Source organism: Hemitrygon akajei, chromosome 10 (genome assembly GCF_048418815.1).
Source record: "Hemitrygon akajei chromosome 10, sHemAka1.3, whole genome shotgun sequence".
Taxonomy (NCBI): domain Eukaryota; kingdom Metazoa; phylum Chordata; class Chondrichthyes; order Myliobatiformes; family Dasyatidae; genus Hemitrygon; species Hemitrygon akajei.
The window spans coordinates 71,263,369-71,385,264 of record NC_133133.1 but is presented as its reverse complement, the minus strand read 5'-3'; the positions used below and the strand labels follow the sequence as shown (position 1 = coordinate 71,385,264).

General features: G+C 41.2%; 2 protein-coding genes across 2 annotated transcripts; one reads left to right on the top strand and one right to left on the bottom strand.

The window, feature by feature from the left end:
- The first annotated feature begins 3,139 nt into the window (after nucleotides 1-3,139).
- Nucleotides 3,140-54,284, top strand: clic2 (chloride intracellular channel 2). Its single transcript, XM_073058435.1, is given in 8 exon segments — nucleotides 3,140-3,453; nucleotides 21,917-21,981; nucleotides 21,983-22,000; nucleotides 25,792-25,901; nucleotides 38,381-38,506; nucleotides 43,831-43,937; nucleotides 46,332-46,513; nucleotides 51,355-54,284. Coding segments are annotated over 8 exon segments (795 nt in total). The 5' UTR covers nucleotides 3,140-3,428; the 3' UTR covers nucleotides 51,517-54,284.
- Nucleotides 54,285-55,391: 1,107 nt separating this feature from the next.
- urp1 (urotensin-related peptide 1) lies at nucleotides 55,392-67,451 on the bottom strand. The gene is made up of 5 exons (XM_073058436.1): nucleotides 67,240-67,451; nucleotides 63,813-63,947; nucleotides 63,407-63,441; nucleotides 61,956-62,061; nucleotides 55,392-55,772 (listed from the first exon to the last, which is right to left on the bottom strand). The coding sequence occupies exons 1-5, from the start codon at nucleotides 67,448-67,450 to the stop codon at nucleotides 55,741-55,743; spliced, it is 519 nt and encodes a 172-aa protein (XP_072914537.1). The 5' UTR covers nucleotide 67,451; the 3' UTR covers nucleotides 55,392-55,740.
- Between the last annotated feature and the right edge of the window lie 54,445 nt (nucleotides 67,452-121,896).

Sequence of the window (121,896 nt, the reverse complement as noted above, 5' to 3'; positions counted from 1 at the left end):
CTTGGAATCATCCTTTTAAATCTCCTCTGAACCCTCTCCAATGCCGGCACATCTTTTCTTAGATGAGGAGCCCAAAACTGTTCACGGTACTCAAGGTGAGGCCTCACCAGTGCCTTATAATTGCCACATCATTGCACTTGTATTATAGACCTCTTGAAATGAATGCTAACATTGCATTTGCCTTTCTCACCACCAAATCTACCTGCAAGTTGACCTTCAGGGTGTTCTGCACAGGGACTCTCAAGTCCTTTTGCGTCTCAGATTTTTGGATTTTCTCCCGTTTATAAACACTCTGCACATTTATTTCTACTGCCAAAGTGCATGACCGTGCATTTTCCAACACTATATTTCATTTTCCACTTTCTTGCTCATTCTCCTAATCTATCTAAGTCCTTCTGCAGCCTTCCTTCTTCCTCAACACTATCTGCCCCTCCACTAATCTTTGTATCATCTGTAAACTTGTCAACAAAGTCATCTAAATCACTGATATACAGCATAAAAAGAATCAGTGCCAGCACTGACCCCTGCAGAACACCAGTAGGCACAGTGGATGTAAACATGCTACAGCGGATTAATAAAGGTCAATCCCACTGATGTGGGACTGAAGTCACACACAGGTTAAAAACCTCAGGTTTCCTTTATCAGCACAGTGGCTATTTTACTGAGCTGGTAAGGCAGTAGTCGAGACTGATAATTTGGAGAAATTAATTAAACAGTTTCAAGACCTTTTGCATTGAAAACACCACGTTGCTTGGATTGAATTCAAATTCCCAAATTGATGGAGTATTAATTAAATTACTCCAAATTGTTAGTCTAGACTTCTACATCAATGACTCTGTAAAATAGTCACTGCTGATGTGCTGTAACCTATTATTAAAAATAATGTTTTCTCTTTCACAAACAAGAGAAAATCTGCAGATGCTGGAAATCCAAGCTACACTCAAAAAATTCTGGAGGAACTCAGCAGGCCGGAAAAGAGCACAGTCGACGTTTCAGGCCAACCCTTCAGCAGGACTGGAGAAAAAAAGATCAGGAGTAGTTTTTAAAGGTAGGGAATGGGAGAGAGAAACGCAGGGTGATAGGTGAAACCGGGAGGGGGAAGGATGAAGTAAAGAGCTGGGATGTTGATTGGTAAAATAGATACAGGGCTGGAGAAGGGGAGGTCTGATAGGAGAGAACAGAAGGCCATAGGAGAAAGACGTGGAGGAGCACCAGAGGGAGGTGATGGGTGGGCAAGGAGAGAGGGTAAGGGGGATGGGGAATGGTGAAGGAGTTGCGGAGGAGGTGAATTACCGCAAGTTCAAGAAATCAATGTTCATGCCATCAGGTTGGAGGCTACCCAGGTGTTTTTTCTCCAACCTGAGTGTGGCCTCATTGTGACCATAAAACCATAAGATGTATGAGCAGAACTAGGCCATCTGGCCCATCGAGTCTGCTCTACCATTCAATCATGGCTGATCCTTCTTTTCATCTCCTCCTCAACCCTAGTTCCCAGCCTTCTCTTCATAACCTTTGATGCCATGTCCAATCAAGAACCCATCAATCTCTGACTTAAATACAGCCAATGACCTGGCCTCCACAGCAGCAAGTGGCAACAAATTCCACAAATTCACCACCCTTTGGCTAAAGAAATTTCCCCGCATCTCTGTTTTGAAAGGGTGCCCCTTTATCCTGAGGCTGTGCCCTCATGTCTTAGACTCTTCCACCATGGGAAACATCCTTTCTACACCTACTCTGTCTAGACCTTTCAACATTTGAAAGGTTTCAATGAGATCCCCCCTCATCCTTCTGAATTCCAGCGAGTACGGACCCATAGCATTTTCCAACATTGTATTTCACTTGCCACTTTCTTGCCCATTCTCATAATCTGTCTAAGTGCTTCTGCATGCTACCTGTTTCCTCAACACTACCTGCCCCTCTACCAATCCTTGTATTATCTTAAAACCTCGCAACAAAGCCATCTATTCCATCATCTAAATCATTTATATACAGTATAAAAATAAATGATCACAACACTGACCCCTGCGGAGCACCACTAGCCACTGGCAGCCAACCAGAAAAGGATCCTTTTATTCCCGCTCGCTGCCTCCTACCGATCAGTCAATGCTCTAACCATGTTAGTAACTACCCTGTAATAGCAGGTTCACGATGATGATTCTGGAAATAACATTTGAAGAACATATGAGGAGCATTTTGTAGCTTTGGGCCTGTGCTCACTGGAATTTAGAAGAATACATGAGGGTCTCATTGAAACCTACTGAAAGTTGAAAGGAGTAGATAGGGTGGATGTTGTGAGGATGTTTCCTATGGTGGGGAAGTCTAGAACTAGAGGACATAGCCTCAAAATTGATGGGCGACCTTTTAGAACAGAGGTAAGGAGATATTTTTTAGCCAGAGAGTAGTGAATCTGTGGAATGCTCTGCCACAAATAGCTGTGGAGGCCAAGACTGTGGGTATATTTAAAGTGAAAATTGATAGTTTCCTGAATGGTCAAGGCATCAAATGTTACGGCGAGAAGGTAGGTGTATGGGGTTGAGTGGGGTCCAGGATCAGCCATGATGAAATGGACTGATTGGCCTGATTCTGTGTATATGTCTATGGTCTTATGTATTGTTGTTATGAGTTCTCTCAGCTTATACTCACAGAATGAATAACAATATATTCTGGCCACAGCCTTATCAGAAGGAAACACATTGCTCATTCAATTATGTTCAATTTCCATTACTTACGTTAAGCTGATACGACCAATTTAAAACTATTGGCATGGTCAATTACAGTACCATTTAAGTAATTATAAACTCATTTTATACTTTTAATCAATATTATCTTATACTTGTTTGCAGTTTCCTGACAGACATGAACAAAGTTTCATTAAGAAAATCACCTTCCTTTGATGTATTATATCTAACGTGTGGAGCATAAGTGCAGAGTTTATTTTAGAAAAATGCCAATTCCTGATTCATTTCTGGGAAAAACTACTTCTGTGAAGAGACTGATAAATAGAATATTATTTCCCAAATAGTGGCATTGACATTGAGGACAGGAGAGTTATCCATGGTCAACAGCTGAGGAAAAACAACATTTGTAAGTTTATAGATCTGTTCTGTTTTATTAGTGTAATGCCTTGGTTAAAATTTTTACTGCTGTGCTGTAGGTATTTCATTTTAGCACTTCTGTAAGAGCAGTCTTTTCTGCTTGTTTGGGCTTGGGCTAAGATAAGAGGCTTGTTATTCAACTTTGGATTGTGCTGTCAGCCAAATGGGAAAGTGGAATTGGGAGAAGGTTCTGGAGAACACTGGGTCTTTGTCTGTGTTGGCGGGAGCTGGAAGAAGAGAGGAGGATGCTGTCCCTATTGCACAAAGTGCTGTGTACTGAATGGCTTCAAGAAGGAAGAACCAATACTGCCGTGGGAGACCTGTTTGTTCAAGATGGATTTCGAGCAACATTCAGAAGGTGGTGTGTGGTTTCACGTTGACCAAGGGTTCAAAGCGTGAGTGACAGATGTTCCAGAGAGCTCCAACTTAAGTGCACATTTGACTGTTTAAGAGTTGTGCGTCCTTTTTGAGATTCCTTTCTTTCATTTAATAACTGTTTGTTTAAACTAACATTCTTAAATATACTACTTTATAAACTGTATGCAGTGTATGATTTGATTTTTCTTGCCGGGGGCAGTAAATCACAACGTAATTTTGTATATTTCTATCAAATCTCCCCTCAATTTTCCATGTTCTAGGGCATGAAATCCTAACCTAGTCAAGCTTTCCCTATAACTGGTCCTCTAGACTTGCCAACACCCTTGGAAATTTGTTCAATCTCCCTGACATCTTCCCTGTAGGTAAGTGACCAAAACTGGATACAATTCTCCAAAACTAGTCCTCATCATGTCCTATACAATTTCAACATATCCCAACACTTGTACTTAATACATTGATTTATGAAGGCCAAATGTGCCGAATGCTTTCGTTACAACTCTATAACACCACTTTCAGGAATTATGGATCTGTATTCTGAGATCTCTCTGTTCTACCGCACTCCTCAGTGCCCTATTGCTCTCTCTGTAAGACCTATCCTGGTTACTCCCACGAAAGTACAACACCTCACATTTGTCTGCATTAAGTTCCATCTGCTAAAGGTTTTGATAGTCTTCCTTGCTACCCAATAAACACCCATCCACAAACTCTGCAAGACCCTGCAGCGGATAGTGAGGTCCACTGAGAAGATCATTGGGGTCTCTCTTCCCGCCATTACAGACATTTACACCACATGCTGCACCTGCAAAGCTAACAGTATTGTGAAGGACTCCACGCACTCCTCACACAAACACTTCTCCCACCTGCCATCTGGGAAAAGGTACCAAAGCATTCGGGCTCTCACGACCAGATGGTGTAACAGTTTCTTCCCCCAAGCCATCAGACTCCTCAATACCCAAAGTCTAGACTGACATTTACATCACTTATTATTATATTGAAATTTGTCCTTTACTGTGCCTATTGTCTTGTTTATTAATTAATTATAGTACTGCCCTGCACTGTTTTGTGCACTTTATGTAGTCCTGTGTAGGTCTGTAGTCTAGTGTAGTTTTTGTGTTGTTTTACGTAATCTAGTGTCTCACATAGTCTAGAGTAGCTTTGTGTTGTTTCATGTAGCACCATGGTCCTGAAGGAATGTTGTTTCATTTTTACTGTGTACTGTACCAGCAGTTTATTGTCGAAATGACAATAAAAAGCGACTTGACTTGTAATTTGTTGATTCAGTTTTTTTGTTGATCCAGGTAATTGATATATATAATCCCCGCACTGATCCCTTCCACACACCACTAGTCACAGGCCTCCAGTCAAAAAGGCAACCATCTACAATTAATCTCTGGCTTCTTCCTCAAAGCCAATGTCTAATTCAATATACTACCTCATTTTGAAAACCAAGCAACTAAACTTTCTTGACCAAACTCCCCTCGTAGAAGCTGCTTGTCCAAACCCCCCACCCCCATTAAAGGCCTTGCAAAACTTCATGTAGACAACGTCCATTGCCTTCCCTTCATCAACCTTCCTGGTAACTTCCTCAAAAAACTCTCGAAGATTGGTTAGACTCAACTTACCATGCACAAAGCCATGTTTACTGTCTCTAACAACTCTCTGTCTATACAAACACATATATATAGGATCCCTTAGAATACCTTACAATAACGTTCGCACTACTGACATCAGGCTCACTGGCCTATAATTTCCTTGCTTTTGCCTGTCTCCATCCTTGAAGAGGGGAGTGACATTTGCAATTTTCTAGTCCTCCATAACCATTCCAGAATCTAGTGATTCTTGAAAGATCTTTACCAGTGCCTACCTAATCTTTTCAGCCACCTCTTTCAGAACCCTGGGGTGTAGACCATCTAGTCCTGTCATGGAAACACTAACTAAGAACACCAGAGTGATTTCAAGTTTCTTTTTAAGAGTTTATTAACATGATATCATGGAGAGTCTGCAGCAGTCTCCACCGTGACCAGAACTCTGATTTTAGGTTGTACAAAGCTCATGTTTATACAGCAAGACAAACAAATTCACATAACTTTTTTTGGCATCCCACGGTCAATAAATGATCAATCATTTAAAAGACACATCAATTATCTCTCAGCATGACTCTAACAGTTCTTCCTGCTTCCTGTTATCAGGACTCATAATTTACCCCCAAAGGCATCCTCCCTCCTGATTCCAGGGGCCTATTATCTTATTTCTTGGAGTTCCTGGTACTGTGCTTATCATCCAAGGTTATTCTCGACACACATCAGCTGTCTTAAGCCCAGCTGTTCCAGAATGGTCAAGTAGCCCATCATACACTAGTTTTAACCATTTCTACCACAAGTTCAGGTGATTTATCTACCTTCAGACTTTCAATTTCCCTATAGTATTGGCAACTTCACTCACTTATGCCCCCTGACACTTCTGAACCTCTGGCATATGCTCGTGTCTTCCACAGTGAAGACTGATGCAAAATACTTATTTAGCTCATCTACCATTTCCTTGTCCTCCATTACTACCTTTTCAGCGGTCCAATATCTACTCTCACCTATCTTTAACCCTTTATATATCTGAAAAAACTTCTGGTATCCTCTTTAATATTACTGGCTAGCTTACCTTTATATTCCATCTTTTACCACTTTATGAGTTTTTAGTAGCCTTCTATTGTTTTTTAAAAGCTTCCTAAACTTCTAATTTCCCACTAATTTTTCCTCTATTATATGCCCTCTCTGGGTTCTATGTTGGCTCTGACCTACTTTGTCAATCATGGTTGTATTATCCTGGCATTTGAATACTTCTTCTTTGGGATCTATCATTCCTGTGCCTTCCGAATCGCTCCCAGCAACTCTACCCATTGCTGCTCTGCCATCATCCCTGCTAGTATCCCCTTCCAATCAACTTTGGCCAGTTCCCCTCTCATGCCTCTGTAATTCCCTTTACTCCACTGTAATACTGATACTTCTGACTGTAGCTTTTCCCTTTCAAATTGCAGGCTGAATTCTATCATTATTATCACTGTTTTCTAAGGGTTCCTTTACCTTAAGCTCTCTAATCAATTCCAGTTCATTGCACAAAAACCAATCAAGAATTGCTAATCCCCTACTGAGCTCAACTATGAGTGGCTCTAAAAGGCCATCATGTAGGCATTCTACAAATTTCTCCTTTTGGGACCCAGCAGCAACCGGATTTTTCCAATCTACCTACATATTGAAACCCCCCATGACTATGATAACATTGCTCTTTTGACATCCATTTACTATCTCCCATTGTAATTTGTAGCTCATATCTTTGCTACTTTGCTACTGTTCGGAGGTTAATATGTAACTCCCATCAGGGTCTTTTTACCCTTGCAGTTTCTTAGCGCTACTCACAATGATTCTACAACTTCAGATCCGATGTTACCTTTTTCTAAGCAACTGATTTCATTTTTTTACCAGCAGAGCCACCCAGTCCCCTCTACCTAACAATCTATCCTTTCAATACGATATGTATCTTTGGAAGTTTAGCTCCCAGCTATAAACTTCTTTCAACCACAATTCAGGAATGCCCACAATGTCATACATGTTAATCTCCAACTGTGCTACTAGTTTGTCTACCTTATTTCATATACTGTGTGATTCAAATATAACACCTTCAGTCCTGTATTCATTACCCTTTTCATTTTTGTTTCCATTTTACACAGTAACTTATCCCGTTGACTGCAGTTTTGCCCTAACATTAGCCTGTCCTTGCTAGCAGTCTCACTGCAAACAGCTACAGTTTATAAACCAACAGCCCCACCCTCAGCCCTATCACTCCAGTTTTCATCCTCCTGCCAAATTAGTTTAAACCCTCTCAAACAGCTCTAGCAAACTTGCTCAAGAAAAATAAGGGAAGTGGAAGACAGATATATTACAAATAAGAAGAAATTTTTGAATGGAAGAAGGACACTACCATGGCTGACAGGTGAAGTCAGAGCCAAAGTTAAAGCAAAAGAGAGGGCAGACAAGGAAGCCAAATCTAGAGGGAAGATAGAGGATTGTGAAGCTTTTAAAAATTTGCATTAGGTAGGAAAAGATGAATTGTGAAAGGAAGCTGGCGACTAATATCAAAGAAGATAACTAATGCTGTTTTAAGTATATAAAGGGTAAAACAGCATTGAGGGTAGATAAAGGACCAAAAGAAAATGATGCTGGAGATATTGTAATGAGAGACGCAGAGATGGCAGAGGAAATGAATGCATATTTTCCATCAGTCTCCACACTGGAAGACATCTGTAGTATACCAGACATTCAAGAGTGATGTGCAGTGAAAATTACAACTGAGAAGGTGCTCAGGAAGCTTAATGGTCTGAGGGTGGATAAATCTTCTGGATCTGATGGAATGCACCTGTGGGTTCTGAAGGAGGTAGCTGCAGAGGCATTAACAATGATCTTTTAAGAATCAATAGACTCTGGCATTGTACTGGATGACTGGAAAATTGCAATTGTTACTCCGCTATTTAAGAAAGGTGGGAGGCAGCAGAAAGGAAACTATAGACCTGTTAGTCTGGCATCAGTGGTTGGGAAGTTGCTGAAATCCATTGTTAGGGATGAGATTATGGAACACATGGAGGCACATGACAAGATAGACCAAAGCCAGCATGGTTTCCTGAAAGGAAAATCCTACTTGACTAACATACTGTAATTTTTTGAGGAAAATACAAGCAGGGTAGACAAAGGAGATGCTGTGGATGTGGTGTACTTGGATTTTCAGAAGGTCTTTGACAAGGTGCTGCACATGAGGCTGCTTAGCAAGATAAGAGCCCATGGAATTACAGGAAGTTACTAGCATGGGTGGAGCATTGGCTGATTGGCAGAAAACAGAGTGGGAATAAAGAGATCCTATTCTGGCTGGCTGCCGGTTACCAGTGGAGTTCCACAGGGGTCGATGTTAGGACTGCTGCTTTTTACAATGTATGTCAATGATTTGGACTATGGGAATTATGGATTTGTTACTAAATTTGCAGATGATACAAAGATAGGTGGAGGAGCGGGTAGTTTTGAGGAAACAGAGAGCCTGCAGAGAGACTTATGTAGTTCAGGGGAATGGGCGAAGAAGTGGCAAATAAAATACAATGTTGGAAAATGTATGGTCATGCACTTTGGTGGAAGAAATAAAGAAGTAGACTATATTTTAGATGGGGAGAGGATTCAAAATGCAGAGATGCAAAGGGATTTGGGAATCCTTGTGCAGGATACCCTAAAGGTTAACCTCCAGGTTGAGTCGATGGTGAAGAAGGCTAATGCAATGTTGGCAATCATTTCTAGAGGTATAGAATATAACAGCAAGGACGTGATGTTGAGGCTCCATATGGCACTTATTAGACTAAACTTGCGGTATTGTGTGCAGTTTTGGGCTCCTTATTTTAGAAAGGATCATACTGATATTGGAAAGAGAAGATTCATGAGAATGACTCCAGGAATGAAAGGGTTACTGTATGAGGAACATCTGGCAGCTCTTGGGCTGTATTCCCTGGAGTTCAGGAGATTGGAGGGAGGGAGGGATCTCATATTAAAAGGCCTGAACAGATTCAAAATGGCAAAGCTAGGACAAGAGGGCATGACTTCAGGATTGAAGGATGTCCATTTAGAGATGTGGAGAAATTACTTTAGTCAGAGGGTGGTAAATCTGTGGAATTTGTTGCGTCATTGGGTATATTTAAGGCAGAGATAGATAGGTTCTTGATTAACCAGGGCATCAAATGGTATGGGGAGAAGGCAGGAGAGTGGGGATGACTGGAAGAATTGGATCAGCCTATGATTGAATGGTGGAGTAGTCTCGATAGACCAAATGACCTAATTCTGCCCTATATGTTATACTTTTATGGTCTTGTGATATTATTTCCCCCCCTCCCCCGGGTTCAGGTGAAACCCACCCCTTTTGTACCTTCCCCAGAAAAGATCTCAATGATCCAGAAATCTGAACAACTGCTCTTTGCACCAGTTTCTCAGCCTTGTAATCATCTGCCAAATGCTCTTAATCTTACCCTCTCTGGTGTGTGGCTCAGCCAGCAATCCAGAGATTATTACCCTGGCAGTACCCAGGGTAGTAATTACTACCCAGTATTACTACCCAGATTTTCAGCTTTCTACCTAGCTCCCTAAAATCTCTCTTCAGAACTTCACCTTTCCCACCTATGTCATTGGTGCCAATACATACCAAGACCTCTGGCTGCCCACCATCCTTCTGTAGAATGCCATGGACCTGATCTGAGACATCTCTGACCCTGGCAACTGGGTTTCTCTTTCACATCCACAGAATCTCATCCCTATTCCTCTAACTATTGAATGTCCTATCACTATTGCAGTCCTCTTCACCTCTTCTCTCTCTGAGCCACAACGTCAAACTCGGTGCAGGAGACCCCGTCGCCATGGTTCCCCTATTGGGAACATTTGATTGCAGCAGTGAGAGATTGAAGTTGTCCTTGAACACTCCCACCAGTTGTGTGGCACAGGTTTTCAGTGCCCTACCTGGTCAGAGCCTGATACCTTGTGAGGGTTCATGCTCTTGAAAGATGTTCTGATGTTGGTCTCTGCGACGGAAATCACAGGGTCACCAGATGCTGCAGGGATTCACACTGGTATAGGTTTATTCTCCCTTTCAAAGCAGGTCTAAAAGGTGTTTAGATCATCTGGGAGTGAGAGATCACAGCCATTCATGACGTTAGGTTTCATCTTGTAGGAAGTAATGGCCTGCAATCCCTGTCAGAGCTGACATGCATCAGATTCCATCTCTAAATTCAATTGACTTTGTTTCCTTGCTTGTAAAATAGTCTTCCCTTGGTTGTACATGGACTTCTTGTATTGCTCTGCATTACTGGCCTTGACTAAACAGAACTAGGCCTCAGCAGACTATGAATCTCTTGGTTCATCTATGGCTTTTGGTTTGGGTATGTCCGGTATGTTCTCAAAGGCACACACTCATCCACACAGGTCTTGATGACGACGGTGACAACTGTGGTGTCTTCATTCAGATTCAAAGATTCCACCAGCTCAAAGCAGTCCTCTGCCTCCCTTGGTCCTCACCACTGGTGCTGAGGTCTCTCGTCTCTGCTTGTACACTGGCAGTAGAAGTGCAGCCAGGGGATCAGACTTTCCAACGCGCAGGCATGGGATTGCACAGTAAGCATTTTTCATGGTGGTATAACAGTGGTCAAGTGTGTTGGCTCCTCTGGTTCCACAGGTGATTCCATTGGTGATGGATGTTCAGAGACTTCTTCATGCCGGCCTGGCTGAAATCCCCTGCAGTTATGGAGAGGGCAACAGGGTGTGCTGTCTTGTGACTACTGATCATGGTGCTCAGCTCCTCTGGTGCCTGCCTGATATTGGCTTGAGATAGAATGTACTCTGCTACCGGGATGGTGGCGAAACAATGGATGACACTTGACTACTAGATGTTCCATGTCAGGGAGTGGGATTGAGACAAAACCATCATGTCTGTACACCATGATGAGGTAAACATGCAGCATACTCCACCTCTTCTATCTTTAAAAGACTCAGTTATCCTGACTTTGCAGTGTTTGGTGAACCCCGCGGGTTACAGTGCTGCGACCAGAATGGTGGGGGTAAGCCATCTTTTTGTGAAGCAAAGTACACAGCAGTCCCTAATGTCCCTCTGGTACTGCAATCCTGCTCTGAGTCTTCAATTTTATTTTCCAGAGACTTCTAAACTTCTGGCCCATATCCTTCTAAACCTTTCTTGTTCACATACTGTACCTTGCCAAGTGCTTTTAAAATATTTTTAATGCACCTGCCTCAAGTACTTACCCTGGCAGATCATTCCATATATTGCATTTATTTCAGATTTCCAGCATCCATTATCTTTTGTTTTTCAGTTTGACATAATTACCATCTTATCAGTGTGAACTTATAAATCTTGTAAGCTTAACATGTAAATCTTTACATTCTATTTATAAGGTAACTTTTTTTTATACTTTCTTACTTCTCTTCTAATATTATATCTTTGCATATTCTAATATGCACGTTTGACTGCGAGCTTCTCAGTCTCTATCCGTCTGTTTGCATTTTTGTTTTCTTGTGTAGGGGTGGTATTTCACAGCATTCGCTGACCACAAACCCCTTGTGCATGTAAAGCCCAAAATTTTAGACCCTTGCTTTGCATGGCAGCAACGCTATCTAGTCTACATATCTGAGTTCACAATCGATATACAGCATATCTAGGGGAAAAATAATGCTGGGGCTGATTGCCTCTCATGGCCAGCCATTGGAGATGTACGCATAGGTGTTGGCTATGCCAGCATGACAGCCAACCCAGAGGTCTAGGCTTACTGAACAGCAGTAATGGGTTGGCTGACATTAAGTTTGGGAAAGCTGGGGGTTTCACCCCGTGCGATTTCTGAACTGGTTGCCCATGCCCCTTTGTGCCTTCACACTGGAGATGGGCTGTTTTCGCCTCTCGCATCTGAGCTGGAATGCCTCACAGAAATTGGTTGCACCAAAGTTTGTTTGGCATGTCCTCAGAAAGGATATGCGTGATTGGACTATGTGGAGTGCCAGCGGGCAAAAATTAACCATCATGTTCAGGAGCCATTGGTGCCTTTTGACGTCCCTGAGCGACAGTTTGACCACCTCAATGTGGACTTTGTTAGTCCTTTCTCCCCTCTGGGGTTTCACACACCTTCTTACCATGGTGGACCGACCCACCAGGTGGCCAGAGGTCGTCCCTCCAGCATCATCAATGGCCACAGACATGGCTCGGGCGTTCATCAGCAACCTGGGATGCTCGGTTTGGCACCCCATTTGATATTTCCTCTGACTGTGGTCCCCATTTCATTTCTGAACTCTGGGCTGCGATGGCCCAGAACCTTGGTATTAGGCTACATCACACCACACCATATCACCGATCATCCAGTGGCATATACGAGCGGTTTCACCATTCCTTAAAAAACTGCTCTGCAGGCTTCCCTGATGGATGAGTGTTAGCACGATTGGTGCCCGTGGGTCCTGCTGGAGCTCAGAACTGCTCTAAAAGAGTACCTGCAGTCGTCTGCGGCTGTTGGTATATGGACAGCCTTACAAGTGCCAGATGATTTCGTTCCTGATGCCACACCCACCTGGTCGGCTTCTCAGCAGTATTTCACCATCCTCACTAAATTCAATTCCTTTTCACCTACTCCTACCTCACATCATGGTGTACAGCACTCGGGGTTCCTGTTGACCTACGTTCTGCCTTGTTTGTTTCCGTCCACCGTGGTGTACACCAACATCCCCTTAGGCCCTCTTACAATGACCTGTTCCATGTTTTGGAATGGAGAGAAAAGACTTTTATTGCAGATAAGAGGAGTAAACCTGAATGTATTTCGGTAGATTGCCTTAAACTGGCCCATCATATTTGGGCATCACAATGTGACCATGAGCGTGTCAACACCCCTCTGGATGAGCTGTGATTCGTCCACTCCTGGACAACAGGACCCAAGCCTGGCAGATCACCTGAGGTCCAGACAGACTCACAATGCCAGTTTTAATTAATTCTGAGGGGGTCTGTGTAGGGTAACATAATTGGGAGAAATGTACAAAATTTACAATCACTGACATTGAGTTGGGGTTTCGCCAGTCTGATGTGATGATATTGTTACATAAGGGTTTTTAGCGCACTTTTGTGTTTAGGCTTTGGAGTTCAGTAAAGTGTATTATGGGTTTCATTTAACATAAAATGCCCCATTTCATTTATATTTGTGAAAACCTACATATACAGTGTGTTTGATTCTTTCATCATTGCTGGGTCGAAGCAAGAGTACTTTTATCAGAAGGACTGCAGCATATCAAGAAAATGGTTATCATCACCTTTGCAGGATAATTGGGTAAGAGTAATTTGCTGATCTTGCTGGCAATGTTCATATCTGAAAAATAAATGAAAAGAAGAATTAGACTAAAGGATTTAAGAGAAATAAGTACATGTGGGAGAAAGGATAAATATGATGTACTTATTTAGTGAGATTAAATTAGATGGGGAGGAGGCTTATGTAAAGCACAAATATCCATTCAATTCAATGAACTGAATGTTTTTGTTCTGTAAGTGGGATAATTTATGAAACTAGACCTTTGACAGTAATGTTACCCACCTTTTTATACAATTTTGGATTATATTGCCAATAAATCTTGCAGATTCTCAATTCTATGTAATTGTTTTCATAATTGTAATGCTTCTGATATGAATGTTTTTCAAAACATCCTTTGATTTAAAGGAATCATACTTCCTGCAGCTTTCCACGTTTTCTTTATTAGGATGCACATTTTCCAGTTGCTAATTCCCAAAGCCCCCAAAGACATTGTTGCCATTGTTCGTCAGCTGTGGAGAGAACTGGTGGGAGGAGCTACCATCCTGCTTGCATGTTGTTGCTCCCCTGACAGTTATGATTTATATTTTCTTCATCATTAAAAAACCCTGAGTTCACAAAATTTGAAATCACTGAATGCAGTTTAAAAGAAGTGATGCGTAAGTATCAATATGTCTTGAGCAGGTGGAGTGAGCCTTGATCTTAAATCATGCACTGGAATTGGTCACAGTATCTTTCCAGGCATTCAGTGGCATTGATCCAGTAACAATGAAGGAACAGTGAATGTATGGTACAGGCGCAGGAACAAGCGATTCACTGTTTAATAAAATTGTGGTTGATCTTTTACTTCAGTGCTCTTCAGAACCTTCAGGAATGAGATCCACCAGTTAGTTGTGTGGTGACACAGCAACAACATTGCAATCAACGTCAGTAAGACCAAAGAAATGTTTTTGGATATTAGCAAGGGTAAGATGAGGGAAGACACATCAGATCTCATAGAGGGATGAGGAGTGGAAAGAGTGAGCAATTTCAAGTTCCTGGGTGTCAACATCTCTGAGGATCTAAACTGGATCCAACATATCAATGCAACTATAAAGGAGACACGACTGTGGCTATATTTCATTAGAAGTTTGAGGAGATTTGGTGTGCCACCAAAAGCACTCGCCAATTTCTACAGATGTACCGTGCAAAGCCTTCTAACTGGCTGCATCACTATCTGTGATAAGGGTGGGGGTCCACGGCAAAGGATCGAAGTAAGCTACAGAGAGTTATAAAATTAGTCAGCTCCTACATGGGCACTAGCCTCTGTAGTATCCAGTACATCTTCAAGGAGCATTGTTGCAGAAAGGCAGCATCCTTTGTTAAGGGCCCCCATCACCCAGGACACGCCCTCTCCTCATTGTTACCATCAGGTAGGAGGTTGAGAAGCCTGAAGGCACACACTCAACAATTCAGGAACAGCTTCTTCCCCTTTACCATCCAATTTCTAAATGGATATTGAACCTATGAATACTATCTCACTTTTTTAAAATATATATATATTATGTCTGTTTTTGCACAATGGGATCCATTGAATCACTGTGGCTTTAATTTGTCTTTTCTTGATACTGATCATCAGAAAAAGACTACTTTGTGTCAAAGTGAAAACAGATCTCTACAAAGTGATCTAAATTAGTTATGAATATAAAACTCAAAATATTGCATAAGTATTCACCCCCTTTAATATGACACACCAAATCATCACTGGTGCAGCTAATTGGTTTTAGAAGTCACATAATTAGTTAAATAGAGATCACCGTGTGTACTTAAGGTGTTTCAATTGATTAAAATAAAAATACATCTGTGTCTGGAATGTCCAACTGCTGGTGAATAAGTATCCTAGCAAAAACTATACCATGAAGACAAAAGAACACTCCAATCAACTCCACAAAAAAGTTATTGAAAAGCATGAGATGGATACAAGAACATTTCTAAGACACTGAAAATCCCTTAGAGTACAATTAAGTCAATCTGTAAATCTGTCTTGAGCAGGCTGTCCTCAAAAACTGAGTGATTATGCAAGAAGGTGACTAGTGAGGGAGGCCACCATGAGACCTGACAACTCTGGAAGAGTTACAAGCCTCAGTAGCTGAGAAGGGAGAGACTGCACATACAACAACCATTGTCTGGATATTTCACCAGTCACAGCTTTATGGGAGAGTGGCAAAGAGAAAGCCACTTTTGAAAAAATGTAATATGAAATCACAGCTAGAGTTTGGCAGAAGGCGTGTGGAGACTCTGAAGTCAGCTGGAAGAAGGTTCTATGGTCTGATGAAATGAAAACTGAGCTTTTTGGCCACACCAAACGCTATTTTTGGCATTAGCCAAGCATCGCACATCATCAAAAACACACCATCCCTACCATGAAGCACAGTGGTGGCTGCATCATGCTGTGGGGATGCTTCACTGTAGCAGACCATGGAAGGTTTGTGAAGGTAGAGGGTAAAATGAATGCAGCAAAATACAGGGAAATCCTGGAGGAAAACTTGATGCAGTCTGCAAGAGAACCTCAACTTGGGAGAAGATTTATTTTCCAGCAAGATGAGGAATGGCTTGAAATCAACAAAGTTGATGTCCTGGAATGGCCAAGTCAGAATCCAGACCTCAATCCAAATGAGAATTTGTGGTATGGATGGACTTGAAAAGGGCTGTCCACTCATAATCCCCATAGAATCTGACAAGGCTTGAGCAGATTTGTAAAGAAGAATGGGGAAGAATTGCAGTGTCCAGATGTGCATAGCTCATAGAGACCTCTCCACACAGACTCAAGGCTGTAATTGCTGCCAAAAGTGTGTCTAATAAATTATTTTGTGTTTTATATTTTTGTAATTAATTTAAATCATTTTGGAGAGATCTGTCTTCACTTTGACATGAAAGAGTATTTTTCTGTTGATCAGTATCATAAAAAGCCAAATTAAATCCACTGTGATTCAGTGTTGTAAAAGAATAAAACATGAGAACATCCTGGGGGTGAATACTCAATTTGGCTCAAGGCACTGCTCTGAAGTTTGTGGATCTTAGGAAATCTCAGCAGGGGGCAGAGATGGGTCATTCATTTCCCATTTTTTGGTTGTATATTGTTCAAATTACTTATCTTTTGCACTCACATGCTGTTGCTGATGAAAATGGAATGCTCATGGAACTTTTCCTCCTGTTAGTATTTGGCACTGTTCACAACTGAATGCAGAAGGACTGCTGAACTTTGTTTGATCTTATTGGTCGGCGATCAGTTCATTTGCTGTTTCGTGTTACTTCCTCATGTCTGTTGCCTGTTGTTGTAGATTCATCTGGGTGGCATGTTCTTTTGATGTGAACTTAGAGACCCTTCTGCATACCTTCCTTAAGTTCCTTATTGAAACACAACCCTTCATGTGTCATCATGTTACGGGTAAAGACCGTAAGACCATTAGGCATAGAAGCAGAATTGGGCCATTCAGCCCATTGAGTCTGCTCCACCATTCCATTATGGCTGATCCTGATCCCACTCAACCCCATAAACCTGCCTTCTCACTATAACCTTTGATGCCCTGACTAATTAGGAAACTAGCAATTTTCTCTTTAAATATACCCACAGTCTTGGCCTCTACAGCTGTCTGTGGCAGAGCATTCCACAGATTTACTACTCTCTGGCTAAAAGAATTCTCCTTACCTATGTTTTAAAGGGTTGCCCCTCAGTATTGAGGCTGTGCCCTCTAGTTCTGGACACACCCACCATAGGAAACATCCTTACAAAATCAACCTTATCTAGTCCTTTCAACATTCTGTAGGTTTCAATGGGATCCACCCACATTCTTCTAAATTCAAGTAGGTACAGCCCAAAGCTGCCAAATGCTCTTCATATGTTAACCCCTTTATTCCCAGAATCATCCTCATGAACTTCCTCTGGACTCTCTCCAATGACAACACATCCTTCCTGAGATATGAGGCCCAAAACAGTTGACAAAACTGCAAGTGCAGCCTGACTAGTGTCTTATAAAGTCTCAGCACTTGAAATGAATGTCAACATTGTATTTGCCTTCCAGACTCAAACTGTAAATTAACCTTTTGGGAGTCTTGCATGAGGACTCCCAAATCCCATTGCACCTCCAATGTTTGAATTTTCTCCCCATTCAGATAATAGTCTGTAATTTTGTTCCTTATATCTAAATGCATTATCATACATTTCCCAACCCTGTATTCCATCTGCCAGTTTTTAGCCCAATCTTCCAAATTGTCTCAGTACTTCTTCAATCGCATTGCTTTCTCGGCACCACCTTTTCCTCCACCCAACCGTGTCATCCACAAACTTTGTCACAAAGCCATCAATCCCATTATCTAAATCATTGACAAACAATGTCAAAAGTAGCAGTCCCACTACTGACCCCTGAGGAACACCACTAGTCACCAGCAGCCAACTAGAAAGCCCCCCTTTATTCCCAGTCACTGCCTCCTGCCTGCCAGCTATTCCTCTATCCATGCCAGTATCTTCCCTGCAATTCCATGGGATTTTATCTTGTTCAGAAGCCTCATGTGTGGTACCCTATCAAACACCTTCTGAAAATCCAAGTAAATTACATCCATTGCCTCTCCTTTGTCCACCCTGCTCGTTATTTCCTCGAAGAACTCTAACAGATTTGTTCGGCAAGATTTCCCTTCACAGAAACCATGCTGACTTTGACCTTATTTTGTCTTTAGTCTCCAAGTACCCTGAACCCTCATCCTTAATAATGGACTCCACCCAGTGAGTTTAGGCTAACTAGCCTATAATTCCCTTTCTTTTGCCTTCCTCCCTTCTTAAAGAGTGGAGTGACATTTGCAATTTTCCAGTTCTCCGAAACCATGCCAGAATCAAGTGATTCTTAAATGATCATAACCAATGCATCTGCTATCTCTTCAGCAATCTCTTTCAAAACTCTGGGATGTAGTCCATCTGGTCCAAGTGACTTATCCACCTTTCAGTTTGCCTAACACTTTTTCCTTTGTAATAACAATGGCACTCACTCCTGCTCCCAGGCACTCACAGACCTCTAGTACACTGCTAGTGTCTTCCACAGTGAAGACAGATGCAAAGTACTCATTAAGTTCATCTGCCATTTCTTTGTCCCCCATTACTACCTCACTAGCATAATTTCAGTGGTCCAATATTAGCGCCCTTTTACTCTTTATATAATTGAAAAATTTGTTGGTATCCTGCTTTATATTATTGTTTAGTTTGCCCACACATTTCATCTTTTCCCGTTCTATGGCTTTTTTAGTTGCCCTTTGTTTGATTTTAAAAACTTCCCAATCATCCACTCACTTTCACTACATTATATGCCATTTCCTTGGCTTTTATGCATCCCTTAACTTCCCTTGCTAGCCACAGTTGCCATTTGAGAATTTCTTCTGTGAAACATATCTGTCCTGCGCCTTGTGAACTATTCCCAGAAATGTCAGCCACCCCTGCTCTGGTGTCAACCTGCCAATATCCCTCTCCAATCCACTTAGACAAGTTCGTTTCTCATGCCTCTGTAATTCCCTTTATTCCAGGGCAATACTAAAACATCTGACTTGTGCTTCTCTCTCAAGTCATAGTATGAATTCAAGCATATTATAATCACTGCCTCCTCAGGATTCCTTTACCTTAAGCTCCCTAATAAAATCTGGATTATTACACAACACCCAATCTAGGATAGCTTTTCCCCGAATAGGCTCAAGCACAAGCTACTCTAAAAAGCCATCACTTAGGCATTCAACAAATTCCCTCTCTTGTGATCTGACACCAGCCTGATTTTCCACTCCCCATGCACATTGAAGTCCCCAATTGCAATTGTTACATTACCTTATTACATTCCCTTTCCAGCTCTCTTTGCAATCACAACCCCACATCTTGGATACTATTTGGATGCCTAATATGATTCCTATAATTTTTTTTTTACCCTTGCAGTTTTTTTAACTCCACCCACGAAGATTTAAAATTCTTTGACCCTATGTCACCTCCTTCTAATGATGTAATTTCACCACTTACCAACAGAGCCACACCACTACCTATGGCTTCCTGCCTGTCCTTTCAATACAAAGTATATCCTTTGATTTTAAGCTCCCAACTATGGCCTTCTTTCAGCCACGACTCAGGCATGCCATGACATCATATCAATCAATCTATAATTGTGCCACGTCTTCATCCACTTTATTCCAAATACCATGTCCATTTATATACAGCACCTTCAGTCTTGCATTCTTTGTGCTTTTGAATTTTGCCTCTGTGGTGCAATTTAACTTTTCACACTGGCTGCATTTGTACCCAATCATTGGCTTGTTCTTCCTTACATATTGGCTTGTTCTTCCCCTGCCATATTAGTTTAAACCATTCCCAAAAGTTCTAGTAAACCTGCCCACAAGGATATTGGTCCCCCTCAGATTCAAGGGCAACTCATCCTTTTGTTTGGGTCACACCTGCCCCAGAAGAGGTCCCAATGACCCAGAAATCTGAATCCCTCCCCTGCTCCATTCCTCAGCCACAAATTTGCCTGCCACCTCATTCTATTCCTATCCTCATTGTCACATGGCACAGGCAGCAATCCTGAGATTACTATCTGCTTCTCAGCTTCCTTCCTAACTTTCTGTATTCTGTTTTCAGGAGCTTCTCCCTTTTTCTACCTATATCATTGATACCAATATGTACCACGACTTCTGGCTGCTCACACTCCTTCTTCAGGATATTGTGGATGCTTTCAGAAACATTAAAGTCCCTGGCACCTGGGAGACAAACTACCATTCATGTCTCTTGTTTGCATCCACAGAATCACCTCTTTGTACCCCTAACTATAGCGCCTCCTGTTACTGCTGCCACCCTCTTCTCTTCCCTACCCTTCTGAGCCACAGGGCCAGACTCAGTTCCAGAGCCATGGCTGCTATTGCTTCCCCCAGCAGTACTCAAAATGGAGTATTTATTATTAAGGAGGAAGGCCACGGGGGGTGCTCTCCACTATCTGATGTTTTCCCTTCCCTCTCTCGACAGTCACCCATTTATCTATGTCCTGTAGCCTTGTGGTGACTACCTCCCTGTAGTTCCTGTCTATCATCTCCTTACTTTCCCTAACAAGCCGAAGGTCATTGAGCTGCAGCTCCAGTTCCCTCACATGGTCTCTAAGGAGCTGCATCTCGATGTAACTCGTGCAGATGTAGCCCTCAAGGAAGCTGGAAGTCTCCTGGAAATCCCAGATCTGATACTCAGATCAGAACACTAGCCCTGCAGATATACCATCTATCGTTTCAAGAGTTAGATTAGAAAAAGAAATAAGAGATAAACTTACCTACTTACCTCGCTGAAGTGTGTTAAGCCAAAGCCTTACCACTCTGACTCAGACCACTCAGATGACGACCACTCCACTAGATGGTACCTCTCTTTTATGGAGTCTGGACCAGCACAGGGTACGCTTTTACTGTGTCTGCGCTGCTGTCCAATCAAAGGCTCCTGCTGAAAACTCTCTGCTTTTTCAAGCTCTGCTCCAGACCTGAGTTACTATTTAGGGTGAATACATTTCTGTTATTGCTGATGGTTTAATAAAGTATTGGATACCTTGATTTGAGGCTTTAGAAGTATGTCTGTCCCATTTAACCCAAAGGTGGTGCCACAAGTTGTTTTAAAGGGCATTCACAATATTTCATCTTCATTTCAGTTCCACCAGCATTCACTCCTGCCAATATCATCATAAACCTGTGTGCTTGTAAAGGTAGATCATTGAGGACAGGGCCAGGTCCTTGTTTTATCAGTTCACTTATTATCTGCCAAAACCCCATTTTGGTGGTTGTACTTTAGGTTCAGTCTTTCGCGGTGCCACCAAGTTATTCTTGGTCACTGAAGAATACAACTCTGCATTTTCAGTGCCTGTCCTCTTCTCTAATCGATGTTTACATGCAGGGCTACTGATTCACCAGAGGTGTTAAACGTAATCAGGTGATGGTTTCCTTGAATTTGCTTGATCTGTTGCCATATCAATTTTGATTATTCCCAGGGGCATTTCTGTCTGGCTGCCTATAAGACTCCCACGCCCTGTGGGTCTGGGCTAGGCACACTCAGCAAGAATGTAATAAAGTTCAAATTTCTATTTTTAGTGTCATATTCCACAAATAGTTATTTATAGAATATAATATAATTGGGCTTAATGTGTCTAAAGTTTATATGAGAGTTTCCATTCTAAATATTAATGGCTAGTTATAGTGATCTTGTAAGGTTAAATGGTATTAATGGAAAAACACATTAATTAAATGAATGTCTTATATGATTGTGCTTTTCCTAAACTACTCTAGTTGCTCTGTTACTTTACTGTAAGTGATGCTGAGGTATTGCTGTGTCATAGTTGTTGTTTTCTTTCTTGTAAATTAGAGGCATTGGCCACCCTCTGATTACAACTGAGGGAAGTGTTAAGAGAGGCAGGATGTTACACCCCAGCGTATTGCTATTTCTCTGTGATCTGTACCTCAAGGAGAGCTCAAGGGTAACTGACGTTATCCAGAAAGTCTGCTTTTACTTGTTCGGAACTTCTAATTTCTTTTGAAATTCATGAAAACTTAACTTACATTTGCACAGCTTGTTTGATATTTTATCTTCGTTCTGACAATGGCCAAACAAGGAACTGGCAAGAAAGCCCCAAACATTGAACTCTTCATTAAGGTAAACAGCCGATGATTCTTTTTTCCACAAAGTTATTCAAGATCTTTGTCTGTTGGTTGAATCAAAAGTGGATTCATTTTTCTTAGTTTATGCAGTTAGTTTTTGTTTCATTTTAATGTTATTTATTCAGATTACGTTTGTATTAATATATTGTTTTTTTACTTTTATTGCCCCTAAATTTTAATGAATTTAGACTGATATATAACAATATATTTAAAAGGTTCTGCCTAATAATCAATAAAGAGAAATGTCATATTTACATTTTGGATCTGTAAAGTGCCAAGCTTTAGATTTCTTTCACGTTCTGTATGGACTGGGAAACTGACAGCAACTGGTAGGGAGAGTGAAGTTTTGCATGATTAATGCAGTGATATTACATGAATATATGATTGCAGTGCAATATGATCGCTCGTCCCTATTTTCTTGTTGAAACAGAAGTCTTAAAAGCAGTGCAGACTGGCAGAAATTGTTGAAAAACTGAAATAAGTGATCGGGCAGGGTGAAAGCTGGGTTGACTCTGTGAACCAGCCCATAACTAACAACAGAAAGTCTCATTATCGTTCATTACCACCATCGTGAATAAACTAGCTAAGCCAGGATTTTCCCATTTCCTGTTTTAATTTCGGCGGTCATTGACCACACCCTGTTTTTTCCGTACATTCCTTACCAGTTTCCTGAAGTTTTGAGTGCATAGCTTTTTATATGCAGGTTCCAACCAAACTGATCAGGTTCCTGATATTATTATTGATCTTTCCTGTCTGTAAATAATAGGAGCTTTAAAAAGCATCACAGCTGAGGCTAGCGCTTCAAATGATTCAATTACTCATGTCATCACAAAGATGTTAAATGAATGCTGAATGTTGTAGCTCCTGGATGCAGTATTAAACAATATTGCAAAGTTATAGTGGATTTTAAAGCGGATTCCAGAAAATGCTCTTCCTGTAGGAATCTGAACAAATAAACTCCGAGAAGAATTCTTGTCATTTTATTCTGGTAAAGTCTGCAAGTGCCCATGCTTATGCTAAGTTATATTACTTATGAATAACTCAACTATTCTATTTTATATTTACTTAATGTGGACCTCCATTTAATGGTGATCATATCCTGATCAAGCTCAATGTAATGTTTTAAAGTAGTAAGTGTCAACATGCTGTGAACACTTTAGATACAACTAAGGCTGAGATTGTGAAAATCTGCTCATGAATTAAGTAGCAATGAGACCCTGAGAGGTGTTCAATAAAAAAAGACTTACAATTACACAGTACACCTTCAAAGGGCATGAGCTTTACTTGCCAAATCAACTGCCTTGGTCAGAGAAGGGGATAAAAAACAACATAAAAAGAAATTTCAAAAAGACAAAACTACTGCACTTCTTTATGAATGAGGGATAGAGAACAAAAAAACGCAGCAGAGTAAGTTACCAAGGGGGATATTCAAACAAAGCTCACAACTTAATGTTTTAAATTACTTTAGAAGGACAATATTAGTCAGCAACATGGACTTCTAAATATGGGCAATGGCGACATTGGAAATGAAGAGACGAACATACGAACAGTAACAATTATAGAATACATTGCATCGATTTTCACAATTGAGAAGACAGGATAACATTCCTGACATTAAAACTAATGCTTCAAAACAGACTTCCATACCAATTAATGTAACTAAATTAAGGGTGATCTTGAAAAAATTACACCACCTCCTCAGGATTCTATAGTTTTAAGGAAGTAGATAACAGCAATGAAATTGTTTAAGTAATAATTTTCTAGTGTTCTCAATTCCCACTTAGTTTAGAAAATAGTGAAAACTAAGAGGGGTAAAAGGGGTGCGCTGACTTAACACTTGCCTTCAATATTATTGGAAGCCATACATAAGTTTAGATTGAATAAATGCTTTGAAAGTTTTCAGTATAAAATTGTTTAGTGTAAAATGTTGCATTTAAAAATTTGATGTCATGTTCGACAAGTCTTTTTTGAAAACAAAGTGGTAGAATTTTGGGCAACAAGACATAAATACATGTCTTCTATATGCACTTCCAGAATGGATCTTTTGAGGAGCTCTCTGAAAAAGACTGAGCAAAAGTTGAAACTTAAGCAAATTAAGGCAAATATTTTAATGAGTTAAAGAGTTGGCTGAGGTTGATGAGACAGAAAACAGTATCTTTAATACTAATCCAGTGTCTTTAATAATAATTTATGTGCTCTAAAATCCTTGTTTTACCAGGATGATATTTGGATTCTGGAGGAGAGATTACACAAAAATAATAATAATAGGTACTACTCACTGGCACTGAAAAAAATGTAAGGATGACTTAACTGAAATTCCCAATGCAAATAGATTTGATAGGGTAGATTGGAATAAATTAGTTCTGATGGAGGAGGGACATAGTCTAGCATACATGATCCGAACTTGGAGCCAAGCCTTTCAGTGCAGTGGGGTAATACTTTTGCATACAGAAAGAGCAGGGACTTTGGAATCCTATTTCAGAATGGAAACCAATGGTAGATTAATTGTTCTATTTTAACCTCAGACACAAAGTTAAGGAGTTGAAGTGTATAGCAAAACAATAAATGCAGAGAATTTGCTTACATATCAGCCACAATCCCGTTGAGTAAAGGACTAATGTGATAGGCTAAGTGATCTATTTTTCAAATATATTTCTATATTCTTAGATTTTTTTGCCCATTCTCTTAAAATTCCTGTTCTGTTTTCCAATGATCCATTGGAGAAAAATGGTTTTTAATCTGCACTGAGTGCAAAGTTAGACAACTTGATGTGTACATTATGAGGGTGAGTACCACTTTGGCCTAAATGACAGTCAAGCAGCAGGATGCTCTATCCGACATGGAATTAATCAATAAATGTACTATCATTGTTCTTTGGAGTGCTGGCAACAAAATAGCTTAACCTTGCCCCCACTGGATACGTGGCTTCCCATACTTTGAAAAGTCATTAGTGAATTTTATCAACCTCTTCCTGATGGTCATTTGGCAGTTCCTCTATGACATATATAGCATCTTATCTTGAAAGACAGAGTGTCAGAATGTAGAACTCCAAGACCTTGTTATTTCAGATATACGTTCTCATGCCAAATGATAAAAAAATTAATTCCAGCTGTAAATTCTAGAATATGGAGCATTATTTTTACTGTGTTAAGAAAAAGACTTTTAAAATAACTGGTCTGTTGCGAGCCTTGACATCATTAATACAGTTGGATCACCAGAAATAATTTCTACCTCTTTTGATTGGAATATTACTAGATGATTTTTATGTTAATGAATTAGAAATTCATATTAGGCTGAGCATTGTAAAAGAATGAAGTTTTTACATATCTTTGCATTTTGGTGAAGTTTCATGTATGTCATCTTCAGGCCTGGTCCTTTGAATGAAGGCAATTTGGAACCATTTTTATACCTTCCATAGTCTGGCCAATTGACTCATTTAAGTAACTAATTTCTTTTAAGAAACAATAAGATTTCATGCTCTTGCAAATTTACCTTATATAGAGAACATTTCACTGTCACAAACACTGAAATGCTATTTGTGCTTCATTGTGAAACACTTTAAGATATCTGAATGTAATGGAAATTGCCAGTTCATCATCCTTTCCTGTTAGACTTGTTGGTAACTACAAAGGAAGTTTGGCTGTTCCTGATGTTGAGTGATCAGCACAGTTTTCACTCCAGTGAATGGAATATTACTGAGCATATTGTATTAACTGCTGAATTATAATACAGTGTATACTTTACTGAGAACATGGGCTTCATGTTTTATTTTTCTCTTTCCACTAGGCTAGTTTTGATGGAGAGAACATTGGAAACTGTCCATTTTGCCAACGCTTATTCATGGTTTTGTGGCTGAAAGGGGTTAAATTCAACGTAACAACAGTGGATATGAAAAAGTAAGTGCAGGATAGGAGCAATTCAGAAATTTACTACACAGAAGAAGACTATGCAACGTGACCGGTGATGGCATTCTGTTACATCCTGGTCAAGACAGCACAATTTAAACTCACTTCCTTGGTCTTGGCCTTTTGGTTTTTAGACTATGACTCTTTAAGTGGTCATATGAACGCATTTAATGCATTAGGGCTTTCTGCTTCCATTAGAATTTCAGATGGCGAGTTTCAGTCTGCCATTCATTGCTTTGAGGGTGTTTCTTCTATTCCCTTCTTATTCTTTCATTAATTAAGATAGATTTATTACTCCTAATTATTTATCTGTCTGTGAAAGAAATAGGTCTGTCCCTCTTCTTCATCCAGCCTAGGCTTCTTACGATTTTAAATGATTTCATCAAACCTCCCGCAAGCTTCCTCATTTCAAAGAAAACATCCTCAGCTTCCAGTCTCTCCTCAGAACCAGGATTCTCCAACATCCTCACAAATCTCCTCTCCGCATTCTTGCATGGAATAACTGTGTGCAGAAATGTAGTCATGGCCTCAAATTCCAGCATCAAAGAGACACTGAAATCTGGAGCCTAAAAGGAAACTGCTGGAGGAATTCAACAGGTCAGGAAGCATTGGTGATAGTAGACAGGGTTATAACACTGCATCAGGACCACGAGTGCGGAGGGAAGATCGCCAGTATAAAGAGGTGAAAGGGTGGGGTCAGGCATGAGATGGTAGCTGATAGGAGGAGCCTGGTAAGGAGGCAGTTGATAAGCAGATGGAGTCTGTGGAAGGAGGAGGAACGTGAAGGTGGAGAGAGGGAAGGGAAAGACAGATGTAGGCTGGAAGGTGATGTCAAAGTAGACAAGGGAAGGATGGTGGGCAGATGGAATCATGTGGCGGAGGGGATAGGGAGTGTAGGTAAGGGAAAGAAATTCAGGTGGATACATGTGCCAGTGATGGAAAGATGGAAAATAAAAAGGCAAATAAAGGGAGAGAGAATTGAGATGGAATTGTAAGGAACACAGGAGATAGATGTTACTTGAGAATGGAAAATTAAATGTTCGTATCACTTGGCATGGGCTACTCAAGCAGAATAATGAGGTATTGTTCTTCTAGTTTGTGTTTGGCCTCACCGTGACAATGGAGAAGGTCAAGGACATACAGGATGGTGTAAGAATGGAAACGAGTTCAAGCTCAAGATGGCTCTTGTGGACGGAGCGGTTGCCGTGTCTGTGCTTGGTCCTGTTGATGGAGAGGAAACTGCCCTGAGAAGAGTTGTTTTGATCCCTGAAGGGTGTTAAGGGATGTGGTGTAGGACTAAGTGCCAGGGGATGGGTAGGGATGTATTAGATGTTGAGAGGACCAGAGAACTATGGGAAGAGTGGTCACCATGGAAAGCAGAGGTTCAGTTGCCGAGGAGAAGACCTAACGGGTGATGGGATCACATTGTGCTAACATCATCACCTGCCTTTTAATGTTTCAGTCAGTACAGACAAATTACCTTGTATTGGTTCTTAGCCACATTATCTACCTGTTCTAGTGATCTATGGATCTGCATTCTAGGATTCTCTGCTTCTTTGTAGTTGTGAATCACCCACCTTTTTTGTGTACTCCTTATTTCGTCTCCTCAAGTGTATTTCACACATCTTCAAATAAAATGTACTTGCTACTTTTATGCCACCATGCATAGTTTCAATGACCAGTAATAACAATTGATTATGTTTTAAGTCAAATACGTTTTACTTTCATGTCTTCAAAGACATCTATTGACCCCTGGAGATTGTGGGCAAATAACAGCAGATTAACATCGACATGTTGTGCTGTTCCACTCTGTAAATGATTAGCAGATGTCACGTTCTTTGTAAAGTTGCTCAGCACTGATAAAAGGCTGAGCAACTTTTCAAAGAACTCATGCACTAAAAAGCATTTACCGGTACTTTTGGCAGCCCGGCAAACTACAGTTAAAATAAATGTCTTTGAATTTCCACCAAATTCCTGCTCTGCAGCTTGTTTACCTTCACAGCTGATGTGTACTGAGTATACTGAGATATGCAGCTCCTTAGTATATGTACTGTATGTGTGGTTACAAACATCAAGGTAGGACACCAGAACTGAGTGAGGCATTAGCCGATGACTCCCTGTTGAGCAGAGGCAGTCAGAGCAAAGCATAAGCTTCAAAAGATAATTATAAAATGCTCTTGTGTTTCCAACTGCAAATGCTGGAAATCTGAAACAGAAATCTGGAAACGCTCAACAAATTAGGCTGCACTTGAGTAAGAGTCAAAAAATTTTAGTTCAGTGTTTACAGTTTATTATTTTGATAAATAAAACTCATTGTTACTTAACAAATACTTAATTCTGAATACAAACTTGCAAACTGTCCCACTGGAATCAGAACTCACCGGTGGATAATTTGTACATTACATAGTATTGTTGATTGAATAGCAAACATCAATTGATTCATAATTTTCACATTTTGTGAGTTCCCTATCCAGTTTCTCATGTTTATCATATATCCAGTGCTGGATGAGCAGTAACTTCCTCTAACTGGGTATTGGAAAGATCAAGGCTACCAACTATGCTTCCTGTCAGAAATAGTGTACCCAAGCCATTGACTCCATCTCCTTCCCTGACAATGTCTGAAAGTTATCCAAACTTGACAGCTTTGGTACCATATCTGAGATGAGCTTTGAAATTCGTTTTCTTGCCATGACTAAGTCTGCCAGTTTCCACTCCGACATAATAGTCTGGTGCTGCCTCAGTATGAGACAGGGACAGACTTGTTTATAGGAGCAGAAATCAGAAACAGTAGACTGACCTTTCAGTGGGGAAACTGTTAAGGATCCGAGATCATAACTCCTTAAGTTTTAGATAGGGATAAGGATAAGGATGGAGTTTGCAGGAGAATATTAAGTTGGAGCAGGGCAATTATGAGAATTATTAGGGAAGAATTAGGGACTGTTAATAGGAAACAGCTATTTTTGAGGAAGTCCACATCTGATATGTGTGGAGCGTTTAAATGTACACAGTGCAGGACAAGCATGTTTCAGTGAGAAGGAAGGACAAAGGTGGCAGCTGAAGGAAACCTGGATGTTGAGAGGTGATGAATTTAATCAAGAAGAGAAAGGATTTTAGAGACCTAAAATCAAACAGAGCTCTTGAGGATTATAAAGAAGCCAATAAAGAGAATTAGGAAAAACAAGAGGGGCCATGAAAAGTCCTTGCAAGTAGGATTAAAGAGAATCCCAAGGCATTCAATAAGTACATCTAGAGCAAGAGGTAACACAGGAGTGAGTGAAACCACTCAAGATAAAGGAGGGAACAAGTGCTTGGTGGTGGAGGATGTGGGTGAAGTTCTAAATGAATACTTTGCATCTGTATTCACCAAGGAGAAAGATGTGTAAATAGGGAGATTAGTGTGGACCGTGCTAATTTCGAGTTAAAGAAAAAGGTAGTGTTGGATCACTTAAAGAACAATAAGGTGGATAAGACCTCAGGACTGATCAGATATATGCCAGGTTATTTAGAGCAGCAAGAAATGAGATTGCTGGTGCCATAACCATTACCTTCATGTCCTGCGTAGCCACAGATGAGGTCCTTCAGGACTGGTGAGTAGTCAATGTTGTTTTGGAGTACTGTATTGAACTCTGGCTGCCCTATTATCAGAAGGATGTCAAGACTTTAGAGGGGGTGTAGAAGAGGTTTACTAGAGGCTGCTTGGATTACAGGGCATGTACTATGTGTATGTAGGCCTACATTAGTCTCGATAGACCATGGATTTGCACCTTGAAAAGTTTCCAGGGTACAAGCCTGGGCAATGTTTTTTTTTTAATGGAAGACCAACAGTTGCCCATGCTGCAAGTCTCCCCTCTCCACACCACCGATGTTGTCCAAGGGAAGCCTCACATGCAGCCTCAGCCAAGGCTTGAACTAGCGACCTTCAGATCACTAGACAAACGCCTTAACCACTTGGCCACGCGCCAAAACACATGTACTATAAGGGGAGACTGGACATTTTTTGGTTGTTTTCTCTAGACTGGTGGAAGAAGAGCAGAGATCTGATAGAAGTTTAAAACTTCAAAATAAATTTTTAACAAAATTCAGAAACAGTATGTCACCATATACAACCCTGAGATTCAATAAATACTCAATAAATCCAATAACCATAATAGAATCAATGATAGACTGCACCAGCAGGATGGACAATCAGTGTGCAAAAGACAACCAATTGTGTTATACGCTGCAGGTTGTTCTGAGACTAATTCAAAAGAGGTATATTTAGAAATGCAGAACATTGCTTTGGTTCACTGGTGCCATCTTGGAAGCAATTGATACAATGACAAGAGTCATAGATAAGGTAGACAGCCAGTATCTTTTTCCCATGGTTGAATTGTCTAATACTAGAGGACATGTATTTAAATTCAGATAGGGTAGGCTCAAAAGAGATCTGTGGGGCAAGTTTTTTTTTACACAGAGTTGTGGGTGTCTGGAATGTGCTGCCTTGATGCTGGTGGATGCAAATAGAGACATTCAAGAGGCTCTGGGAGAGGCACATGTACTGTATGTGCAGCAAATAGAGAGATATGAACATTGTGCAGGCAGGATGGCTTAGTTTAATTGGGGATTGACTACTTATGTTATTAGTTTGGCATAACATTGTGGGCTGATGGGTCTATCCCTGTGCTGTATTTTTCTACCTTAACATCGTCTGAAGAGGGCTGGTGTCAATCTTAGTTTGAAACATAGAAAACCTACAGCCCACAAAGTTCTGCCGAACATGTCCCTACCTTAGAGATTACTTGATTACTAGGCTTAGCCATAGCCCTCTATTTTTCTAAGCTTCACGTACCTATCCAAGAGTCACTTAAAAGACCTTATCATATCTGCCTCCACCACCATTGCCGGCATTCACGCACTCACAACTCTCTGAGTAAAAAAACTTACCCCTGCCATCTCCTCTGTACCTACTCCCCAGCATCTGAAACCTGTGTCCTCTTGTGGCAACCATTTCTGCCCTGGGAAAAAGCCTCTGACTATCCACATGATCAATGCCTCTCATCATCTTTTTCCTCTCTATCAGGTCACCTCTCATCCTCCGTCACCCCAGGGAGAAAATGCCGAGTTCACTCAACCTATTCTCATAAGGCATGCTCCCCAATCCAGGCAACATCCTTGTAAATCTCCTCTGCACCATTTCTATGGCTTCCACATCCTTCCTGTAGTGAGGCGACCAGAACTAGGCACAGTACTCCAAGTGGGGTCTGACCAAGGTCCGACAGAGCTGCAACATTACCTCTTGGCTCCTAAATTCAATTCCACGATTGATGAAGGCCAATACACCGTAAGCCTTCTTAACCACCTGGTCAACCTGCACTGCTGCTTTGAGCGTCCTATGGACTCAGACCCCTAGATCCCTCTGATCCTTCACGTTGCCAAGAGTCTTACCATTAATACAATATACTGCCATTATACTTGACCTACCAAAATGAACCACTTCACACTTATCTGGGTTGAACTCCATATGCCACTTCTCAGGCTATTTTTGCATCCTATCAATGTCCCGCTGTAACCTCTGACAGCCCTCCACACTATCCACAACACCTCCAACCTTTGTGTCATCAGCAAACTTACTAACCCATCCCTCCTACTCCCCAGCACTCATACAGGTCATTTATAAAAATCACAAAGAGTAGAGGTTCCAGAACAGATCCCTGGGGCACTCCACTGGTGACGACCTCCATGCAGAATATGACCTGTCCACAACCACTCTTGGCCTTCTGTGGGCAAGCCAGTTCTGGATCCACAAAGCAATGTCCCCTTGGATCCCATGCCTCCTTACTTTCTCAATAAGCCTTGCATGGGGTACCTTATCAAATGCCTTGCTGAAATCCATATACAATACATCTACTGCTCTTCATCAATGTGTTCAGTGACATCCTCAAAATATTCAATAAGGCTTGTAAGGCACGACCTGCCTTTGACAAAGCCACATTGACTATTCCTAATCATATTATACCTCTCCAATTGTTCATAAATCCTGCCTCTCAGGATCTTCTCCATCAACTTACCAACCACTGAGGTAAGACTCACTGGTCTATCATTTCCTGGGCTATCTCTACTCCCTTTCTTGAATAAAGGAATAACATCCGCAACCCTCCTATCCTCCGGAACCTCTCCCGTCCCCATTGATGATGCAAATACCATCACCAATCTCCTCCCTTGCTTCCCACAGCATGGGGTACATCTTATCCAGTCCCGGCGACTTATCCAACTTGATGCTTTCCAAAAGCTCCAGCACATCCTTTTTCTTAATATCTACGCACTCAAGCTTTTCAGTCTGCTGCAAGTCATCACTACAATCACCAAGATCCTTTTCCATAGTGAATACTGAAGTAAAGTATTCATTAAATACCTCTGCTATTTCCTCCCGATCCATACACTCTTTCCTACTGTCATACTTGATAGGTCCTATTCTTAATGGTTAAGATTAACCAGCTAGAAAAGTTTTATTCCACCCCACCAAATAATAATTCATTAACCTGTATAAATCAACAAATATCTGATGAGCTGCTGGGCTCAGATACAGACACACACAGCAGAATGTATATATTCTTTACTGGCTGTGAAGAAGTCAGTCAGAACTGTTTTGTTAAAAAACAGAATTCCATAAACTAGTTAAATGCTAAAGTAATTAGAATGGGGTCTCAGTGCATTGACATCCATTGGTTACCATTTCCCCTCTGCCCCTAGCCCATTCACTAACACTCACTGCTGACGAATGATTTAAGTTAGAGAGCTGGTTACAATCACCCAAAGTTATAAGACCCATTTTAATGAGACCAATAGAGTACAATTCCTAAACCTCACATGTATCATGATAAGCTAAGTCTGCCATTGATTTCCAGGAATAAAACCAGGAAACACTGGAGGTAAAACAGGCAGAACTTAAGAATGTTTAATAAAAACCCGAAGATAGGTCATTGACCTGAACAATTTCTCTGTTCTCTTTAACGCCTGCAATATTGAGCATTCCTAGGATTTTCTATTTTCCTTTAGATTTTCAGTGAAAAAACTGTTTTTCTTTTGTATGGGTCTCCCAGTTCTGCACTCAAGAGAAACCATGCGTTTTATATTTTAGGCTGCATTGAGGCTTGCAACCAGAAAGGCTAGCGACAATTGTCAGAACATGACACTTAGCATCCATTTGTCAGTTGCTCTTGAGTCAAATGAAAGTCAGGTGATCACTTCATTAAGTTGTTGGCAATGAAGGATAATCTCAGAGACTGGTCCTGAAACCATCCTTCTACATAGTCTTTAACTAATTTTACATCAAAAAATACTGGCCTTCATAATATTCCTGGTGGGAATCAGCAAGAAATGCTGGGTCAATTAACGATGGGGAGAGGATGAGCTGATTAGATTGTGGCATGATCAGCCAGGTTGTGATAAGCAAGAACACAGTTCCATTGTCTCCTCTGGGTTCATCGCTTGGGTGTGTTGAATCCTATTATGTACATAAGCATAGTTTCATTAAATATATAATTGAACACAGCCTTACTTTTGGTTTAAAAAAAAACTTGATCTCATTTATTTCTGTGTCCAGCTCTTCAGTTATCATCTCTTCCATCTCAATTACTAGAACAGCAGCATAGAGTTCAAGAATTGGTATTTTGAGATCTAGTTTGTGAACAAGCTTTGCCTTGCCCAGGGTGAATCCAACCTCACTTTCTCCATCAGTATAATTTTCTGTGTGATCTTCAGGTATCCAACAGCAACAACTTTAGTTGATGCATCCAAGAAGTTGCAGACCTCTTTCTTTGGGGCTGCAGGTAACAGAATTGTTGTGTAGGTTCTTGGAATCTTCAAGTCTTTAAGATCCTGAAGGGAAGAACATCACTGCTGGCACTTTTCATGTTCCTCTGTAGGGAGTGAAACATCCCATCCACAAGTGGCTGAGGTCAACTCTCTTAACACGAAGTGTCTTTGAACACTGACTGGAGCAGCAAATCCAAGAGAGTGAAATAGGGTGTGGGTAGCTGATACCACACCATGGCACATGGTCTTTCAGCATCAGCAGCTTGGAAAGTAAGGGTGTCGGTAACAAGTCCCACCCAAGGCCCAGACTGTGCTGCATAGGAGGGAGGTCCTGTCCAAGGTTCTGTAGACTGAGGGATGAGTTGATTTAGGGCCTACTCTCTGTTATTTGGTAGCAGTTGTCATGGAGAGCAGAAAGGAAAGAGAGCTACCCAACTGTTTGACTCATCTTTGCTTAATGCTTTCTTCGTGATTTAAAGGAAGGTCTGAGCTTCACTGGAAGGTGCTAGCTTATAATCATCTTCCGAGAGACAGAAGTCCAGGTTGCCTTAATCTGGTTGAGAAGAAGTATGTATGTCTGGACACTTGGTTTGCTTGCCTACAATCTTTTCTTTCCTACATATTCTGCTCTCACAGGGTCTGAAATGGTTTGGGCATCATTCTCCAAAACATTAGTCTTAAATGTGCTGATAGTGGGCCGATGAGCACCATTGAATCAGACTTCATCCACTATGACCCAACCCAGGTCCAGTCGTCGGGCATAAGGTGCATTGTGCCAACCATTGCCCATCCTGATCTGGACTGATCACCATGTCCATTCAGCAGACCCATGTCAGGCTTGCTAGGCTCTCTGCTTCTCGCAAATCATCTTCAGTATCTCTTACCAACCCAGCTCCTGGAACACTAAGATGGACACCTTGTCATGACAGTTCAACCCAGCTGAAATGGTGATGGACCCTCAGCCCATCATTCTATCCTTGCAGATTCTTGTTCTGATCATCTGGGATCTTGAGAAACAGATCCGCCAGTCCTTACAGCATGAGCCTGTTCCAGCTGCCACAGCTGAGAACTGCACATACATGCCACCAGCCATGTATTCCAGGGCACTGCAGTGGGGTTGACTCTTCACCCTTCTCTGGACATTTAGAAACATCACTCTAGATTTTCAGCAATGCTGGTTTTAGCGGCCCAATATGATTGCTGATGTTCGTCAGTTTGTTGCTGTGTGCCCTCAATGTGCCCCGTCCAATTCCTCTAACCATCTGTCTTGGGTTTCTGTGGCCTCTACTGGTCCCTCAATGCCTATAGTCCCATATTGCCATCGATATCATCATTAGTTTCCCTCCTTCCGATGGGGTCATGATCATCATGACAGTAGTGGACCAGTTCTGCAAGGCAACCCATTTCATTGCCCTCCCCAAATGTCTGTCAGCCGCTGAGACGGCAGAACAGTTCTCCAATATGTAGTTCACCTCCACGGTTTTCCTCAGAACATTGTGTCAAACTGCAGCCCACAATTCGGCACTCGCTTTTGCTCCCTTCTCCATGTCTCAGTGAGTTTGTTCTCTATGATATGCAGACCTATGGTCTGTCGGAAAAAAGACACGTTGAGAAGTTTCTGCAATGCTTTGTAACCAATAACCTTTTGATATGGAAGAAGTATTTTCTCTGGGCCAAACTGTCTCACAATCTACACACTTCCTCTGCCATGATATGTTACCCTTTGAAGTGCTTCATGGCTACCAACCCCTATTATTCTACATGGAGGAAACAGCGATGGAGGTCCCATCACCAGGGCCTGGTTTGCCACTGCTGTAATGCCTAGAAGAAGGCACAGAGGGCCATCCTAGTTGCCAACTGCACATACTGCCACCAGGCCAACTACTGGCAGTGCCCAGCTAGATTACTTCCATCTGGGGACTGAGATCTGCAACTGCACATCGACCCTGGCAAGCTCTTGCCCTGGTTCATTGATCACATCAAGATCACCGATCGCATCAGTCCAGTCGGTTACCATCTCCATATGTCACCATCCCTCAGGATCACACCTCCCTTCCATGTATCCCACCTCGAGCCTGTTATTCACAGACCTGCTAACCCACCTGAGCCTGCACCTTTGGTACCTTGGATGGCAGAAGGTGGTCCGGTGTGCAAGATTCGCCGGGTGATGGATTTCTGTTGTCCTGGATGGGGCGTGCAGTATCTCATTGACTGGGAAGGATGTGGCCTGACGGAGAGATCTTGCGTGCCATCCAGTTTGGATCCATCGCTCATCAAGAGTTCCATCAGACCCACCTAGATCGTCCTGGGCCATCAAGTGCCAGTCATAGGAGGGGGTTTCCTGTCAGACCTGCACATGTGTCACCTGTAGCTTATTTAAACTCAGCTCTCATTCACATCACCCATCAAACCAGCCAGCCTCAACCAGTTGCTCCTAGCCTTCTGATATCTTGTTGTCTTGTCATGTTAAGTATCCATTCTCTCCTGTTTTGTGACTCTTCATGGCTTGTTGTTTTGCAGTTTGTTATTAAAGTTATTGCTCACCACTAAATCATCTCCACTGCTCTGCAGCTGGGTCAAGCCACCTCAGCAGGTTCTGACAGGATAGGGGACATAATGCTTTATTTAATATTTGAAACCTTCATTTATCCACTGTTTGTGCATATTGGTCAGTAGTTTCTCCACTATGGGGTTTATTCCTCTTGCTGTGTCCAAGGAACTCTGTCCTTGTAGGTAACCCTTGCTTTTGTGGCTTGTTCTTCTGCAACAGATCTGTGAGCTTCTCTAACTTCTATGGTTTCTTGTGTGAGAGCTTTGGAAATTTATCGCATCTACTGAAGAGAGACTCTTTTATTGCCTGTGAAGAGCTGCAGCATTTGTCCAGTCTCTGCCACAGCATTTGTAAACCTGCAGCTGGATTATTAATGTGAACTGCCCTAACCCTTCCTGCATGTTGCAGTGACTCCCCATCAAGCCACCTACAGAGAAGATCTAGCTCTTCACTAGGTTTGATACTTGGTCCTTGGACAGCATTGCAAAAACTTGACTTCCAGGACAGATTACTGGAAGACTAATTGATGAACACTTTCACTTCTCCTGTGACTAGGTCTCAATGAGCCAGATACCAAGCCAAATCTAATGCACCTGCAGCTCCTGCATGAGAGCATTGTGGAGACTGGCTTGCCAAATGTGTGTCCTGGGATGGATAAAAGTTCAGTCTGTCCCTGTCTGTTCGGCTGAAGTTGGCATCAGTAGTAACTCTTGTCTGAGGTCTTTGTTGTGGTGGAACTCCAGATGGGGATGTTGTGGCCTTTGGTGCTGTAGGCCTTGATTGTCAATACCTGGCCCATATGAAAAGCATATTGGCCTCCTACTGTAGACAGCTACTCCATTCTAGCCAAAAAGCATTTGAACATATTCTTTAGTAAGATGATTTGGCTGCTGTGATGGCAAAGCATAAATGATTCCAGTTACAGATTCACCGTGGTCTAAATCAGCAGCTGCTCTTCATACACTTTTGCTTTTGCTGAGGTGGCCAGAGCTTATGCTCTTCCTTCAGCACAGTTAACGTAACCTCTACACTTGCCGTGTCTCCATGTCTATACATGCTTTCTCCATGTCTAATCGAACTTTCTCCATTTCTATACGAGCTTTCTCTGTTTGCATCTCAACTCGGCGCTGAGCATAAGCTGCTTTCATTCTAGCTGCTTCAGCTTTGGTGTGAGCTTCTGCTGCAATTATACAAATTGTGGTTTGTTATGCAAATTGTAGTTCAAAGGTCAAGTTTAATGTCAGAGCAGTGTATACAACATACATCCTGAAATGCTTTTACTTTGCAAAATATCCACAAAAACAGAAGTGCTCCAAAGATTGAACAACAGTTAAACGTGAGAACCCCAAAGTTCCCCCAGCTCCCCTCTCTCGCGTATAAGCAGCAGCAAGCAATGATCCCTCTCCCACCACCAGCAAAAATAAACGTGCATCGGTACAATCACCAAGCCCAAGCGTGTACTAAGCAATAGCAAAGACACAGACCAAAGTTACCCCAAAAGCTTCGCATTTCATCCAAAATTCGACAACCCACAGGTTCTCTCTCTCCCTGGCAATGGCGAGGGAGGTGTCCCCCATTTTCACAGTGAATGGGAAATATAACAACAACCCAACACAGACAAAATGCTGGTGGAACACAGCAGGCCAGGCAGCATCGATAAGGAGAAGCACTGTTAACGTTTTGGGCCGAGACCCTTCGTCAGGACTGAAACAGGACTTCTCGGCCCGAAACGTTGACAGCGCTTCTCCCTATAGATGCTGCCTGACATATGGACTTCTCTCTCTATTGTTGCCACTTTTCTGTTTCAAGTTACCGTATTAGTTTAAGGGTGTCTATAGCTAAGCACTTCTTGCCTCCTCAGGAGAGAAATTAACATTGAATATTAACTCTAGTGTTGGCTCTCGTGCTTATACGACATTTGGAACCACATGGATTGAGTATAAGTTGTATAATGTATTGCAGCATTTTGAAACTCGGCATCTCAGAATATCCAGCAGAATTTGTCACTGGCGATTAGCAATGAGTAGGGTCTTTTGTTTGTATCTGAGATATTTTGCATTCTTACCTCCACTCCTTACTGGAGTCACATATTTCAATCAACTTACACCTCTTCTAATTCTCACAGGAGACCTGCAGAATTGCTCCATCTAGCTCCAGGCACCAATCCACCATTTCTTATTTTCAATGGGGAATTAAAAACTGATTTCATCAAGATTGAAGAGTTTCTTGAAGAGACATTGGCTCCACCCAGGTATAAAATATAGAATATCATATAAATGAAGCTGTAATATTAATAATAAATATTTTAACCCTGTTAGATGCTCTTGAAGTTTGCTCGCAGTGGTGGTTTAGGGAATCACTAGAATATGTGATAAGAAATGGATTAACTTAGAATTAATTTTAAATGGTTATTTGGAGCTGTTTCTATTTTGTATTACTCTGTGACTTCCACAAGGTTTCATCAGATCAAGCATAAATATGTAAATGGAGTACAGCTATTATGATAGTATGATATTCTGACGATATGCTATCTGATTATTTAGAAATTATTGCAGTGTTAAGCTAGCTATTTTCTTATTTCTTTTCTGAAATTACAAGTTTACTTTTCCTACTTTCCATGTTTTTGACTTTGGATTAACTTGGATTACATGGAATTTTGGCCAAAACTATTATCCAAAATGGCCTGATTGATATGAGAAAGGTACAGATGAATAATGTCATCCATTTTACTTTAATCTTTGTATCTGTTGAGTTCCCTACCATAACCTCAAATCCAAACTACATGGCTCTTTCATTCTTACATGGTACTAGCTGAGTTGTAATAGATAGTTAGAAAATGTATCAGCTTTATGTAATTTCCTAGTTTTCTATTGTATAAACATACTGAACCAGTCAGGGTGTTGCATGAGATTCCTCAATAATGTAGAGTGAGATATCAACTATCTACCACCAACAAAGTTAACAGCAAGGAATTCAGTTGTCTTCTTGACACAATTGCTCATTCAACCTCAGCCAAACTGGTCCAGTTTTGAAGGAAGTTCTTGCAAATCCCCTTTTGCTAATGACAGGTTGGTTTGAGCTACCAATTTACTACTACAGGGAGATAGCAAATATCTCTTCATTTATGATCAATTGCCATATGAGCTAAATTCTAAAGAGCAACCAGAAAAAAAGTGTTTTCAAGTTTTCTAAATCACCTGTCAAAAAGATTTGTTTACTGGATGAATGGGTGAGAAAGTATTTGGCTACTTATGTTGTCAATTGAATTATATCATTTCGGTAATTTGGAGCAAGAGGGCTGTGAGTGAATGGCTGATTTCCAGAGCGAAGTTGGTTTTTTACTATTTGAGGTAAAAGAGGCAAGACTACGCAGGTGCGTGACGTCAGCCAGTAGAGTGCAGAAGGTTTAAAAAGAAGACCGCCATATCCAGTGGGCAGCGTTCGGAGCGGGGAGTGAAGTGAGAGGCAGCAGAGTGATAGGGCTTTGGATCAACGTGCTTAGACAGTAACAGGATGAGGCGAGGCCTATGTTATTTGCGGAAAGGAGTAAGTATGTGTGTGAGGCCAGTTTTCTGTTCTCTGTGTCAGATGTGGGAGGTCCTGGAGTCTCCCAGCCCCCGAGATAACCATATCTACATCTCCTAAGGGACCAAGTTAGGGAACTGGAGATGCAGCTCAATGACCTTCGTCTAGTCAGGGAGAGCGAGGAGGTGATACAAAGGAGTTAAAGGCAGGTGGTCAAACCTGGGCCATGGGAGACAGACAAGTGGGTAACAGTCATGAGAAGGAAGGGGAAGAGTCAGGTACTAGAGAGTACCCCTGTGGCTGTACCCCTTGACAATAAGTACTCCTGTTTTACTGTTGGGGGGGACAGCCTACATCGAGGAAGCAACAGTGGCTGTGCCTCTGGCACAGAGTCTGGCCCTGTGGCTCAGAAGTGTAGGGAAAGGAAGAGGAAGGCAGTAGTGATAGGGGACTCTATAGTTAGGGGATCAGACAGGCGATTCTCTGAACGCAGGAAAGAAACTCGGATGGTAGTTTGCCGCCCAGGTGCCAGGGTGTTCCAGATCGCGTCCAAGATATTCTGTAGTGGCAGGGAGAACAGTCAGAGGTTGTGGTACATATTGGTACCAATGACATAGGTAGGAAAAGGGAAGATGTCCTGAAAACAGACTACAGGGAGTTAGGAAGGAAGTTGAGAAGCAGGACTGAAAAGGTAGTAATCTCGGGATTACTGCCTGTGCCACGCGACAGTGAGAATAGGAATAGGTTGAGGTGGAGTATAAATGTGTGGCTGAGGGATTGGAGCGGGGGGCAGGGATTCAGATTGCTGGATCATTGGGACCTCTTTTGGGGCAGGTGTGACCTGTACAAAAAGGATGGGTTGCACTTGAATCCCAGGGGGACCAGTATCCTGGCGGGGAGGTTTGCCAAGACTACTGGGGAGAGTTTAAACTAGACTTGTTGGGGGGTGGGAACCAAACTGAAGAGACTGGGGAAGAGTAGGGTGGCTCACAAATAGAGAAATCTTGTAGACAGTGTGAGAGGGAGGATAGGCAGGTGATAGATAAGGGATGCACTCAGACCGAAGGTTTGAGATGTGTCTATATTAACGCAAGGAGTATTGTGAACAAAGTAGATGAGCTTAGAGCGTGGATCAGTACTTGGAGCTATGATGTGGTGGCCATTACAGATACTTGGATGGCTCAGGGACAGGAATGGTTACTTCAAGTGCTGGGTTTTAGATGTTTCAGAAAGGATAGGGAGGGAGGTGGAAATGTGGCACTGTTGATCAGAGATAGTGTCACAGCTGCAGAAAAGGTGAACACCATGGAGGGATTGTCTACGGAGTCTCTGTGGGTGGAGGTTAGGAACAGGAAGGAGTCAATAACTTTACTGGGTGTTTCTTATTGACTACTCAATAGTGACAGGGATATCGAGGAGCAGATATGGAAACACTTCCTTTAAAGGTGTAACAATAACAGAGTTGTCATGATTGGAGATTTTAATTTCCAAAATATAGATTGGCATCTCCCTAGAGCAAGGGGTTTAGATGGGGTGGAGTTTGTTAGGAGTGTTCAGGAAGGTTTCTTGACACGATATGTAGATAAGCCTACAAGAGGAGAGGCTGTACTTGATCTGGTATTGGGAAATGAACCTGGTCAGGTGTCAGATCTCTCAGTGGGAGAGCATTTTGGAGATAGTGATTATAATTCTATCTCCTTTATAATAGCATTGGAGAGAGATAGGAAAAGACAAGATAGAAAAGCATTTAATTGGAGTAAGGGGAATTAAGAGGCTATCAGGCAGGAAATTGGAAGCTTAAATTGGAAACAGATGTTCTCAGGGAAAAGTAAGGAAGGAATGTGGCAAATGTTTAGGGGATATTTAAGTGGAGTTCTGTATAGGTATGTTCCAATGCGACTGAGAAGTTATGGTAGGGTACAGGAATCGTGGTGTACAAAGGCTGTAATAAATCTAGTCAAGAAGAAAAGAAAAGCTTACAAAAGGTTCAGAGTGCTAGGTAATGTTAGAGATCTAGAAGATTATAAGGCTAATAGGAAGGAGTTTAAGAAAGAAATTAGGAGAGCCAGAAGGGGCCATGAGAAGGCCTTGGCGGACAGGATTAAGGAAAACCCTAAAGCATTCTTCAAGTATGTGATGAGGAAGAGGATAAGACATGAAAGAATAGGACCTATCAAGTGTGGCAGTGGGAAAGTGTGTATGGAACCTGAGGAAATGTCAGAGGTACTTAATGAATACTTCATTATTCACCATGGAAAAGGATCTTGGTGATTGTAGTGATGTCTTGCAGCAGACTGAAAAGCTTGAGCATGTAGATATTAAGAAAGAGCATGTGCTGGAGCTTTTGGAAAGCATCAAGTTGGATAAGTCGCTGGAACTGGATGAGATGTACCCCAGGCTACTGTGGGAGGCAAGGGAGGAGATTGCTGAGCCTCTGACAATTGTCTTTGCATCATCAATGGTAACAGGTTCCGGAGGATTGGAGGGTTGCGGATATTGTTCCTTTATTCAAGAAAGGGAGTAGAGATAGTCCAGGAAGTGATAGACCAGTGAGTCTTACCTCAGTGGTTGTTAAGTTGATGGAGAAGATCCTGAGAGGCAGGATTTATGAACACTTGGAGAGGTATAATATGATTAGGAATAGTCAGTATGGCTTTGTCAAGGGCAGGTCGTGCCTTACGAGCCTGATTGAATTTTTTGAGGATGTGACTAAACACATTGATGAAGGAAGAGCAGTAGATGTAGTGTATATGGATTTCAACAAGGCATTTGATAAGGTACCCCATGCAAGGCTTATTGAGAAAGTAAGGAGGCATGTGATACAAGGGGACATTGCTTTGTGGATCCAGAACTGGCTTTCCCACAGAAGGCAAAGAGTGGTTGTAGATGGATCATATTTTGCATGGAGGTCAGTCACCAATGGGGTCCCTCAGGGATCTGTTCTGGGACCCTTACTCTTCATGATTTTTATAAATGACCTGGATGAGGAAGTGGAGGGATGTGTTAGTAAATTTGCTAATGACAGAAAGGTTAGAGGTGTTGTGGATAGTGTGGAGGGCTGTCAGAGGTTACAGCGGGACATTGATAGGATGCAAAACTGGTCTGAGAAGTGGCAGATGGAGTTCAACCCAGATAAGTGTGAAGTGGTTCATTTTGGTAGGTCAAATATGATGGCAGAATATAGTATTAATAGTAAGACTCTTGGCAATGTGGAGGATCAGAGGGATCTTGGGGTCTGAGTCCATAGGACACTCAAAGCTGCTGTGCAGGTTGACTCTGTGGTTAAGAAGTCATATAGTGCATTGGCCTTCATCAATCATGGGACTGAGTTTAGGAGCCGAGAGGTAATGTTGCAGCTCTGTCGGACCCTGGTCAGACCCCACTTGGAGTACTGTGCTCAGTTCTGGTGGTCTCACTATAGGAAGGATGTAGAAACCATAGAAAGTGTGCAGAGGAGATTTACAAGGATGTTGCCTGGATTGGGGAGCATGCCTTATGAGAATAGGTTAAGTGAACTCAGCCTTTTCTCCTTGGAGCGATGGAGGATGAAAGGTGACCTTATACAGGAGTATAAGATGATGAGCGGCATTGATTGTGTGGATAGTCAGAAACTTTTTCCCAGGGCTGAAGTAGTGGCTACAAGAGGACACAGGTTTAAGGTGCTGGGGAGCAGGTAGAGAGGAGATGTCAGGGGTAAGTTGTTTACTCAGAGAGCAGTGAGCGCATGGAATGGGCTGTCAGCAATGGTGGTGGAGGTGGATACGATGGGGTCTTTTAAGAGACTTTTGGATAGGTACATGGAGCTAGAAAAATAGTGAGTGATGAGTAACCCTAGGTAATTTCTAAGGTAGGGACATGTTCGGCACAGCTTTGTGGGCTGAAGGGCCTGTGTTGTGCTGTAGGTTTTCTACGTTTCTGTTTTGGAACTTTGTCACATTTGAGCAATAATAACAAAGACTTTGCAAATAGGTACAGAATCTTTTAAATGTATGATCTCAATTTTGATGTAAGATGAATTGTTAATGACAATGAACCGTCATTTTCCATCAGTTACCCACATCTCACACCACGTCAACCAGAATCGTATCATGCAGGCAGTGATGTCTTTGCCAAGTTTTCAGCATACATCAAGAACACAAGTAAAGTTGCCAATGAAAGTAAGATTTACTATTGCAATTAATTAATATGAAACTCAGTTTGTACCACCAGGAATAGTTACAGATGATGTGCAAAATGCTGTATATTAACTCTTGAGGGTTTAAGTTAATGAAAACAAAAAGTTAACATTTTTGTGTTAATCGCATTATTTTTGAGGCTAAGTGCTGAAGGAACACATCATCAAAGTAGAAATAGGTGCAGGCCACAGCTCCTTGAAGCTGTTCTGCTGTTCAATAAGATTTTGTTTGATTTGACTGTAGCATCCATTCCAGATGCCTGCTTATTCTCAATGCACTAGAACCTTTCAGCCTCCTCTTCATCTACCTTGGCCTGAAAAGTATCCAAAAGTTCCATTTCATCTATTCTTTAAGGAAGCAAACTCCAATGACTCACAACCAGTTGAGGGAGAAAAGAAATATCCTACTCTGCTCTAAGTGGGCCATTGCTACAGGAACAGCTAATTCAGTTCTGTCTTGAGAGACTGCTTATGAGGGAGAAATCAGCAGGGGGAAAGTGTCTTTAGTGTGCATACAAAAATTCTAATCAAAATCAAGCTCTCCAAAGATTAGCAGCAGAACTGAATAAAGAAGACACTTAAAGCAGCCATTGGGGTAATGAAAGCCAGTACCTTTGGTGAAGACTGTAACCAGCTTGGTTCTATCTGTTGCAAGCTCACAATATTGCACCCATTTGTAAGTATTGGAAAAGTCCATCGACTAGGCCCCTGTGCTGGTGCCATAACTACATCCGCTTGCTGCACTACTCACAGGATAGGTTGCTATAGAGTCATAGAGCAATACGGCACACATACCCACGCTGACTACAGTGGCCACCTGGCCCGTCGCAATTTCTTACATTCGACCCATATCCCTCCAAGCCCCACACCTCCATGAACCCATCCCCATGAGCTTTTTTAATTATACTACTATATCCGCCTCAACCGTTTCTTCTGGCAGCATATTCCATACACTCACCACCCTCTGCATGAAAAGTTGTCCCTCAGCGCCCTTTTAAATCTTTTCCCTCTCACACTAAATCATTGTCCCCAAGTTTCAGTCATATATCTTGGCGAAATGACTATTACCATCACCCCTATTTATGTCTCTCATCCTTTTAAACACTTCTATAAGGTCACCCCTCACTCTCCTACATTCCAGGGAATAAAGACCTAACACGACCAACTTCTCTCTGTAACTCAGACCTTCTAGTCCTGTCAAAATACTCGGAACTCTTCTTAACACTCTTTCTAGTGTAACCGTGTCTTTTCTATAATAAGGAGACTAGTACTGTACATAGTACACCAAGTGCAGTTGACATAATGTTCCAGCTTCTATACTCGGTGTCTGAACATGGCCAGTCTCTCCCCACAGCTCAGGCAGCTGAAGGCCAGTATGCTAAGCACCCTTTTCACTCCCTTCTCTACTATAATGCCACTTTCTATGAGCTGGAGATCTGTTTTTATGAGTCCCTCTGTTCCATTATACTGCCTAGTACCCTACTATTCTGGTATAAGTCCTACATTGGTTTGACTTTCCAAAATGTATCACTATCTGCATTGAAATCCACCTCCACTCCCCAGTTGATCAAGGTCCCACTGTAATCTACGCTAATCTTCTTCATTATCAACACCATCTCCTAATTCCACATCATCTGCATACTTTTTGACCAAGCTTTGCACATTTGCATCCACATTATTTATATAAACAATGAATAGTGACATTCCCTACAATGATCTGTGCCAAGGTCATTGTCCTGCGCCCTCTCACAAGGAGAGGCAGAATGTGAGTGGCTACCAGGCCACACCCTGAAGCCCCAGAAACAGCAACACCCTGTGAGATTTTGACAACTCACTGGGATCAAAATTTCCTTCACTGACCTCAATTCATCTGGTATTTTGAAACATTTGAAAAGAACCAAAGCGGAATAAGTTTGAAAATTATTTTTAAAAATAAATGATTTTAGTTAAAATCATATTACAACACTGTTAATTAAAAGAATAAATATATTGGAAAATTTTAAAAAAGAAGCAGCTAAAATGACTTTTTAAAGAAAGTCCACAACCATGTTCAACTGATTGGGGTTGTCACTGATTCATCAGCCAGCTATGTCTATGACTTCTTTCCAATCTCTCAACTCTATTCATTTCCAAACTACCATGGGGCACAGGAGGTCTAATGTGTCAGCAGCAAACATCAAGCACATTCCTCATTACTCTATTGTAGTGCCCCGACACAGAAGTGGAAGTTACATTGAACAGCAATGGCTATTCTCTGCAGAACCAATGCCCACCCACTACTGCCCAATCCATCATTAACATGCCCTGACTCAGATAAATACAGCAGTTTTTACAGCATACCCTCACATGGCTAACTCTCATCCTTGGCTCACTGTAGAATTTGAAACTGCTTTGCTGAAGGAGCTGAAAAGATTGGACAACTACCTGAAAGAACCTCTTCCTGATGAAATTGATGCCAACAGCACAGAGACTGTTCTTGTCTCCAAAAGAAAATACCTGGATGGAAATGAGCTCACACTGGCCGACTGCAACCTGTTACCTAAGCTTCATATCATCAAGGTAACATTTCAAACATCATTCTTGAATGAAGTAATGTAGGCTTTTTTTTTTCTTTAATGTATGACTGGAATTACAGAATAGTATAGACTCAATTTATTGTGTAATCCACTTGTATAGTTTAAGAATCAATTTTTTCAAGGAGCCAGTCAAAGGTATTTAATTTATTATATTTCTTCAAAAGCTAAAAGCTATTATTCTATCTGTTAACAAAATTTTCAATCCTGTAAATATCCGAGGTTGTTCAATAAAGCATTTGTGGGCTGAACTGTATTTGGCCTCACTGTGCTGAAGAAAGATAAAATGTGGAACCAGCTTCACATTACAGATATCCAACTACTTGTCCCACAGGCCCTAACTGGGTCAGCTGTCTGCCTGGATTAGCCAAATAAGTAACCTTTCTTGAGCAGAGTTACTTTGGAAAAGTCACACAGGAACCTACGATGGTCAAAAAATGTATACTTTTGGGGCTTTTGTGTCTATTGGGGCCATTGCACTTGGAAGATTTTTACCATCTCTAACCGATTGTCCCATTAGGCCTAATAAAAAATGTTTTAAAAGTAGCAGATCTCATCCATCTCTGTAAAGAAAGAGTCTGTGAATAAAAAGCCATTTAAAAAGACGCCCCATCATTTCCTTCATAGCTGTAACTGAAGGTATATTAACAGCTTTCAGACAACAAGCCCCTCTCAACAACATCAATTAGTGTTTAATAATTGCAAGTGTTCAGTCAGATTTTGGACAAAATGTAAACATATTTCCAAATTAAGAACAAAAGATGATAATTCTAAACACTGCACAATGCAATTACCTGCCATTTGCAACAAATGCTGAGGATTGACTGCTCAGTGTGGACAGCAAGCATGGTCGTAAGGTCTTCCTGAAGAGACCAGAATTCCTTACTGACGGAATCTACTGGAAAACCAGTGTGGATTGAAAGCAGGTTGCTCCACGACCCTCTTTCACCGCCGCATGGTAAAAACAAAAGCCGTGAACAGGCTCCTGTTTCTGTATCTGTTGTTGGTTTCACTGAAAAGTTATGACACAGGCAGATATTCAGCCTATCATATTGGTGCCAGCTAAAAGCAGAGCTACCCAATTTGATCAGTAGCCCGGACACCAGAGATTTTCAAGTTTATATCCAGGTAATTGTTTTAAAATGTTGGGATTTAAATTTTGCTTCTACTGCCCTGTTGGAAGTGAGGTCCAGACCCCTACTTAGTCCAAATGAAGAAAACTTCTCTCACCTAATCCATCCAAATATTTGTGATCCTACAATTCAACCTATATCCCCCAGTTTTTGATCTCTCAGCTAAGGTTATTAAATCTCTCTTTTTCACTTTATCCAATGTGGATAATTTTATACACCTCAGCCTCCTCTGTTGCAAAACAAAGTTAACTACCGGTATTCCAATCTTAAACAGAAGAGATTATGCAGATGCTGGAAATCCAGAGTAACACATAAAAATTGCTGGAGGAACTCAATAGGTCAGGCAGTCTTTAAGGAAAGGAATAAAAAGGTCAATGTTTTGGGCTGAGACTCCTCATCAGGACTGTATGTGTTAGCTATTCCAATCACTATATTTAGCCATAGTTCCAGTTAACTAGCAAAAATTCCCTTGACACGGATGGCTGGCATTGCATCTACAGGATCTTTCTGAAAATCTGTTTCCCAGAAAAAGTACTCTGCTCATTCCAGGAGGTCCAAGAGGAAGTGAAGGCCACAATCCAGGATCCAAAGCATGATCTGAGTGTTACTGGGAGGAAGCAAAGCTACAATTGATGATGGTTATCATCATCTGACTCATTATGTTCCAGATCATATGACACAGGCATTCGTGGTCTTCTATCTGTCTTTAATCTGAGAAGTTCTAAGCAGCTCTTCAAAACTTTAGCCTGTCCTTCCCTTGATGTATCTCATGAATGTCATGCACTATCAACTGCGACCTTTTTCCCATCAATTTTTCCCGTTGCTATATAGAAAGCTCAGTTAGCATTGATAACTTTGTCATCTTCTGCATAGGTATTCTTTCCAAAATAAAAAGGCAGCAGCCTCTTCAACTGCAGACAATTTCAGAGCTAAGGACATATCAGTATTCTGGGTCTGTCCTTCACAAAATGCACTGCAAGCTGTCTCGGAATTACCCGATGAATTCAGATCTTGATGAACAGGTTCCCTGATAGACATAGAGATATAGAAAACCTACAGCACAATACAGACCCTTTGGCCCACAAAGCTGTGTTGAACATGTCTTTACCTTAGAAATTACCTAGGGTTACCCATAGCCCTCTATTTTCCTAAGCTAAGATATATACAAATTACCATGATGCTCAGAAACAAAGCACCGGGATACCAAGAACTCTCACAAAATCTGTGTCCATTATAAAATTATGGTCAACACGAATTTCTTACTGCTAATTTGGCTTAAACCTTTCTTACCAGTTCATTCAGTCTAGATAAGGCATGATGTGAAAATTGGCAAAAACATGTCAGTTTCTGCAATTTCCTATAGTGTCATGGAGCACAGAAACAGGCCTTTCAGCCCACCAAGTCTATACTGACTTTTTGCCCACCTGCACTAATCCCATTTGCCAGTATTATGTCCATATGCCTATATGCCTTGCCTATTTAGGTGTTTGTCTACAGGCCTCTTGCAACATGATCTTGATATCAACCACTGTCTGCATGAAAAACATTACCTCTTAAATCCTCTTTAAAACTCCTTAGTCTCACCTTAAAACTGTACTCATTTGTTTTTGATACCACCAACATGCGAAAAAGATTCTGACTGTTTACCCTATCTATGCCCCTCATAATCTATATACTTCTATCAGGTCACATCTCAGACTCCTTTGTTCCAGAGAAAAGAAATCTAGCCTATCCAATCTCCTCCCATAACTCTACTCCTCATTTCTGAAACAACAAGCTGGTAATGTGGTACAGGAAGATGACCACACAGTAGGCTTGTTGCATTCCATTTCTTTATAGCTACTTTCTGCCTTCGCCGTGTCAGAAAACAGGTTTTCAGCTCCTTGAAGTCTCATGGAATTAATGAATTGCCATCAGTGAGACCCTTGAGTTATCTAGCCTGCAATCTGTGCAGGCCACACTGGATAATGTGAGAGATTTCCTCCTGGGACATGTCCGGAGCTTACGTCAAGTTTATGTGTGGAAGGCTGTTTGCCACAATCAGCTCAACGGCCCAGGGCACGAAGGAAAATGAAAGCATTCATGTTGTGACTTTGCCAGCCAAGTTTTTAAGAAATTCATGATCCAGAGGTCTGGAAAAGCTGGGTCACCATGGAGCTGACCTCAGAGGCTTCCATCAGGTGGACCTGTGGTTACCATGGAAGGCTCCTTACTCACAGATTACACTGTTCTCCCACTTCATAGAGTTTCAGAATTTTATTGTGTCGTCTTCTAGTTTTCAAGATACCTGTTGCCTTCATTATGTGGGATGGCAATTCTGTCAGCTTAAAACAAGATATTTTGCTTACAATGCAAATGATCCGAGAGTGAATATCTTAAAGTACTGAATGGATTCTGACGTTAGCACACATTTGATTTTTTTAAAAAAAACATGAATGTTTATTCTTTTTCCCTCTTTAATTCCACCGGAACAAAAATTAGTTTGCAAAACTTAGATGTCTGACCCAAAATCAAGCGTACATTCAGTGGTCACTTTATTAGGAACCTCCTGTGCCTAATAAAGTGGCCATTTGGAGTGTGTCTGTGGTCTTCTGCACATGTTGCCCATCCAGTTCAAGTCTGGACATGTTGCATGTTTAGAGATGCTCTTCTGCACACTGCTGTTGTAACGCATAGTTACTTGAGTTATTGTTACCTTCCTGTCAGCTTGAACCAGTCTGGGCATTTTCCTCTGACCTCCCTCATTAACAAGGCATTCTCTCCCACAGAACTGCCATTCACTGAATGTTTCCTTTTTTAAACCATTCTCTGTAAACTCCAAAGACTGTTGTGCATGAAAATCCAAGGAGATCAGCATTTCCTGAGATACTCAGACCACCCAGTCTGGCACCAATAAACATTCTATGGTCAAAGTCACCGAGATCACAATTCTTCCCCATTCTGATGTTTGGACTGAACAACAACTGAGCCTATTGAGCATGTCTGCATGCTATTTATGTATTGAGTTGCTGCTACATACTTGGCTGATCAGATATTAGCATTAACGAGCAGCTGCATCTAATAAAGTGGCGACTGAGTGTATGTCCAGGACATTTTGTATTTAGTACTGTTGGCCAGTAGAGGATTCATGGTAACCAAGCTGCACCAGTGTTATCAATGTTCCTTACCACAGTCATTTATGAGGGGTGATTGATAAGTTCATGGCCTAAGGTAGAAGGAGTCAATTTTAGAAAACCTAGCACATTTCTTTTTCAACATAATCCCCTCCTACATTTATACACTTAGCCCAGTGGCTGTGGAGCATATGGATCCCTTCTTTGTAGAAGTCGACATCTTGGACCTCCAGAAGTGGTCCACAGCGGGGGTGATTGATAAGTTTGAGGCCTAAGGTGGAAGGAGATGAGTTATACAGCTCTCGTTACATGCACTTGCAGCTCAACTCTGAGTGATTTTGTAGAAAGTTTGAAGTTAATAACTCATCGGGGTGATTGATAAGTTTGTGGCCTAAGGTAGAAGGAGATGAGTTATTTCGCACTCGTTACATGCACGTGTGGGTCAACTCTTTAAGTGTTTATGCAGAAAGTTTGAAGTTAATAACTCATCTCCTTCTACCTTAGGCCATGAACTTATCAATCACCCCTTGTACTTCCTTCAGTGCTAAAGTAACATTGGATTTGTTTGGGCTCTTCTGCAGGTGGCTGCCAAGAAATACCGGAATTTTGAGATTCCTAAAGAAATGTCTTCTCTCTGGCGTTATCTGAAAAATGCATATGAGCGAAGTGAGTTCAAGTGTACCTGTCCATCCACTGAAGAGATTGAAAGGGCCTACGCCGATATTGCCAAAGAAATGCAATGACAATAACTGACTCACATTGTACAGCAAAATCCCAGTGTACGGAAGTACCCAATTGTATTCTTTGAATAGAGAAGTATGATAGAAATCTGTTTTGCTTTTGAGCGTTGATAGCCCACTTCTTGCGAGATGCCTGTTAAATGCAGCTTGGTCACTTTATGTTAAAAGCACTTATCCTATACTCTGGATCGTCTACTTATAAAATTATATTTTGGAGGAACATATTAAATTTATTTTGTTAGAAATGCAGAATATTCAAAAAACAAAAACATAGAAAGAGGAACAGCTATTGACCTGAGTCTGATACCAGCCTGAAATGTCCCTCACCAAACGTATTTAACCTTGAGGTTCATCTGTTTTTCTGCAGTTACATCTTTTGGTCTTAAGACCACATAGTTCTCCTTTAACATTAGTACAGTCAGCCTTCCTTATCCGTGGGTTCCGCGAGTGTGAATTCAACCAACCGCGGATCAGGAAAACCCAGACGTTCTCTCTCCAGCACTTGTTGTTTATGTACAGACTTCTTTTTCTTGTCATTATCCCCTAAACAATACAGTATAACAACTTACATAGCATTTACATTGTATTGGGTATTATAAGTAATCTAGAGATGATTTAAAGTATACGGGAGGATGTGCATAGTTTACTGCGGATTGGGAATAAAAAAAAACTGGAAGTTGTCTAAGTCGGAACAGGTACATCCGGTATTATTTAACATCAGTTAGTCAAACGTTTATCTTAGTATATAGTATATATTTTACCTTTCTATGCATATAAAACACTTAAGAAACATATGTATTTCAATATTTAAACCACTGCGTTGTTTAGTAATAATAGTAGTTTTCATCAAGGCAGCACCTTTCACATGCTCCATTATTCTCACTTTATCCTTTAAAATTGTTCCGATCGTTGAACGACTGTAGCCTAACACTTTTCCAATGACCGATGGCGTTTCACCTCTTTCCGATTGCTTTATTATTTTCACTTTTTTTGCAATTGTGATCGTTTTCCGTCAACGGAACAGAAACACTGTGGGCGGCAGGTCCCAAGCTCTGCAGGGTCCTAAAGTCCACCACACTGAGACAGGTTAAATAAGCTCGGGTGCTCCGCCGGGTCCTAAAGTCCAGCGCTATGAGCATCTGCGTTGTTTGGTATCCACAGGGGGTCCTGGAACCAATCCCCCATGGATGAGGAGGACCGACTGTAATACAATTTTACTACACAGTATGTGCCTATGAGCATACTGTACCTATCTATTTAACTATAAACAACCTATAGGGGGTAAATAGTTTGGTTTGGACAAAGTAAAATATGTAAAATCATATCGTTTACAGCTAACTTCAGACAAAGTTGCACATTATTAATTCACCGGAATCAATAGTTGCATTTGTGGGAGGCTGACCTATGCCCCTCTAACTCTCAAGGATACCTTCTTGTGCATTGGAGAAATCTGATCCCCATTCATTTTTTTTATTTTCATTGGATGGGGGTTTAACTGTCAATGTCAGCATTTATTGTCCACCCTTAAAAGTAATGGCTTATTGAATTTAAATTCCTCACATGCTGTATCAGAATTTAAATTCATGACAATAGATTAATAGTCCAAAATTAGTTTCCTGTCCATTAACTTAACTGCTACACCCTTTAGCCAATACACACAATGCTATTATTATATTTTTGCTTGTCAGTAGCTTCAAAATACTTCAACAACAGGCATGAACAGAATATCCTTACACAACACAGTAATGAAAATGTCTATACTAAGATTTAATTGTATTTTTTTCACTGTGATAGTCCCTAAAACTGACTGTTTAATTCACGCACTTAAAAATAATTACCATGTTGGAAAGAGGATCAGTTATGAGAAACTGAAATAGAAAATTTTAAAAATGTCTCTTTGTTAATGTAAACTGGCTAAACATCTTTGTCTGCTCTTTGTTTCCTCGGTGTCTATTCTAAAGTCTGATCAAGGCATAGTTGTTAATGAACCATGCACTTCAAAATACCAGGACTATCAGTGGGCAACCCTGGAATATTCTCCCCTGAAGGCTACAGTTTTCCTATCCCTGTATCTCCAAATCAGTGTTCTAAAATGTGGGGTGATGAGATCATTGTTGAATACTAACTGGTCTTTACTGACTATGCCAGCCTTTTTGTCCCTCCTACTTAACCAATCTTTCTGCAAAGCAATAAATTTCACAACTGATGTAAATGACAATAAACCCCATTCTTATTCTGATTCTGAAATCCCCACTCGACACTCATGATGTCCAAACAGACAAGATCAAGAGGGCACAAAATAGGAAGTTGAAGACTTCAATTCGTAATATTTTTGAATTTTCATTGTGTTTTTGACATTCAAGGTTATTTTAGAATGTGATTGTTTGATCTTAAATGCAGGTAAGAGTTTATTGAAGGATTATGAATACTGCAATAATTATTTTTTGGGTTCCTATGTTGTCAGATAATAGCTTTATTAGTAATGCTATTTTCATAAATATTAAGAAATAATGAACAAATACTATCTTAATAACATAAATATGAAACTCCCCCATTTTTCTGTGCATGTCTGTTAATACTGTACATCCCAAAAAATTATTTCTTTCACTGTTATTATTTGCTTTTGTTATGCCTCTCTGTTGTGATATTTATCTTGTATCCAATTATTGTCTCATTTACTTCTGAAGTAAATATTTCCCAATTCCATTTTTAGTAAACAATCAAGCATTGATGTCAAAACCCTAAGGATTTGAATACATGATAATTCCTCAGTTCCTGTTGTTAATTAGCTTCTCGCTGAGTGATAGTGAGTAACAGAGAGCGTGAGAGAAAGTGGAACGTGACAGTGTGAAGGTGGGTGTGCGAATCAGAATGATTGTGTATGTATATGCAGTGTGTTGCTCACCCGATTCAGCAACATTGATACAGTTTTTTTCACAGCAGTAACAGCTTCCCACTAATACTATAGGTTGATTTTAGTACAAGGTTAGCACAGGTTAAGCCACAAATTCTTGAGAAATATTTTCCTGTCTTGTACAGCTTACTGCAAAGCAAATTAGTGGGGGTGTAATACGAGCCCTAAGACTAGTAATCCATTCCTTGCTCCATCATACAGTTGAGGAGCTATATCAAGAAGTAACTATTATATTTCACTTATAAATGAAAATTTAAATCTTCATCTTTTAAACACAAGCAAGTCTACAGATGCTGGAACTCCAGAGCAACACACACAAAATGCTGGAGGAACTCAACAGGTCAGGCAGCATCTATGGAAATGAATAAACAGTTGATATTTTGAGCTGAGACCCTTCTTCAGGACTGAAAAGGAAGGGGCAAGGCGCCAGAATAAAAAGGTTGGGGGACAGGAAGGAGGCTAGCTGAAAGGTGATAGGAGAAGCCAGGTGTGTGGGAAAGGCCAAGGGCTGGAGAAGAAAAAATCTGGTAGGAGAGGAGAGTGGACCATAAGAGAAAGGGAAGGGGGAGAGGACCCGGGGGTAGTGATAGGCAGGTGAGAAGAGGTAAAAATTCAGAGTGGGGAAAAGGGAAGGGGAGGGAAACTATTTTTACCAGAAGGAGAAATTGATATTTATGTCATCAGGTTGGAAGCTACCCAGTCAGAATACGAGGTGTTGCTCCTCCATCCTGAGGGTGTCCTCACCTTGACACAAGAGGAGGCCATGGACTGACATGTTGGAACAGGAGTGGAAATTGTGATTAAAATCTGGAAAGTTCCACTTGTGGCGGATCGAGCAGAGCTGCTCAACAAGGTGGTCTCCCAATTTATGTCGTCATCTTTTAACTCTGTGTTGTACAGCCATACTCCAATGGAAGAACATCGTATTCAAGTTGACACTCTCAAACTAGAGTACACGGTAATTTTCAGAAACTAAATGTAGTCCTTTATTGTCACTTAGATTTTATTATATGAACATTTTGTTTATCCTGAAAGGTGATGATCCGTTCTGTACTTAAGATGAACAAACTAGGCATAGCAATACAACTCTGTTCTATTTCACAAGGAACAATAGAACTGATTTCTGTACAAAATTATTATTTATTGACATTTTGTTTGCAATACTTGATTACAAAAGTATTTACACATCCTCCAGCCGCAGCCTCTCATTGGATAAGGTCAGGTTTGATTAAACAGAAATCTTACTGAGTGATTAACTCTGACACTGTGTTTAACTGATGATCGTGCTGTTGGATGTTTAGGTGAACATTTCGTCAGTCGGTAACACAGTACTTCCAGAAACAGGCTGATTGGGGGAAAAAAACAGATGAAACCACAATCATTACTGCTCACAATTGTGAATTTACATAGAAACAGGAATATTCTATCCAGATACTTAAACTGTTAAACTACCGGTATGCATAATAATGAGTTGTTGAAATCATACCAATTAATATTTATATACAAGCCTAGATACAATTAAAGAATGATTAAAATATCAATGTGAATTAAAAAAAATGATAATACTCAACAGGTCACAATTTATGAAGGTGGGAAAAAATAGAGAGATAAATATTTTAGACTAACGGCTTTTCAGCAGAAAAGCTTGAGATAAAGCGTAAGGATGCAGAGAGAGAATAAAGCAGTGGAGAAATCACAGAGGAATGTTCACAATAGAATGAATGGCAGGGGAGATGAAATGGCAAATATTTTCACTAGGAAACTATGACAAGCAAAATAATTTTAAAATGTTGATACTTTTAAAAAATCAATAAAAGAATATTTTTTTCTAATAATCAAACAGATTTGAAGGAAACACAACTATTCTTATGAAAAAGTAACTTTACATTTTCTTTTAAACATCCACAGCCCTGCAATTCACATTCATATAAACAGGCTGACAGACAAAGTCTCTGAGAGCAAATGCCCAAGTACCCATAAGTCCATTGGTGGGGCACAGCTGGGATTGGTCAGCAGAACTCGGTTAGTGACTTCTTTCTGGGACACCATAAAACATTTCCAATAAATGTTGGCAGGTTTCTCAGAAACCACTAGCAAAACCCCAGGAATTATCTGTACCTTGAATGCTTAAAAGGTCTGTCCATACACTTGAACATTAATTTTGTTGAAAATATCAAAAACAAAACTTGTCTTTCATGAAGTGCCTTGGGAGTGCTATCAAATAAAATAAAGCACCAAGTCGCATTATAGACTATTTGGATAGGTAATTAAAAACTTGGTCAGAGAACAAAGTTTTAAGGAAGATCTTAAAAGGGTGATAGACATATGGAGGCAGTAAGTTTTATCTAAAGAATTCCGGAGCTAAGAAATAAGAGCAGGAGAGAACCATATATTCCTTCAAGCATGCATTAACCCTCATCAAATTAATATCTGAACATATATCTCTTCCATTTCTGGTTATTCAACATATATATGATTTACCATGTGCAAAAATCATTTCATCTCATTTTTGACTATATTCAATAACATTATCCATTATCTCCTGATAACTAGTTAAACTGATTGAGGTTCCCTTTATTAGCAGTGTTAAATTTATTGCAAACACATTTTCACTTTATTTCCTCCTTCACTTTTGCTGGCTTCTAAAACCCACAGATGATTACAAATCTCCTTGGAAACGCATTAAGTTTTTCCTTCACTCTAATACTATCTTTAACCTCTTTAGACAGCTACAAATAGATTACTTTTACCATACACTGCAAATTATGAAATACCTACTGACACAACCAATCGACAGATGATGCAATAGCCACTGCACTACATACCATCCTTACACATCTGGAGAAGAAGGATGCTTATGTGAGAATGCTGTTCTTAGACTACAGTTCAGCATTCAACACCTTAATTCTCTCCTGGCACACCAAGAAGCTCAGAGATGTTGGCTTTAACCCTGCTTTGTGCAGCTGGATCCTGGACTTCGTGTCAGATTGCCAGTAGGTTGTAACAGTGGGATCCCTCATCTCCAACTTCCTGACTCTCAATACAGGAGCCCCTCAGGGCTGTGTACTGAGTCCCTTCCTTTACTCCCTGTATACCCATGACTGTATCGCCAATCACAGCTCCAATCTGCTAATTAAATTTGCCAATTACACTACATTGATTGGCCGTATCTCAAACAATAATGAGATGGCCTACAGGGAAGAAGTCATTTCTCTGACACAGTGGTGTCAAGAAAACAACCTCTCCCTCAATGTTGCAAAAACAAAGGAGCTGGTTGTGTTCTACAGGAAGAATAGAGATGGGATAACCCCTATTGACATCAATGGATCTGGGGTTGAGAGGGTAAACAGCTTCAAGTGCCTCGGCATCCATATCACCAAGGATCTCATGTGGTCAGTACACACCAACTGTGTGATGAAAAAGTCACACCACCACCTCTTTCACCTCAGACAGATGAGGAAGCTTGGTATGGGCCCCCAATTCCTAAGAACTTTCTGCAGGGGCACTATTGAGAGCATCCTGACTGGCTGTATCACTGCCTGGTATAGGAACTGTACCTCCCTTAATCGCAGGACTCTGCAGAGAGTAGTGTGGACAGCCCAGTGCATCTGTAGTTAAGAACTTCCTATGATTCAGGACATTTACAAGGACAGGTGTGTAAAAAGGGCCTGTAGGATCATTGGTGACCCAAGCCATTCCAACTACAATCTATTCCAGCTGATATCATCCGGGAAACAGTACCGTAGCATAAAAGCCAGGACCAACAGGCTCCAGGACAGCTTCTTCCACGAGGCCATCAGACTGATAAACTCACACTGACTTGAGTGTACTCTATATTACATTGACTGTTCTATTTATTATAAATTATTATAAATTACTATGATTGCACATTTAGATGGAGACATAACAAAGGTTTTTACTCCTCCTGTATGTGAAGAATGTAAGAAATAAAGTCAATTCAATTCAATACCATTGCTCACCTAGCATTTGAAATTAATCAAATTTCCCAATTGATTAACCAAATCCTCATGCCTTATTCAAGGCTATTTTTTTTTAATCGTACGTTTGCACACTTTCTCAAAATATACAATACATTATGTAAAATATTATATCAGTTCACGATTAGAAAAATTTACACCTTAACATTATAAATTAGTACAGAAGTCAATATTTAAGAATGAGCTTGGCTCTGCTGGTTGTTAAAAAGTTCTTGTGGAAATTCTAAGAACTTACCCACATTTTATGTTAAAAATTTGCCTTGACCAATTTATTGATAATTGCCCATGATTGTTATATTTATTGAAACTTCCCAATTTCTTGAGCACCTCGAAATCAAATAATATGTGTTCCTTATTAATAGATATAAACTCTTCATGCCAATGGATTCGTGTCCCTTGTTAATGCACACACTAATTTCACAAATTGCTGATAGGACTGTAGCCTTCACAACACAATAATGGCTATTTTTTCCTACTCTTGGAATGTTCCTAGCCATAATCATTATGCACTCAAAAATCTGTAAGGGTATATGATAAAATCAATCATGCAATTATTTTGTCAGTTTGTTACAAATGCTCTAGCTATCTGGATGAAACATTTTGCTCTGAGAATTCAAGTGACAAATGGTTGCATTTAATGTGCTTTGAGATCAAATGGAAATGTGAAATCCTCCGTGAAAAAAATGGGGATCTTTAACGGAGCATAGTACAGGACATGAAATTGGATGGCATCTTCCACACAGAAGCCATTGGATGCTGTGACAGTAAGGGACAGTATAAAAGGAAGCAGTGTGGATGTCAATGTGGAAAGCAGCCTTATAGATCAGGGGCCTGCCTTTGCCTGAGCTGAGCTCAACTTGGAAGAGATCAAATTTCCACTGCACGTTTTTCAGATAAGGCTACTGCTTCCTTCGTGACAGACACGTTTGACTGGTCTGATTTTATTCTTGAGTTTCCACCACAATGACTGATTATGCATCAGGGGGAAAAAAGTGCTCAAGTATGTGATTTTCATGCCACTCTTTGAGCACAGTCAGCCATTTCATGTCCAGAACAAGTACTAGTGATACTCTTTGAAATGGCACTTTAAGAAATCCCACCATAGTGGCAGAACAGAGAGATGAATGGTACTTCTTTTGTAAGAGTTGAAATTAGGTTCAGTTAGAGTCTAACCATGGTTTGTGTTTAACTCATTCAACACTGTTATGTAATGAACCAGATTTGATTATTGAGTTTAAGGTGAAGGAATCCTAGAGGTGCATGATCATAATATGACAGAATTCACCCTGCGGTTTGAAATGGAACTGCCGAGGCAAAGTTGATTGGAATGGTCACGAGCAGGGGTAACAACAGAAAAGGCATTTCTGGGAGCGACTTGGAATGTGCAAGATAGTTACATCCCAAAGAAGAAGTATTCTAAAGGGAGGATGAGGCTGACAAAAGAAGTCAAAGACAGCATAAAACCAAAAGTGAGGACATATAATATTGCAAGAATTAGTGGGAAGTCAGAGAATTGGGAAGCTTTTAAAAACAGAAGGTAACTGAAATGCAATAAGGAGAGAAAAAAATGAACTATGAAGGTAAGTTAGCTAATAATATAAAAGAGGAGAACAAAATTTATTCAGATCTGTAAAGAGTAAAAGAGAGGCAAGAGTGGATTTCAGATTGCTGGAAAATGATGTTCGAGAGGTAGGTATGGGAGCAAGGGAATAGTGGATGAATATACTGTAGTAAGTATTTTACATCACTCTTCACTGTGGAAGACACCAGCAGCATGCCAGAAATTCGAGAGTGTCAAGGTGCAGGAGTGAGTGTAGTTGCTATTACTAAGGAGAAGGTGCTTGGGAAGCTGAATGATCTGAAGATATGAATTTATTACCACAGACAGCTGTGGAGACCAGGTCATTTGGTGTACTTAAGGCAGAGCTTGGTAGGTTCCGGATTGGACACAACATCAAATGTTATGGGGAGAAGGCCAAGGAGTGGGGCTGAAGATGGGAAAAAAAGGATCAGCCATGATTGAATGGCAGAACAGACTCGTTGTACCAAATGGACTAATTCTGCTCCTATATCTTATGGTTTTATGGTCTAAGATAGATGAATCACCTGGACCAGATAGACTCCATCCCAGTGTTCTGAAGGAGGTAGCTGAAGAGATTGTGGAGGCATTAGTAGTAATCATTAGATACTCAAATGGCTCTGCTTTTTGAGAAGGGAGGAAGGTAAAAGATGGGAAATTATAGGCCAGTTAGCCTGACTTCAGTTGTTGGGGAGATATTGGAATCCATTAATAAGGATGAGGATTTGGGGTACTTGGAGGCACATGATAAAATCAGCCAGAGTCACCATGGCTTCTTTAAAGGGAAATCTTGCCTGACAAATCTGTTGGAATTCTTTGAGGAAATATCAGGCAGGATAGACAAAGGAGAGTCAGTAGATGCTGTTTACTTGGATTTTCAGAAGGTCTTTGACAAAGTGCTGTGCATGAGACTATGAAGCAAGATAAGAGCCCATGGTATTACAGGAAAGATATCAACATGGATAACAGACTGGCTGACTGGCAATAGGCAATGAGTGGGAATAAAGGGCCTTCTTTGGTTTGCTGCTGCTGACTAATGGCATTCCATAGGGTTTGATAATGGAATTGATGGTTTTGTGGCTAAGTTTGCAAACAATACAAAGACAAGTGGAAGTTGAAGGGCGGTGACAAGATATGAGAATGGGGTTGAGAGGGGATAATATATCAGCCATTATGGAAAGGCCTAGAGACTCGATGGGCCAAATAGCCTAATTCTGCTCCAATGACTTATGGTGTTATGGAGTCAGAGTATGGGTTATCAAATCCCCCAAGTTTGACAGCCTTGGAAGATGCAGGTAAGTTTCTCCAACAGAGTGCCACGTTAGTATATTTCCAGCCCCTTAATTATCATTTATTTTCCAACATGATTCAAAATTCACAAGTGGACTATAGCAATCTCTCCCTTTCTGATGAAATCTCATCATAAACTAAATCACCACAGACTTGATATTTCTCTTTTAGATAATGAACTATCCCCTCTACGTTTTAGATGCAGACTAGACTTCTACCAGTATTGTGCTGATAAACTGAGAAGCTCGAGATACAGGTGAGAACTCAGAGTTAAATGAAGTTTCGAGAGAAAGGCAATTCATCATTGGTTTATAATTAAAAATGTTTTTAGAAAAGGTAAAGGAGGTTTCCTTGAAGATTTGATGAGTTGTGAGGTTGGATCAGAAGAATGATAAGCAACACACACAAGATGCTGGAGGAGCTCAGCAGGCCAGGCAGCATCTATGGAAAAAATTGCAGTCGACATTTCAGCCCGAAACCCTTTGTCAGTCCTACCGAGGGATTTCAGCCCGAAATGTCGACTGTATTTTTTTCTGTAGATGCTGCCTGGCCTGCGGAGTTCCTCCAGCATTTTGAGTAGGTTACTTGGACTTCCAACATCTGCAGATTTTCTCTTGCTTGCGATCAGAAGAATGACACTTCCCTTTGCTCAGACACTGACCTCTCTTGCTGAACTTCGGAGCAGGTTGGTCTAACTTCGAGAACCTGGGCTGCTGGAGACGTTGAGTGGCAGTGAGCTTCCACAACAGCAGCTTCATATCATCAACCTGCATGAGCGATTTACACCAGAGAAAACAAGACAATCGTTGAAAAACACAACCCTGGGGCAGTATTTACAGTGTCCTGGGTGATCTGATAAGACTGCTGAACTGACAAAATGTTTCATCAGCATGTTTCATCATCTCTCACTCTGCCTTCAGCACTGAAGGATGAAAGTGCCAAATACAGAGCAAAAGAGTTCACGTTTGAATTGTGTCTTATCAAATTCTCAAGCCATTGCAAGGCATTCTTCATCTTTTATTCTATTGACATAGTCACTGTCCATTAGTATTTGAAATTTCCCTCAGTCAAATGTTGCACATGAAGGCTGAATGTGCAGGGATATGATAAATATTGCAGATTAACCCAGCTCTTCCAGGTGGACAGCGTGAATGCTATCAAGTGAACAAAATAGACACAGAAATGGAAAATGTTGGCAAGACTCAGCTGGTCTTATAAGCCTCCTAGTCTCAGGTGGCATATTTGAAGGGAAAAACAGCTACCATTCCAAGTCAATGACGCTCTTCCCAAAGACCTGCTGAATACTTCCACCATTTTCTGCTAAATTTTTGCTTACCAGCATTGGTAATCCAGCCCACCTGGCTTCACCTATCGCCTTCCAGCTAGCCTCCTTCCCTTCATTGCACATTTTTATTCTGGCATCTTCCCCCTTCCTTTTCAGTCCTGTTGAAAGGTCTCAGTCCGAAATGTCTGCCTGAGCTGCTGAGTTCCTCCAACATGTTGTGTCTGCTTCTTTGGTAATATTTTGTTTTTGGAACTAAACAGAAACTGTGGAGGCACAGAGGGCCTCGTGATCTTCAGGGACTGGGACACAGATGTTACACAGAACATTCAAGCATTTGGTCACATTTTAGTTACATGCTGATCTGACATGCAGGTATTTCCCTTACAAGAGGCAGCTCTAGGTCTTTTTGGACAATAAAATGATCGATTCCGTGCAGTGTTAATTATGATTAAACACATTCCCATGGTGAAGAAACATGTCAGGTAAGAAAGGTGTGCCATAGCACCATCTACTGGTCATCCTTGGAAAGACTGTGATGATCTAAAACAAGCCATGTTTCATTGGATCCATAACTGAAAGAGAAGCTAATTTCAACACCCAGTTTCCTTGAGCCTTTCAATGAACATTTCTACAAATGTTTGATCCAAGTCACATCAGGATATCCTAAGGTTTGATCAATGATGTTGCTTAGGGAAGAAATTTTGGAAATTAGTCTAAGGTAGCTGAATCTATGCCTATAACAAAAGACAATAGCCTTAATGAAAAAGGTAACACAGTAAAGGGAAAAAGAAGCGATCTGAATTCAGTGAACACATCCTGACACTTACCAGATTGGTATTGTCTCCAGGTTTTTTCATTACACCTGTGAAAAATTAAAAGTTATTGAGCAAAATTTCACTCAAGCAATCATGAAATCACATTCCTGGATTGTAGTTCACAACAGTTTTCAAAACTGTGCTTGTGAATCTAATCTAATTATATATTAAGTAGTTTTCAACAGAATTGCTATTTTGCTAAATTAACAAATGGAAAATGCACAAACTTGGTGTCAGAGATAGATCTAGTTCAGGTATTCCCATATAACCGATCATTTTCTACCGATATACTTCCTTGCTAGTTTCAACCCATTTGTGCAACAAGACCTAATTGTACAAGAACTGTATGCAACAAAATAACAGGATGGATTCCTTTAAAACAGGCAATGCAAAGTGACTCGGAAAGTGGTTCTCTTACCTTCTTGCAGATCGGTCAATACCTTGTCTTGCTTTGGAAGCACAGAATAGAATTCAGCTGCCTTCCTTTCTCCAATGGATGGAATATCGTTGGACAGAAAGCTCATTGCATCCACATCCATTCTAGAGTTAAATTCTGTTAAATATTAATCAAATATGAATCAACTGATCTGTGACAATAATCACCCAATACCAAAACTGGTTTGGGTAAGAGATTTGTTAAAGAGACACTCTCTAACTTGTAACTGTGGTGAAGGTGTGGTGTGCCATTCCATTAACTTGTGATGTATCTCTGAAATAATTAATATGCCATTGATGAGTGTGTGACCAAGTCAGACATGCAGAATCATCTGAAACACCAAGGCTTTGTTCTGGAGCCAGGATCATATTGCTGATCTTTGCCCAGATTTGCAAAAACAAGTCTTCAGTATCATTTTGCAAGGAAGCTGTAAATCTTCTTGCACTCCTGAGCCCTCTTGCTGTAAAACAAAGCCTTTCTACATCACAGTAGGGAATACACTTCATAATACTCCAGTGGATATACAGCCCCTTGCGGTATTGTGAGGTTGCAAAAGTTACCACAGAGGTGCAAGACTTTATTTTCATTTCCACCATGAAGCAGCCCCTGACTAGTCTCTGAATCTACAGGTGAATAATGTTACTTGGAGAAGCACAAGAGCTACCTGAAAACGTAATGCCGCACCACAAAATGAGATGGTCCTTTTGAAGGAAGGAAGGAAATGAAGGAGGAAAATGCTTGGGCTTGAAAATTGATTAATTAATTTCAAGCAGTTATTTTATTATTTATGTAGCGATACAGTGTGGATCAGGGCCTCCTGCCCAGCACCCACCTATTTAACCCAGCTGTTGAATTTGGTGCTACTGGAGCATGGCATTCAGTGAAACCCTGTCACAACTCAGGGCAGTCTGGAGTTTGCAGTTTGATTCCAGTGCTGCTTTTTTACGAGTTTGTACGTTCTCTTAGGTGAACCACTTAGGTTTCCTCCCACAGACCAAAGGTTGATTGGACAATTGTTAAATAAGTAGGCTGCTGGATGGTGTACCATGCTCTATCTTTAAATAAATAAAATGAAATAACCCTAACCTAATCCCAGGACAATTTATAATGACCAATTAACCTACTAACCAATCTGGCTGGGTGCAGGGAATCCCAAGCACAGGCTGAATGCAGCCCTCCGCTCCTGGTGGGTCCCAGCTCCAGGACACGGGTTGTACTGGTTAACGCTTCACTGAGTTCAAAGGGGCAGTGGATAAAGTCAGGTAGCACAAACCCAGGCTGTTCAGCCCACCACACCCATCCCAAGCGTTAAGTACTAATCCCACTTACCAGTACATAGACCATAACTTACTTTGGTGATTCAAGTGCTCATCCAAATGGTTGTGTGAGACTGCCCTTTAAACTTCCTATTCCTAACCTTAAACCAATCCTCTCTGGTACTAGGTGCCTCTGCAAGGGGAAAGGTTTTTTTTGTTATCTAACATATTTATACCCTCTGCAGTTTTATTTACCTTTATCAAGTCTCCCTCAGTGTTGGCCAGTCTCAGGAAAACAAACCTAGCCAGCCATTTCCCTCATAATTGAGATCTTCAAACCCAGGCGACATTTTGACGAATCTTCGCTGCACCCTCTTTGGTGCAATCTCATCCTGCCTAACGTGTGGTAGTCAGAACTTCACATAATACTCCAGCTGTGGCTTAACCAATATTTTCAAAGTTGTACTGAGACCTCCCTGCTCCTTCTGATGAATGGAAACAACCTATCGACCATCAGACGACGTATCTGTGCTTCTGCTTTTAGGGATCTTTGGACTTGTAGACGCAACTCCCTTAAATCCTCGATATTCCTTGGGGCCTGACTATTCATGGTGCAGATTTTACCCTGATTTGACACCCACCCCTCATAAAAAAGTCACCTTATTCTAAATTTCATTTATCCCTCCCAGCTTATCAGCTGATCTGTCTTATCATCTTCCCAATTAATCAGCTGATCAAGATTATTCTACAGCCCAGGACTAACCTCTCCATTGTCAACAACATCAATTTTCATGTCATCTGCATATTTATTAATCACACACCTGCTACAGTCATATCTGTCACTAATATGTACATAACAAATAGCAATTAATCATTCAGATACACAAGGTAGTTATAAATTTCCAATCATAAAAACAATCATCTACCATTATCATTTGTCTCCTGTCACCGAGCATCCAACTCTGCTCCTAATTTGCCAGTTTGCATTGGATTCCATGGCCAATTAGTTTATTTTTTTCACATATACTAAGCTAACAGTGAAAAGATTTTGTCTCCTATCCGGACAGATCATTCCAAATGCAAGTACATTGAGGAGTACAAAGAGTTAAAAAAATGAATGCAGAATATAGTATTACAGCAACAGTTACAGAGAAAATACAATACAGTTAAATAAGTATCAGGTGCATGACAAATAAAATTTGTGCATGTAAAGACATCATCACTGTAAATCACAACTTCTCTCCTGTGTATCAGTTGTACTTTATTGATGTTTGGTTTCTCTTAGGCAGTAGCTTGCAGAGCAAGCTTTTGATTTCAGCCTAATAAAAATTGGAAAAGTGCAATATCTCCATTGCAGAAAATGAGTTGAAATAGATATTTGCCCATTAGGGTTAACTACTCTTGATTTTGCTTATTGCGTAATGCCGCAAAAATACATTTGTTTAATCAGACAGAAATCTGAGATGGAAGAAATTATGAATGCCTCTAAGTTTTGAGAATAATTCTTCTACAATAACAGCCAAACTTTTGCAAATGAGTCAGCTCTTGGATAGTTCTGTCAGAAAGCTGGCAAGACATGATTGGCTTTGCCTATGCTACAGTATCTCTGAATCTCTGAAGATCGGATACACTGAGGTACCTCAGAGATCTTTCAGGAAAAGAAAACAAATGCCTTTGACAACTTTACCCTTTTTTAGAGAAAGAATTTGAGCTTGATCCCATGACTTTCTCTATTCACTATTGAACAACTACAAGTGATTACAAGTATTAGTTCTTTTCCATCAGGAGATAACCTAACAACGTTAGTCAAAGGAAGTGAGTAAAATTTGTTACCTCAGTAAAGATATCATGAGCTGTAAATAAAATTAGACATTGCTGGACACACTCAGTAGGTCAGGAAGCATCTGTTTAAAGAAACGGAGCTAACATTTCAAGTCAAAACTTCAGCAGAAATGAAAAGAGAGAAGACAAATTTAGTGTTCATTTGACTCCTCCATGGGCAGAAGACCCATTTAAATACTGAAAGAAGGTAAATCTCTCATCTCTGTCAGATACCAATGCCTGAATTTGGGCAGGCTTTGCCCACTCTCCCATGAATCCATAAAAGAAGTACAGAAATATAAAATTTATCATACAGGAGTTTCCTCACTTACCGTCTCGTATCCTGGAGCTCTCAGGAAAGACTGGAAGAGATTTCAATGGACTAGCTGCCGACAAGATAGCCACTGCACAGGTGAACACCCAAGCGTACATGATGACTCTTGAGGTCTGTTTGCTCTCAGATCCTCCAAGTCCAGTTTTAAATTCTCCAAGGCCAAATTGATCTCCTTCCAGTGGCTCTTTTTTCATGTCACCCTTTGCCATTTGCCTTAGCACCATTCTGTTCTATAATTAATGTTGGTGACAGGATCAGACATCAGAACCTTCATGAGAAGTGATGTAGACTCTAAATCACTTGCTGTCATAGTTAAACAAGAAGAGATCACAATGTTCACTGATATTTAGAATTCTTGTCTTATCGATTTGCCAAATACCGTAAGGAATATTCTGAAATTTCTTTGTTATAATGTAGTTGCTAGCAAAAACCCAGAAATGATTTACAGAAAGGAGAAAGAAGTCAGAAAAGCAAATCTTTCCCAAAGTGATTAAGCATTATAGTTTTAAATGTGTTTCTAGAATCTCAGAAAATCATTTTCATAAAGATTTTTATGTAATAGCAAATTTAAAAACAGCAATTTAATAAGTAAGCACAAGTAATGTAAGGCAAGTTATTATCTATTAAAGCCAAATTGAAACATGGCAGTGATTTTACAAGACTGTCCAAATAACATCCCAGTTTTTGTTACATGGCGTTTATGATTAGAGCTCAATAATGACTTGTTAGATCTAGAGAGCAAGTCCCCCAAAGCAGGACTAAAGATGCAGACAAAATGCTGGAGGAACTCAGCAGGCCAGGCAGCATCTATGGAAGAAAAGTCCAGTTGATGTTTTGGGTCAAGTCCCTTCGAAGGGTCTCAGCCCAAATTGTTGACTATACTCTTTTCCATAGATGCTGCCTGGCCTGCTGAGCTCCTCCAGCAGTTTGTGTGTGTTGCTTGGATTTCCAGCATCTGCAGCCCTTCTGTTTGTGATACAGATTCTGACATTTAAAGCTTTGTTGCGAGCATGGTCTAAGGGATATGGAATAGTGGTGTATGCCTAAATATTGCCAGCACAAGGCTAAGCTCATGAAGGTGAATCAAAAAATGTGTATCCTCTTTTTCAGGTTCTGGGCATTGTCAAGCAAGATCAGCACTTATTGCCCATTGTCTTGTTGAACCACTGCAGATTTTCTGGTGAAGAAAGTTGCACAGTACAGCTGGAGAGGTTTTCTACAATTTAGATCCAGCCCATCACAGGCAAAGCCCACCCCACCATTGAATACGTTTACACGGAGCACTGCCACAAGTAAAGCATCATCCATTATTAAATACTCCCACCATCTACGCCATGCTCTCTTCTCACTACTAACATTCAGCCTTAGGTCCGACACCACCAGGTTCAGAAACCATTATCATCCAGTAGGCTCCTGAACTGGTGTGAATGACTTCCATCACCACTACTCTGAACTAATTCTGCAATCTACGGACTCACTTTCAAGGACTATTTACAACTCATTCTCATTATTTGTTGATATTTGCAGATTGTTTACTTTTTGCAAATTGAGGTAAATGAGTTTAAAAATAGGAAAATAATACAGTTTAATGTGTGCCTAAGGAGATGATGCAGGATGTAGGGCTTCAGATTTTTGGAATATTGGGCTCTATTCCAGGGAAGGTGGGATCTGAACAAACAGGACAGTTTACATCTGAACTGGAGAGGGATCAGTATCCCTGCAGGAAACTTTGCTGGTGCTACTAGAATTTCAAGAAGAGTGGAACCATGGTACCAGGGCAGTTTGTGAAGTGATTGTAGAGACACTAGATGTTAAGCTTGTATATAAAGAAAGGAATTGAAAGGCTGAGCATAAGAATATAACATAAGAAACAGGAGCAGGAGTAGACCATCCAGCCCATCGAGCTTGCTCCTCCATTCAATAAGATCATGGCTGATCAAGCCATGGATACATCTCAACCTACCTGCCTTTTCCCCATAATTCTTTATTCCTCCGCTATGCAAAAACTTAGCCAACCTTGTCTTAAATGTATTTACTGAGGTAGCCTCCACTGCTTCATTGGGCAGAGAATTCCACAGTTTCACCACTCTCTGGGAAAAGCAGTTCCTCCTCATCTCCATCCGAAATCTACTCGCCCGAACCTTGAGGCTATGTCCCCTAGTTCTAGTGTCACCTACCAGTGGAAACAACTTTATTGCCTCTGGCTTATCTATCCTTTTCATAATTTTGTATGTTTCTGTAAGATCTTCTCTCATTCTTCTGAATTCCAGTGAGTACTGTCGCAGGTGACTCAATCTCTCCTCACAGTCTAAACCCCTCATCTCTGGAATCAACCTGGTGAACCTCCTCTGCACTGCCTCCAAATCCAGTATATCCTTCCTCAAGTATGGAGAACAGAACTGCACGCAGACCTCCAGATGCGGCCCCACCAGTACCCTGTACAGATGCAGCATAACCTCCCTGCTCTTAAATTCAATTCTTCCAGCAATGAAGGCCAACATTTCATTTGCCTTCTTGATAGCCTGCTGCACCTGCAAACCAACCCTTTGTGATTCATGCACATGCACTCCCAAGTCATTCTGCATAGCAGCATGCTGCAATTTTCTTTTACCATTTAAATAATAATCCGCTCTTTCATTTTCCTTCTACAGTGGACAACCTCGCATTTACCAATGTGGGACTAAGGTTCTGATGTGTATCTGCTTCAATGCAAAGAGGATTGTGGGTAAGGCAGATGAGCTTAGAGCACGGATCAACAAGTAGAATGATGAAATTTAGCCAGTTGTGAGTTTTGGTTTGCAGGAGGGGCAGGACTGTCAGCTCAGTGTTTTGGGGTTCTGTTGCTTTAGTTGATACAGCAGGAGGTATTAAATGGAGAGGGATGGCTAGGAAAACATTCGAGTCGGAAAATGTCATGGCAGTGCTCAGACAGGACAGACTGGAGGGCTCATCTACTGACGCTGTATGTGTGAAACTGAGGAATAGGAAAAGGATGGCCATGTTAATGGTGTTATGTTATAAACCTGTCAAAAATCAGCAAGATTTAGAGGAGGAAACTTGTAGAGAGACAAATAACAGACAGTTGCAAAGAAAGTAAGTTTGTGATAGTAGGTGATTTTAACTCTCTACATATTTACAGGGACTTCTGTATTGTAAAAGGACTGAATGGGATAGAGTTTGTCAAATGTATTCAGGGAAGATTTTTTTTTAGTCAAATAGATTCCAAATAGAGAGAACGTGACATTGGATCTCCTATTAGGGTATGAGAAAGGGCTGGTGACAGAAATGTTTGTAGGGGAGTATGTTGGATCTAGTGACCATAATGCCATTAGATTGAAGAAAATCATTAGGAAGAAGGATAGAACTGGTTCTCGGAATGAGATTCTAAATTGGTGAAGGGCTAATTTCAATGGCATCAGAAAGGTGTTGATTTGGACAGGTTGCTTTCTGCCAAAGGTGTACTTGGCAAGTTGGAGGCTTTCAAAAGTGAAATTTTGAGGGGACAGAGTTTACATATAAAATGCTGGAGGAGCTCAGCAGGCCAGGCAGCATCTATGGGAAAAGGTACAGTTGACGTTTTGGGCTGAAACCCTTCGGCAGAACTGGAGAAAAAAAGCTGAGGGATAGATTTGAAAGGTGGGGGGAGGGGAGAGAGAAACGCCAGGCGATAGATGAAAGTTGGAGGGGGAGGAATGAAGCAAAGAGCGAGGAAGTTGATTGGTGAAAGAGACAGAAGGCCATGGAAGAAAGAAAAAAAGAGGGCGGGGAGCAGAGGAGCACCAGAGGGAGGCAATTGATGGGCAAGGAAATAACATGAGAGAGGGACAAGGGGATGGGAAATGGTGAAGGGGGTGGTGGGAGGCATTACTGGAAGTCTGAGTAATCAATGTTCATGCCCTCAGGTTGGAGGCTACCCAAACAGGATATGTGTTGTTCCTCCAACCTAAGTGTGGCTTTATCCCAACAGTGGAGGAGCCATGGACGGACATATCGGAATGGGAATGGGAAGTGAATTAAAATGGGTGGCCAATGAGAGATCCCATTTGTTCTGGCGGATGGAGCATAGATGCTTGATGAAGCCGTCTCCCAACCTACAATGGGTCTCGCCGATATATAAGAGGCCACACCGGGAGCACTGAACACAGTATATGATCCCAACAGACTCATAGGTGAAGTGTCGTCTCACCTGGAAGAGCTGTTTGGGGTCATGAATGGTAGTGAGGGAGGAGGTGTAGGGGCAGGTGTAGCCCTTGTTCTGCTTGCAAGGATAAGTGCCAGGACAGAGACCAGTGGGGAGGGACGAATGGATAAGGGAGTCGCGTAGGGAGTGATCCCTGTGGAAAGCAGAAAGTGGGAGAGAGGGATAGTAGGGTTTGGTGGTGGGATCCAGTTGGAGGTGGCGGAAGTTTTGGAGAATTATGTGCTGGACGTGGAGGCTGGTGGGGTGGTAGGTGAGGACAAGAGGAACCCTATCCCTGGTAGCGTGGCCTAAGACTTTTATACTATATTGTAGCTTATGAGCAAAAGGATAGTGTGGGACAAAATTGGTGTACTTGAAGATCAGAAAGGTCATCTATGCATGGAGCCAAGAGAGATGGGGACGATCTTCAATGGAAATTTTACATTTGTATTTACTTGAGAGATGAATACAGAGTCCAGAAGACTGAGGCAAAAGAGTAGTGAGGTCATGGACCATATCTGAATTACAGGAGAGGAGGTGCTTGTTGTCTTGAGGCAAATTAGGGTGGATAAGTCCCCAGGGCCTGACCAAGCACCCCCTCAGACCTTGCAGGAGGTCAGTGCAGAAATTGCAAGTACCTGGCAGAGGTACTTAACCATGGGTGAGGTGCTGTAGGACTGGAGAATATTTGTTTTCTGTTGTTTAAGAAAGGCTTTAAGAATAAACTGGGAAAATATTGCCTCGTGAGCCTGATGTCAGTAGTGGGTCAATTATTAGAAGGTACTCCAAGGGACTGGGTTCATACATATTCGGATAGTCAGGGCCAGATTGAGGATTGTCAGTGTTGCTTTGTGCGTGGTAGGTCTTGTGTTATAGAGTTTTTCAAAAAGGTTACCAGCAAAGTTAATGAAGGACAGGCAGTGGGTATTAATGTTATGTTTTGTAACTTCAAAGCATTAAATTAATTCCAAGAAAGACACAAGAGTCTCGGAATATGGGTGCAACTTCCTCTTTACTTTAAGTGAGGCGTGCACATAGAAACATAGAAAGCACACAGCACAATACAGGCCCATTGGCACACAAAGCTGTGCTGAACATGTACTTAACTTAGAAATTACCTAGGGTTACCCATAGCCCTCTATTTTTCTAAGCTCCATGTACCTATCCAGGAGTCTCTCAAAAGACCCTATCGTATCTACCACCATCTCTGGCAGCTCATTCCACGCACTCACCACTCTTGTGTAAAAACTTACCTTGACAGCCCCTCTGCACCTGCTTCCAAACAACTTAAAACTGTGCCCTCTTGGGTATCCACACGATCAGTACCAGTCATCAACTTATACACCTCTATCAGGTCACCTCTCATCCTCCGTCGCTCCAAGGAGAAAGGGCTGAGTTCACTCAACCTATTCTCATAAGGCATGTTCCCCAATCCAGGCAACATCCTTGTAATTCTCCTCTACACCCTTTCTATGGTTTCCACATCCTTCCTGTAGTGAGGTGACCAGAACTGAGCACAGTACTCCAAGTACGCCAGGGTCCTATATAGCTGTAGCATTACCTCTCAGTTCTTAAACTCAATCCCATGTTTGATGAAGGCCAATGCACCATATGCCTTCTTAACCACAGAGTCAACCTGCGCAACAGCTTTGAGTGTCTTATGAACTCAGACATCAAAACCCCTCTGATCCTCCACACTGCTAAGAGTCTTACCATTAATACTCTTATATTCTGCCATCATATTTGACCTACCAAAATGAACCACCTCACACTTATCTGGGCTGAACTCCATTTGCCACTTCTCAGCCCAGTTTTGCATCCTATTGATGTCCCGTTGTAACCTCTGATAGCCCTCGACACTATTCACAATACCCTCAACGTTTGTGTCATCAGCAAATTTACTAACCCATCCCTCCACTTCCTCATCCAGGTCATTTATTAAAATCATGAAGAGTAAGGGTCCCAGAATAGATCCCTGAGGCATACCACTGGTCACCGACTTCCATGCAGAATATGACCCGTCTATAACCACTCTTGGCCTTCTGTGGGCAAGCCAGTTCTGGATCCACAAAGCAATGTCCCCTTGGATCCCATACCTCTTTACTTTTTCAATAAGCCTTGCATGTGGTCCCCTATCAAATGCCTTGCTGAAATGCATATACACTACATCTACTGCTCTACCTCCATCAATGTGTTTAGTCACATTCTCAAAAATTTTTTTGTCCAGGTCATTTATAACAATTTGAAGAGAAGGGGTCTCAGAACAGATCCCTGAGGCACACCACTGGTCACCGACCTTCATGCACGTATCACATGGTTGTGTGATAGTGTAGCCAATCAACGTATTTTTACATATAACCTGTAATTAATTATTTAAATGAACAAGAATACTTAATCAGCCTATATATAGGTATATATATATACACACAAGATTACTCAAATATTATTGAAGTATTAAAAACATAACACTCCTCCCTGCTCAGCTATAAACTCCCACTCAATAAAGAATGCATCTCAACTAGATACACAGTATATCATAAAATGCAACTACTATACATAGACATTCACAGCATAATCAATTTTTTATTTTTCCCATTCAACCTAAAAGGTTTAATTGCTGTGGAGATCAAATCACAAACAAGAGAAAATCTGCAGATGCTGGAAATCCAAGCAACACACATAAACTGTTGGAGGAGCTCCTCCAGCATTTTGTGTGTGCTAATTTCTGTGGAAGGTTTCCTACTCTTGTGGGATAATGTCATTCCTGACAAGCGAGATCACTCTGCCTGGCTGGTGAGACTTGTGGCTGTGAAACAATCTCAGGTTCTGGGGCATCCTCCATGCTGGTTGTAGGGACTGACTCTGAGACTGCAGGAAGTGGTCTGACAACTCTGAACACCTTCCTTCTCCTTTTCTCTTGTGATCTACGTTGATGCCTTTCTTTTTTTCTCTCACATTCCTTCTCTCTTTCAGGACTTTCTCCTTCTCATTCACATTCTTTCTCTTCATCTCCCCCCGCCCTTTTTCTTCTTCTAATTTGTACATGTTGATCTTGGGAAGATGCATTTAGTTCACTGAAGCATTCTCTTCTTATTCCTTCTATTTCTCCTTTTACCATCTGATCTCTCCTCTTGGTTTCTACATCCACAATACTATTTGAAGAATCCTCTGTTTTTGTATCTCCAATGACAGCTTTATTTTTGGATGTCCGTTCATCCAGCTGGGCTTTGGTCTTTGGATCTATTTTTACAAGCAGCTTTTTGTCTCCCACTTAAAGTTCATTCAATAACTTTAGTGCACACAGGGTAGATTCTGGTTCTTTATATTCACAAAAGCTGAATGCTTGCAACTTTCCTGAAGCTACTTGAACTCTCTTGCAGCTTAAAACATAGCCTTATTTTACAAGTAACTGCCTGATTAACATATCAGAATCTTTCTCAGGTATGTTGCTGACAAAAACTGTTGTAGTCGGACTGCTGCTTCCATCACATACATGCTTCCTTTGAGCAACATGGTCCTGTTTTGGTCCAATATGCTTTCCAATCAAAGGCACAGATGTTGGCACCAACACCTGTTGTCCTCTGTTTGACAACAGATCATGGTGTTTAGCATGGAGACAGTTGTGGCATCATCTAGTACTTTCTTAATTCGCTTTCATATGGCCTCATTGCAGGGGATGTGGCATTTAAATGGTGGATGAATCTCCAATCAAGTTGTATTTGTCTCATTCAATCACACATCCACAATGCTGGTCCTTCCTTTTTTACCACAAGCAAGCTCAGTGTGTCTTGTTGGTTATTATATTTCACAGTTACTGTTGCAATTCCCACAAGAGATACTGTTTCCCCAGTACAAGTTCTTAATTGGATATCTGCAGGCTTCAGTTTGGTACCTTTGAAATGCCATTCAAACTCATGTTGTGGAGTAACTGAAACAGCCAAACTCATGACCGACTCCATTTTAATTAATTTGCTGTGCACCTCTGACGTAAGCCATTTTCCTTGTCTATTGTTAATTTTCACATGGTAAATCTTAAGACTACACAATTCTGTGTCACTCTCATCATTATCATCAATTTTCATCAACAACATGCAGATTAATGCTCTTTATGAAAATGCAATTAGATTTTTTAGCTTTTTCTCTTCCTACTTTGAAACATTTTGTGCAAGTTTCTCCTTTAAATCTGCACTTATTTAGTGTATGTGCCACAACGGTTACTTGATATTTTTAGCCAGGCCAGCTTCTGTTTAGACATTGCAATTTTGTTCACACTCCCTTTCATGCCTGACTGTAACTCAATTGCATCTCTGTCTGCATTTTCCTTTGAAACAGCAATTTTCACTGCTCATTTGAATGTAAGCTGTGCTTCAGTTAGGAGACAGTTTTGACAGCTTCCTTTTAAGATTCCTCAACTAAACAATCTCTTAATGAATCATTAAGCGCATTACCAAACTGACAATGCTCAGACAATCTTTTCGATTCAGCTATGTATGCTGAAATGGACTCCCCTTCTTTACGATTCCACTTATGAAACCTAAAGCATTCTGCAGTCAACAATGGCTTCAGTTCTAATGTTCCTGTCTCTCCTTTACAGCTAAGTAAAACTCATTTCTGATGGTTTGCTTGGAGCAGGCAAACTTTGAAGCAAAGTATATACCTTTAAACCTAATGAACTTAGGAAAATTGGTACTTGCTTCTCATTGGCTATTTCATTTGCTTCAAAATACAGTTCCAATAGCTTAGTATACATGAGCCAATTACCCAACGTGTAATCAAACTCATCAATCTTATTTTATTAAATAACTTTTTTAAATGATTAGTATCATCCAGTACTCACAGTTCATGAAGCCTGAATTATCTTGTTTACTGCCTTCAAAAAAATTAGCTTTATCTTTCCTTCCGAAGAACATGTTTTGGCTGCTTTTGTTTTAAACTCAATCATCTCTGCACATGGTAGGGTGCCTTTTTTAACTCACCTACGCTCCTGTTGCGTTTGATAGATCAGTAGCCATCCCAGGATTGTTTTAGAATACCTTTCACCAGTGGTATGTTTTGTAACTTCAAAGCATTAAATTAATTACAAGGAAGACACAAGAATCTGGGGATACAAGTGTAACTTCATATTTACTTTAGAAAACATAGAAAACCTACAGCACAACACAGGCCCTTCAGCCCACAAAGCTGTGCTGAATATGTCCCTACCTTAGAACTACCTAGGCTTTACCCATAGCCCTGTACCATCTCCTCTGTACCTAATTCCAAGCACCTTAAAACTGTGCCCTCTCATGCTAGTCATTTCAGCCCTGGGGAAAAGCCTCTGACTACCTGCATGATCAATGCCTCTCATTATCTTTTACACTTCTATCAGATCACCTCTCATCCTCCAACGCTCCAAGAAGAAAAGGCCAAGTTCACTCAACCTATTCTCATAAGGCATGCTCCTCAATCCAGGCAACATCCTTTCAAATCTCCTCTGCACCCTTTCTATAGTTTCTACGTCCTTCCTGTAGGGAGGCAACCTGAATTCAGCACAGTACTTCAAGTGGGGTCTAACCAGTGTCCTATATTGCTGCAACATTACCTCTCATCTCTTAAACTCAATCCCAATATTGATGAAGGCCAATGCACTGTATGCCTTCTTAACCACAGAGTCAACCTGTGTAGCAGTTTTGAGTGTCCTATGGACTTGGACCCCAAGATCCCTCTGATCCTCCACACTGCCAAGAGTCTTACCATTAATGCTATATTCTACCATCATATTTGACCTACCAAAATGAACCACCTCATATTTATCTGGGTTGAATTCCATCTGCCACTTCTCAGCCCAGTTTTGCATCCTATCAATGTCCCACTGCAACCTCTGACAGCCCTCCACACTATCTACAACACCCCCATCCTTTGCGTCATCAGCAAATTTGCTAACCCATCCTTCTACTTCCTCATCAAGGTCACTTATAAAAAATCACAAAGAGTAGAGAGGCATACTGCTCGTTTCTGACCTCCATACAGAATATGACCCGTCTACAACCACTCTTTGCCTTCTGTGGGCAAGCCAGTTCTGGAACCACAAAGTAAAGTCCCCTTGGATTCCATGCCTCCTTACTTTCTCAATAAGCCTTGCATGGGGTACCTTACCGAACGCCTTGCTGAAATCCATATACACTACATCTACTGCTCTACCTTCATCAATGTGTTTAGTCGCATCCTCAAAACATTCAATCAGGCTCGTAAGGCACGACCTGCCTTTGACAAAGCCATGCTGACTATTCCTAATCATATTATGCCTCTCCAAATGTTGATAAATTCTGTCTCTTAGGATCTTCTCCATCAATTAACCAACCACTGAAGTAAGACTCACTGGTCTACAATTTCCTCGGCTATCTCTACTCCCTTTCTTGAATAAGGGAACAACGTCCACAATCCTTTAATCCTCTGGAACCTCTACTGTCCTCATTGATGATGCAAAGATCATTGCCAGAGGCTCAGTAATCTCCTCCCTTCCTTCCCACAGTAGCCTGGGGTACAACCCGTTCGGCCCCAGTGACTTATCCAACTTGATGCTTTCCAAAAGCTCCAGCACATCCTTTTTCTTAGTATCTATATTGTCAAGCTTTTCAGTCCACTGCAAGTCATCCCTACAATCGTCAAGATCCTTTTCCATAATGAATACTGAAGCAAAGTATTCATTAAGTACCTCCGCTATCTCCTCTGGTTCCATACATACTTTTCCACTGTCACACTTGCTTGGTCCTATTCTCTCACGTCTTATCCTCTTGCCCTTCACATACTTGTAGAATGACTTGGGGTTTTCCTTAATCCTGTCTGCCAAGGCTTTCTCATGGCCCCTTCTGGCTCTCCTAATTTCATTCTTAAGCTCCTTCCTGCTAGCCTTATAATCTTCTAGATCTCTATCATTACATAGTTCTTTAAACCTTTTGTAAGCTCTTCTTTACTTCTTAACTAGATTTACAACGGCCTTTGTAGACCACGGATCTTGTACCTTACCATCCTTTACATGTCTGATTGGAGCATACCTACTCAGAACCCCACACAAATATCCCCTGAACATTTGCCACATTTCTTTATTTCATTTTCCTGAGAACATCTGTTTCCAATTTATGCTTCCAAGTTCCTGCTTAATAGCCTCATATTTCCCCTTACTCCAATTGAACGTTTCCCCAACTTGTCTGTTCCTATCTCTCTCCAATGCTATGTTAAAGGAGATAGAATTATGATCACTATCTCCAAAGTGCTCTCCCACTGAGAGACCTGACATCTGAGCAGGTTCATTTCCCAATACCAGATCAAGTACAGCCGCTCCTCTTGTAGGCTTATCTACATATTGTGTCAAGAAATCTTCTTGAACACACCTAACAAACTCCACCCCATCTAAACCCCTCACTCTAGGGAGATGCCAATCAATATTTGGGAAATTAAAATCTCCCACCATGACAACACTGTTAGTATTACACCTTTCCAGAATCTGTCTCCTGATCTGCTCCTCAATGTCCCTGTTACTAGTGGGTGGTCTATAAACAACACCCAGTAGAGTTATTGACTGCTTCCTATTCCTAACTTTCACCCACAGAGACTCAGTAGACAACCCATCTATGACTTCCTCCTTTTTTGCAGCCGTGACACTATCCCTGATCAACAATGCCATGCCCCCACCTCTTTTGCCTCCCTCCCTATCCTTTCTGAAACATCTAAATCCTGGCACTTGAAGTAGCCATTCCTGCCCCTGCACCATCCAAGTCTCTGTAATGGCCACAACATCATAGCTCCAAGTGCTGATCCACGTTCTAAGCTCATCTGCTTTGTTCACAACACTCCTTGTGTTAAAATAGACACCGCTAAAACCATCGGTCTGATTGCGTCCCTTCTCTATCACCTGCCTATACCCCCTTTCGCACTGTCTCTAAGCTTTCTCTATTTGTGAGCCAACCACCTTTTCCTCCATCACTTCAGTTCTGTTCCCAACCCCCCCCCCCCCAAAACAATTCTGGTCTAAACTCTCCCCATTAGCCTTAGTAAACCTTCCCACCAGGATATTTGTCCCCCTGGGGTTCAAGTGCAACCTGTCCTTTTTGTACTTTAAGTGAGGTGTACATGTATCACGTGGTAGTGTGATGATGTATGCAATCAATGTACTTTTACATATAACCTATAATTAATTATTTAAACAAACAAGGATGCTTAATCAACCAATATACATACAAGATTACCCAAACATTATTGAAATATTAAGTATATGATATATGTCTACATGAACGTTAGAAATGTATTTGACAAAGTACTGCATAGGAGGCTGGTCCAGAAGGTTCAATCACTTGGCATTCAGGATGAAATAGTAACACACACAAAATGCTGGAGGAACTCAGCAGGCCAGGCAGCATCTATGGAAAAAAGCACAGTCGACGTTTTGGGCCAAGACCCTTCAGCAGCACTTCAGCGGGTCTCAGCCCGAAATGTCAGCTGTACTCTTTTCCATAGATGCTGCCTGGCTTGCTGAGTTCCTCCAGCATTTTGTGTGTGTTGTTCGGATTGCCAGCATCTGCAGATTTTCTCTTATTTGTGATAGGATGAAGTAGTAAACTGGATTCAACATTGGTTTAGTGGAAGAAGCTTGAGTGATATTAGATGGTTGCCTCTCTGATTGGAGGCCTGTGACTAGTGGTGTTTCACAGATATTGGTGTTAGGTCCATTGCTGTTTGTCATCTATACAGGGTATTAAAGATTTGGGTGATAATGCAGATGATACCAAAATTGGGGTCATAGTGGACAGCAAGGAAAGATATCAAAACATACAGTGGGATCTGTATCTGCTGGAAAAATAATGGGTTGAAAAATGGCAGATGGAATTTAATTTGGGCAAGTATAAAGTCTTTGGGAAGACAGACTAGTATAGGACTTACACAGTGAATGATAGGTGCTGTAGTGTGCAGTAGAACAAAGGGATTTGGGAAAAAAGATACATAATTCTTTGATAGTGGCGTTGCCATATATGGTAATAGATAGGTACTTTGATAATGAATTTGCTTTGAAGTTTGAATTGAAATACAGTACTGGTGATATATTGCTGTTGGGATAATGCACAACTTAGAGGGGAACTTACGAATGTGAGTACTCCCATGATGTTGTTGCCCTTAGCCTTCTTGGTGGTAGTGGTAACTGGTTTATTGGAACTGCCTTCAGTGCCATTTGCAGAATGTTCTCACTGCAGCCACTGCACACTACACTGAATGTTTAGGCAAGGCTTAAATGTAAGGCTTTTAAGCAGTTGTTGAGAGGGTGTTGAGCTTCCTGAGAATTGCTGAAGTTTGTAACTAGTGAAAAGGAGTTGGTGAATGAGGAAGTGTCACTTGGAACACCAACACCTACAGGTTTCCTTCCAGTCACATACCAGAGTGACTTGGAATCAATCATTATTCTTCGATGTGTTGGGTCCAAGTTCTGGGATTTCCTCTACATAACAGCACAATAGGTCCAAGAAGTCAGTTTACCAGCACCTATTCTAGGGCAAATAGGAATGCTTATATAGCTCATGAGGAAAAATAGAAAGAGAAACAGATTCAAGATTGTAAAGGAGTAGAAAAATAATTGTTTTCCGATTCTGATGCAGCACAAAAAAACCAAAACAACCTATAAGATAAAGAACACAATAATAATAAAAAAAACACAATAAATATAAAAACATTAGATAGCTTATATACATGGACTGATTATATGTCCATAAAGTGACGCTAGACACAGGTGTGTCTCTACATAAGGTGACTGACAGGAAATGATAGAGTAGTGGTGATGGGGGGAGGGGGTATGGAGTAATTTCTTGAGTATAGTGGTCCTGGCATGGATGCCACATGGTCTCCTCCTCGATGGGAGTGGGACAAACAGTCCATGAGCAGGGTGAGTGAGTGTTACTTCATGGTATTACTGGCACCTTTCTGGATATCTGTCCTTAGCGCTTTCCATGGTGTGCTGCCGATGTGAAGAGGGGTGTGAGTGGTACGTACGCTCTTGAAGTTAATAACCATCTCCTTTGTCTTGGTGATGTTGAGGAAGAGGTTGTTTGCCTGGCACCAAGCCTTGAGCTCTTCCACATTCTCTCTATGAGCCATCTCATCACTGTTGGTGATGAGCCCCACCACTGCCATGTCAATGACAAATTTGACAATGTGATTACTCGGGTGTTTGGCCAGCCAGTCATATGCGAGCAGAGTGTACAGCTATGGGCTCAACACACAGCCCTGGGGGGCGCCTATGTTGAGCACAATGGGGAGAGAGGAGCAGTTGTGCATCCTGACTATCTGAGGCCTGTTGGTTAGGAATTCCAACACCCAGTTGCCCAGTGGTGTATTTAAACAGAGGAAGAGGAGCTTGTTCACCAAGGTCTGCGGGACAACAGTGTCGAGTGTCAAACTGAAATCCAGGAACAGCATTCTGACACAAGTATCCTTGTTTTCTCAGTGTGTCAGGGGAAGGTGCATGACAGATGCCATGGCATCTATTGTAGAGCAATTCTGTCAGTAAGCGTATCGGTGAACAGAAAACAAAAGAAACAATTACACGAAATTTTGATTTTTTTTATATTTTAAAAACTAAATATGGTAAAAGCAGCACATGGCATGCTTCAATGCTGCAGAGGTCAAATAGAAGTAAGTTAGCAACTATCATGATATGTAGGGATTTCAACCCGAAACATCAACAAAGCCTCTCCTCTTACAGATCTCGCTCAACCTGCTGAGTTACTCCAACAGGTTGTTCAATGCTCCGGATTCCAGTATTTGTGGTCTCTGTGTCTCCATAGCAATGAGATTTTTTTTTGGTACTGGATTTTTCTCTATTCCAGATTTAGAGATCAAGTAACATGAAAATAAAACAAGATCTTCAAAAAATGCTGAAGGTTTGTTGCTGTGAAAGGACTGGAACTCCCCGGAGATTTGCAATTCGTATTTCTTTGCTTTTTTCTGGCTGATTTGCAATTCATGTCTCCAGCTTCCTGGCTTGAAGAAGACAGTCCAGGTGTTGAATCCATGGATGAACCAGGAGATCCACTCCCAACCCAAGTCTAGGACTGCAGCATTCAAATCAGGTGGCCCTGACCTTCACAAGAAATTGAGATACGACCCCTGTAAAGCTATTAGAGATACCAAGAGACAATACTCGTCTAAAATCAAATCTCAGGCCATCCATCAGTTGTGATAGGGCTTACATAATACAATAGGCTACAGTACAAAGTTAAGCAGTGCTGCCAACGACAGCCTATCCCTTTCCAATAAGGTTAATATATTCTATTCACATTTTAAACAGAAGGGGATTGGTGTGTCACTACTCACCCCAATGCACTTAAACCCACAGACACCATTGCAGGCATAAGGTCAGTTTCCTGGAGAATGAACCCACAGATAGCATCTGGCCCTGATGGTCTCCCTGGCCCTGTCATTAGATACTTTGTAGATCAGAAGGTGGAGATATTGGCAGCCTTCTTAACCTCTCCCTGCTCCAATCTGATGTTCGCACCCATGTTAAGAAGACTTCTATTATCCTGATGTTTAAGAAAAATAAGGTCATGTGGCTTGATTATTCAGATTCAGATTTATTTATCAGATGTAAATTGAAACATAAAGTGAAATCTGTCATTTGCGTTAACAACCAGCACAGCCAAGGATGAGTTGGGGATAAACCACAAGCGTCACTACACATTCCATCACAGACATGCCTGCTATGATTGCTGAACTCAGAACGCAACAAAGCCAAGTGACAACAACAGCAATACAAGCCCCATTCCTCTCTGCTACCTACCCAGTCATCCACGCACATACATAGTCCTATAACTGTGGGACAGTCATCTTTGGCCTCCAGCCTCCAGTGGACACTGGGCCTTAGACTTCCCCAGCGATGTACGACCCACAGAGATTTACTGACTCAGGGCTCCGACCATCAGGCCTGGGCTTCTGGACTTACGATTAACCTTTGGGCTTTGATCTGGACTTCTGGTTGACCTTTGGACTCCAATCTTCGATATCAACCCAGGACTCACTGATGGCAATGAATGACATCCCTGGCTGAGGACCCATAAAGGCAAGAAATAATGCTGATAGCTTGGAAACCTTGGTTATCAAAGGAAACTGTAAGTTTGATCAGGAAAAAGGAGGAAGATATTGGCAACTTATATCAAATAAGTACTTTGAAGTTTATAGGAGATATAGAAGAAAAGTTAAGTTCTCTCTTATAAATTAGGAAGGCAAAAGCAGGACATGAAATTGCCTTGGCAAGCAGGATTAATGAGAATCCCAGTCTTCTATACCAAGAAGATGTTTATGGCCAGAGTATGTCCTGTCAGGTAAAGTGGGGAAATCAATATGGGGAATGAGGGAATAAGAGTGGGGTGCTGAATGATGGCCAGACGGCCAGAGTTTCTTCCCCCAAGCTATCAGACTCCTCAATACCCAAAGCCTGGACTGACACCTTGCCCTATTGTCCTGTTTATTATTTATTGTAATGCCTGCACTGTTTTTGTGCACTTTTATGTAGTCTTGTGTAGGTCAGTAGTCTAGTGTAGCTTTCTCTGTGTTGTTTTTTTTATGTAGTTCAGTCTAGTTTTTGAACTGTGTCATGAAACACCATGGTCCTGAAAAACGTTGTCTCATTTTTACTATGTACTGTACCAGCAGTTATGGTTGACATGACAATAAAAGTGACTTGACTTGACTTGACTTGAATACTTCTTATTGCTATTTACCAGTGAGAAGGACATGGAGGATGGAGGGATAGTGGAGGGGTTGGCTGATATTTGTACCAGAAAGGAGAAAGAATTAAATATATTGGCATACTTCAAGGTTGATAATTCCCCAGGGCCTGAAGGTATCTATCCCAGAATGCCTTGGGATACAAGGGAAGAGATTGCTTGAGCCTTGACAGAGATTATTACATCTTTGCATCAGGTGATATTCCAGGAGACTGGAAGATAGTAAATGTTATTCCTTTATCAAATTGGGCAGTTGAGGTTAACCTGAAAACTGCAGGCTGGTGATTCATACTTCAGTAGTAGGGAAATGGTTAGGAGCATGATTGGAAAGTCAGGGACTACTGAGGGAGAATCAACATGGTTTTGTGTGGAGGAAGTCCTGCCTCACAAAGCAGAAGAAGCAACTAAGAAAACTGTTGAAGACAAAACAGAAGATGGAGCAAGCATAGACTTCAGCAAAGCTTTTGACACAGAACTTCACAGTGGTTGGTTCAGGTGGTTAAGCACGTGGGATCTGGGGTGTGTTAGTGAACTGAATCCAAAATTGGCTTTGTGTTGTGGAGTGAAGTGTAGTGATAGAGGGTTGATTCTCTAAATGGAAGTTTGTAACCAGTTGTGTACTTCAGGAGTCAGTGCTGAGACATCTATTTTTTGTCATAATATGTACATTTCGTGGTTTGATTAGTAAGCTTGATGTTGATATTAAAATTAGTGGAGTCATAGATAGCAAAGAAAGAGACACTTATTCACTTTTCCATTTATCTGCCCAAATGGAAAGACCATCTATCTCTTCCCAAAGTTATAAGTTTTCCACTTCCTTGTTAACCATAAATCAACTTCGATGATCTGCAAACTTCATTATCATGGCTCAACAATTAATCTGAAACATGAATAAATGCATCTAAGATCAAGACCCTTGATGAAATCCATTGGTAACAATGTTCTCATTCCAAAAATAACCATAAGAACACAAGCAATAGGAGCAGAAATAGCCATTTGGCCCACAAAATCTGCTCGGCCATTCAATCATTGCCGATCCTATTTTCCCCTCTTCAGCCCCTCTCCCCAACCTTCTCCCCATAACCTTTGATGCTGTGTCCATTCAAGAAACTATGAATCTCTGCCTTAAATACACCCAACGACCTGGCCTCCACAGCTGCTTATGGTAACAAATTCACCACCTCTGGCTAAAGACATTTCTCCACGCCTCTGCTTTAAATGGACGCCCCTTTGAAAATGGATTAATGCCAAGTTGTGGCTTCTTGTCCTTTATTCTCCCACTATGGGAAACATCCTTTCCACATCCATTCCGTCTAGGCCTTTTGTAATTTGAAAGATTTCAATGAGATCCCCCATTATCCTTTTAAATTCTAGCGAGTACAGACCCAGAGCCATCAAATGTTTCTCGTATGATAACCCTTTCATCCCTGGAATCATCCTTGTGAACTTCCTGTGAATGCTCTCCAATGCCAGCACATATTTTCTTAGCTGAGGAGCCTAAAACTGTTCACAATACTCAAGGTGAGGCCTCACCAGTGCCTTATAAAGTCTCGGCATCATATCCCTGCTCTTGTATTCTAAACCTGTTGAGATGAATGCTACCATTGAATTTGCCTTCCTCACCACTGACTCAGTCTGCAAGTTCACCTTCAGGGTGCTCTGCACAAGAACTCTAAGGTATCTTTGCATCTCAGATGTTTGAATTTTCTCCCCGTTTAGAAAATAGTGTGCACATTTATTTCTGCAACCAAAGTGCATGACTGTGCATTTTCCAACATCAATCATTATTCAGTGCTGGGCAAACTTTCAATCCAATTCAACTCGTTCCTTTCAATTCCTGAAACTGTACTTCTTAGTCCAGTGCATACTGTAGCACCCTTTGAAAAGCCTTGCTGAAATCCATGCAGACCATAATCAAACACATTGCCATCACTGGCCTTCTTTGCTACTTTCTCAAAATGTTCAACCGAGTTAATTACGCATGTTAATTTCAGGCAACTGCAAGAAAAGTGCAGAGAACAGCAGGAACCACTCTACATCACCTTCATCGATCTTACTAAGGTGTCCGACAGTAATGATAGGCGATAATAAATCTGACCCTGATAATTAGGCAGAAACTTCTATATCTTTTCTCCTTAAGCTGAAAGGAGCCACTTTTATATCGTCTGAACAATCTGTTACCAAGTGGTGTTTTGTTCGCAGCAACAATCCACTAATGATGTTAATACATTTCAAATAACATCTACCAGAACTGAAAAGGGCTTTGATGTATACACACAAACACGAGGAAATCTGCAGATGCTGGAAATTCGAGCAACACACACAAAATGCTGGTGGAACACAGTAGGCCAGGCAGCATGTATAGGAAGAAGTACAGTCGACGTTTCGGGCTGAGACCCTTCGTCAGGACTAACTGAAAGAAGGGATAGTAAGAGATTTGAAAGTGGGAGGGGGAGACCCAAAATGATAGGAGAAGACAGGAGAGGGAGGAGTGAAGTTAAGAGCTGGGAAGTTGATTGGCAAAAGGGATACAAGGCTGGAGAAGGGGGAGTATCATAGGACAGAAGGCCTTGTAAGAAAGAAAGAGGGAGGGGAGCACCAGAGGAAGATGGAGAACAGGCAAGGAGTTATTGTGAGAGGGAAAGAGAGAGAAAATAAATTAATAAATAAATAGATAGATAGATAAATAGGCATGGGATAAGAAGGGGAGGAGGGGCATTAATGGAAGTTAGAGAACTCAATGTTCATGCCATCAGGTTGGAGGCTACCCAGACGGTATATAAGGTGTTGTTCCTCCAACCTCAGTGCGGCTTCATCTCAACAGTAGAGGAGGCCATGGATAGACATATCAGAATGGGAATGGGACATAGAATTAAATTGCATAGCCACTGGGAGATCCTGCTTTTTCTGGCGGACCGAGCGTAGGTGTTCAGCGAGACGGTCTCCCAGTCTGCGTCAGGTCTCACCAATATATAGATGGCCACACCGGGAACACTGGACTCAGTATATCACTCCATCTTTCCCACCCCCCCATTTCTGCTTTCTGCAGGGATCGCTCCCTACGCGACTCCCTTGTCCATTCACAAAATCACAAGACAAAGGAGCAGAAGTAGGCCATTTGGCCCACTCCCTCCTGGCACTTATCCTTGTAAGTGGAACAAGCGCTACACCTGCCCTTACACTTCCTCCCTCACCACCATTCAAGGCCCCAGACAGTCCTTCCAGGTGAGACAACACTTCACCTGTGAGTCAGCTGGTGCGGTATACTGTGTCCAGTGCGGCCTTCTATGTATTGGTGAGACCCGACGCAGACTGGGAGACCATTTCTCTGAACACCTATGCTCTGTCTGCCAGAGGAAGCAGGATCTCCCAGTGGCCACACATTTTAATTCCACGTCCCATTCCCATTCTGATATGTCTATCCTTGGCCTCCTCTATTGTCGAGATGAAGCCACACTCAGGTTGGAGGTCATATTCCATCTGGGTAGCTTCCAACCTGATGGCATGAACATTGATTTCTCTAACTTCCATTAATGCCCCTTCTCACCCCATCCTTATTTATTTATTTATTTTTATATTTTTTTTATATATGTATGCTGTTTTTTCTTTTTTTTTTCCTTTCTCTGTCCCTCCCACAATGACTCCTTGCCCGTTCTTCCTCTTCCTCTGGTGTTCCCCTCCTCCTTTCTTTCTTCCAAGTCCTTCCATCCTATGATACTCCCCCTTCTTTAGGCTTGTATCCCGTTTGCCAATCAACTTCCCAGCTCATCCCTCCCCCTCCTGTCTTCTCCTATCATTTCGGGTCTCCCGCTCCACCTCCCATTTTCAAATCTCTTACTATCTCTTTTTTCCATTAGTCCTGATGAAGGGTCTCGACCTGAAACATCGACTGTACTTCTTCCTATAGATGTTGCCTGGCCTGCTGCGTTCCACCAGCATTTTGTGTGTGTTGTTTGATGTATAAAGTTCATGCAAGTTGCTATTAATCTGACTGAATTCTAATTAAATGATCTGTAGTTTCCTTTTTTTTATTATTTATTAAGTAGGATCCAGAATTACAAACTTGCTCAAAAGAAATTTTGCAAATGTTTTTAATACAATAACGTGCATGCGGTAATGTGCAGCAAACATGCAAAAGTCCTAGATGAATAACGTCCAGGATGGAAAACTTTGCCCAATGTTCATTGTACTTTTATATCAAACAGTTCAAAAAATACCATTCTCGTCACTTGACATTTATAGCTGCCCACTGTTAGTAAGCTTCTTTCATTTCTGTCGTGAGATGGAATTTACTTATAGAAAGTTATGTCCCTGGACATAGAAAAAAATTACTGATATCAGTTTTTTAATATCAGTAGAAATTTATCATTTGGTATCATTTCTAAGTTTAGAGATGAATCATCAACTTTCTGAAAGTCATTTCAGAACTGGAACGAAAGCTATTGTCAAGAGTCTTGATGCTTATTTGATGAATGATTTGAAGCTGCCATTAATCTGTGCCAGTAGATAATAACTCAGTTCAATATAACAGCTAATGGGATCTGTCATGTCTGTAATTTCTCAATATGATTAAATGTCATTATTGGTATGACTTACATGTGACTCTAAGTATTAAAAGAATCATGTTACAACAATGAGTACCATTAAATCTTCATGTCATTCTCTCGTAACAGTGAGATCATCGAAGTGCACACTTTTCACTTCCCAGACAAATGTACTTCATCCCTCTTTGGAAAGTTTAGTCAATTATCATTCAGTCATGCCTCAAGAACTGAAAATAACAGGTCATCGTACAGGTTAATGCTGTGACATTCTGAAATACTTTCTTCTCAGCTGTTCAAACTGACAGATTTTGTATCATAGATTGAAAAATAGATGTTCCATACAACTTCATAGGGGGCAGGGGCACCCAACCTTTTTTATGCCATGGACCAATACCATTAAGCAAGGGGTCTGCAGACTGCTGGTTGGGAACACCGATATAGAGGAAATGGTCTAAGTGGGACTAAGTATCAAAACAAAAGTGGTACAAACTATAAATATTTACTAATGGATAATTGTAAAATATAATCTTCCCCGTGTAAATAGGGCAACATTCATTAACAGCAAAATGAATATGATTATCTATTGATTGTTTCAATCAGCACTTGAAGGAACTTGATTTACAATGCCTTGGCTGGGCGCCTTAAATCACAATGTGCACTTCTAGTAGTTACGAGCTTTATTTTGTTAACCTACCCAATGAGAATAATATTTTTTCCACTACGAATACCACAATTGGGTCACCTATATAACAGGTTCACTTTCACAAGACATGCCTCCAAATAAATCAGAGTACACAGAATTGTACAAAATAGTATTTACAAGTATGCCAAATAAGTAAAAGTGGCTCCATCATGGGCACAAGCATCAAGGACATCTTCAAAAGTTGGTGCCTCAGAAAAGTGGTATCCATCATTAAGGACATTCGCCATCTGGGACATCCCTAGTCTCATTAACCTTTTGTCCAATCATCAACAACAGGCAATTTGAAGAACTTCTAGTGGGACCGGAGAAAATCACATGGAAGGAGGTACAGGTCTCACGGTTCTGGGAAGAGCTTCTTCCCCTCTGCCATTCGATTTCTGAACGGTCCATTAGCCCATGAACACTACTGAACTGTACCTTTTTTGCACTATTTATCTGTCTTAGAACATCAAAAATGAGAGCAGAAATAGACCATCTTGGCCATTGAGCCTCTTTCGCCATTCAAGGTCGTGGCTGGTCTGACTGTGTACTCCACCCACCTGCCATTTCTCCATAAGCCTTATTTCCTCTGTGATGCAAGAAGCTATCTATATCTTAAATACATTTAATGAGTAGCCTCAACTGTTTTTATTGTTTGTTGTAACTTTCAGTGACTCTATTATGTCTTGCACTGGACTGCTGCTACAAATTTCATGAGGTATGTCACCGGTTATAAAACTGATTTTGATTTTAAACACAAGGGATTTTGCAGATGCTGGATTTCTTGTGCAATACAAAAGTGCTGGAGAAACTCAGTATGTCAGTCAGCCTCCAAGAGGGATGAACGGCTGATGTTTTGGGCCACGGCTCTTCATTGGAACTGGAAAGGAGGGGAGAAGATGCCCGAAGGAGTACAAGCTGGCGGGTGATAGACGAGACCAGATGAGGGGGAAAGTAAGTGGGTGGAGGAGGGGAATTGAAGTAAGAAGATGGGATGTGACAGATGGAAATGGTAAAGGGCTTGAAGAAGAAGGAATCTGATAGGAAAAGACAGTGGACTATTGGAGAAAGGGAAGGAGGAGGAGTACCTGAGGCAGTTGATGGGCAAGTGAGGAGAAGAGAAGGCATAGGAGGGGATTCAGAATGGGAAATAGAAAAAAAGAAGGGGGAGAATGATGGCAGAAGTAATGGAGAGTAATGTGCTAGATGTGGAAGCCCGTCAAGTGGTAGGTAAGGACAAGGGGAAATGTATCTATGCAGGATGATAGAGTGAGAGTAGATGTTGGAAACTGGAGCAGATGCAGGTGAGGGGACCATTATTGGTAGTGGAGGGAATCGCTATCCATTGAAGAAGGAGGACATCTTCAATATCCTAGAATGGAAGGTCTCATCTTAAGAACAGATACGGTGGCAATGGAGGAACCGAGAAAAGGAATGAGATGTGGTTAAGATAGCTATGAGAATCCGGAGGTTTATTAAAAATATCAGTACATTCAGTGGCCAGTTTATTAGGTACACCTGAAAACCTGTCTATTAATGCAAATATCTAATCAGCCAATTATATTTCAGGAACTCATTGCAGTAAGGTATGCCGACATGGTCAAGAGGTTCAGTTGTTGTTCAAACCAAACATCAGAAAGGGGAAGAAATGTGATCTAAGCAATTTTGACCATGGAATGATTGTTGGTGCCAGATGAGGTGGTTTGAGTATCTCATTAACTGCTGATCTCCTGGGATTTTCACACAAAACAGTCTCTGGAGCTTACAGAGAACGATGCGACAAACAAAAAGCTTCCAGTGAGAGGCAGGTCCGTGGGTGAAGATGCCTTGTTAATGAGACAAGTCAGAGGAGATTATCCAGATTAGTTTAAGCTGACTGGAAGGTGACAGTAACTCAAGTTACCATGCATTACAACAGCAGTGTATAGAAAAGAGCATCTCTGAACACAACACATTGAACCTTGAAGTGGATGGGCTAGAGCAGCAGAAACCATGAGCATAGACTCATAGACTCAATGGCCTCTTCCTCGGGTACAGGAGGTACCAAATAAAGTGGCCACTGAGAGTAGATAGTCTGTCTCCCGAGACAGAGATGGAGATATCGAGAACAGGGAGAGGGATGTCAGAAATCACCTATCACCTTCAAGATTACGCATCTTCCCCTCCTTCTTCTCCCTCCCCCCACCTTCTTACTCTGGCTTCTTACCCATTCCTGTCCAGTCCTGATACAAGGGTTCAGCATGAAATGTTGGCTGTTTATTCCTCTCTGCCTGACCTGCTTAGTTCCTTAAAAATTTGGCATGTGTTGACTCTGATTCAGAGCTCCTGGCATGTATTATAAATGCTGGCAGTAAAGCACAGTAATCAGAACTTTGCAAGTGTCATGATCTACTCACTCTATTGTCTGCATCATTAATTTGTAGCAAAAATGTGAGGCACAATCTAAAATCTAGAATATTTCCTCCATGCTTGCAACACTGTAGCACAGCTTGTGTTTTTCTGAGACAGAGAAACTGAGTCAATCCATTAAACAAGGGAACAAAGTGTGCTTCAGAACTAATCCCTGTTAAATTAAATTGATGTACAGTATTGCTTGCAGAACAGGACATCATAATGAATTACATTTAGTGAATGCAAAAGACATTTTTTGCTTTAGAGTCAATACTCCCACTGTCGGGCCAGTAAACCAAATTCCTATTGTATGTTACATGCTGGGGTGGATCGCCCCAGAGAGAAAGGAACAGATAGAAAACATGCTTCCTTGGACGTTCTACTCCGTAAGGGGAAAGAACAATCCTAGCAGGACAAAATTGCCAAATGCTTTTGTACAATGTACTGTGTATGTTAATCAAAATGGCTTCTTTGTTTTGTTAAGAGCAGGAATACTTCTTTGTATGGTAAGTGCTTTCTCTCGCAGTTGTTTAGCTTTAGACTTGCTGATATCGGGATTGTATTCATTTGTTGACCAATGGGGAATGTTATTTTGTCTTGTGAGGCTGGGAGCTTGGGGGTTTTTGCGGTCTTTTCAGGGAAGTTGGGAAGAAGACGCCGAGGAAGGTGGACGTGCGCTGCACTGCTCGGTCGACCACCAGGGTGGTCCCAGGTGCGAGGACGTGGAGGTCGGAGGAAAGTGACGAGGGGTCGAATGGTTCGATGGTTGAGCTCCAACGATGTGCACTAAACTGACTGAACTTTGATAAGTTGGCACCTTTTACTTTATTTTCTTTTCCTTCATATATATTGTACTGCATAGTACTCTTTTAGTTTTAGTAAAATCTTTAAAGTGTATTTCATAACGGTATCTGGTGTGAGTTTGATATTGTGTGTGTAGGCGCGGCATAAACTTGATTCTCACAGCACCTGCGTGTACGGGAGGTGGGGTTGGTGAGTGGCTGGATCTCCTTTTCCCCTAGACATATACCAGCACGTTGGGTAAGTGTTGCACTTTCTTGGGACGATAGTTCAGATTCAGACATTTGCCACTGAACTTAATGCAGTTGTATCTACAATATGAATCTGCTACTCTATTTATCCCCAAGTGATTAATGCTTCAGAAGAAAATGTGGATGAAGAATGAAAATAGGTGCTGATATTTGTTAGCTTGAACTTTATGCCAAAACAAGATTTGAATAATGTGGATATTTAATAAAATCAATTATTGAAAATGTTTCCTTAAACAATGAACTGCTAAGCACATAAGTGAAGCTGGCATGGTCAGCATGCATTTAAATCATTTTCAGGAGAAAGTTTCACCAAGAGTGTTGTATAGAAAATGCATATATAAATAAATATAGATTGAAAAATAGTTTTAAAAGCTTTTCAACCCAACAGAGATAGATGAGGCTGAAATGCTACGGTCCAGTTCGGCAGCAGTGGTGTTAAATCAGTGTTGTATATTGATATCACTTTGCAAACTTCCAGTGTCCAAAAACATAGCAGGTGCCAAGACTGCCCCTATATAGGTCACACTGCATGCGTGCACTACTGTATCGGACCCCATATAGGAGTGAAATTTAAGCTTGCAGTGCGTAAACAATTGCTTGTCAATTCCATAAATTATCAGATCTATTATTTTCTCTAGATTTGGGATTTTATTTTAAGTTGAAGGTATACTTAAAAACTCAAATAAAAGATCAACTTAATATTTATGTTTTCCATGTATCTTGAAGAACATAAGAACATAAGAAATCGGAGCAGGAGTCGGCCATCTGGCCCGTTGAGCCTGCTCCACCATTCTATAAGATCATGGCTGATCTGGCCATGGACTCATCTCCACCTGCCTTTTCCCCATAACCCTTAATTCCCCTACTATGCAGAATATCATTACTGCACTGGGTACAACTAACATCAGTTGCAGAATGGAGGGGAAAAACACATTCTAAATGAAAGCTACAACAGCCAAAGTGCAGAATTATAGTTGTAAGATTCTGATGGAAAAACAGGGTTAGGTTCAGTAATTTCACTTTTCTGTTCCATCACCAATTCACTGTTGGGGATCCACCATTAAAATAAAGAAACACGCCCAAAGCAGTATTTTAATTCCCTAACAAAAATACGGATACTAAAATCTGAAACGTGTTTAAATTTATAAACCACGACAAACCATGAGTAACCCTCAAGTAGTATACTTCATAGTTCCTATTGGACTGTTGCAAAAGCTTTCACATTTTACCGTTCCCAAAGTAACCTTTTCCAGACCATGCTAATGTACTGTACTTACAACATCATGATTTTAGCGATGGGACTTAGAAGTAGCGGAGTAGTGGCTTTTTTTTAATATTACTTATCACTAACCATTTTTGCCTTCCACACTTCAGAGAGTCTCATAGTCAAAGCTTAAGAAAATTGGACTTTCTGAAAGCATCTGAGAAGGTGCCACACATGAGGCTGCTTACCAAGTTAAGAGCCCATAGTATTACAGGAAAATTACTGGCATGGCTTATTGGTAGGAGGTATTGAGTGGGAATTAAAGGATCTTCTCTGGTTAGCTGCCAGTGACTAGTGGTGTTCTGCAGGGGTGAATGTTGCAAATGCTTCTTTTTATGCCGTATATCAATGATTTAGATGATGGAATAGATGGCTTTGTTGCCAAGTTTGCAGATGATACAACGTTTGGTGGAGGGGCAGGTGGTGTTGAGGAAACAGATAGACTGCAAAAGGACTTGGGCAGGTTAGGAGAATGGGCAAGAGAGTGGCAAATGAAATACATGTTGGAAATGCATGGTCATTCACTTTGGTAGTAGAAATAAATGTGCGGATTATTTTCTAAACAGCGAGAAATTCCAGGATTCTAAGATGCAGAGGTTCTTGTGCAGAACACCCTGAAGGTTAACTTGCAGGTTGAGTTGGTGGAGGGGAAGGCAAATGCCATGTGTTGTAATGTGAGTTTTATTAAAAGTAAGTTAATACTAATCGGGAAGCTGTTGGTAACAAGAGGCGGGATCCGGGGTTGGCGGGGTCTTTACTTCCGCTCTTTTTAGTTCCAGTATGCATTGTATATAGTTCCTCCACCCATGCCACACGAGGTACCTGGAAGCCTCTGTATTGTAAATATCATTTGCTGTCCTAGATAAAGATGTTCCTTTGGCCATCAAATTGTCGAGTGGTCTTTTTGTAAAGTAGAAGTTACCACACCATGTTAGCATTCTTTTCAAGTGGTCTAGAACATAAGAGAAAGGATGTGAAGCTGAGGCTTTATAAGGCACTGGTGAGGCCTCACCTTGAATATTGTGAAGAGTTTTGGACCCCTTATCCTAGAAATGATGTGCTGGCATTGTGGAGAGTTCAGAGGATGTTCACAAGGATGATTCCAGGAATGAAAGAGCTACCATATGAGGAATGTTTGATGGCTCTGGATCTGTACTCACAGGAACTCAGAAGGATGAGGGGGGATCTCATTAAGACCTTTTGATTGTTGAAAGGCCTAGACAGAGTAGATGTGGAAAGGATGTTTCCCATGGTGAGGGAGTCTAGGACAAGAGGGCACAGCCTCAGGATAGAAGGGCATCCATTTAAGATAGAGATGCAGAGAATTTTCTTTAGCGAGAGTGTGATCAATTTGTGGAATTCATTATGACAGGAAGCTGTGGAGGCCAGGTTGTTGGGTGTTTTTAAGGCAAAGCTTGATAGGTTTTTAATTGGCTACAGCATCAAAGGTTACGGGGAGAAGGCCAGGAGTGGGGCTGAGGAGGGGAAAAATGGATCAGAATGATTGAATGGTGGAGCAGACTCGATGCGCTAAATAAGACCGTAAGACCATAAGATATAGCAGATGTAGGCCATTCAGCCCATCAAGTCTGCTCTGCCATTCAATCATGGGCTGTTCCAATTCTTCCAGTCATCCCCACTCCCCTGCTTTCACACCATACCCTTTGATGCCCTGGCTAATCAAGAACCTATCTATCTCTGCCTTAAATACATCCAATGACCTAGCCTCCACAGTCGCTCATGGCAACAAATTCCACAGATTTACCACCCTCTGACTAAAGTAATTTCTCCACATCTCAGTTCTAAATGGATGTCCTTCAATCCTGAAGTTGTGCCCTCTTGTCCTAGAATCACCCAGCATGGGAAATAACTTCGCCATATCTAATCTGTTCAGGTGTTTTAACATTCAAAATGTTTCTATGAAATCCCCCTTCATTCTCCTGAACTCCAGGGAATACAGCCCAAGAGCTGCCAGACATTCCTTGTATGGTAACCCTTTCATTCCTGGAATCATACTCATGAATCTTCTCTGAACCCTCTCCAATGTCAGTATATCCTTTCTAAAATAAGGAGCCCAGAACTGCACACAATACTCCGTGTGGTCTAATGAATGCCTTATAGGGTCTCAACATCACATCCCTGCTTTTATATTCTATACCTCTAGAAATGAATGCCAACATTGCATTTGCTTTCTTCACAACTGACTCAACCTAGAGGTTAACCTTTAGGATATCTTGCACAAGGACATCCAAGTCCCTTTGCATCTCTGCATTTTAAATTCTTTCCCTATCTAATCAATAGTCTGCCCATTTATCTCTTCTACCAATGTGCATGACCATATACTTTCCAACATTGTATTTCATTTGCCACTTCTTTGCCCATTCCCCTAAACTAGTGGTCACCAACCTTTTTAAGCCCAAGATCCCCTACCTCGGTCTTAATAAAAGGCAAGATCGACCCCAGATCAATTAGTTACACATATGCGCACCGGGGCAGAAAAGACCGGAAGTAAAACCCTGCAACCGGGAAGTAGAAATAATGTATAAACACCAGGGGTACCCACCCATTTTTTTGCAACCGCGGACCGGTTTAATATTGACAATATTCTTGCAGACCAGCCGATGGGGGTGGGGGTGTTAAACACGACGGGAATACAGCAATACTCGAAGCAGGTTCCTTATGTCCAATCTATTCAGCAATTTAGTTTTCGCGGCTCTCAGCACTTAGTTTTTGTCCCGCGCTGCTCACGTTTTTTTTCCGCTGAGAAAACTCAATGGATTTGTCTTTAAACGCAGGGAGCTTGGACTCAGGGCCGAAGCAGTTTTGAGGGCTTCATTGCCTCATTAGACAGCCTCCGGGCCCGAACTCCAGCCTTCTGCCCGCCCACCGCCGCCAGACGCCTTGGCCAGGTGCAGCTGCTCGTAGGTGGGGTGAGAGGACGAGGTCAGGGCCAGAGGTCCCCGTGTCGGGGCCGTGGCGTTCGCAGTCCAGAGAGAGCGAGCGACTGAGCGGGGAGTGGGACAGAACGCCTGCCCACCCCCCCCCCTGTAGGATCTATCGGCCGACAAAGGTTTGCTTCAGTAGATCGCAGCGAAGTAGCTGCTCTGATACTTACGAAACCCTGAGCCTGAATTAGGTTGTCTGTGAATATTTTAGCACCGGATTCCCTACGATTCCATTCAGTGTGTTAAACAGGTTTAGAGGCAGCGCTCCAGGCCAGTAGTGACAGCACTTCCCACCGGCCACCTGAGGCCAACCTGTGATCCCTGGCGCGAGGGTGTCGCTGCGGTTAGGCGACTGATGACCTCGCGTGGGTTCAAATTCAACAGTGGGTGTGACAAGAACTGAGGAAAGGTGCAGCTGACTCGTATCGTTTCCTCGCGGCCCGGTGGTTGGGGACCAGCGCGTGGCGGGGGAGCTACATGCATGCGCACTGGGCAGCAAGAACGGAACTAAAACCCCGCAAACCGGAAACAACAGTATTTGTGTATTTATTCTTTATCTTTTTTCGGGCTCTACTGGGAAAGTCTCAAAGATCGACCGGTTGGCGACCACTACCCTAAACTATCTAAGCCTCTCTGTAGGCTCTCTGTTTCCTCAACACTACCCGCTCCTCCACCTATCTTTGTATCATTGGCAAATTTAGCCACAAATCCATTAATACTGTAGTCCAAATCATTGACATACATCGTAAAAAGCAGCGGTCCCAACATTGACCCCTGTGGAACTCCACTGGTAACTGGCAGCCAGCCAGAATAGGATCCCTTTATTCTCACTCTCTGTTTTCTGCCGACCAGCCAATGCTCCACCCATGCTAGTAACTTCTCTGTAATTCCATGGGCTCTTAGCTTGCTAAGCAGCCTCATGTGCGGCACCTTGTCAAAGGCCTTCTGAAAATCCAAGTACACCATGTCGACTGCATCTCCTTTTTCTAACCTGCTTGTAATTTCCTCAAAGAATTGCAGTGGATTTGCCAGGCAAGATTTTCCATTCAGGAAACCATGCTGATTTTGGCCTATCTTGTCATGTGCCTCCAGGTACTCCGTAATCTCAACCTTAACAACTTCCCAACCACTGATGTCAGGCTAACAGGTCTATAGTTTCCTTTCTGCTGCCTCCACCATTCTTAAACAGTGTAGTAACTTTCGTAATTTTCTAGTTGTACCAGAGTACAATGCCAGAATCTATCGATTCTGGATAGACCATCGTTAATGCCTCTGCAATCTCTTAAGGCTACTTCCTTCAGAACCCGAGGGTGCATTCCATCAGGTCCAAGAGATTTATCCACCCTCAGACCATTAAGCTTCCTGAGCAGCTTCTCTGTTGTAACTTTCACTGCACAAACTTCACTTCCCTGACACTCTTGAGTGTCCAGTAAATTGCAAACCTCTTCCAGTGTGAAGACTGATGCAAAATACGCATTCAGTTCCTCTGCCATCTCAGCATCTCTCAATACAATATCTCCAGCATCAGTTTGTATTGGTCCTATATCTACCCTCGACTTTCTTTTACCTGTTATATACTTTAAAAAGTTTTTAGTACCTTCTTTGATATTAGTCGCCAGCTTCCTTTTATCATTCACCTGTTCCTTCCTAATGACCTTCCAATCCTCTATCTTCCCACTAGCCCTGGCTTCCTTGTATACCTTTTGCTTTCACTTTGGCTCTGACTTTACTTGTCAGCCACAGTAGTGTCCTCCTTCCCTTTGAAAATTTCTTATTTGGAATATATCTGTCTTGCAACTTCCCGCATTTTGCGCAGAAACTCCAGCCATGGCTCCTCTGCTAACTTTCTTGCAAATGTCCCTTTCCAGTCAACTTCAACCAGTTCCCCTCTCATGCCATTGTAATTTCCTCTATTCCACTGAAATTCCAACATATTGGCTATTTTTTCCCTCTCAAATTTCTATGTGAACTCAATCATATTGTGATCACCGTTCCCTGAGGGTTCTTTAACCTTAAGCTCTCTTATCACCTCCGGATCATTGCACAACACCCAATCCAGAATAGCCGATCCCCTAGTGGGCTCAACAACAAGCTGTTCTAAAAAGCCATCCCTTAGATATTCTACAAATTCTCTTTCATGAAGGCCAGTACTGACCTTTTCAATCTCCTGCTGTAATTTGTAATCCACATCCTGGCTGCTGTTTGGAGGCCTGTATACAACGGCCATTGTGGTCCTTTTACCCTTGCCTTTACTTAACTCATAAATGGCCTAATCCTGCTCCTATGTCTTATTGTCTATAAGACAATAACCAACACCCTTTTCTAATAGGGATTGGCAAGTTCTTTAAAATATACAAGAAAATGCTACTTCAAATTATTTCAAGATCATAGTGTTATCCCATGATAACTCTATCATGTCTACCTTTTACAGACAAAGGGTGACTGACAGAATAGTGCAGGAGAAAAGTACATGACAGCTCTGGAGGGAGTGCAGAGAAGATTCACCATTATATTGCCCGGATGGAACATTTCAGTTATTAGGAGTGACTGGCAAGGCAGGGTTTGTGTTCCCTGGAAAAGAAGAGTTTAAGGGGGAACATGAAGGAGGCGTTAGTGGAAAAACCGCAGAAATGTTCTGGCTTGTGGTGAATAGAACTAGAGGACATAGATTTAAAGGAGAGGCAAGAGATTCTGAAGGTAATTGAGTGAATTTCTTTTCACTGAGAGAGGGATAAGTATCTGGACCACACTGCCAAAGAGAATGGTGGAAGCCCAGATGCTGATATTATATAGAAAATGTCTAGATAAGCACTTGAATTGCTTTGGCACATGATGCTATGAAATTAATACAGTTGAGTCAGTCTGGATGTAGTGGGCTGAATGGCCTGTTTCTTTGGTGTATGACTGTGCTAACCTCAGTGCAAATGAGTAGCAATAATAAATATTAATATGCAAGTGGATATTAAGCTTGGATCAAATTATTCGTGATTGCTTTAAGTTACAATGCAAGTCAAATTTCTCATTAGACTTTTTTTTCCTTTTTAATCATCTCCTAAAAACAATCCATCCAATTGTCTTCTCCTTGGAGTTGCAGACAAACTTTCTTAATGAAAACTGATAGTCTGACAGAGGGATCCAGAAATGTCAGTGACAAAGGAGCACTGAAAGAACTGTCTGACACGACAAGAAAGAGATGTCCATTAAACACCTGAGCAAATCAACCAGAATGTTTCAATCAGGAGTGAGTGCCTCAACTCCATGGTAGATCATCCATCTTCAGGACAATCATCCAATTAACGTGACAAAGAATTGTAACAAATGGAGCGAGGAGAATCTTCTGTGTATTTATTTGCAGAACTAAATACCATGATAGATCTAAAGAGGACTTCCTTTAAAAGAGGAAGCTAGATAAATATAAAAATGAACAGAAGCTAATGTTAAAAGGGTGAGATACAGAGTGGGTGGATGCTCATGTGGAGCAGAAACAGCAGGATGGACTGGATAGAGGGTATGGCCTACTTGTGCTGTGCAATCAATGCACTTTTGTTCATTTTTTAAAATTCTCTTTATATCTTATAAACATTTTTTATTTTGTCACAATATTTTAATCCTTCACTTTATAATTTTAATCAAGAAATTATAAATGCCACCTTTCAGTGACAGAAGTATGTAATCTATATTGAATTTGGAAGCAATTCATTCTACTTGCTTCTTTGTCTTCACTGCAATGAAGATGACTTGTTTCCATTTTGATTTCGTGCATTCTGAGGTGACCAATGAAGCCAATGTGGAAACCACAATCCCTCTACAGATGGGAAAGGAATGCTTATTGAAGCAGACTAGTTAATAGCTTATGAACTAGGACAATTACTTCCATCACAGACACAGAACTTGTTTGTGCTCTTGATCCATTGACTTGAGATTCTCTAAGCGATTGCAAATACCCTTTCATTTTGAGTGGACGTGGGCCATGGATTCCAGGGATGCAAAGACTATATGGATCATTGCATTTTTTTCAAGGAGACTGAGTCTTTTTTTCTTTGAACTTTGTAGTATCTATTTGTGATAGAGCATTGAACAGACTGTCCTGTTTCAGAAGGATGGGTGTGGCCTAAGCGCAGCCTTCCCAACAGAGCTTAACATCCATAAATATGGGAGAGGACACTGACTTCTTATACTCTTTCAGTGAATTAGGGTGGTTTTGCAGAGAAATGGTTGGAGGCATCTTTTCACTGTCTACAGGTGCCTTCTTCTGTTGATCGATTAGAGCCAGGTTAAAGGAGATAACAGAAAGGTGGGTGTCAATCCAGTAGTCATCTGAGCCTGCTATAAAATGCGTGATGCAGAACTGTTTGAGGTCTCTTGTTGGATACCAATGCTTGGACCAGTGATGGGCTATGATGTCCTAAGTCTATCCTTCTGATGAAGCATGTATTTATTCTGACCAGTCTGTGCTCCAAGCGTCTTGTCAAGAAGATGACTCCATTCACTCAATTGGTAAGGATTGCATCTTTTCTAAACCTGGTATTGAAGTTACACAGGGATGCCAACTACATTTATTTATGCAGTCAGCCTTGGTCCAACCAAGTAGATGTATGGCTAAGAAAGCACACCAGCACCTACAGTTCCTCAGAAACCAGCATGTCCCTGATTTTACAGATGCACCATAGAAAGCATCCTATCCAGATGCACCACAGCTTGGTAAGGCATTTTCTCTGGCCAAGACCACAAGACAACCCAGTTCATCATGACAACCATCTTCTCTAGCCCAATAAGCCCACACTGCCAAATTATACTTACGTCACCATTTAATGTACTAACCTCCATATCAATACATCTTTGGAATGTGGATGGAATGTATAAACTCCTTACAGACAGCAGAGGAAATTGAACCCAGGACACTGGCACTAAGCATAACGTTATGCTAACAGCTCTGCTGCTTTGCCACATCTATTGACTCTATCTACACTTTCCACTGCCTTGAGAAAGCGACCAAATGTCTTTCCCACCCCAGTCATTCTCTCCTCTCTCCTCTCCCACTGGGTAGAAGATATAAAAGTTTGCAAACACAGTCCACCAGGTTCAAGGTCAGCTTCTGTCCCATTGTGATGAACTCTTGATCTCCCATTCTACCTTGACATGGCACCTTATTGTCTACCTGCACTGAACTCTCTGTAATGTTAACTGTAACACTATTCTATATTTATTATTATCTTTCACTTTGCAATACGTTAATGTACTTATGTTTTGGATTTATTTGTGTGGATGGCACCCAAAACAAAGTCTTTCACTTTATCTTGATTCATGTGACAACAATGAACTAATTAGATAGAGGGTTTTTTTTGTCCCTGTCCTAGTCCCTGGCTTCATTTCCACACTAGAATCACAGTCCAAAGCAGATTTAGTTGAATACTTGTTTCATGTTCCCAGTCTCAGATCTGGCCACACACTGACAGTATTAAATAACATAAAACTGAGAGAAATACAGTATTGATGGTACTACTGTGCTAGAAATCTGGTGTGAACACCTGCCCCCCCCCCACATACACACACACACACACACACACACACACACACACACACACACACACACACACACACACACACACACACACACACACACACACACACACACACACACACACACACACACACACACACACCATGCTCAGCGGCAATGTACACAACATTGATCACTGGCTAATGAGCTGGTTGTCAGAGACAAAATCAAGAGCTACACACCTAAAGGAAAAAAAAGGCATCAGCTTCTGTTTCATGCCACATACCCCATTATTGTCATTATTGTACCAGGGAGACAGACTGAAGGAAGAAGAGTGGTTATAGTGTTTATAGTCGCTGTAAAGTCCCATAGAATGCATTTTATGTTCCTTTTCAATCAGGGCATTTGATGAGGGAATGCTACACAAGACATAAAGGAGGTGATAAATTACTACAAGACACTAAAGGGAGACAAAAAGAGAGGGAGAGGAGAGAGAGAATGGAAAGTTAGATAGATCAAGGAGAGAGAGACAGATGAAGAGGGAAAGAGGGGAACAGGTGGAGAGAGTAAGAGGAAAAAAACATGCAAGACATTAGTGCAAAAAAAAACAATCAGAGACAAGTGCATGATAGAACAAGAGGTGATCTGTAGTGCTCCATTACTGAGGTAAGGTTAGTGTTGTGCAGGGCAGTTCATGAACCTGATAGTTGTAGAAAAGCAGCATTTTATTAACCTGTTGGTGTGGGATTTCAGACTTCTGTACCTCCTGCTGAAGGAAGCCACAAGAGGATCTGGCCCATATGAGGGAGATCCTTGATGATAGATGCTACCTTTTTGAGATATGCAGTTAATAATTAATAATATAAATGTCTATGGTTCAAAGTCTCATTATGTTAATTGACCATGAATATTTATATTGTTATATATTCTTTAGAAATGTAAATTCTGAATCTATTGTCCGTGGAAAATTATGTTTCTTCAAGTTATACAGAACTAAAACAGGCCCATCAGTCCATCAAGTTAACTCTGACCTTCAAGCAATCATTAACATTAATCCCATTTTATGATCCTCGCATTGTCTTTGACTGCTCCCCCATCATCACTCACCTTCAAACTAGGGGCAATTCACAACAGACAATTAACCTACCAACCAGCATGTCTTTGGGATGGGGGACGAAACTGGAGCACCCAGAAGAAACCCACAGAGTTACAGGCAGTGTAATGTATGGATCTATTTCTTTTAGAGCAATGACTCCCCTTAGCCCTATGCATGATCGCTGTCTACACATGCACAGTGCTCTCTCTCGTTCTCTATCTCTCTCTCACTGCAATGTGAAAGCCATCACCATGTGAGTGAAATGTAGTTGCACAGACACAACAAATTGGTGATAAATACGAACATGAATGTCAGAAAATATCATGAACTGCACCAACAGTTATGGGACGAAACAGTGAGAGGAAAGAGTTAAACAGTCCGAAGGCTGTCACAAATGCTAATGAAGGGATGTGTGATTAACACTGCATAGTACACAGTGAAAGACGCAACTAGCAAATTTAGAGTAACAATGGCTTCAGTCGGAAAAGCTGACAAATTTGATAGCGCTAATGAAGTATGGGAGTCATATATCGAGAGAGTTGAACTAGAATGGAAGGCAAATGACATGGTTGAGCGAAACCGTCTTTCCGATACATTAAGCGACAGGCTTGAATGTGGCATACATAGTCAAAGCACTCAGAAGAGGCTACTGTCAGAAAGAGACCTAACCTTACAACAGATATTGATCATTGCAATATTGTTAAGGCCTGCAGCAAAGGATGAAGCAGAGCTACAGAAAAGGTTAGGATGTAAAATGCACAAAATGTCCCTGAATGGTGCAAAAAGCCAAAAGTGTTATCGATGTGGCAAATCCTTCCATGATGCAAACGACTGTTGGTTCAAAGAAAAAGTCTGCCGGAAGTGTCACAGACAAGGCCACAGAGAGAGAGTGTGCAAGGTGGATAAAAAGCACAACCAAGAGAAAAGTTTAAAACACAAAACTAAGCAAATGCATTAAGTTACCGAATGTGGAACAGACTCAGACAACACAGCGTCTGACAATGGTGAGGTGTCATGCTGAGAACTGCATAGTATAACTGAAGCAAATCACAAATTCATATGGATCTCAATAGTTGTGTCTGGTATCAAACTGGATACAGGGTCAGCTTTGGCCATAATTCTAGAGGCTGACCACAACAGATTGTTTTCTAAGATACCATTAGAGGAGATCTCACTGATGCTAAAGACCTACATAGGTGAATAAGTGTTTCCCAAAGGCAAACTGAAAGTAAATGTGACATATGGAGGCCAAACACAACAGTTAGAGCTTTATGTATTGAAAAGTGGAGGGCTAGCGCTTTTCAGATGTAAATGGTTGAGAAACATCCAACTAGACTGGCACACAGTCAAAGCTCTCAACAGGCAATGGTAGCCCAAATGGTAGCACTAACCCAGAGGCTATCACAGCTGCTTAATGCTAATGAGAAGGTGTTTGAGAAGGGGATTGGTAATCTCAAAGGCACGGAAACCAGAATTGAATTGAATGAAGCAGCAACATCAAGATTCCATAAAGCGCATTCAGTGCCTTACACACTATGTCCTAAAGTGGATACTGAATTTCAGAGCTTGGAGACATCTGGAATTCTCTCCAAGGCTGAGTGAAGCAGTTGGGCCGTGCCCATTGTCCCAATGATCATGAAAGGAAAAGCCGGAGCCATTCGCAGATGTGGGAATTTCAAAGCGAGATCAACCCTGTGCTGCATGCTGTGCAGTATCCCCTGCCACAAATAGATGTTTTTGCATCTTTGGCAGGCAGGGAGAGGTTTTCAAAGATTGACTTGTCACAAGTTTATCTGTAAATGGAGTTGGAGGAGTCAAGCAGGAAGTTCCTCAGTATCAACACTGACAAGGGACTGTCCAGTATAATCGTCTTGCCTTCGGTATCACATGAGCTCCAGCAATTTGGCAAAGAGCAATGGACCAAGTTCTCCAAGATATCCTAGGAACACAATGTTATCTTGATGACATCATCATGACTGGCAAGAATGATGAAGATTACCTCCAGATCCTTGGTAAGGCACTTACCAGGCTGAGTGGGTATGGTCTGTGTGCAAAGAGAGAGAGAAATGTGAGTTTTTCAAGAATGAATCTGATATTGTGGACATGTCATTGACAAGCATGGCTTACATAAGTCACAAGAGAAGAACGAAGCAGTGCTACAGGCACCTAAACCTGAAAACATATCACAACTCAGGTCATACGTGGGCCTTGTAAACTTATACCACCGGTTTCTCCCAAACATTGCTACAGCACTGCACCCAGTGAATGCACTGTTACAGACAGGAGCAAAGTAGGAATGGTCATAAAGATGTGAAAGAGCATTCAAGGAAAAAAAGGGACTAATAACATCAGATGAACTGTTCACCCATTATGACCCTTCTCTGCCCATCAGACTGGCATACAATGTGTCCCCTGATGGCATTGGTGTCGTTTCGTCACACACAATGAAAGATGGATCTGAACGCTCGATTGGATTTGCGTCAAGATCACTGACAAGCGTAGAGCGCAAGTGCACACAGATCAACTGAGAGGCCCTTAAATCTAGTATGGGGAATAAAGAAGTTCCACTACTATGCCTATGGACAAATGTCTACACTAGTGACAGATTACCAGGCCCTTGTGTCCATTTTCAATCCCAGGAAGGGAATTCCAGTGATGTCTGCTACTCGGTTACAACATTGGGCACTATTCCTAGGAGCCCACTCTTATGGTATAGAGTTCAAGGGCACCAAACAACAGAATGCTGATGGCTTGTCATATCTTCCACTAGCAGTAACTGAAGAAGTCTTCATACTGTGACCCAACAGAAGTGCCCCACACAGCATTGTTGGACCAGTTTCCAGTAACAAAATTCAACAATACAGTGGGAAACAAGGAATGACACAACATTGCCAATGGTTTGTGACATCACCATACAAGATGGCCAGCTCATGGTAACCCTATGTCAGTGAGACAAGACCAACTGTCAGTATGACAAGGAATGCTGATCTGTGGATCCCTCCAAACTACACACCAGAGTGTTGGAAAATCTGCATGAGGGACAGCTAGGTGCAGTCAAGATGAAGCATCTCACCCGGAGCTACATGTGGTGGCAGGGAGTAGATAAACAAATGGAAGACTTGGCCAAAAGCAGATCAGGATGCCAAAAAATTCAAAATGCATTCCACAGGCACTGTTATACCTGTGGGAGCGGATATGGCAAAGAGTCCATATTGACTTTGCTGGACCAATCATGGATTCCATGTTTCTGATTGCTGTGGATGCTCATTCAAATGCGCTGGAGGTTATACTAATGAAGTCAACCACCTCAGCAAAGACTGTCTCTGCTCTACGTATCTTCACCAGAAATGGCTTCCCAGAACAAATTATGAGCGACAGCAGACCACGACATTTCAGAAAAATTCCAACTGTTCATGAAGAAAAATGGCATCAGACATTTCAAGTCAGCCCATCGCCACCCAGCAAAGAATAGGTTAGATGAAAGGTTTATCCAAACATTCAAGAAGTCCATTAAAACTATGGACAAGGAAGACATTTTTCTACAGCACAAGGTGGACAACTTCCTTCTTGTGTATCAGAACTCTGTTCAAACAATGACAAATCAAATACCTGCAATGCTGTTCATGAACAGGAATCTGAGATTTTGCATAGACCTCCTTAAACCTGATCTACAGAATAAACAGTTCAGCCAGTTGCCAAATGAAGCAGCAAGCAGCTTTCAGATTGGACAGAAAGTCCTAGCACATGATTACCAAGAGGACAAGTGGACACCGGGTAGAATAGCTACAAGAACTGGACCACTGATGTACACAGTGGATGTTGGAGATCAGACTTGGAGTCGTCATGTGGAGCAGATACCGGATGCTCAACTGAAGAACACCTTTGAGTCGATTGCATCCAACGAGACGGACATGTTACAGTCACCAGACTTACCTCTCAGTGATGATCATGTCACAGACAGCAACGTGACACTGGAAACTGAGAATGTTGTGTTGGACCCCTACCAAACCTGATGCCACTCCACAGGTCCAGAGGTGATATCCTGAAAGAAAGAGAGCGCCACCCAAAAGACTGAACCTTTGAACAATGAAGGTAGTAATGGGCCTGTTATTGTGAAAGCATGTTTATTTGGAAGGTGGGTTGTAAAAGGGAAATTGGGCATTCTGTACATACGCAGTTTTATGTTACATTAATCGAAAGGGGAGGAAGTGTAGCGCATGCATCAATTTCTTTTAGAGCAATGACTCCCTGTAGCACGATGCATGTCGTGTATCTGTTGTCTACACATGTGCATTGCTCTCACACTCTCTCTCTCTCTCTCGCTGCAATGTGAACACACCAGTTAAAGGCATCTTCCATGTTGCGTGCTTTTATTTGCTTGATACGTCTTTACACAGACACAACATAAGCAGCACCCAAGGTCCATATTAAGTCTGGGTCACTGGTGCTGTGAAGTAGCAGCACCACTCCATCACTGTGTCCCATGTTTGTGTTTACTGATAAGCTGACCAGTGGCAATCTTCCCCAGACAACCAGGCTTTGTAAATTAATCGAGTGCTACATGGAGTAGCAGTAGAGAAGGGCAGAAGAATACCTTGCCTTGAACAATGAGCAAAAGCTCACAGCAGATATACTGAGAGACCTTATACTGAAAATCAGACACAAAACAGATACACTTCTGATTCTGACATCCCATGAGGGAGGCAAATCATTGTAGTGAAAATGATTCACAGTTGTCCTCACCATTGTCATGCAGCACTGTCACACTGATGAATGGCATGCACACTGGATTCTGGAGAAATCATGAAGGACACAGATCAGAGAAGTACAGGAGCAGCCCTTTCAGTCAGCAATGTTTGTGCTAATCATGATGCTAAATAAAACCAAACCTAAACTGAACTAAACTTGCTAATAATCCATTATCTCTCTGTTCCCTGTCTGCTCATATATCTGTCTAAGCACATCTTAACCACCATGTTTTCTTCCACAAGCACCACTGGGAGCATGTTCTAGGCATTCTGCTTCTGGAAAAAAAAACCCTAACCTTATCGATCTCCTTTAAACATTTTCCTTCTCAACTTAAAGTTATCTCCTCTAGTGACATGTCTATACTGGATAAAAATTTTATTACCATCCACCCTATCTATTCCGCTCATGATTTTACATATTTCAATCAGGTCTCTACTCTGCCTCCAGTTCTCTAGAGGAAACAAAGCTCTCTTTATGCCTAGTACTCTCCAACCCAGGCAGCACCCTGGTGAATCTCCTCTGCACCCTCTCCAGAACTTTCACATCCTTCACGTAATGGGTTGACCAGAACAGCACACAACAGATCAGATGAACCCCAGTTTACACAGATGCAACATGATTTTCTGACTCTTATACTCAAAAAGCCCCCCTACATCCTTGCTGTCTTGCATTAGTAAATGTAGAAAGAAAACAAACCTCAAAAACTACTTGACCATAAAATAAAAGGAAGATTGTGGTTAAAGACAGTCAGTACAATTCAACAACACTAATACCATTCTGATCACTTTGCACTAAAATGGACTGTTTATTCAATGTAATTTTTCTTATTTCTTGTTTAATGTTATGTTATGCTTATATTTTTCTTGTGAATCCTACTTATATGATAATATGCACTTGTGATGCTGCTGCAAGTAACTTTTTATGGCACTGGACGTAAATGTGATAACAAATAATGTTCTGACTTCACTCGTTGCATTGCTCCTGGAAAGTGTTCTCTACCAGTCAAGCAACAGAAACCTTGTCCTCTCCTTACATTGCTCACTCCCTGAGTTGCCCAATCCTGTCATCTCTCTGATCCTTCATCCTTACTCTATATCAGACACTATGCAGTATAGACTCCAGGTAAGCACAGAGTTGACTAAAAATAAAATTCCCGCTAACTAGTGTGGATATGCTTTAGGTACATGCATGGTTGCAATACTGAGCGTTGATTACTGCTGTAATGGCGTCGGAATGCAGATTTTTCTCCTCAGGAATAACTGTATGCAGAACTCACCATATTTTCTGACCTATCATTGTCAATGATTCACCAGTCCCGATGAAGTGTCTCAGCCCGAGTTGTCGACTGTTTACACCTCTCCATTGATGCTGCCTGACCTACCTGTTATGTTCCTCCAACATTTTGTGTGGATTCATCAGTTGATTTTGGTAACTGGGTCAAGGTTAAGCAAACCTTGAGCTATGTTTGGTTTATTTTTTTTAAGGATACAGGATCTTATCCGTGGTATGATCCAGGAAATAGGCATAATATCCCTATTTCCTTCCTCTTCTTGCCTTGCTCTGTAGTTACTCACTAATCAATGACATGAAGGATTGCCCCCGTGATGGTAGGATGTACAACACAAAACAGACTCACAGAAAACTTGAGCCCCACTTTGCTAACTACCGCATTGTTCTTCCTGGAACATTAGGAACTTGAATCATTGTCTCAGCATGTCAGATGGTGAACCTTGCACCCCACTTCTGTGACTAGTGTTCTATTTAATTGCTCTAAGGCTATTTGTAGAAAACTGGGTCACTCAGTAAAAGCATAGAATGGAATACCTTATGTAGCTCTTGCTACGCAGAAACAAGTCATTTCACCAAAGGTCATTACGATGCTGTTAATGGTCCAGATGAGCTTCCTGCCACCCAATTTCATCTCAGTCTATCACCAACTTTCAGTTCCTTACAGCTATGTGTTTCTTCATCAATTTCTTGGTAATTCCTTGTACTCTTCTCCTTCTCCTTGACCATACAATATTTGCCCTTTTCCCTCTTCTCTTCCCTCCATCCAGAGGTACAAACAATCCTTCCAAGTGAAACAGTGATTCACTTTCATTTGGTACTCACCATGTGGACTTCCCTACTCTGGCAGAATGAAACTCGTTTTGTAAATCACGCTCATTCTATCAGCAGTAGCAACCCTGAGCTTTCAGTTGCCCATCATTTTAATTTTCTGTCAAACTGCCACCCTGGCCTTTGCTTTTGGCCCCCATCATTGTTCTAATAATGTCCAATGCAAGTTCATGGACAGTAGAGCATTGCATTTAACAATTGCAGGTAACACATGGAGCTCCCCCGCCTTGCAGATTCAGCTGTAACATAATCTTTCAATACTGTGGAAAGCATTTGGTCCATAACGACAGACGAAGAAGCTCTTTAACTCAACAACAGTTTTATTGTGATAGACACAAACAGACTAGGTACCATGACCCAGAGAGTGAACCCAACCAGTCTCACACCGGAAGGGGAGGTGACCTTCACACACCCTGGTTACAGTTCGGGTGAGCCACAAATGCACAAGCTAATAACTGTATAATGCAAACTAGAACGTAACAGTAAATGAACTGGAACTTCCCACCATAATTCTGTAAAAGCATTTTAACACAAGAACAATAAACAGCACGGGTCATTAGAAACGCAGGGGCGGGCTGTCAACAACACCCTCGCTCAGAACGTTACAATACGTTTATTTTTCTCTCTTCTGTCTCCAGCATAATTGCTACCATGATGGCTCTGGTCTTCCCCCTTTTACAAATATTTTCTTTATTCTCACCACCTCTCCCTTCCTCTGAAATTTAAGACATTAATGTACTCATATTTCCAGTTCTGGTGAAGTGTCAATGGCAAAACCTTTGACTCTGTTGCTACCATCTGCTGAGTGTTTCCTGCATTCTGTTGTAGCTTTGTACTTAATTCACGTTTCCCTTAAATGCATGAAGGAAGGAAATCAAATAATAATACTATTAATGCTATAGGGAGAGAACAGATTTAGTACTTATTCTTAAGCAAACAAGAATAGTACAAGTCAGCCAAATGGGGAATACATGTGAAGCAGCTCTTCACAGCGTGCATTCTGTATTAATATGCAATGCATGGTTATGACCATCAGAGGCAGACAATTTATAAAAATTCCAAAGTACATGTTGACATAGTGGCAAAAATATGCATAACATTCTCTTGCTCAATTCTTCTAGGGGTCTAAAGGCTCTATCAATAATGTTACTACTTCTTTGCAAGCATAGAATGCTGAATAATTTGAACATTTGGAATGAATTCTAATTTAGATTGAAACCAATGGAGTAATAAAAAGGCTGACACGTAGCTTTATCTTATAATGAATACTATCATCATGAAACCTAAACTTAGAATTTGTGACGTTGTTCACCTTTCATTGAAGGAGAATCTTTTGAATGCCTCAGTTCATAGTGATTAGCACCTTACAATTCAAAGGAGGAATTATTCTTGGATTTAAACTGAACACTAGACTATTTAACTCTCACATTTCCTTTGGTTGCTGTGACAAAGTTTTGTGTTTATTGAGTCTATCCCATTATAAGTGGGTAAAAACAAGTAAGAGAGAAAGACCCCAGTTAATAATGCCCAAGAAATACACGGGGGAAGAAAAGATATGTGTTTACAGCATTTCTGATAACCTCAGGATGTTCTACAGTATTCTGTGGTTGACTTTCTGAAGTGAGATTTAACATAAAATTATTGTGTGTAGTACGTATGGATGACTTGGGTGAGAATGTAAGTGCTCTAAGATTGGAAAGTATAGAGAATTGGTAGAATCATAGCTAATGAAGCAAATCATCTCAGGATGCAGCAAGATACATTGTAATTATATACATTTTTATACAACTTAGTAATTATATAAATTTCTGTAAAATCACTCCTCAACCTCATACATTCCATTGAGGTTAAACCTAGTCCATCCAGCCTCTGATTATAACTACACTCCTCCATTCTAGGCAACACCCCGGTGTATTATTTCTGCATGCTTTCTAAAGCTACCATATCCTTCCCGTAACATGGTGACCAGAACTGAATACAGTACGCTATAGTGCGGTCTAACCAAATTCTTTTATTTGTAGTTGCAACCTGACATTCCAGTTCTTATACTCTGTCTCAGCCCAAGAAAACAAACATGCCAAATATCTTCGATGTGACCGTCACTGGATAGGATGGATAGTCTGTCTTTTCCATAGAATATGGGAATCAAAAACTAAAAGGCACAGGTTTAAGGTGAGAGGGGAAGATTATAATATGATCTGGGGATAAGCTCATTCACACAAAAAGTAGTGTGTAGACAGAACAAGCTGCCACGGGAAGCAGTGGAGACAGATACAATTACATTAAAAAGGAACTTTAGACAGAAAGAAAATGCATAGAGGGGCATGGACTTTAAGCAGGTGAATAGGATTAGCAGAAACAGGCATCATGGTTGGTATGGACAAGGTGGGGTAATAGAGCCATTTCTGAACCATTTCTAAACAATTCTATGAATTTATTATAAAGCTGGATTTCTGTTTTTGCAAAAATTGTTGGTTTGCATTTTGGTGCAATTAGAGGCAATAATGAAAAATTTAAGTTATAAGACAGTAAATCAGTGAGGTGAATCAGTGGAGAGGAAAAGTAGCAAGGATACTTCAGAAATCTTCCTGAAGAGTTACTGCAATTAGTGGGGGGAGAACACAGAATAAATATTTTGGGAGTAGTGGGGATGGAGAAAGAGTGAACAAAGTGAACAGGTGAGCTTTGTTCCTATATAAATAATCACCTGGATGTGCAAACTTGGACAGACAACACAAAGATAAAAGAAGCATAAATACATTTTTATAAAAAACTGGACAAAATTACAAAATACCTCACAAAAATACAGACTTAACGAAACAGCTCTGGCTGGCATATTTGCACAATGAACAACTCCCAGACTCAAATTTATAGCTGGGTCAGGTGCACATTGTTGGTTGGAAGTGTCTTGGACTCATAGGCAAGGCATGGGTGTTGCAAAGTACTGTATCCTGAAGCCATTGGCAAGGCAGGGGTGGTGCAAAGTATGCGAGCTGTTGGACATCACAGAGGTATCCAAAGATATTTTGAGAAATTACCATCATATTTCTGATGGAATACAAAATAAATAAATTGAATATGGATGCATGTGTTTCAATTATAGCACTGGGCTCAGACTGAGACATTCAGTGAATGTACAGAACTCAGCTGCAAGATTCAGAGAAGGTACAAAACTCAGAAGTTGATGGAAACTCTTAACCTCTGATCTTACAGATGAAGAAAATTCATCTCTAAATTATGTGACTGGACATCTATTATATTTTAAGGTTAAAAATGAGATCCAGAAACAAACTAAGCAAAGAAAAAACTGATTAACAAAGCTAAAAGTAGGTAACATATCTACAGAATATGCTTAATCCTTCTCATTACCTAGATATTCAAAGTGAATAAGAGTAAAATAAATCAAAGTGTTTCTTGCTAATTGGAAGATATTTTGATATTTCTCAAGAAGGGACATGTGTTGTGTTAAGGTTTGCTGAAAAAATTAATTCACTAAATGGTGTATAGGCGCTCCACCTGGTTAACAGTCTGAATTCGCCATCTATGGTGACTTCCACCACACTAATCTGATCCAGGTAGGGAAAGGGCACTGCAGACGCTGCCATAGAAAAGTGTTCCTACAAATTATGGGCTTTTTTGATGGGTGGCCCTTAAATTACTTTTAATTGTGTTGTCACCCTGTGGGTCTACACTTCCTCACACTGAATTCAATCTGCCAGTTCTTTGCCCATTCTTCTAATCTGTCCAAGTCCTTCTGTAGTCTCTCTGCTTCCTCAATACTACCTGCTCCTCCACCTATCTTTGTCTCACCTGCAAACACTGCAACAAAGTCATCAATGCCATCATCCAAGCCATTGGCATCCAACATAGACCCCTGTGGAACACTATAGTGACTGGCAGCCAACAAGAAAAGACTTCCTTTATTTCCATTCTTTGCCTCCTGCCAATCAGCCAATGCTCTATACATGGTAGTATCTTTCCTTTAATACCATAGGTTCTTAACTTGTTAATCAGCCTCACGTGTCGCACTTTGTCAAAGGCCTTCTGAAAATCTAAGTGCACAACATCCACCGATTCTCTTTTGTCTCTCCTGCTTGTTACTTCTTCAAAGAATTCCAGCAGATTTGTCAGACAAAAATTTCCCTTAAGGAATCCAAGATGACTATGGCCTATTTTATCACGTGACTCCGTACCCCAAAACCTCATCCTTATTAATCCACCATCTTCCCAAGCAATGAGGTCAGACTATATGGCCTATAATTTCCTTTCTTCTGCCTTCCTCCCTTCTTGAAGAGCGAAGTGACATTTGAAATTCTCTTTTCCTTCAGGATCATGCCAGAATCAATTGATTGTTGAAAGATCATTACTAATCCATCCTCAATCACTTCAGCCACCACTTTCAGAACCATCAGATGTACACCATGTGGTCCAGGTGACTTATCTACATTCAGACCTTTCAGTTTCCCAAGAACCATCCCTCGAGTAATGGTAACTTTATACACTTCTGCCCCTTTACGCTCTCGAATTTCCAGTTTACTGCTAGTGTCTTCCACTATGAAGACTGATGCAAAATACTTATTCAGTTCATCCACCATTTCCTTGCCCTCCATTATTATCTCTCCAGCATTGTTTTCCAGTATCCACTCTCTCCTCTTTTACACTTTATGAATCTGAAGAATCTTTTGATATCTTCTTTAGTATTATTGGCTACCTTAATTTGTATTCCATCTTTTCCTTTTTATGATTTTTTAGTTGCCTTCTGATGGTTTTTAAAAGCTCCCCAATCCTCTAATTTCCCACAGATTTTTTTCTCTATTATGTATCCTGTCTTTGGCTTTTTTGTTGCCTTTGACTTTTCTTGTCAGCCATGGTTGTTTCATCCTGCCATTAGCATACTTCTTTCTCTTTGGGATATATATATCCAAGATGGCGGCACGACGCAGCTTGCAGCGGCCACTCCGGAGCTGATTATCTGTTATTTGTGAAGCGGGGTGTCGTGCGCAATCATAATCGGTTGAAAACGGACGTGGGAGCATAGAGGAACATCTTGTTTTGTCTGGTGGATTTGGAGCTCCTTTCTGGAAAATGCGCTAAGACATTAGCGCGATATTAATACGCAGTAGCCTTTCCGGACTCTCGATTGGGGATTGCCAAATGTTACGGGGTTTTCTGGTGTAGGCTATTTTGTCATATGCTTTTGTGATATCATTCTGGAGGAACGTTGTCTCGTTTTTTAACTGCATTGCATTGTGGTTTCTAAATGACAATAAACTGAATCTGAATATATGCTGCACTTTCCGAATTGTTCCCAGAAATTTCAGCTATTGCTGCTCTGCCATCATCCCTGTCACTGTTCTTTTCCAATCAATTTTGGGCAGCTCGTCTCTCATACCATTGTAATTCCCTTTATTCCACCGAAATACAGATACATTTGTAATCCTCTCAAACTGTAGAGAGAATGCTGTCACATTATGATCACTTGTACCCTAAGTGTTCCCTTACCTTTAGCTCTCTAATCAATTCCGTTTCATTACACAACACCTAATCCAGAATAGCTAATCCCCTCTTGGGCTCATGCAAGGGCTGCTTTAAAAAATATTCCAGGCATTCTTGAAAATCCTCCTCTTGGGATCCAGCACCAATCTAATTTTTCTAATCTACCTGCATTCTGAAATCCCCCATAACTATCATAACATTGCCCTTTTGGCATGTAGTTTCTATCTCCTGTTGTAAATAGTAGACCACATCTTTACTATTGTTTCAGGGTCTGTATATAACTCCCACCAGGGTCTTTTTACCCTTGCAACTCCTTAGCTCTACCCACAACGATTCTACACCCTCTGATCTGATGTCACCTCTTTCAAATAATATTTAATGGAATGGTTCCCAGGTCCTGAAGAAATCTACCTTGGGCTCATGAAGGAGGCAAGGGAGGGAACACTGTGATCTTGACAGAGGTCTTTGTATTCTAGCAAAGTCACACAAGACTGGACATTTGCTTGGATGTGATGAATGTGAGTGAATGTGGTGAATGAGTACCTTGCTTCAGTATTTACCAAGGAAAAGGATATGGAGGACCACAGGATCAGTGCTGTATGTATTTAAGGCATTTAAGGCTCAGGGAGGAGAAAGTGATGGGCCTCCTCATGATTATTAAGGTGAATAAATCCCTAGGGCCTGATGAAATTTACCCCAGGTTATTGAAGAGGCAAGGGACGAGATCTCTGGGGTTTTGACCAGTATCTTTGTGCCCTCTCTAGTCGCAGATGAGGTCCAAAAGAACTGTCAAGTGGCTAATGTGGTACCTCTTCTTAAGAAAGGAACAAGGGAAAATCCTGAGAACTATAGACTGGTGAGTCTCAATTCAGTTGTAGGGATATTGTAGGAGGAAATCTTAGGGATAGGATATATGAGCATTTGGGAACCCATGGTCTAATTAGGGAGAGCCAACACGTGGAGCAGGTTGTGTCTTACCAACTTGATTGAGTTTTTTGACAAGGTGGCAAGAGAAGTTAATGGGGATAGGGCAGTGGATGTTGCCTACATGGATTTTAATAAGGGGTTTGACAAAGTCCCTCATGGGAGGCTAATGCAGAAGATTAAGATGTATGGGGCCCCGTCGAATTGCCTGTTTGGATTCAGAACTAACTTGTGCATAGAAGACAGAGGGTAATAGTCAAAGGGACTTATTCGAGCTGGATGTTCTGCAGGGATCTGTGTTGGGACCTCTGCTGTTTGTGATGAATATAAAAGACGTATGAAAATGTAGATGGGTAGGTTAGTAAGTTCATAGATGATACGCAGATTGGTGGAGTTGTGGATAGTGCAGAAGATTGGCAAAGAATACAAAATGATATAGATCTGTTGCAGATATGAGGATTGAAATAGCAGATGGAGTTTAGTCCAGATAAATGTGAGGTTTTGCACCTTGGTAGGGCAAATGCAAGGAGACAGGTTAACTGTTCAGGACAAGATCCTTAACAGTGTTGCTGAACAGAGAGATCTTGGGATCATAGCTCCTTGAAGGTGGCTACACAGGTTGATATGGCAAAAGGAATGCTTGCTTTTATTAGTTGAGGCATTAATTTCAAAACTCAAGAGGTTATGTGGCAACCTTACAAATCTCGGTTGGGCCACATCTGGAGCATTGCATACAGTTCTGGTCACCTCACTATCAGAAGGATGTTGAGGCTTTGGAGAGAAGGTTGACCAGGATGCTGCCTGGATTAGAAGGCATTTGATATTGCGAAAGACTGGATAAACCTGGGCTGTTTTCTGTGGAGTGGCAGAGGCTGAGGGGAGATCTGAAGGAGGTTTATAATATTACGAGAGGTGTAGATAGACAGGGATGATCTGTTTCCCAGAGTTGAAATGTATAATACCAGAGACATGCATTGAAGGTGTGAGAGGGGGTTGGCTCAAAGGGGTTGTGGGGGGTATGTTTTTCACTCTGAGAGTTGTGGATGCCTGGAATGTGCTGCCTGATATGGTGATAGAGGCAAATACATTAGATGCTTTTAGGAGATGTTTGGATAGGTACAAGGATAACAAAGATGGAGCGATCTGGACATTGTGTATGTAGGAGTATTTGGATGTTTTTGATATGGTTTTTAGCTGGCTCGGCACATTGTCTGCTGAATGGCATTTCCTGTGCTGTACTGTTCTATTCACATTTAGCAAACATGGACTGCATAGTCAGCAGGAATTTGTGTGGGGAAGGTTCTGCCTTACAAATCTGATCGAGTTTTTTTTTGAGTAGATGACAAATATAATTGTAGTGGATCTTGTCCACATAGACTTTTGTAAGGCATTTGATAAGTTCCCTCACAGTAGGGTGGTGCATATTAAGTCACATGGGATCTATGGTGAGTTGACAAGTTCAATACAAAATTGTCTTAGTCATAGATGACAGAAGGTAGTGGTAGACGAGTGCTTTTCTGCTTGGAGGTCTGTGACCAGAGTTGTTCCACAATGATCACATCGGGACCTCCAGTTGAAATGATTTGGATGAAAATGTTAATAATATGATTAGTAAGTACGAAGATGGCACAAAAATTTGTGGATTTGTTGATAGCGATGCAGTTGTCAAAGATTACAGCAGGTTGGAATGTTGGGTGGAAAATAGAGATCGAGTTTAATCTGGACAAGTGTTGGATGCTGCACTTTGGGAAATTCGATGTAAGATGAAAGTATACAGTAAACGTCAAGACCTTTAGGAGCATTGATGAAACTGAGAAGCTTGGCTACTATGGACTTACAATCAAGACCACTCTATACATCACTGATTCTGGCCACTTCACACGACCAGATTAAACTGAATTTCCATGCTTGCCTTCATCAGTTGGGACACTGAATATGAAGGCTGAGAAGCTGCATTGCAGTTGTATAAAACTTTGGTTAGGCTACATTTGAAATATTGTGTGCAATTCTGTTTGCCCTGCTTTTGAAGGGATGTGCTGGCTTTGTGAGAATGCAGAAAAGGTTATTCTGAATGTCTCCTGGATTGGTGTGTATTAGCTATAAGACTGGACAAACTCAGATTGTTTTATCTGTAGCATCAGAGTCTGAGGGGCGAACTGATCAAAATAAGTAAATTTTGAGAATCATAGATAGTTAATGTTTTTCCCCAGGATGGAAATGTCAATTGCTAGAGGCCAGAGCATTAAGGTGATAGGGGAAAGTTTTTTTGATTTAAAACGGGGTGGTGGGTGTCTGGAATATGCTGTCAGAAGAGAATTAGATATGACAGCAATATTTAAGTGGCATTTAGACAGACAAATGAACAGCCAGAGATGAGAAGATGGATTAGTCAGATTGGCACGATAGTTGAGGACCAAAGACCTGTTTCTGTGCTGTACTGATCTGTGTTTTATGTTTCAAAGCCAAAATTACACCAAAGTGAGTAAAAATAACCCTTCAACCTGGACTGGACTTACAGGCCCACAGCATCATTATCAAAGGACAAACCTGCATCTAGAAGAATGAAGAGGAATTAAGTTTGGGTGTGTTTCCATTCAAGTTATTAAAAATGTTATTTGGCATCATTTATCTTTTGTGGCCTTTGCCTGCTCAGCGAAGTTTGTTTTCCCTTGGGAAGATATATTGGCATAGGACATCTGAAATAGATGGTTGGGCATGAAGAATGATGATGAACAGAGAAACGTGGGGGTCATAGTTCCCTGGAAGAGGCAGCATAAGTAGATAGGATGATGAAGAAGGTACATAATTTGCTTGCCTTTATATGCCAAGCATAGGGAAAGAAAAAATAAAGTTGGGATGTAACACTACTACTTTAAAACATACTGGTTTGGCTGCACTTGGACTCACATTTGCAGTTCTAGTTGACAATAGACAATAGACAATAGGTGCAGAAGTAGACCATTCGGCCCTTCGAGCCTGCACCGCCATTCTGAGATCATGGCTGATCATCTACTATCAATACCCGGTTCCTGCCTTGTCCCCATATCCCTTGATTCCCCTATCCATAAGATACCTGTCTAGCTCCTTCTTGAAAGCATCCAGAGAATTGGCCTCCACTGCCTTCCGAGGCAGTGCATTCCACACCCCCACAACTCTCTGGGAGAAGAAGATTTTCCTTAACTCTGTCCTAAATGACCTACCCCTTATTCTCAAAACATGCCCTCTAGTACTGGACTCTCCCAGCATCTGGAACATATTTCCTGCCTTTATCTTGTCCAATCCCTTAATAATCTTATATGTTGCAATCAGATCCCCTCTCAATCTCCTTAATTCCAGCGTGTACAAGCCCAGTCTCTAACCTCTCTACGTAAGACAGTCCAGACATCCCAGGAATTAACCTCGTGACTCTACGCTGCACTTCCTCTATAGCCAGGATGTCCTTCCTTAACCCTGGAGACCAAAACTGTACACAATACTCCATGTGTGGTCTCACCAGGGCCCTGTAAAAATGCAAAAGAATTTCCTTGCTCTTGTACTCAATTCCCTTTGTAATAAAGGCCAACATTTCATTAGCCTTCTTCACTGCCTGCTGCACTTGCTCATTCACCTTCAGTGACTGATGAACAAGTACTCCTAGATCTCTTTGTATTTCTCCCTTACCTAACTCTACACCATTCAGATAATAATCTGCCTTCCTGTTCTTACTCCCAAAGTGGATAACCTCACACTTATTCACATTAAACGTCATCTGCCAAGTATCTGCCCACTCACTCCGCCTATCCAAGTCACCCTGAATTCACCTAACATCCTCATCACATGTCACACTGCCACCCAGCTTAGTATCATCAGCAAACTTGCTGATGTTATTCTCAATGCCTTCATCTAAATCGTTCATGTAAATTGTAAACAGCTGTGGTCCCAATACCGAGCCCTATGGCACCCCACTAGTCACCACCTGCCATTCCGAGAAACACCCATTCACCGTTACCCTTTGCTTTCTATCTGCCAACCAGTTTTCTATCCATGTCAATATCTTCCCCCCAATGCCATGATCTCTGATTTTACCCACCAATCTCCTATGTGGGACCTTATCAAAAGCCTTCTGAAAATTGACATTCTAAGAGTAAGGTTGAACTGGAGAGAATGCAGAAGAGATTCACAAAAAATTGCCTGGATTAGAAAATGTTAATTACGGAGTGAGATTAGATCTATTAGGTTGCCTTCCTGGAGTGAAGAGGTCTGAGGGGCTGATCTGCTAGTTGTATGTACGCATGATTATGAAAGACAGACAGGTTATATGGTCAAAATCTTACTCCCGTAGTAAAGGTATTAAAAACAAGGATTACAGTTTAGGGGGAGAGGAAGGAGTTTATAAGGGGATATAGAGGAAAAGCATTTTTTTTTAAAGAGTGGTTGTCATCTGAAAAAATACTACTAGAGGAGGTGCTGGAGTCAGTTATGTTATTAAGTTGAAGAAGCAACCCAGCAGACACCAAATAAGCATAGCATAGAATGACATGGTCCTAATACAAACAAACGGGCAAAAAAAAGTTAACGTGGACAGGATTGGCCAATGGACCTGTTTTGGTGTTTTATATTTCTATGACTATAACCCTGTAAAACATTTTGTGGATTGTTGGCCTCCAACTTACTGAAGTATTTTCATACAGTAGTAATAAACTTGAAGGTCGAACTCTCATAATGGAGAATCATGACCAAGCTTTGTCTTGAACACATTGCTGGAGGAGTGAGTAAACAGTTTGAAGAATTGGCATCATTTCTGAGACTGTTACAGTTAACTGAAACCTGAATCAAAAGAAAAACTTAAGATCCATCCGGAGAGATTTTCAAAAGCTGGGATATCCATAAGATAGGAAAACTTGTGTCAGATTTGGAACAGTCACATGAGTTTATCAAGATAGAAAGGTTAAGAAAGTAGAAATCCTCCAGTATCTTTTTCCAAAG

Excerpts from the sequence above, each read along its gene's own strand:
- urp1 (XM_073058436.1), bottom strand. The coding sequence starts at position 67,450 with ATGGCAAAGGGTGACATGAAAAAAGAGCCACTGGAAGGAGATCAATTT. Across the intron at positions 63,948-67,239 it reads GAGCTCCAGGATACGAGACG|AATTTAACTCTAGAATGGAT; the intron begins GTAAGTGAGGAA and ends AATATTTAACAG. Across the intron at positions 55,773-61,955 it reads TCCGAAGTTCAGCAAGAGAG|CCTGTTTCTGGAAGTACTGT; the intron begins GTCAGTGTCTGA and ends TCCCCCAATCAG.